This window comes from Protomyctophum bolini, assembly GCF_963924005.1.
Source record: "Protomyctophum bolini genome assembly, chromosome: 8".
Taxonomy (NCBI): Eukaryota; Metazoa; Chordata; class Actinopteri; order Myctophiformes; family Myctophidae; genus Protomyctophum; species Protomyctophum bolini.
The window spans coordinates 9,643,024-9,787,202 of record NC_137869.1 but is presented as its reverse complement, the minus strand read 5'-3'; the positions used below and the strand labels follow the sequence as shown (position 1 = coordinate 9,787,202).

General features: G+C 43.3%; 4 protein-coding genes and 1 pseudogene across 5 annotated transcripts; 4 read left to right on the top strand and 1 right to left on the bottom strand.

The window, feature by feature from the left end:
* Positions 1-25,718: 25,718 nt before the first annotated feature.
* Positions 25,719-28,499, top strand: LOC308320105 (integrator complex subunit 4-like; the record flags this gene model as incomplete). Its single annotated transcript, XM_080770424.1, has 1 exon — positions 25,719-28,499. One exon carries the CDS (start codon positions 25,719-25,721, stop codon positions 28,497-28,499), a length of 2,781 nt encoding a protein of 926 aa, XP_080626550.1.
* A 1,596-nt stretch (positions 28,500-30,095) lies between these two features.
* Positions 30,096-32,339, top strand: LOC308320104 (general vesicular transport factor p115-like; the record flags this gene model as incomplete). The annotated part of the gene is made up of 1 exon (XM_080770423.1): positions 30,096-32,339. The coding sequence occupies one exon, from the start codon at positions 30,096-30,098 to the stop codon at positions 32,337-32,339; it is 2,244 nt and encodes a 747-aa protein (XP_080626549.1).
* A 4,078-nt stretch (positions 32,340-36,417) lies between these two features.
* On the top strand, positions 36,418-43,598 carry kng1 (kininogen 1; the record flags this gene model as incomplete). The annotated part of the gene is made up of 8 exons (XM_080769698.1): positions 36,418-36,564; positions 36,788-36,928; positions 37,932-38,048; positions 38,141-38,216; positions 40,597-40,766; positions 42,277-42,387; positions 42,496-42,594; positions 43,287-43,598. 8 exons carry the CDS (start codon positions 36,418-36,420, stop codon positions 43,596-43,598), a joined length of 1,173 nt encoding a protein of 390 aa, XP_080625824.1.
* Positions 43,599-52,927: 9,329 nt separating this feature from the next.
* Positions 52,928-99,042, bottom strand: LOC308320426 (phosphatidylinositol 4,5-bisphosphate 3-kinase catalytic subunit alpha isoform-like). Its single transcript, XM_080770818.1, has 26 exons — positions 98,786-99,042; positions 98,319-98,396; positions 94,891-95,060; positions 92,596-92,764; positions 91,615-91,741; positions 89,423-89,632; positions 87,604-87,698; positions 85,245-85,400; positions 83,734-83,982; positions 83,332-83,417; positions 82,905-83,010; positions 77,131-77,283; positions 76,745-76,879; positions 70,929-71,056; positions 70,569-70,650; positions 69,452-69,616; positions 67,693-67,796; positions 64,960-65,131; positions 63,010-63,116; positions 59,192-59,313; positions 59,008-59,086; positions 58,337-58,507; positions 56,031-56,148; positions 54,875-55,026; positions 53,956-54,118; positions 52,928-53,139 (listed from the first exon to the last, which is right to left on the bottom strand). Exons 3-26 carry the CDS (start codon positions 94,944-94,946, stop codon positions 53,032-53,034), a joined length of 3,213 nt encoding a protein of 1,070 aa, XP_080626944.1. The 5' UTR covers positions 94,947-95,060; positions 98,319-98,396; positions 98,786-99,042; the 3' UTR covers positions 52,928-53,031.
* A 1,205-nt stretch (positions 99,043-100,247) lies between these two features.
* LOC308319596 lies at positions 100,248-116,203 on the top strand (annotated as a pseudogene). The gene is made up of 6 exons (XR_013966212.1): positions 100,248-100,392; positions 107,023-108,083; positions 109,011-109,163; positions 109,734-109,905; positions 111,251-111,351; positions 115,995-116,203. The product of XR_013966212.1 is annotated as an uncharacterized misc_RNA (transcript).
* Positions 116,204-144,179: the final 27,976 nt, after the last annotated feature.

The window sequence follows — 144,179 nt, the reverse complement described above, 5'->3', positions numbered from 1 at the left end:
AAAAAGTTAGCCTCGTTTCTCATCATTTTGGACCATGGGCTATAGCCCATATCGTACGGCATACTATAGCGCGCCGTTTTTCATCATTTTTGAGGATTTGAAAAAAATGACGAAATGACAAAAACGATGGGTTATAGCCCATGTTTTTTGAAATTTTGAAAAAAAAAGTTAGCCTCGTTTCTCATCATTTTGGACCATGGGCTATAGCCCATATCGTACAGCATACTATAGCGCGCCGTTTTTCATCATTTTTGACGATTTGAAAAAAATGACGAAATGACAAAAACGATGGGTTATAGCCCATGTTTTTGAAATTTTGAAAAAGAAAGTTAGCCTCGTTTCTCATCATTTTGGACCATGGGCTATAGCCCATATCGTACGGCATACTATAGCGCGCCGTTTTTCATCATTTTTCAGGATTTGAAAAAAATGACAAAATGACAAAAACGATGGGTTATATCCCATGTTTTTTGAAATTTTGAAAAAAAAAGTTAGCCTCGTTTCTCATCATTTTGGACCATGGGCTATAGCCCATATCGTACGGCATACTATAGCGCGCCGTTTTTCAACATTTTTGAGGATTTGAAAAAAATGACGAAATGACAAAAACGATGGGTTATAGCCCATGTTTTTTGAAATTTTGAAAAAAAAAGTTAGCCTCGTTTCTCTTCATTTTGGACCATGGGCTATAGCCCATATCGTACGGCATTCTATAGCGCGCCGTTTTTCATCATTTTTGAGGATTTGAAAAAAATGACAAAATGACAAAAACGATGGGTTATAGCCCATGTTTTTTGAAATGTTGAAAAAAAAAGTTAGCCTCGTTTCTCATCATTTTGGACCATGTGCTATAGCCCATATCGTACGGCATACTATAGCGCGCCGTTTTTCATCATTTTTGACGATTTGAAAAAAATGACGAAATTACAAAAACGATGGGTTATAGCCCATGTTTTTGAAATTTTGAAAAAAAAAGTTATCCTCGTTTCTCATCATTTTGGACCATGGGCTATAGCCCATATCGTACGGCATACTATAGCGCGCCGTTTTTCATCATTTTTGAGGATTTGAAAAAAATGACAAAATGACAAAAACGATGGGTTATAGCCCATGTTTTTTGAAATGTTGAAAAAAAAAGTTAGCCTCGTTTCTCATCATTTTGGACCATGGGCTATAGCCCATATCGTACGGCATACTATAGCGCGCCGTTTTTCATCATTTTTGACGATTTGAAAAAAATGACGAAATGACAAAAACGATGGGTTATAGCCCATGTTTTTTGAAATTTTGAAAAAAAAAGTTAGCCTCGTTTCTCATCATTTTGGACCATGGGCTATAGCCCATATCGTACGGCATACTATAGCGCGCCGTTTTTCATCATTTTTGAGGATTTGAAAAAAATTACGAAATGACAAAAACGATGGGTTATAGCCCATGTTTTTGAAATTTTGAAAAAAAAAGTTAGCCTCGTTTCTCTTCATTTTGGACCATGGGCTATAGCCCATATCGTACGGCATACTATAGCGCGCCGTTTTTCATCATTTTTGAGGATTTGAAAAAAATGACAAAATGACAAAAACGATGGGTTATAGTCCATGTTTTTTGAAATGTTGAAAAAAAAAGTTAGCCTCGTTTCTCATCATTTTGGACCATGGGCTATAGCCCATATCGTACGGCATACTATAGCGCGCCGTTTTTCATCATTTTTGACGATTTGAAAAAAATGACAAAATGACAAAAACGATGGGTTATAGTCCATGTTTTTTGAAATGTTGAAAAAAAAAGTTAGCCTCGTTTCTCATCATTTTGGACCATGGGCTATAGCCCATATCGTACGGCATACTATAGCGCGCCGTTTTTCATCATTTTTGAGGATTTGAAAAAAATGACAAAAACGATGGGTTATAGCCCATGTTTTTGAAATGTTGAAAAAAAAAGTTAGCATCGTTTCTCATCATTTTGGACCATGGGCTATAGCCCATATCGTACGGCATACTATAGCGCGCCGTTTTTCATCATTTTTGAGGATTTGAAAAAAATGACGAAATGACAAAAACGATGGGGTATAGCCCATGTTTTTTGAAATTTTGAAAAAAAAGGTTAGCCTCGTTTCTCATCATTTTGGACCATGGGCTATAGCCCATATCGTACGGCATACTATAGCGCGCCGTTTTTCATCATTTTTGAGGATTTGAAAAAAATGACGAAATGACAAAAACGATGGGTTATAGCCCATGTTTTTTGAAATGTTGAAAAAAAAAGTTAGCCTCGTTTCTCATCATTTTGGACCATGGGCTATAGCCCATATCGTACGGCATACTATAGCGCGCCGTTTTTCATCATTTTTGAGGATTTGAAAAAAATGACGAAATGACAAAAACGATGGGTTATAGCCCATGTTTTTTGAAATTTTGAAAAAAAAAGTTAGCCTCGTTTCTCATCATTTTGGACCATGGGCTATAGCCCATATCGTACAGCATACTATAGCGCGCCGTTTTTCATCATTTTTGACGATTTGAAAAAAATGACGAAATGACAAAAACGATGGGTTATAGCCCATGTTTTTGAAATTTTGAAAAAAAAAGTTATCCTCGTTTCTCATCATTTTGGACCATGGGCTATAGCCCATATCGTACGGCATACTATAGCGCGCCGTTTTTCATCATTTTTGAGGATTTGAAAAAAATGACGAAATGACAAAAACGATGGGTTATAGCCCATGTTTTTTGAAATTTTGAAAAAAAAAGTTATCCTCGTTTCTCATCATTTTGGACCATGGGCTATAGCCCATATCGTACGGCATACTATAGCGCGCCGTTTTTCATCATTTTTGAGGATTTGAAAAAAATGACGAAATGACAAAAACGATGGGTTATAGCCCATGTTTTTGAAATTTTGAAAAAAAAAGTTATCCTCGTTTCTCATCATTTTGGACCATGGGCTATAGCCCATATCGTACGGCATACTATAGCGCGCCGTTTTTCATCATTTTTGAGGATTTGAAAAAAATGACAAAATGACAAAAACGATGGGTTATAGCCCATGTTTTTTGAAATGTTGAAAAAAAAAGTTAGCCTCGTTTCTCATCATTTTGGACCATGGGCTATAGCCCATATCGTACGGCATACTATAGCGCGCCGTTTTTCATCATTTTTGACGATTTGAAAAAAATGACGAAATGACAAAAACGATGGGTTATAGCCCATGTTTTTTGAAATTTTGAAAAAAAAAGTTAGCCTCGTTTCTCTTCATTTTGGACCATGGGCTATAGCCCATATCGTACGGCATACTATAGCGCGCCGTTTTTCATCATTTTTGAGGATTTGAAAAAAATGACAAAATGACAAAAACGATGGGTTATAGTCCATGTTTTTTGAAATGTTGGAAAAAAAAGTTAGCCTCGTTTCTCATCATTTTGGACCATGGGCTATAGCCCATATCGTACGGCATACTATAGCGCGCCGTTTTTCATCATTTTTGACGATTTGAAAAAAATGACGAAATGACAAAAACGATGGGTTATAGCCCATGTTTTTTGAAATTTTGAAAAAAAAAGTTAGCCTCGTTTCTCTTCATTTTGGACCATGGGCTATAGCCCATATCGTACGGCATACTATAGCGCGCCGTTTTTCATCATTTTTGAGGATTTGAAAAAAATGACAAAAACGATGGGTTATAGCCCATGTTTTTGAAATGTTGAAAAAAAAAGTTAGCATCGTTTCTCATCATTTTGGACCATGGGCTATAGCCCATATCGTACGGCATACTATAGCGCGCCGTTTTTCATCATTTTTGAGGATTTGAAAAAAATGACGAAATGACAAAAACGATGGGGTATAGCCCATGTTTTTTGAAATTTTGAAAAAAAAGGTTAGCCTCGTTTCTCATCATTTTGGACCATGGGCTATAGCCCATATCGTACGGCATACTATAGCGCGCCGTTTTTCATCATTTTTGAGGATTTGAAAAAAATGACGAAATGACAAAAACGATGGGTTATAGCCCATGTTTTTTGAAATGTTGAAAAAAAAAGTTAGCCTCGTTTCTCATCATTTTGGACCATGGGCTATAGCCCATATCGTACGGCATACTATAGCGCGCCGTTTTTCATCATTTTTGAGGATTTGAAAAAAATGACGAAATGACAAAAACGATGGGTTATAGCCCATGTTTTTTGAAATTTTGAAAAAAAAAGTTAGCCTCGTTTCTCATCATTTTGGACCATGGGCTATAGCCCATATCGTACAGCATACTATAGCGCGCCGTTTTTCATCATTTTTGACGATTTGAAAAAAATGACGAAATGACAAAAACGATGGGTTATAGCCCATGTTTTTGAAATTTTGAAAAAGAAAGTTAGCCTCGTTTCTCATCATTTTGGACCATGGGCTATAGCCCATATCGTACGGCATACTATAGCGCGCCGTTTTTCATCATTTTTCAGGATTTGAAAAAAATGACAAAATGACAAAAACGATGGGTTATATCCCATGTTTTTTGAAATTTTGAAAAAAAAAGTTAGCCTCGTTTCTCATCATTTTGGACCATGGGCTATAGCCCATATCGTACGGCATACTATAGCGCGCCGTTTTTCAACATTTTTGAGGATTTGAAAAAAATGACGAAATGACAAAAACGATGGGTTATAGCCCATGTTTTTTGAAATTTTGAAAAAAAAAGTTAGCCTCGTTTCTCTTCATTTTGGACCATGGGCTATAGCCCATATCGTACGGCATTCTATAGCGCGCCGTTTTTCATCATTTTTGAGGATTTGAAAAAAATGACAAAATGACAAAAACGATGGGTTATAGCCCATGTTTTTTGAAATGTTGAAAAAAAAAGTTAGCCTCGTTTCTCATCATTTTGGACCATGTGCTATAGCCCATATCGTACGGCATACTATAGCGCGCCGTTTTTCATCATTTTTGACGATTTGAAAAAAATGACGAAATTACAAAAACGATGGGTTATAGCCCATGTTTTTGAAATTTTGAAAAAAAAAGTTATCCTCGTTTCTCATCATTTTGGACCATGGGCTATAGCCCATATCGTACGGCATACTATAGCGCGCCGTTTTTCATCATTTTTGAGGATTTGAAAAAAATGACAAAATGACAAAAACGATGGGTTATAGCCCATGTTTTTTGAAATGTTGAAAAAAAAAGTTAGCCTCGTTTCTCATCATTTTGGACCATGGGCTATAGCCCATATCGTACGGCATACTATAGCGCGCCGTTTTTCATCATTTTTGACGATTTGAAAAAAATGACGAAATGACAAAAACGATGGGTTATAGCCCATGTTTTTTGAAATTTTGAAAAAAAAAGTTAGCCTCGTTTCTCATCATTTTGGACCATGGGCTATAGCCCATATCGTACGGCATACTATAGCGCGCCGTTTTTCATCATTTTTGAGGATTTGAAAAAAATTACGAAATGACAAAAACGATGGGTTATAGCCCATGTTTTTGAAATTTTGAAAAAAAAAGTTAGCCTCGTTTCTCTTCATTTTGGACCATGGGCTATAGCCCATATCGTACGGCATACTATAGCGCGCCGTTTTTCATCATTTTTGAGGATTTGAAAAAAATGACAAAATGACAAAAACGATGGGTTATAGTCCATGTTTTTTGAAATGTTGAAAAAAAAAGTTAGCCTCGTTTCTCATCATTTTGGACCATGGGCTATAGCCCATATCGTACGGCATACTATAGCGCGCCGTTTTTCATCATTTTTGACGATTTGAAAAAAATGACAAAATGACAAAAACGATGGGTTATAGTCCATGTTTTTTGAAATGTTGAAAAAAAAAGTTAGCCTCGTTTCTCATCATTTTGGACCATGGGCTATAGCCCATATCGTACGGCATACTATAGCGCGCCGTTTTTCATCATTTTTGACGATTTGAAAAAAATGACGAAATGACAAAAACGATGGGTTATAGCCCATGTTTTTTGAAATTTTGAAAAAAAAAGTTAGCCTCGTTTCTCTTCATTTTGGACCATGGGCTATAGCCCATATCGTACGGCATACTATAGCGCGCCGTTTTTCATCATTTTTGAGGATTTGAAAAAAATGACAAAAACGATGGGTTATAGCCCATGTTTTTGAAATGTTGAAAAAAAAAGTTAGCATCGTTTCTCATCATTTTGGACCATGGGCTATAGCCCATATCGTACGGCATACTATAGCGCGCCGTTTTTCATCATTTTTGAGGATTTGAAAAAAATGACGAAATGACAAAAACGATGGGTTATAGCCCATGTTTTTTGAAATGTTGAAAAAAAAAGTTAGCCTCGTTTCTCATCATTTTGGACCATGGGCTATAGCCCATATCGTACGGCATACTATAGCGCGCCGTTTTTCATCATTTTTGAGGATTTGAAAAAAATGACGAAATGACAAAAACGATGGGGTATAGCCCATGTTTTTTGAAATTTTGAAAAAAAAAGTTAGCCTCGTTTCTCATCATTTTGGACCATGGGCTATAGCCCATATCGTACAGCATACTATAGCGCGCCGTTTTTCATCATTTTTGAGGATTTGAAAAAAATGACGAAATGACAAAAACGATGGGTTATAGCCCATGTTTTTGAAATTTTGAAAAAAAAAGTTATCCTCGTTTCTCATCATTTTGGACCATGGGCTATAGCCCATATCGTACGGCATACTATAGCGCGCCGTTTTTCATCATTTTTGAGGATTTGAAAAAAATGACGAAATGACAAAAACGATGGGTTATAGCCCATGTTTTTTGAAATTTTGAAAAAAAAAGTTATCCTCGTTTCTCATCATTTTGGACCATGGGCTATAGCCCATATCGTACGGCATACTATAGCGCGCCGTTTTTCATCATTTTTGACGATTTGAAAAAAATGACGAAATGACAAAAACGATGGGTTATAGCCCATGTTTTTGAAATTTTGAAAAAGAAAGTTAGCCTCGTTTCTCATCATTTTGGACCATGGGCTATAGCCCATATCGTACGGCATACTATAGCGCGCCGTTTTTCATCATTTTTCAGGATTTGAAAAAAATGACAAAATGACAAAAACGATGGGTTATATCCCATGTTTTTTGAAATTTTGAAAAAAAAAGTTAGCCTCGTTTCTCATCATTTTGGACCATGGGCTATAGCCCATATCGTACGGCATACTATAGCGCGCCGTTTTTCAACATTTTTGAGGATTTGAAAAAAATGACGAAATGACAAAAACGATGGGTTATAGCCCATGTTTTTTGAAATTTTGAAAAAAAAAGTTAGCCTCGTTTCTCTTCATTTTGGACCATGGGCTATAGCCCATATCGTACGGCATTCTATAGCGCGCCGTTTTTCATCATTTTTGAGGATTTGAAAAAAATGACAAAATGACAAAAACGATGGGTTATAGCCCATGTTTTTTGAAATGTTGAAAAAAAAAGTTAGCCTCGTTTCTCATCATTTTGGACCATGTGCTATAGCCCATATCGTACGGCATACTATAGCGCGCCGTTTTTCATCATTTTTGACGATTTGAAAAAAATGACGAAATTACAAAAACGATGGGTTATAGCCCATGTTTTTGAAATTTTGAAAAAAAAAGTTATCCTCGTTTCTCATCATTTTGGACCATGGGCTATAGCCCATATCGTACGGCATACTATAGCGCGCCGTTTTTCATCATTTTTGAGGATTTGAAAAAAATGACAAAATGACAAAAACGATGGGTTATAGCCCATGTTTTTTGAAATGTTGAAAAAAAAAGTTAGCCTCGTTTCTCATCATTTTGGACCATGGGCTATAGCCCATATCGTACGGCATACTATAGCGCGCCGTTTTTCATCATTTTTGACGATTTGAAAAAAATGACGAAATGACAAAAACGATGGGTTATAGCCCATGTTTTTTGAAATTTTGAAAAAAAAAGTTAGCCTCGTTTCTCATCATTTTGGACCATGGGCTATAGCCCATATCGTACGGCATACTATAGCGCGCCGTTTTTCATCATTTTTGAGGATTTGAAAAAAATTACGAAATGACAAAAACGATGGGTTATAGCCCATGTTTTTGAAATTTTGAAAAAAAAAGTTAGCCTCGTTTCTCTTCATTTTGGACCATGGGCTATAGCCCATATCGTACGGCATACTATAGCGCGCCGTTTTTCATCATTTTTGAGGATTTGAAAAAAATGACAAAATGACAAAAACGATGGGTTATAGTCCATGTTTTTTGAAATGTTGAAAAAAAAAGTTAGCCTCGTTTCTCATCATTTTGGACCATGGGCTATAGCCCATATCGTACGGCATACTATAGCGCGCCGTTTTTCATCATTTTTGACGATTTGAAAAAAATGACAAAATGACAAAAACGATGGGTTATAGTCCATGTTTTTTGAAATGTTGAAAAAAAAAGTTAGCCTCGTTTCTCATCATTTTGGACCATGGGCTATAGCCCATATCGTACGGCATACTATAGCGCGCCGTTTTTCATCATTTTTGACGATTTGAAAAAAATGACGAAATGACAAAAACGATGGGTTATAGCCCATGTTTTTTGAAATTTTGAAAAAAAAAGTTAGCCTCGTTTCTCTTCATTTTGGACCATGGGCTATAGCCCATATCGTACGGCATACTATAGCGCGCCGTTTTTCATCATTTTTGAGGATTTGAAAAAAATGACAAAAACGATGGGTTATAGCCCATGTTTTTGAAATGTTGAAAAAAAAAGTTAGCATCGTTTCTCATCATTTTGGACCATGGGCTATAGCCCATATCGTACGGCATACTATAGCGCGCCGTTTTTCATCATTTTTGAGGATTTGAAAAAAATGACGAAATGACAAAAACGATGGGTTATAGCCCATGTTTTTTGAAATGTTGAAAAAAAAAGTTAGCCTCGTTTCTCATCATTTTGGACCATGGGCTATAGCCCATATCGTACGGCATACTATAGCGCGCCGTTTTTCATCATTTTTGAGGATTTGAAAAAAATGACGAAATGACAAAAACGATGGGGTATAGCCCATGTTTTTTGAAATTTTGAAAAAAAAAGTTAGCCTCGTTTCTCATCATTTTGGACCATGGGCTATAGCCCATATCGTACAGCATACTATAGCGCGCCGTTTTTCATCATTTTTGAGGATTTGAAAAAAATGACGAAATGACAAAAACGATGGGTTATAGCCCATGTTTTTGAAATTTTGAAAAAAAAAGTTATCCTCGTTTCTCATCATTTTGGACCATGGGCTATAGCCCATATCGTACGGCATACTATAGCGCGCCGTTTTTCATCATTTTTGAGGATTTGAAAAAAATGACGAAATGACAAAAACGATGGGTTATAGCCCATGTTTTTTGAAATTTTGAAAAAAAAAGTTATCCTCGTTTCTCATCATTTTGGACCATGGGCTATAGCCCATATCGTACGGCATACTATAGCGCGCCGTTTTTCATCATTTTTGAGGATTTGAAAAAAATGACGAAATGACAAAAACGATGGGTTATAGCCCATGTTTTTGAAATTTTGAAAAAAAAAGTTATCCTCGTTTCTCATCATTTTGGACCATGGGCTATAGCCCATATCGTACGGCATACTATAGCGCGCCGTTTTTCATCATTTTTGAGGATTTGAAAAAAATGACAAAATGACAAAAACGATGGGTTATAGCCCATGTTTTTTGAAATGTTGAAAAAAAAAGTTAGCCTCGTTTCTCATCATTTTGGACCATGGGCTATAGCCCATATCGTACGGCATACTATAGCGCGCCGTTTTTCATCATTTTTGACGATTTGAAAAAAATGACGAAATGACAAAAACGATGGGTTATAGCCCATGTTTTTTGAAATTTTGAAAAAAAAAGTTAGCCTCGTTTCTCATCATTTTGGACCATGGGCTATAGCCCATATCGTACGGCATACTATAGCGCGCCGTTTTTCATCATTTTTGAGGATTTGAAAAAAATGACGAAATGACAAAAACGATGGGTTATAGCCCATGTTTTTGAAATTTTGAAAAAAAAAGTTAGCCTCGTTTCTCTTCATTTTGGACCATGGGCTATAGCCCATATCGTACGGCATACTATAGCGCGCCGTTTTTCATCATTTTTGAGGATTTGAAAAAAATGACAAAATGACAAAAACGATGGGTTATAGTCCATGTTTTTTGAAATGTTGAAAAAAAAAGTTAGCCTCGTTTCTCATCATTTTGGACCATGGGCTATAGCCCATATCGTACGGCATACTATAGCGCGCCGTTTTTCATCATTTTTGACGATTTGAAAAAAATGACGAAATGACAAAAACGATGGGTTATAGCCCATGTTTTTTGAAATTTGGAAAAAAAAAGTTAGCCTCGTTTCTCTTCATTTTGGACCATGGGCTATAGCCCATATCGTACGGCATACTATAGCGCGCCGTTTTTCATCATTTTTGAGGATTTGAAAAAAATGACAAAAACGATGGGTTATAGCCCATGTTTTTGAAATGTTGAAAAAAAAAGTTAGCATCGTTTCTCATCATTTTGGACCATGGGCTATAGCCCATATCGTACGGCATACTATAGCGCGCCGTTTTTCATCATTTTTGAGGATTTGAAAAAAATGACGAAATGACAAAAACGATGGGGTATAGCCCATGTTTTTTGAAATTTTGAAAAAAAAGGTTAGCCTCGTTTCTCATCATTTTGGACCATGGGCTATAGCCCATATCGTACGGCATACTATAGCGCGCCGTTTTTCATCATTTTTGAGGATTTGAAAAAAATGACGAAATGACAAAAACGATGGGTTATAGCCCATGTTTTTTGAAATGTTGAAAAAAAAAGTTAGCCTCGTTTCTCATCATTTTGGACCATGGGCTATAGCCCATATCGTACGGCATACTATAGCGCGCCGTTTTTCATCATTTTTGAGGATTTGAAAAAAATGACGAAATGACAAAAACGATGGGTTATAGCCCATGTTTTTTGAAATTTTGGAAAAAAAAGTTAGCCTCGTTTCTCATCATTTTGGACCATGGGCTATAGCCCATATCGTACAGCATACTATAGCGCGCCGTTTTTCATCATTTTTGACGATTTGAAAAAAATGACGAAATGACAAAAACGATGGGTTATAGCCCATGTTTTTTGAAATTTTGAAAAAAAAAGTTAGCCTCGTTTCTCATCATTTTGGACCATGGGCTATAGCCCATATCGTACGGCATACTATAGCGCGCCGTTTTTCATCATTTTTGAGGATTTGAAAAAAATGACAAAATGACAAAAACGATGGGTTATAGCCCATGTTTTTTGAAATGTTGAAAAAAAAAGTTAGCCTCGTTTCTCATCATTTTGGACCATGGGCTATAGCCCATATCGTACGGCATACTATAGCGCGCCGTTTTTCATCATTTTTGACGATTTGAAAAAAATGACGAAATGACAAAAACGATGGGTTATAGCCCATGTTTTTTGAAATTTTGAAAAAAAAAGTTAGCCTCGTTTCTCTTCATTTTGGACCATGGGCTATAGCCCATATCGTACGGCATACTATAGCGCGCCGTTTTTCATCATTTTTGAGGATTTGAAAAAAATGACAAAAACGATGGGTTATAGCCCATGTTTTTGAAATGTTGAAAAAAAAAGTTAGCATCGTTTCTCATCATTTTGGACCATGGGCTATAGCCCATATCGTACGGCATACTATAGCGCGCCGTTTTTCATCATTTTTGAGGATTTGAAAAAAATGACGAAATGACAAAAACGATGGGTTATAGCCCATGTTTTTTGAAATTTTGAAAAAAAAAGTTAGCCTCGTTTCTCATCATTTTGGACCATGGGCTATAGCCCATATCGTACAGCATACTATAGCGCGCCGTTTTTCATCATTTTTGACGATTTGAAAAAAATGACGAAATGACAAAAACGATGGGTTATAGCCCATGTTTTTGAAATTTTGAAAAAGAAAGTTAGCCTCGTTTCTCATCATTTTGGACCATGGGCTATAGCCCATATCGTACGGCATACTATAGCGCGCCGTTTTTCATCATTTTTCAGGATTTGAAAAAAATGACAAAATGACAAAAACGATGGGTTATATCCCATGTTTTTTGAAATTTTGAAAAAAAAAGTTAGCCTCGTTTCTCATCATTTTGGACCATGGGCTATAGCCCATATCGTACGGCATACTATAGCGCGCCGTTTTTCAACATTTTTGAGGATTTGAAAAAAATGACGAAATGACAAAAACGATGGGTTATAGCCCATGTTTTTTGAAATTTTGAAAAAAAAAGTTAGCCTCGTTTCTCTTCATTTTGGACCATGGGCTATAGCCCATATCGTACGGCATACTATAGCGCGCCGTTTTTCATCATTTTTGAGGATTTGAAAAAAATGACAAAATGACAAAAACGATGGGTTATAGCCCATGTTTTTTGAAATGTTGAAAAAAAAAGTTAGCCTCGTTTCTCATCATTTTGGACCATGGGCTATAGCCCATATCGTACGGCATACTATAGCGCGCCGTTTTTCATCATTTTTGACGATTTGAAAAAAATGACGAAATTACAAAAACGATGGGTTATAGCCCATGTTTTTGAAATTTTGAAAAAATAAGTTAGCCTCGTTTCTCATCATTTTGGACCATGGGCTATAGCCCATATCGTACGGCATACTATAGCGCGCCGTTTTTCATAATTTTTGAGGATTTGAAAAAAATGACAAAATGACAAAAACGATGGGGTATAGCCCATGTTTTTTGAAATTTTGAAAAAAAAAAGTTAGCCTCGTTTCTCATCATTTTGGACCATGGGCTATAGCCCATATCGTACGGCATACTATAGCGCGCCGTTTTTCATCATTTTTGAGGATTTGAAAAAAATGACGAAATGACAAAAACGATGGGTTATAGCCCATGTTTTTGAAATTTTGAAAAAAAAGTTATCCTCGTTTCTCATCATTTTGGACCATGGGCTATAGCCCATATCGTACGGCATACTATAGCGCGCCGTTTTTCATCATTTTTGAGGATTTGAAAAAAATGACGAAATGACAAAAACGATGGGTTATAGCCCATGTTTTTTGAAATTTTGAAAAAAAAAGTTAGCCTCGTTTCTCATCATTTTGGACCATGGGCTATAGCCCATATCGTACAGCATACTATAGCGCGCCGTTTTTCATCATTTTTGACGATTTGAAAAAAATGACGAAATGACAAAAACGATGGGTTATAGCCCATGTTTTTGAAATTTTGAAAAAGAAAGTTAGCCTCGTTTCTCATCATTTTGGACCATGGGCTATAGCCCATATCGTACGGCATACTATAGCGCGCCGTTTTTCATCATTTTTCAGGATTTGAAAAAAATGACAAAATGACAAAAACGATGGGTTATATCCCATGTTTTTTGAAATTTTGAAAAAAAAAGTTAGCCTCGTTTCTCATCATTTTGGACCATGGGCTATAGCCCATATCGTACGGCATACTATAGCGCGCCGTTTTTCAACATTTTTGAGGATTTGAAAAAAATGACGAAATGACAAAAACGATGGGTTATAGCCCATGTTTTTTGAAATTTTGAAAAAAAAAGTTAGCCTCGTTTCTCTTCATTTTGGACCATGGGCTATAGCCCATATCGTACGGCATACTATAGCGCGCCGTTTTTCATCATTTTTGAGGATTTGAAAAAAATGACAAAATGACAAAAACGATGGGTTATAGCCCATGTTTTTTGAAATGTTGAAAAAAAAAGTTAGCCTCGTTTCTCATCATTTTGGACCATGGGCTATAGCCCATATCGTACGGCATACTATAGCGCGCCGTTTTTCATCATTTTTGACGATTTGAAAAAAATGACGAAATTACAAAAACGATGGGTTATAGCCCATGTTTTTGAAATTTTGAAAAAATAAGTTAGCCTCGTTTCTCATCATTTTGGACCATGGGCTATAGCCCATATCGTACGGCATACTATAGCGCGCCGTTTTTCATAATTTTTGAGGATTTGAAAAAAATGACAAAATGACAAAAACGATGGGGTATAGCCCATGTTTTTTGAAATTTTGAAAAAAAAAAGTTAGCCTCGTTTCTCATCATTTTGGACCATGGGCTATAGCCCATATCGTACGGCATACTATAGCGCGCCGTTTTTCATCATTTTTGAGGATTTGAAAAAAATGACGAAATGACAAAAACGATGGGTTATAGCCCATGTTTTTGAAATTTTGAAAAAAAAGTTATCCTCGTTTCTCATCATTTTGGACCATGGGCTATAGCCCATATCGTACGGCATACTATAGCGCGCCGTTTTTCATCATTTTTGAGGATTTGAAAAAAATGACGAAATGACAAAAACGATGGGTTATAGCCCATGTTTTTTTGAAATTTTGAAAAAAAAAGTTAGCCTCGTTTCTCATCATTTTGGACCATGGGCTATAGCCCATATATCGTACGGCATACTATAGCGCGCCGTTTTTCATCATTTTTGAGGATTTGAAAAAAATGACGAAATGACAAAAACGATGGGTTATAGCCCATGTTTTTTGAAATTTTGAAAAAAAAAGTTAGCCTCGTTTCTCATCATTTTGGACCATGGGCTATAGCCCATATCGTACGGCATACTATAGCGCGCCGTTTTTCATCATTTTTGACGATTTGAAAAAAATGACGAAATGACAAAAACGATGGGTTATAGCCCATGTTTTTTGAAATGTTGAAAAAAAAAGTTATCCTCGTTTCTAATCATTTTGGACCATGGGCTATAGCCCATATCGTACGGCATACTATAGCGCGCCGTTTTTCATCATTTTTGAGGATTTGAAAAAAATGACGAAATGACAAAAACGATGGGTTTTAGCCCATGTTTTTGAAATTTTGAAAAAAAAAGTTAGCCTCGTTTCTCTTCATTTTGGACCATGGGCTATAGCCCATATCGTACGGCATACTATAGCGCGCCGTTTTTCATCATTTTTGAGGATTTGAAAAAAATGACGAAATGACAAAAACGATGGGTTATAGCCCATGTTTTTGAAATTTTGGAAAAAAAAGTTAGCCTCGTTTCTCTTCATTTTGGACCATGGGCTATAGCCCATATCGTACGGCATACTATAGCGCGCCGTTTTTCATCATTTTTGAGGATTTGAAAAAAATGACAAAATGACAAAAACGATGGGTTATAGCCCATGTTTTTTGAAATGTTGAAAAAAAAAGTTAGCCTCGTTTCTCATCATTTTGGACCATGGGCTATAGCCCATATCGTACGGCATACTATAGCGCGCCGTTTTTCATCATTTTTGACGATTTGAAAAAAATGACGAAATGACAAAAACGATGGGTTATAGCCCATGTTTTTGAAATTTTGAAAAAAAAAGTTAGCCTCGTTTCTCATCATTTTGGACCATGGGCTATAGCCCATATCGTACAGCATACTATAGCGCGCCGTTTTTCATCATTTTTGAGGATTTGAAAAAAATGACGAAATGACAAAAACGATGGGTTATAGCCCATGTTTTTTGAAATTTTGAAAAAAAAAGTTAGCCTCGTTTCTCATCATTTTGGACCATGGGCTATAGCCCATATCGTATGGCATACTATAGCGCGCCGTTTTTCATCATTTTTGAGGATTTGAAAAAAATGACGAAATGACAAAAACGTTGGGTTATAGCCCATGTTTTTGAAATGTTGAAAAAAAAAGTTAGCCTCGTTTCTCATCATTTTGGACCATGGGCTACAGCCCATATCGTACGGCATACTATAGCGCGCCGTTTTTCATCATTTTTGAGGATTTGAAAAAAATGACAAAATGACAAAAACGATGGGTTACAGCCCATGTTTTTTGAAATTTTGAAAAAAAAGGTTAGCCTCGTTTCTCATCATTTTGGACCATGGGCTATAGCCCATATCGTACGGCATACTATAGCGCGCCGTTTTTCATAATTTTTGACGATTTGAAAAAAATGACGAAATGACAAAAACGATGGGTTATAGCCCATGTTTTTGAAATTTTGAAAATAAAAGTTAGCCTCGTTTCTCATCATTTTGGACCATGGGCTATAGCCCATATCGTATTATAGATTAGTTTCAGGTGGGGTAATCTAAACACAGCATCTTAACACTGGTTGTCAAGCTATTTAGTATTTATTGCAGTTTCCCTGCTTGAAAGGGATGGCACAGACCATATGGAGATTGTTACTGGGTTTCACTCATACAATGACCACACAGTTTCCTTCTTTTTACTCTTCTTTACTTTGTAGTTGAGTACAGTTGTACAGGTATTGTGTAAGTCAGTTAGTGGGTAAGTCAGGTAAGGTGAAAAACCTTAAAGGGAAAATAAAAAAGAACTAATGTAAGTATAATGCACATTCAATCAATACACATACTTTACATGTTCTAAACACCTAAATATCATTTTTACTTAAGTGTCTCTTAATCAACTCATTTCTAAATCAATTCATTTTTTGCTCAATTCGTTTCTAAACTGTTTTTAAACATAATAAACTCATGAAATGTAAATTAAATAAACTGAATTAATTAGCATCATTGAAACGTTTTTATCAATCAATAATCAATTCAAATGTATTTTAAATCAAATGATCATGTTCATTGTTCATGTCCAATTGGCCATCATGTTTCCTTTAACTTCAACTCAAGTCATCATAAACAACAACAAACAATAACAAGTGTCCATGAACTGGCATGCAACTGGCATGATCTGTCACAGATATACAGTTCTCTCACCGGCTGTCTCTCCAGCATTTATATGGCTGCACCGTTCTGCTCTGCTGTTTGTGTGTGTTGCTCCTGTTTGGATGCACACTGCTGTTTCTCATGGAGGTTTGTGTGTTTCCTGTGTTTGGCCAACGCCCTACTCTCAGGTGCAGTGAATGCACTGATACTGATTAGTGAGGCAATTGGGGAGTGAGTGAGTGACTGACAATCAGCAGAGTGTCAGTGGCAATGATTGTCAGTCCAGATTTAACCCTTTGCTCTCCATTTCTCCAAGTTGACTTCACACTGGTGAAATAGTGAATTTCATATTTAATGTGAACATACAACAGGACTAAGGTTAGCAGGTTACAGCGCTGTAGGGCTTCGAACCCTATATCCAGGCAGAAGCTTGGATAGTACACTACCAGCGCTTTCTTTTGCTTTGCAACACCATGGTCCAAATTCACAACGGCGTTTACGATGATAACATGACGTGACGTGCTAGCGGAATTTACGTGGATTTCCCACATTTTAATTTGGAATTCAAGGAAATGGCCGTGAACTTGACGCTCACGTAGGTTGGTCGGAAACTCCGTCAAATCCTCTTTAGGTGGCGTAGACATTTGCGGAGGCATACACTTGCGTATAGATTTATTCAGAAGGCTTTAGTCTTCATGCTGAATCAATAAATTGTTCCCAAATCTCAGATAAAATATGTAGGCATGTGTCCCCAACATATTGGTCGATCAGCACATAAAGAAATGATAGCCTATATAATAAATGATGAGAAACGAGGCTAACTTTTTTTTCCAAAATTTCAAAAAACATGGGATATAACCCATCGTTTTTTTTATTTTTTCATTTTTTTCAAATCCTCCAAAATGATGAAAAACGGCGTGCTATAGTATGCCGTACGATAGGGGCTATAGCCCATGGTCCAAAATGATGAGAAACGAGGCTAATTTCTTTTTTCAAAATTTCAAAAAACATGGGCTATAACCCATCGTTTTTTTCATTTTTTCATTTTTGTCAAATCATCAAAAATGATGAAAAACGGCGCGCTATAGTATGCCGTACGATATGGGCTATAGCCCATGGTCCAAAATGATGAGAAACGAGGCTAACTTTTTTTTTCAAAATTTCAAAAAACATGGGCTATAACCCATCGTTTTTGTCATTTCGTCATTTTTTTCAAATCTTCAAAAATGATGAAAAACGGCGCGCTATAGTATGCCGTACGATATGGGCTATAGCCCATGGTCCAAAATGATGAGAAACGAGGCTAACTTTTTTTTTCAAAATTTCAAAAAACATGGGCTATAACCCATGTGTGTGTGTGTGTGTGTGCACGCTTCGATAACCAGTGTTGGACCTGTAAGGGTCCATTTGGTTACATGTGTTACACTCTCAGACTTAGACATGGACCAAATGGTCCATTTGGTTACACTAGACCTGTACGTGCCCGTCGGCCACCATATATACTCTCAGAGTTACAGACCTGTAATGTTACACTCTCAGAGTTACATTTGGTTAGCGTGTGCATGCCCCTGTGCGTGTGTAGGTGCATGTGTGTGTGTGTGCGTGCGTGTGTGTACGCTTCAATGACCACTGTTGGACCCCATGGGGATCAGGGACCTCAGGGAGCCACCCATAATCAAAACGGTCACAGCAAACTCTGTTGCATCACAACTGGTGGCCAACAGTCGTAACGAACACTGCCGCCGACCCACAGGAGAATACCATCGCACAGTGGTATCAGACCAACCACAATCAGCCAGCCCTCAAACCAAACCCTTCGACCTAGAATAACTCAAAACTGCAATGGGAAAGTTGAAACCCGGAAAAACAGCAGGGATTGATGACATACTGGCAGAAATGATACAGCACCTGGGACCTAACGCAAAGACCTGGCTTGTGGGGATGCTGAACACATGCATGGCACGGAAAACCATCCCTTCTGTCTGGAAAAAGGCCAAAGTGGTTGCAATCCCCATACCTGGCAAAGACCCATCATCCCCAAAGAGCTACCGACCCATGTCCCTCCTTTGTATCACCTACAAGCTCTATGAGAGGCTGCTACTCCAACGCCTCGTTGTCACTCATAGATACAAAGCTGACTAAAGACCAAGCTGGCTTCCGTCCCGGCCGCTCCTGTGCTGGACAGAGCTCAACCTCACCCAACACATTGGATGGGTTTGAGGGAAAACAAATAACTGGAGCAGCATTCAGAGATCTCTCTGCTGCCTACGACACTGTCCAACACCGCACAATGGTCTGGAAAAGCCTCCTCAACAACAGGCGCTTCTATGTCCAGTTAAATGACCAGAGGAGTAAATGGAAAGCCCAAAAGAACGACCTCCGACAAGGTAGCGTGCTCGCCCCCCTCTTTTTCAATATCTACACAAACTTGTGTAGATATAGACCAGCCACTACCAACAGAATGCCAGCGTTTGATCTACGCCAACGACCTCTGCATTACCACCCAACAAGCAGACTTGCAAAAGATTGAGTCTGTCCTTGAAAGTGCCCTCCAAGAAATGTCAAGCTACTACAATACAACCACCTGAAACCCAACCCATCAAAAACCCAACTATGCAGCTTCCACCTGAGGAAACCGAGACGCGGAAAACGAACTGAGCGTCACTTGGGATGGTCACAAACTCTCCAACCATACCCACCCCATGTAACTTGGAGTTACACTGGACAGGACACTTAAAAAAACACCTGGAGAACACAAAGGCAAGCATGCAGTCAGCTGGTGCCTGCCTGCCTGCGTGCCTACCTTCCTCATGTGGAAGCATAGTTGAGTTTTTGTGAGTCTTTCTTTTTCCGTCTCTTTCTTAGGACAGAGATCAAGGTAGACGCCGTTGGAAGGCTCAACACAAGCCGATGCCCCTAGAGATCCATCCCAAAGCTTCCCTCAGGGAACCCAGCAAGCCAGCTAGCCAGCAAGCCCGCCCAATCAGCCAACGCAGCCAGCCAGCTCCGCCAGTCAGCCAGTGTAGAAAGTCAGGCTGCCAAGCCAGCGCACATCAACCCTTGCAGTCAGCCATTGCAGCCATACCAGCCTTGCTCAGTCAGCTCAGCCAGACCTCTCTCGAGGCCTGGCTCTCTGTCTGCCTGGCCCGGTCTGACCCGCCCTGCCTTGCAGCAACAGAACCAGCCGGAGTGGCAAGCCAGCCAGCTCAGAATAAGAGCTCAGCAAGCCAGCCCAGCTGGCCAGTCTGGGCTTGCTGCTGAGCTAGCATTCTGAGCTGGCTGGCTTGTCAGCCCAGCTGGTTCTGTTGCTGCAAGGCAGGGCGGGTCAGACCGGGCCAGGCAGACAGGCTGGCTGCGTTAGCTGACTGGGCGGGCTTGCTGACTAGCTGGCTTGCTGGGCTCACTGATGGAAGCTTTGTGATTGATCTCTAGAGGCATCGGCTTGTGTTGAGCCTTTCAACGGCTTCTACCTTGATGTCCGTCCTAAGAAAGAAAGACAGAAAAAGAAAGACATACACAAACCCAACTATGCAGCTTCCATATGAGGAACCGAACAGTTTAACGTCATGCCCAGGACGAAAACATATAGAGAACACCAACATGACAAAAAACACCACCCATAGTTCAAACGGTCACAGCAAACTCTGTTGCATCACAACTGGTGGCCAACAGTCGTAAACCAACACCGCCGCCGACCCACAGGAGAATACCATCGCACAGTGGTATCAGACCAATCACAATCAGCCAGCCCTCAAACCAAACCCTTCGACCTAGAAGAACTCGAAACTGCAATGGGAAAGTTGAAACCCGGAAAAGCAGCAGGGATTGATGACATACTGGCAGAAATGATACAGCACCTGGGACCTAACGCAAAGACCTGGCTGGTGGGGATGCTGAACACATGCATGGCACAGAAAACCATCCCTTCTGTCTGGAAAAAGGCCAAAGTGGTTGCAATCCCCAAACCTGGCAAAGACCCATCATCCCCAAAGAGCTACCGACCCATTTCCCTCCTCTGCATCACCTACAAGCTCTATGAGAGGCTGATACTCCCAACGCCTCGTTGTCACTCATAGATACCAAGCTGACTAAAGACCAAGCTGGTTTCCGTCCCAGCTGCTCCTGTGCTGGACAGAGCTCAACCTCACCCAACACATTGAGGATGGGTTTGAGCCTCAAAAGCTAATCCAGTTATTTGTTTTCCCTCAAACTTTGAGGGTTAAAAAATAACTGGATTAGCGTTCAGAGATCTAGAAAGTTTCCTTTCGTGGCTGTTTACATCCGAGGGTCGCCGGTCCTCTCGAACAGAACAGTTTAACGTCATGCCCAGGACGAAAAGATATCGAGAACACCAACATGACAAAAAACACCACCCATAGTTCACAACGGTTACAGCAAACTCTGTTGCATCACAACTGGTGGCCAACAGTCTTAACCAACACCGCCGCCGACCCACAGGAGAATACCATCACACAGTGGTATCAGACCAACCACAATCAGCCAGCCCTCAAACCAAACCCTTCGACCTAGAAGAACTCAAAACTGCAATGGGAAAGTTGAAACCCGGAAAAGCAGCAGGGATTGATGACATACTGGCAGAAATGATACAGCACCTGGGACCTAACGCAAAGACCTGGCTGGTGGGGATACTGAATACATGCATGGCACAGAAAACCATCCCTTCTGTCTGGAGAAAGGCCAAAGTGGTTGCAATCCCCAAACCTGGCAAAGACCCATCATCCCCAAAGAGCTACCGACCCATTTCCCTCCTCTGCATCACCTACAAGAGAGGCTGCTACTCCAACGCCTCATGCCACTCATAGACACCAAGCTGACTAAAGACCAAGCTGGTTTCCGTACCAGCCGCTCCTGTGCTGGACAGAGCTCAACCTCACCCAACACATTGAGGATGCGTTTGAGGGAAAACAAATAACTGGAGCAGCATTCAGAGATCTCTCTGCTGCCTACGACACTGTCCAACACCGCACAATGGTCAGGAAAAGCCTCCTTAACAACAGGCGCTTCTATGTCCAGTTAAATGACCAGAGGAGTAAATGGAAAGCCCAAAAGAACGGCCTCCCACAAGGTAGCGTGCTCGCCCCCCTCCTTTTCAATATCTACACAAACGACCAGCCACTACCCACAGAATGCCAGCGTTTCATCTACGCCGACGAGCTCTGCATTACCACCCAACAAGCAGACTTCCAGAAGATTGAGTCTGTCCTTGAAAGTGCCCTCCAAGAAATGTCACGCTACTACAATACAACCACCTGAAACCCAACCCATCAAAAACCCAACTATGCAGCTTCCACCTGAGGAACCGAGACGGGGAAAAATAACTGAGCATCACTTGGGATGGTCACAAACTCTCCAACCATACCCACCCCATGTAACTTGGAGTTACACTGGACAGGACACTCTCCTTTAAAAAACAGCTGGAGAACACAAAAGCCAAGGTCAACACCCACACCCGTGAAATAAATGTTTACACACCTCATTGAAGTTGCAGGCAGGCTAGCTGTCCAACTTGATCTCCGTCCTAAGAAAGAAAGACAGAAAAAGAAACACGCGCATTTAGAACGACTTAAACCCTCTATATTTAATAAAACAATTCTGGACAGGAATCCTGTATTGCAGGGGTGCCCACATTTACAGTGTGATCTACCAGTATAGATCACAAAGGCTGTGCAGGTAGACCACATGGCATGCCCCTGTATATAATCTATCACTTGAATTAAGGTGACTTGATTGATTGACATAAAAAGGCCTGTCAGCTCAAATATTGCACACAAACATCAGTAGCTGTTATTGTGACAGTAATAATTGCTATAATGTGTGTTCAGTAACAGTGTTAAGCAACAGGAATATTCCTGTCTCTCCGGCTCTTTAATAAATAGAAAGTTTTTTTTTTAAATCAGGTATGTGACACATTTTCAGCCAATCAGGAGAAAGTAGCTATTTATGAGCTTAATGTTCCAGTTCTATTTGTGTCTGTTACAGTCATTACAATTCCACTCGTTTAATCTGTATCCTGACTGCGTTCCTGATTGGATAACATTGCAGTTTCAGAAAAAGCTTTTTCTGTTTAACAAAAAGCTGGAGGGACCGGGAGACCTCTGACCTCTGAACACACTATAGCAATGATTACTGTCACAATATAGAGCTATTTAGCTTCGGTCACACTATAGAGCTATTTAACACTTTTACTGAACACACACTCTATAACAATGATTACTGTCACACTATAGAGCAATTTAACACTGTTATTGAACACACACTATAGCAATGATTACGGTCACACTATAGAGCTATTTAACACTGTTACTGAACACACACTATAGCAATGATTACTGTCACACTATAGAGCTATTTAACACTGTTACTGAACACACACTCTAGCAATGATTACGGTCACACTATAGAGCTATTTAACACTGTTACTGAACACACACTCTATAACAATGATTACTGTCACAAGACAGAGCAATTTAATTTAGGTAACCAAATGGACTCCAATAGTAGATCTTTACACTCTCAATAGTTTAATTGTTAAGCATCTGCTTCATTTCCCAAAAAACAGAATGTAGAAGATTGCTTTTAATCCTTTGTTTGTACCATGTTGATGTTTTGTATGTATTACTGTAGGAGAGCGGTTAGTGACTGTGCCTTATTAACATTAGTGGTAGTCCGTGGCTCAAAAATGTCCCTTATAAAGTTACTTGTTGTGTTTATATATGTTACTACTACTATATAAAACCGTGATCCAGTAGCCGATAGTTACAGTCGATAGTTTCTGAACATTGGGGCGTTCTCCTCCCGAGTTTGTTTTGTTTGTGCATTCGGCTACTGGAACACGGTTTTACACAGTAGTACGAACATAATATATAAACATCACAACAAGTAACATCATAAGTGATAACAGATGTTTGAACAACAACAACGTTAAGTATTAAATAACATCTAATTGTTTACCTGCTGGCTGCTGGCTGCTGCGGACAGGACGACGACGACGGACATGTAGACGTGGCACTTCTCAAACAAACACTGACCAAACCCCCATCCACGCGTCTCTTCCGTATTTGAGGGGGCCGGTGTGAGGCCACGCCCGCGAGTTTTTTGCCACGATTTTCTTGTAGACGTGGAGCTTTCTTGAGTAAGACCCGGAAGTGGCTCTTCCGGGTACGTCACGGCTAAAGTAGTCAATACAGACACGGGTCCCTTTACTGGCAACGTTCTCAGTGGTCTAATGGACTAGTCATTGTGCTTTGAATCCGATGTCTATAATTCCATGGGTTGAAACCCCTCTGATGTTTTTGTGAGGTTACTGTTAGGGCTAGTTTGAGATGAATTGGTCCGCACGGACCCCCATACCATTTAATGGAATTTATATCTCTGGGACCCCCAATTTATATTGTAAAATCAAGGAATTAATTTAACTCTAAGGGTGTACAAATGGAACTTTCTGGCGGATTCTTTAGCTCAACGGCCCTATAGTGATGAACCACTTCGAGGTAATGACATTTCTCAACGCGCTGTGGCGCTGTTCTGATTTTCACTGCCAACTGACTTTTGTGTTTTTCCTCTGCTGTTCTTCATCATCACCTTGTAGTTCCTTTATCACAGCGAACAATCAAACCAAGCCAATGACTAGCTGATTGCGAACTCAGTCAGCACTTACTATGAGACCTAGCAGATCATGTCTGTGTGTCTGTCTGTGTGTCTGTCCCGCTTTTGTGCCCATATATGGAGCTGAGTGATTACGTCACCATGACTCAGCCATAACCAGAAATAAAACGCTAATTTAAAAGTTTCCAAATCCTTACAATATTTGTTTAAAAAATATATAATTTGTCTTAAGACTTAAGGTGGACTGAGAAGCTACTTTAATAAAGATGTGCAAACGTACTCAAAAGTATAATATGGTACAACATGCAGTAAGTACCTATACCAGTGCTTTTTTGCCTCTGCAACACCATGCCTTTACTTGCATGTGAATTATTTTGTTTTGACGGTACTTGTACTGTTCTACATTTTTTATAAAATATGAATTTAATCAATCAATCAAACCCATTCATTATAACACAGATATGCTATTAACTAAGCTATTCATGTCAACATGCTCTCTGAGTCTCAATAATAAGTAACTGCTGTTTAATCTAGCAGAAGAGGCAATTAATTGAACACAGTTTGGCACAATTTTAACATCCTAGATCATCTGAAATATGAATCTTCTTTGCTGACTACAGCAGGGCCATATATAGTTCTAATGCCCATTAGAGCTATGGACCAGAGCTAGACTACGCCATGATATATTACCAGTAAGACGCGCAAACGCGAGAAGCGAACGCAGCTCGTACATATTTGGGTTTTGGACGTATAGCTGCTTTGGGGACTCCTTATATGGTTATGGCTGAGTCATGGTGACGTAATCACTCAGCTCCATATATGGGCACAAAAGCGGGACAGACACACAGACAGACAGACACACAGACATGATCTGCTAGGTCTCACAGACAGAAACAGACAGACAGACAGACAGACACACAGACATGATCTGCTAGGTATCATAGTAAGTGCTCACTGCATTCGCAATAAAAATCACACCCCTGTGAAGTGAGCACTGCAACAGTTGCACCGCTCACTTCACAGGGGTGTGAAGTGAGCATGTTTTACTAGCCTGGAAGTGAGAAAACGTGCATTTGCATGTTTTCCCAGTCTGGAAGTGTAAAAACGTGTATTTCCCTGGTAGCCTATGACCCAGCTATATTTGAACCCCAGCCTGTTCTGTTTTTTAACTACATAGAAGAGTAATACATCACAGTATTGACATCACAGACTGGCCTCCAAACACTTACTGCATGTAATTATTAATATCATTGCATAAAAGCGATCCAGACACAAAGGAGCCAAGTGGAACCCCATATTTAGGCAATACTGACATCATATTTGATGATGTGCTGATTATGTCTAAAAAGATGTCAACGCACAGGGTTCCAGAAAGTCGCAGACGGCAGCAAGACATTTTCCGTGTCCCTTTTGCTGAGGCACGGGCGGTGACCGAGACGACTGCAAACCGGTAATAATGAGCTCCACGGAGGAAGCAGCGCTCCGCAATGATCTGTGCAAATCCACAAACCCATACGACACCGCCCAGGCCCTGCTTGCGTTCAGTCGCAGGGACGTGAGGGCAGGGAGCATCGCAGGCGTCATTCGGGTCCTGGCGGAGCATCACCGCAAGGAGACGGACACATCCGTGAGGCTGAAGATCGCCTCCCTCCTGGGCTTGCTGTCCAGGACCCAGGGCTTCAGCCCTGACTGCGTCGTCGACACCGTCATCAACACCCTCAACAACGAGAAGTCCCACCAGGTTCTGGCTCAGCTGCTGAGCACTCTGTTGACCATAGGTTCACAGCTGCCCGACAGCCCTGCCATTAGGCAGAGGCTCGTAGAGGTGGCCTGCAAGCAACTATCGGATACGTATTTTGGCGTGAGAAAGAAGGGCTTGGAGCTCTTGGGGTGTCTGGGCACTGTGGACCAGCCTCCTCTAGCCAAAGGAAACAAAGGACTGGGCACGTCCGGGGGAATAGTGAGCATCATCAGCAAATGCTTTGAGGACCAGGACCCCAGAGTGCGCACATCGGCCATCAAAGCCATGCTTCAGGTGAAGGAGAGAGGAATGAAGATTAGCCAGATCATCTATGAGCCGGCCTGCAGGTCCCTGTCTGATGACTATGAACAGGTGCGTTCCGCAGCAGTGCAGATGGTCGGGGTGCTCAGTCAACTCTACCCAGAACACAGCGTACCCTTCTCATCATCCAGTGAGGGGATCCGTCTGGTAGACGACTCATTTGGGAAGATCAGCCACATGATCAGCGACGCGTCCTGGATGGTCAGGGTGCAGGCGGCCAAAACGCTGGGCTCCATGCTGCAGGTCAGTCCTCATTTTCTGGAGCAGACCCTGGACAAGAACCTGATGTCAGATCTCCGCAAGAAACGTACAGACCACGAGGTAGTCAGGGACCTGTATACCACCGGGGAGTTTTCCTCGGGCAGGAGGTGGCGTGCAAGAAAAGAACCAAGAACCGAGAAGATGGACAAAAACACTGTTTACCTGATTGACTCAGGGGCCTGCGGGGCCTTCGTCCACGGCCTGGAGGACGAGATGTATGAGGTGCGTATCGCGACAGTGGAGTCATTGTGCCTTCTGGCACGCTCATGTCCCAGCTTTGCCGAGAAGTGCCTGGACTTCCTGGTGGACATGTTCAATGACGAGATTGAGGAAGTGAGACTCCAGTCCATCCGCGCGCTGAGAGAGCTCTCCACTCATGTGACGCTCAGAGAGGACCAGCTGGACACGGTCCTGGCCGTTTTGCCCGACTCGTCGCGCGACATCCGGGAGGCCCTGCACGAGTTGCTGTGTCACACCAACGTCTACACCAAAGAGTGCATCCAGCTACTCCTACGGGATCTACAAAAAAACCTCAAGAAGTATCCTGACGACCGCGACGCCGTCTGGAAGTGTTTGAAGTCGGTGGGAGAGCGCCACCCGACCCTGGTTCTGCCACTGGTCCCAGAGCTGCTCGAAACGCACCCCTACTTGGATACACCCGAGCCCAACATGGACGACCCAGCCTACATTGGAGTGCTGGTGCTAGTGTTCAACGCAGCCAAGTCCTGTCCCACCATGCCGGCCCTGTTCTCCAACCACACATTCAAGCACTACATCTACCTCAGAGACAGCCGGTCTCACTTGGTACCCCCGTTAAGGTTACCAGGCAGGAAGCAGGTATGTGGTTTGGAGTCTGCAGACTCCAGCAGAGGGTCAGGTGCCGTGGAGTCCAGCCAGCTGTTCCTCCAGCAGAGCCTGAATCGATTCAGCACCATACAGAACCTGACGGCGCCAGGAGCACAGGACCCGCTGACCTTCACCATCCGAGACCTCCACAGGCTTGGCGAGCTACAGCCGGAGCTGGCCGGAGCTGCCGACTTCACAGCCACATACCTCGGCTGTCAGCTATTGCTCATGAAGGCCCTGCAAGAGAGGCTGTGGAACACGCCTGTCCTCCTTATCCTCCAACAGTACGTGTCCACGGTAACAGCATTAATAGGACAGATCATGGAGGAGACATATAAACTGGAGTTTCTGTACAGTGGGTTGGACAGGACACAGACGGCCACGATACATCACCTTCGTCTCCAGGCAAGGGCATTGCAGCTGATGCTTGATGCCCGCACCAGACAAGGGATGGACCCTCTCGTCAAAAGCTGCGAGAGGTTTGTTCAGGAGGTGGACTCTTTTCAAAGGTCGTTTTCCACAGAGCTGCCTGACTTGCAGGACAGTTTCGTTGGAAAGCTGTTGGACATGACGCCCCGACTATCCTCCCGAGGGCCGGTGGAGCAGGTTAACATTGTACAGAGCACACTGAGTCACAGTGGGCTGCTGCATCCACAGCTGCCACCGCACATCCAGCGAGGGACGGTGGCGGCCATCGCCATCAAGCCGATGGGGAAGTCGGACAAACCAGTGAGGTTCGTCGCTGGCCTGGTGGTGGCGCTGGACATTGATGCCACGCTGGAACACGTCCAGGACCCCCTGAATACTGTCAAAGTCCAGGTGCTTTATCCAGACGGTCAGTCTCACGTGATCCAACCTACGCCCGGGGACTTCAGTAAGACCGGACCAAACCGACACAAACTTATGTCAAAGGTCCACCTGTCCATGCCGTCATGGGCCGAACCGTGTCAGATTGAGCTGTGCCTCCTCCTGGTCTACAGCACCGAGAGGCTCCCAGCAACAGAGGGTGCCATAGAGGGTGCCATCGCCCTCAGCAAGCCTGTGAAAGTTTGGATGTGGCCCAATTAAACCTGCCAAACACTAGCTGGAAGTGAACAGGTCGTGTCAGGCACAACACAGAGCACACGCTACACAGAATAACATGCAATAAAGGCAAAGCAGGCGCCTGCGAAATTGAAGGACAACTTCAGCCATATTCAACTATCCTTCATATAAACGGTCTTCACTAATGCTCATTATAAGACGGCACCATTTTTATTTTTACAATAACGTTATTTGTCAGCTTGGCAGCGTCCTCGGTGGTCTGGTGGACTAGTCATCTGACTTAGAGTCCTAACCTTGTAACTTTGCCTGTTCAAACCCCGTTGGTAAATTTCCTACAACACCGACTACTCGTTTTTGTGAGGTTATGGTTAGTTTGACATGCATTAGACTGGACCCCCATTTAGTGGCATTTCTATCTCTGGGACCCCCAGCAACAAACAGGTAGGTAGCCTACTGCAGGGGGTCCCCAGACCCCAGCAACCTTTGATTGATTGATTGAAATAATTATTAACAGTTTGCAGAATTACAGTACATTTTGATTGATATATTTATTAACAGTTTGCAGAATTACAGTACATTTCAAGCACAAACTCAATACATAGACTGTTAACTGTGAATGGACGACCCAATTAAGCATTACACTTGTTTACAAGAGGGTCCACCTTGTTCAATTCATCAAAACATTTAGAGACGTACAAATAGACACTTCTATATCCGATAGTCAAAGAGGGGAAAAAGTGGGGGGTGTTGGGGGGGGATTCAGATTTTACGGGGGCCAGTATCGAATTGCAGCCGTCCGTATTTCAAACTCAATACAAAGAAAGACTGTTAACTGTGAGTGGACGACCCAATAAAGCATTACACTTGTTTACAAGAGGGTCCACCTTGTTCAATTCATTAAAAAAACCCGACACGTATAGGTAGGTACTAGGGCTGGGGGTCCCCAGACCCCAGCAACAGACATGTATAGGTAGGCCTACTGGGGGTCCCCGGGCCCCAGAAACTGACAGGTAGGTAGGCCTACTGGGGGTCCCCGGACCCCAGCAACTGACAGGTAGGTAGGCCTACTGGGGGTCCCCGGACCCCAGCAACTGACAGGTAGGTAGGCCTACTGGTCTATGGACTTTTATGCCCCCCCCCCAAAAAAACAGCACATGACGTGACGTATGTCATGTGGCAGCCAAGTCTATGGACTTTTTATGTTTGCTTTAAGCAGTGACATCAGTGGCGTGTGTGTGTGTGTGTGTGTGTGTGTGTGTGTGTTTGTGTGTGTGTGTGTGTGTGTGTTTGTGTGTGTGTTTGTGTGTGTGTGTGTGTGTGTGTGTGTGTGTTTGCGCATGCGTGCGCACGAGTGCGTGCGTGTGTTGCTGATTATCCAATGGAGTACAATGTTGAGTGTGATTAGTTTTTGCCCAAATATGGAGATAACTGATGCCATAAAAAGTGCTCTGCTCTTACAATGGTTACGGCTATAGTTTGTATTAAGATATAAAACACACGCCTTCTCAGTCCTGTAAACTATAAGGTCACAGCTGTGACGGTTTTCAACCTTCATTGTTCTCGGAGGCTTTTCTTTGTACCCAACTCTCAGATGAAAGCATCGATAGGATGTCCAGAGTGATGAGTTTCTTGGGAGGACTGTTGGGCGGCCAACCAGAGGCGCCACAGCCATCAGAAGCAGAAGAGACCATCCGGAAGCTGTGTGACCGGGTGGCCTCTTCTACGCTCCTGCAGGACCGAAGGGATGCACTCAGGGCCCTCACATCCCTCTCAAAGACATACCGGGCAGAGGTTGGCAAACAGGCCCTGGAGCACCTTGTCCATATACTGCAAACGGAACAGTTTGACTCCGAGATCCTCGGCTATGTCTTGGCCACGTTACAGAACATCATCTGCGATGATGACGATGATGAGGACGAGGAAGTGCCAGATGAGAACACTCGGAAGCAGAGAGAAGACCTGGCGATGAGGTTCATCCAGGACTCTAAGAATGTGACCGTGCTGCTGACGCTGTTGGAGGAGTTTGACTTCCACGTGCGGCGGCCAGGTGTGAAGCTGTTGACGGCCCTCCTGGAGCGCCAGTGTGCTCAGGTGCAGGGCATGGTCCTGGTCAGCCACCTGGGTGTGTCCAGGTTGATGGATCTATTGCAAGACTCCAGGGAGGTCATCCGCAATGACGTGCTGCTGCTGCTTCGCCAGCTGACCAAAGGTAACACTGCCATTCAGAAGATTGTGGCATTTCAGAACGCTTTTGAACACCTTCTGGACATCATCGCAGAAGAAGGCAGAAGCAATGGAGGTATCATAGTGGAGGACTGCCTGCAGCTCCTCCTCAACTTGCTGAAGAACAACAGCTCCAACCAGAACTTCTTCAAGGAGGGCTACTACATCCAGAGGATGACGCCATGGTTTGAGGTCTGTGAAGATGACTCGGGTTGGTCCGCCCAGAAGGTCACTATCCTCCACCTCATGCTGCAGTCGGTACGAGTCTTGGTGTCTCCGGTGAACTATCCAGGAGCCACGGCCAGATGTCAGAAGTCAATGCACCAGTGTGGCTTACTGCAGCAGCTCTGCACCATTATCATGGCCACCGCTGGTGTGCCCGTCGACATCCGCACACAGACCATCAACACTGTGTCAGAGGTCATTCGTGCGTCACAGAACAACCAGGACTACTTTGCTACTGTCAATGTTCCCGTTCCTTCTAACGCTCCAAGACCAGCCATTGTGGTGCTGCTCACGTCCATGGTGACAGAACGGGAGCCGTTTGAGCTGCGTTGTGCTTCTCTTTACTGCTGCCAGTGTTTCTTGTACAAGAACCAGAAGGGCCAGGGGGAGATTGTGGCCACGCTGCTGCAGCCCTCCGCCACCACTGATGCCCACATCCCTACAGGCGGGCTGCTATGCGCAGGCCTGTTATCGGCTGATTCCCTGTCTAACTGGTGTGCTGCCGTGGCCCTGGCCCACGCCCTGCAGGGCAACCTCGCCCAGAAGGAACAGCTGCTGCGGGCACAGCTACCCTCCAGCCTGCAGGGCAAGCCGGTGTGCCTCCTGCAACAGTGCACCAATATCCTCTCTCAGGGCGGTAAAGTGCAGACCAGGACGGGCCTCCTCATTCTGCTGTGTACGTGGATGAGCAACTGTCCAGTTGCTGTCAAACACTTCCTGCAAAACCAGGTGAATGTTCCCTTCCTGCTGGGTCAGATCTCTGAGAACTCGGAAGAGAATGAGAGGCTGGTGGAGGGCCTGTGTGCACTGCTGCTGGGCATCTGTGTCTGCTACAACGACAACTCACTGGAGAACTACACCAAGGGGAAGCTGAGGCAGCTCATTGAGATGCGCATTGGGAAGGAGAACTTTGTGGAGAAGCTTGGCTTCGTCACCAAACACGAACTGTTCTCCAGAGCAACCCAGAAACCACCAAATGTCCTCCTCTCTCCAGAACAGATGCTGTTTGACCACGAGTTCACCAGGCTGACCAGAGAACTGGAGGATGTCGTAATTAGAGCCGTGCTCAAGTCCAGTGAAGAGGAGGAGAAAGAGGACCGGGCGAAGAAGATGTCGGCACAGTACCAAGAGCTTATCGGAGAACAGGAAGCCAAGATAGCCGAACTGGAGAGCCGGTTCGCCGCACAGGCGTCCGAGACGGAGAAACTCAAGGTGGAGGTGAGACGCCTCTCAGAGGGCCGGGCGGGGCTGGAGAACCTGCACATGGAGGTGCAGGAGTCCAAGAAGGAGAAGGACAACTTCCTAATGCTGTTAAATGACCGGGATCAGAAAATACACGGCCTCAAGCTACGTCTACGTCTTAAAGATGTAGGAGAGACACATAAAGATGAAGAAACTTGTGATTTTACCCCCTAACACTAGAGACTGATGCCAGTCAAAATAGTGGTTAAAATCCAAACAATGCTTCCAAACAACAACTCCTATGCACAGCTTTGTGTGTACGTGTGTGTATGTACAGTATGAGCACGGAATGTGCGCAGCTGATTGGCCACGGACGGAATGTGATCTATATGATGATGTACTGTATGATGATGATTTTTTTTATTCTGTTTAGAAACGCCACTTGTGGACAGGTGTTGAGAATTAGCTCCTGTGCTATAAGACTCAAGCAATTGCATAATTATGATTGTGATGTCCTTCTCAAATAAGTAAACATTCATTCATTTAACATGGCTCGCTCTGCGTCCATCATATTCAGTAGAATCTTCATTCAACCATATATATTCAACCTTATAAATGTGTCATTAAAATGGTTAATGGTAAATGGTGAATTTCTATAGCGCCTTTATCCAAGGCGCTTTACATAGATTGTGCATTACTCACACACATTCATACACCGATGGCGGCAGAAACCATGCAAGGCACCAACCAGCACATCAGGAGCAATTAGGGGTTCAGACACTGACACACACGCTAACACACGCTAACACACACACACACACACACACACACACACACACACACACACACACACACACTCTAATAACACAAGACAATACAAGTCCAATGTAACATGTACTGCTCAGTGTACGCAATTAATTTTATAATACATAATTTTATATATTTTTTAAATAATATTTGACCTCTATATTTGATGTGCCGCGTCTCTGCACACCCGCTTCACAGACGGTGTGTGTTGGGCTGTAACCTCACCACATCTTATGAGTTCATTTAAGAGTAACAAATCATTGGAAGTTACTTTGGTTTTTGATGAGTGGTGTTGTTTATTTCTAGAAACCATTGTGGATTCACTGGGGCAGCCATGTTTGTTGTTGCATTGTTTGTGCCCAGCCTGTTTCACACATGTGATTTGTTTGATTTCTCATAATTATCCATCCTGATTGGCTACGATTGGCTTCTAAAGTTTTCAGGAGTAGAAAAAGTAGTACAAACTCCTCAACACAGCGTCCGAATGCAAACATGTTTATATTACTCCTAAACATTTTGCCAAACATCACACACTCTCCTATCCTCCTGGTGGAGACCTATGCCCAGAAGGGCACTTTTTCTAGTTTTAGATGTTTTCTTAGTAATAGTACAACATGAACATTACAGCGACTTTAGTTGTCACTGTGCTTTAAAACAGTTGTAAAACAGTCATGTTGCACACATGCCTAAAATTGCTGATATTAGCGCCGCCCTCGTTGAAAACATTGTATTTCAAACCCCAGCTTGTCACACGTAGGCTACTCCATTTCCATTTGGAGATCATCTATTTTGGCAGCACTCGTGTGCCCTGGCTGGTATAGTGGCTTCTTCTTTATTGTCTGCCTGTGCATATACTGTACCTACCGTACAGTGTGTAAATACTAATAACTCAGCAAAAAGAGTAAAAGCACCACCTTGCACCCATTGACTCAAAACCTTTGTTTGGTCTCCTTGATTTGCACCTCTTATGCTCAACAGCCTGGTATATATCTGTATGTTCTAGACCCAAAGGGTTTCGTATACTGTACCTTTGAGCCTAAATAATATACTTTACTGTCACACAATGAAAATCAATTATTTATAGTATAAATTAGGCTTCAGGCGGGCGAATGTCAGTGCGTGTGGTCATGCAGGCTAAAGGTCTCCAGGTACAAAGTTTCAGCTACACAATTTAACATTTGTACACTCTGAGCCTTCAGGATTTCACCGTGTCCTCGGCTATGAATGCACACAGTGGCTTCTATTGAACAGTCACAGTGAAAATCACAGTATAACGTAACACCAAGGTCCCTCTGTGTGAATTAAGTGCAAGTGTGTGTTTGCGTGCGTGTGGGCCGCGGGCGTGAGTGTTCAGGTTGTTAACTTGTTGTTAACCCCTGTCTCTGCCTTTAATCAAAACTAATGTATTGATTTGTGAGGCAGGAGAGGAGACCAAACGACTGAGCAAACATTTACTGTGTGTGTGTGTGTGTGTGTGTGTGTGTGTGTGTGTGTGTGTGCGTGCGCGTGCATGTGTCTGTGTCTGTGTGTGACTGTGTGTGTGCGTGCGCGTCCTCCCTGTTGTTTGTTCGTCTGTGTCATCATGTGGTGCTGATCCCCACCAATAGATTGAAACACTGCTCTGTTAAGTCAGTCTGCTCTTACCCAGCTGTCAATCACAGGAGTCCATTTTGCCTCTGAACCCAGTAACTCTGAGACGCTATAGACCAGGCGACCTCCACTCAAACACGTGAGTACCTCCACCTCCGTCTCTTAGTTAGAATCTGTTGGAGAAACATTACAATGGTGAAAAGATTAGCCATAGTGTGGTGCGAGATTGGAGATGTCTTGTCTTAAGTACTTACCGGTATACCCTCTCTACCAAAGCTCATTATTTATTGGGCATTTGAGCCACGGACAAGTATTTGATGAGATTTAGCCTCTCAGTCCCAACATTTAGAATATTTTGTTGTTGTTGAATAAGATATGGTGCATTGATGTGGTACCATAGTAGGACAGATAACATGCATACTAATTATTCTATTGTAAACTTCTTGTAAATTGAGTAATGCAGATGTTTAACAATAATGTAACTCTTTGAGAGCTTAAAATGAAACAAATTTTACGCTCTCAAGCATTAAAGATCTATGAGTGTCCATTTGGTTACCCATTCTCCATCATTTAGCTGGGGACCACCTGGTAACCCCATCAAGGACCACTGGTGGTCCCCGGACCACTGGTTGCAAACCTCTGCTCTAGATTTTAGTAAACTGGACCCCAGTCGACTCTGTATACTTGGACTGCTTTTTTCCATCTACAGTAAATCTCTCGTGAAAAGTAGCCAAACTACAAGCTCACAACGCGGGTACAGTACTTAATTTAGACAGTTTTTGGTTTAGACTAGTCATTGGTTAGACTAGTCGTTAGTCCTACAACTACAACCTATCTCAAACCCTCACCCTAAACGGTAACCTAACCTCCCACGGGGCAGCATACCTAAACCTAACCTTAACCCACGTCTAACCAATAGTCTAAACTAAGTATGCACCCCCACAACGCGACACTTTGGAGATCTGCAATTGTTTGTCTAATGTTAGAATAATGGGCTGGTGTCCACACATTATTCCCATCCCATTATTCTGAGCGTTGGGTCAGTCTTTGTGTGAGGTTAGGGTTAGTCATAATGGGGCCGTTCAGACCAACGGGACCAATGGATGCTGGGGTTCAGGGGGTCAATCAAAGATCATGAAAGCGTCCTCTGTTGTTCAGAAGAAGTTCAAACATTGGATATGAACCCATTGTTATTATTCAAATGTTTTTATTGAAGTTTATGAACCCATTGTTTGTGAACCAAGAGTCAACAGCTCACAAGGCAGGCTGTCAGGCTGAAAGGAATATTCAAATGCACGTTGGTATCGTGACGTTGGTATTATCGACCTTATAATACCAACGTCACGATAAAAAGTGGGTCAAGTGTAGCTCCATAAGTAACATAGAGCTGGATACTAACAACAAAGACAGCGTTTGGAATTACAATACATTGCAACTGCGGACGAGCTCCATGTACATCCTGGATGTAGCTCCATGACTACATCCTGGATGTAGCTCCATGACTACATCCTGGATGTAGCTCCATGACTACATCCTGGATGTAGCTCCATGACTACATCCTGGATGTAGCTCCATGACTACATACAGCACCTTACCAGGATTACAGACTCTGTTCTTTTAAATGTTCTTTCTTTGTGGCTTTCGCCTTTATTTTATATTTTTTATTGAGGGACAGACAGTAGGCTGACAGGAAATGGGGAGAGAGAGATGGGGGGGAAGACATGCAGTAAAGGCTGTTGGGATCGGGAGTCGAACCTGCGGCATACTGCCAGACTGGATCACCAGCCAAGGCACCCGGACCACTGAGCCACGGCCCAGGCCACAGACTCTGTTCTGACTGAAGCCCGTCTGTAGTAACACTGTGTAACATATGCAGTCCTGATTCGGGAACATGCTGTCATTGAACTTGTCCATTATGACCCGAGGCCTGCATTTGTGTCTGTACCAGCAGCACGGAGACGCAGCAGCCCAGGACAGCCAGCAGCATTGGACAATGAGGCGCGGAGCGGGCCTGTGCGTGTTGTTGGGACTACTGTATTTCCATGGCTCTGTCTTGGGACAGGTATGGAAAATTATACCTTTGACTTTGAGTCCTGTATTAAAACATTTATTGAGTTGACCCTGACGAGCCTTATTTGACCCCACAGTGGCACAGTGACTACAGTAATGTATGTGAGGCTTTATCTGTCTATGCCTTTTTCAAATGGTTATAGTTGATATTTCCCTTTGCGTACATGTCCTGATTACTCCTCTTTTATTTGGGTAATTGTTCTCGTGGGGAGAAGTATGAGGTCCAGCCGGGGATGTTGGTGTTCTGTGATGATCCTTCTGTAGAAACAGCAGTGAGCGAAGCTCTAATAACACTGAACAAGCAGCCATCATCTGGCAACAAGCTGGCACTCTATCAGATACTGTCTGCCACCAAGGTAAGCACGACACAGACACACACATGAACACTATACTGTCTGCCACCAAGGTAAACAAGACACACATGAACACTATCAGATACTGTCTGGCACCAAGGTAAACAAGACATACACACATGAACACTATCAGATACTGTCTGCCACCAAGGTAAGCAAGACACACGCATGAACACTATCAGATACTGTCTGGCACCAAGGTAAACAAGACACACACATGAACACTATCAGATACTGTCTGGCACCAAGGTAAACAAGACACACACACATGAACACTATCAGATACTGTCTGCCACCAAGGTAAGCAAGACACACACATGAACACTATCAGATACTGTCTGGCACAAAGGTAAACAAGACACACACATGAACACTATCAGATACTGTCTGGCACCAAGGTAAGCAAGACACACACACATGAACACTATCAGATACTGTCTGCCACCAAGGTAAGCAAGACACACACACATGAACACTATCAGATACTGTCTGCCACCAAGGTAAACAAGACACACGCATGAACACTATCAGATACTGTCTGCCACCAAGGTAAACAAGACACACGCATGAACACTATCAGATACTGTCTGCCACCAAGGTAAGCAAGACACACACACATGAACACTATCAGATACTGTCTGCCACCAAGGTAAGCAAGACACACACACATGAACACTATCAGATACTGTCTGCCACCAAGGTAAACAAGAAGACACACACATGATCAGATACTGTCGGCTACCAATATATTATTTGAAAATAGCCGATCTACAAGTTCACAATAACGCGTCGCGATGTGTCGCATTGTGGGCTTATTAGATCTAAAATGTTTGTACACATTTTACTCAAGTACATTTTGAATTCTGGGCATTTACATCAAGAGTATTTCTACATTGCCGTATTGAGACTTACTTTTACTTACTTACGTGTGTGTGTGTGTGTGTGTGTGTGTGTGTACACGTGTGTACATGTATGTACTTACATGTCTCTCACTCTCTCTCTCCAGTCAGAGAACGGTTCCAGTTCCGTGTATTCCATCCAGTTCAGCAGCAGGAGAAGTGACTGTCAAGTAACGGAGGACAAGCTGTGGTCAGAGTGTGACTATCTGCCCAGCGGCCCCAAGGTACAGTAGTGCTCCTAATATTAATAGAATGGCATCTATCTTTGCATCTATAGTTACCTAACTATCTAATTATGCATTGTTCTAACAAACAGGAGCCCCGGCTATGCAGTGCCATAGTGTACGTGACAGGAACGGAGATAGAGACCAAGGTTGTGGAGTGTAAGCTTGGTAAGTCTCAGTAAATAACGTCAATGCATAACGTGTCAGTAACAGTATCTGTGGTTTATACTGTACCTTGTTTCACTGTGGCCCTTCTTACATCTGACATCTGAGACTGCCCCACACGTGTGCATGCGCATGCACACGTGTGCGTGCGCATGCGTGTGCGACTGCATAGCTCATTGAGTACTGTGTGGATATTAGTTATTGTAAGTTATGATGATGACTTCCAATAACCAGCAGGGCAGGGATTTCATGAAGGCCATCATGGCCGTCAGTATGCCTTCTGCCCTTCAGAACACTGATTGATTGATTGATTGATAGATGGCCGTCAGTATGCCTTCTGCCCTTCATAACACTGATTGATTGATTGATTGATAGATGGCCGTCAGTATGCCTTCTGCCCTTCAGAACACTGATTGATTGATTGATTGATAGATGGCCGTCAGTATGCCTTCTGCCCTTCAGAACATTGATTGATTGATTAAATACTTCAACAGACAGAAATGCAGACAGCAAGAGAGTGCAGTCAAACACTTGGGGCTCCATTTTCGTCGCCGCTAAACCCCTTATCCCTAAACTTCTTTGCCTTGTTTTATTATTTTGCAAAACATTTTTGAATAGTTAAAATGGCCAGTCTACAAGCTCACAACGTGTCAATGTAGATTGGCTAGTTGAACTATTCAAAAATGTTTTTGGGATAAGGGGTTTAGCGGTGACAAAAATAGAGCCCTTGGTCTAAAAGGTTAGCACAAAAAAAAGTCCTGGCAGTCTTGTTTACATCCTATGTATTCAGTTAATTATAACTATAATTTGATTGGCCGAGCACAGAATGTGATGATGATGATAAGAGCGCCCCTCACTTCACACGAGTGTGATTTTTTTGCTAGACACCAGATTCTGAATTGTTAACCCCGACCCCCCCCCCCCCCCCATGCCCATCTTCAAGATCAGTGACTCATATTATTGGTAATTTGTAAATACCAATAATTGAATTATTTTACTGATTATTTATAGTACACATCAAATTCAAAATCGTCCTTTTATCCTTAAATTAAATTAATACATTTAGTGGACTTGATATAGTACCAAAGGCCAACTGGTAAAGATGGAATTCCAGGTATCCCCACCAACGATAAAAAAAAATGAATGGCCATTGGGGGGGGGGGGGACCCTCAAAAGCAGAGACGCCTGTCTGCTGGCATATATGGCCATCCCATCCCCCAGAAGATCCAACCCTGTTTGTTCGGCCTGAGATAGCACCAGCCTGTTGATTTAGTTGTGTCAACACCGTGCGTTCCATGACTCATGGGAATGCATAGCGTGTGGTCGGTTCAACGTAAAAAAAAATATTTCTCATTAAGAAAACAGTGACTTGTTGACAAAAAAGGTACACTGGTGGGCGAACGGGGCGTTGGATTGTGTAATACCGCTATACTGTACCAATTACCAATGACATAACAACATGAACTTATCCTTAAAGGGACACTAACATATAAAAAAAGTATATGTTAATGACGTTTAGAAGATTTAGAACACTTTCCTGGGGGTCTTTATGTGTGTAATATGTGGTATTAGTTTTTAAGGCTGCTCAATTGAAGGAAATGGCCTGAACATGGACGATATTGTCTGTACTGTTTTCAAAACAAAGGTTAGGGTTAGAGTTCAATTCATATTAACAGTTCACTCCAGAGCTTGCATGTGCTTTGGCTTTTGCTGAGGAAGGTTCAGCAGGTTTATTTTGGAGTGGTGTTGAAATACTATATTTAGCTAAACTTTAAAATGTAGGGGGAAAATACAAATAAATGTATTGTGTTTGTGTGTGAGTGTGCGCGTGCGTTCGCGCACGTGTGTGTATTTGGTTAAACAAACATTGTAACGATGATAGGGATGTCCGTTATTATCGGCCGATATTTGCATAAAATCGGAAAAACGGTTTTAATTCATTTAAATTTCTCCCGAATTGATGATGTTTGTTTGTTTATTTTGCATTTATGAATGCATCCAGCGGGACATCACATTAAATGTAGGCATAGTGTGGAGAAAAGACAATATTGGGATATCGGTAAAATAGTCAATTTCGGACATCCCGAGCCTAGTACTGTATATTGTTTGCTTATCCCAAGCTTTTACAAAAGCAAATAACCTTGTGCTCAAAAAGCCTGAATGACCCAGACACCCCGTTGAAGCAGCTTTTGAACAACGACCCTTTTAGAGCTAACTATCTAACTATCTCTTCCTCGATATCCCCATTCAACCAGAACATGTCATAATCCCAGAGCTAACTAACTATCTAACTATCTCTTCCTCTCCCCATTCAACCAGAACATGTCATACTTCCAGAGCTAACTAACTAACTAACTATCTCTTCCTCTCCCCATTCAACCAGATGATGTCATAATCCCAGAGCGCTCTGCCTGTCTCGGCTGTCCCACGGAGATCGATGTGGACTCGGAGGACCTCAAAGTTCCCCTTTCTGTGTCCATCTCAAAGTACAACTCTATCTCCGACTCCACACACCTGTTCATGTTTAAGAGTGTGGGCTACGCCACCAGACAGGTGAGGACTGGGAGAGAGAGAAGAGGAGGAGGAGGAGGAGGAAGAAGGGAGAGGAAGAAGTTGACGCAGGGAAATAATCTTAACCCTATGGAATACATAATATTGACAAAAACAAATGGGTCTGTAGCAGTGTTCCATTAGTACCAAAGAGGTACCTATGTAGTACCCAGTCTATGATAGGGATTCCCTTGTCCCTCCCTCTCTCCTCCTCTCACTCTCCCTCTCCCCAACCGTCACTCGAATGTCCATGCAGACCTGACCTGCCACACAAACAGTCCATGGCTGATCTGCATGCCTGACCTGCCACACAAACAGACTCTATCTGCATGCCTGACCTGCCACACAAACAGACAAACACGCAAGTGTGTGTGTATGTATGTCTGTAATGTACAGTATGCAGTATACACACACACACACACACACACACACACACACACACACACACGTGAAATAACTGAAGAAAAGAAAGAACTCAACATAACTTAAACAGAGAGGTACTGGTGTCAACCTCTCCCCATGGCAGCCCATTCTCTACTGAACCAATTCCCCTTTAAATAGACTCCTGACTCCACCCCTGGCTAAGCAGTCAGCAAATCACAAAGCATTTAGCAACACCCAAGATGTAATCAATCAGAGCTCTCTTCAGGCAATCAAGGCAGCTTCCCAACTACAGCATCTGCATAGATAAACACAAGTATATTAGATTCACATGTCACAGCAGAATGTGGACTGAGAATAAACCTGTTACAAAATACAATACAGCAACAATACAATGAATGTGTATTGTCGAACAGCTTACATTACTCACACAGAGGCTGCTCTGTCACAAGCATGAGTCAAACTTGCATTGATTGGGATTTCTATAGCCCCTGCAAAGGCCTGCTTGGAACTCTGCTTGTACAGACGGTTCTATGAACAACAAATGCACAAGGTGGTATTTACATATACATAGTATTGTGAGCTGTGATTGGCTTCTCAACCATGAGTACGGCCACACCAGGTGGCATCGGGAAGGAATCCACAGGGGTGAGCCTGTGATTGGTCTACCTTTGAGGGGATAGCCTTGTGGTTAGAGTGTCCACCCTGAAACTAGGAGGTCGGGGGTTCGATCCCCGGCCGGGTCATACCAAAGACTGTAAAAATGTGACCCAGTGCCTCCCTGCTTGGCACTCAGCATCAAAGGGTTGGATTGGGGGGTCAAATCTACTGTACCACTCCTTGGCTGCGGCTCACTGCTCCAAGAGATGGGTCAAATGCGGAGAACAAATTTCACTGCGGTAACGTGTGTGACAAATGACTTTGATGACGACAACCATCATAAAGCCACCAGAAATCGCCCACCAGTGTACCTTTTTGTCAGTGAGTTTTCTTAATGAGAATATATATATTTCTACATGGTATGCATTAAAAATCACCGTCGGGAGCATAATACAGGACTTGTTTGTGAGTGCTGGCAGTTGTTTTTCTTCACATTCTCTCTACTTGCCTGTGTCTGTCTGTGTCCTTCCAGGTGGTGGCTGGTTTCAGGTACAAGCTGAGCTTTGATATGAGAAAGAGCACGTGTCCCAAGTCTGAACACAAAGACGTTAATGAACTCTGTGTCCCCAACAACGATGATGTGGTGAGCCTTAAACAAAACAGAAACAACACACATGACCAATCACACTACATTCACAGCATAATGGCTCTGTGACGTTGTGTGTGTGTGTGTGTGTGCGTGTGTGTGTAGGAGATGGCTAACTGTAATTCCACAGTGGATGTAGCGCCGTGGAGACACGAGGTCCCCGAGGCCAACATAGAGTGCGGACCAGGCCCAATAATGGATCTGGTAACAAACCTACAAACTATATGCCTGGTTGTAGTTGTATATAGAGATTAGAGGCTTTTCCCCCAAGGGTAGAATATAGCCACAAATCGAGATTAGACCGATTACAGATTATGGAATTATACAGTCTTCTGAACAAGACATGGATTGTTAAATAAAAAAAATGATAAAGGCTTTTGAAACTTGAACTTTTAAAGTGAAGAAACTGTCATTTATCAATAACGTTGGAGTAACTTCACAGGAGACGTGTGAAGAATGGTTTACGTGTGAAGCCCAGTAAACCATGTTTTAGTTTCATGCTTCTTCAGAGTTAAATTAAAAGCTGTGCTGGGATTTTAATTGGATTTGTGAGATTCTTTGCTGACCTGAATGTCTATTACCGGGGTGCAGTACTTAGTTTAGACAGTTTTTGGTTTAGACTAGTCATTGGTTAGACCAGTCATTAGTCCTATACAACTACAATCTATCTCAAACCCTCACCATAAACCTAACCTCCCACGGGGCAGCACACCTAACCCTAACCATGTCTAACCAATGACTAGTCTATACTAAGTATGCACCCCCTATTACCGAGGCCTTTGGAAACTGGTTGAATTGCCATTTCCTCTGAATAAATCAGCCCCCTATAACTTTGACATTACTTTGAATCACGCGTTATAATTATAATAACGTTTCTCATTTATCTGCTCTTATAGCAAACCTTCACCAGGCGCCGTCCCCCGGGCTGGTCTCCTCTCAGGAACGTCGTCGACTTTGCGGAAGTCGGCCCCTCCGAAACCATCGTCCCTCCCCCTCCCACCGCTCCCGCCAAGGAGTCTTCTGAGGAGGATCAAGACCCCGCCTCCTCTAAGGCGCCTCCTGCCACGCCCACCGGCCCGTTCCACTGCCCCTCCAAGCCCTGGAAGGTGTTCAGCCCGGTGCAGCCCAGCCCCGCGGCGCCCACAGAACCAGAACCAGCCCCCACAGTACAGGGAGCGCTCACTGACCTGGACCTGCTGGGACTCTGAGAGCGTACAGATGGAACCAAATGGACCCTAATGGGTCCATTTGGTTCCATTTGTCCATTAGCTGGGTTCACCCTGGAACTCCCTCAAGTACCCCTGTGGGGGTCCCCGGACCCCACTTTGGGAACCACTGCTTTACAGGAAAGGAAACCCACGTTATTTTCTATATATATATATACACACGTAATATAGCATACCGGTATATTTTCCCTTTTTGTAAGATAATAGCATGCATGCTATAGTGTGGCATATTATTCTATTTTAGATAAGATAGTGAGAATGGAACTGCCAATAATTCTCAGAAGCTTCGCAAACAATTACAATTATGAGTTGTGACATTTTAGGTGCTTACTTACATCATTGGTTACTAAAAACACAAATAGCAACATTTTGCAGCAAACCAATATAGAGCCAACCATTGAGATGCAGTAGATAATTCTTGGACAACAAAACTCCCAGAGCCTTGTTTGATTTAAACTGAAATAAACACATATATGTATGTACATTGCATTGTTGTTATCCTTTAGATACGTTCCTTTCTGGCTAAGCTTCTGTGACGCATCTTATTTATACAGTATGCACCACAGAAGAGTTCCCTACAAGCTCACATCGCAATGCGAGCTTGTACATCTGCTATTTTCCTTTTCTTGTTTTTCTTTTGACAGCCTTGAAAATGAGAGTACTACTGATTTAGAATGTGGTGTAGAATCGGCCTATCAGGTCTTAATAAACAGTTCTCACTTTCAGAAAATGAACCAGTCGCATACACCAGTGCTACACAAATAGCTGAGTGAGAACTTCATTGGTCGTCGTCCCCACTAACACAAAGGAGTTAACAGCTTATTACAACGTTGTAAAAAGGTGGCCGCCTGTCATTTCAACATTGCGGTAGCAAATAAAATGATTTCCAGACGGACCAGTTTTTGACAGTTCAGCTGCGTGTGGGCTGAGGCATGCAGGGCACAGGGTCAGCGCAAACACAGTGTGGTGAATGTTTAACTGAGTTTTATTTGTACATCATCACAAAACACTCAGATAACTATCAGTAAGTCTGTCAGTGAATCAGAGTAACAAAAGGTTCCACATGAAACAATGTACATCATGAATAAAAAATAAATAGAATGTTAATGTGGGTTTGGAGTTCTCCTGCAACTGTTATTACAGTGAGCAAACCTAAGGTATATTAATTAATAAACAGTATGGCTGCTTAGAAAACAATATAAGAGGAATATGCATATCTTTGAACCAAAAATCATGCAGGTGGCGTGTAGTGAAATATGCTGGCCCGTTGTACATTCATAATAGTAGAATATTATGGTTATATGACAGAATGGCAACTATGGAAAAATATGAATGATATGTACTGTAGTTCTGCAGAATAGCAAATCAAATCATAGAAGACTGTTGTTTAGTCAAACAAAGATGTGTGTTTTGCTTGCTAGCCTTCTCATTGCAGGTGAAGAGTGGGAGTTTTCTATAAAATCCTGTTACTTCAGAGCAGGGGTGGGTTAACTTTGAGGAGAAGGCCACTATAGTTCCACACTCACTCCAGAGGGCCACTTTGCATGTCAGTATTGCAATTTTAATCTGTGGACAGATTAATATATAATAAATAATATATAATACGATTAATATATTAATACCATCAAAATGGTTACTGACACCTGCTTCAGACTCAGAGCACACTTTCCACTGTGTGAATCTCATCTCTAATTGTCCTCCATATTCTCTACCAGGTCAAAGGTCACAGCTGCCATTATAATAACAAGCAGTCCATGGATGAACTCCTGCAATATCATTCACTACACTAGAGGGAGCCGTCGTTTTGTTTTTGATGCTATACCACTGGTTCCCAAACTCTGGGTCGGGGACCAATTTGTGAGTTGCGGTAACATTTTCATGGGTCCCTTTATTTATTTTGTTTTTAATTATTATTATTTCTGGATTTTTGTTTCTTCAGTAATTTACTAATTTCATGAAGAAATCAAAATAAAAATCTAAGAAATTCCATAGATTAGGAAACAAATGTTTAAGAAGTAGTAGTTTGGGTCCGAGGCAAACGTGTAATTTATCTTTTGGGTCTTGAGCTAACCTTTGGGTACCACTGTACTACAGTATGTTTACAGACTGGACTCTTCACATACAGCCTATGGTCTGTAAATTAATAATGACAAATATAACTCATGGCTTTCACCATATCCTGCGATGAGAAGGTTTGCTAATATGTAACCAGATTTGACTGAGAGACTGCCATCGCGCAAATTCCAGCTTTTCACCAGAGGAGAAAAACTTTTCTTCCCCCCCAAAATGAGTTAATAGCACAGGCAGACTCTTCACATACTAGAGCATGTCTGAAATAAGTGTCAGAGCTGAAATCGACATGTAAATATGAAATAAATGCTTAAACATGTAGCTATAGGTGTAATGTTAGAGACCACAGAAGTGAACTTTTCAACCCTGTTTTCTCAACTCGCTGTTTTCTACAAGACATTACTCTATAAGCCATATCTCCAAAACTGGTGGGTCAAACTGAACAACCAATATGTCAATTTCCCTGCTTTCACATGACATGAAACGAAAATTGAAAAAAATCCAATGGCAGTCCCTCAGTCAAATCTAGTCACATATAACTCATGGCTTTCACCAGCCTGCGATGAGAAGGTTTTCTAATATGGATACATGTTTTTATGTCTTGCTTCATCAGAATGTTGCTGAGCCTTTCTGACAGTCTTCTGATAGTTTATTGGGACAAACAATGAACTTCACCAAACAGGCTGTACTGTACAGTACAGTACTGTAAAGTACACCAAACAGGCAGAGGCCTTCAGTTGAGGGAGGAGGAAAACCGGCAAGACTTATTGCAGAATTCCCAACATTTTGATCTTTGAAAAAAAATTGAAATCTTTGAAATCTAAGCCTGCACTCTGGAACATGTTCTGTAAACCGGGGCACTTTATTTCAATCCCCATACCATTTCTATGGGGTTCCGCATCGAACAAATCGATCCAAATCAAACCATTTTACACAAATTAGAGCCTTAGACCAACATATTATCATTGAAAAATAGTCAATTTGGCTTCAATGCCATACTTTGGTCCTTGATTAGCTCAATAAATCTTGCTACGGCCGCACCGCCCTGAAATGTAGTCCTCTGACATCAACAACATTCACTAATAGCATCTAATACCTTGCTCTGTCATTCAGTGCTTACATACTGTATGCACCACACACACACACACACACACACACACACACACACACACACACACACACACACACACACACACACACACACACACACACACACACACACACACACACACACACACACACACACACACACACACACACACACACACACACACACACACACACACACACACACACAAAATATTCCCCATATCATCTTGAAACTGACAACATAATATAACTGACATTCATGGCATATTTCAAGTAAAACATTTACAATTTAAGTACTGTATGAAAAAAAAAAGTTCTTCTTCTTCTCTGGCACAGACCAGCGAGTGGAAAAGTTCTACAAAACATTTAGAGACACATCATCATGCACGCACACACACACACACGTGTGGATGTCAGTGGGACCCGCCCGTTATACACTCTGCAACCTGCACAGAAAGACCAAAGACAACGTGCACGCACGCACACACACACACACACACACACACACACACACACACACACACACACACACACACACACACACACACACACACACACACACACACACACACACACACACACACACACACACACACACACACACACACACACACACACACACACACACACACACACACACACACACAGTATAGCAGCAATTCTCAACCTGTGGGCCGTGATGGTATTGCCAAGTGGGCCCCCAAATAATTGGCAAACACTGTGATTCTAATGATAGTATAACAATATATTTAATGTTTAATGAAAACACCCATCGGCCTGCGAACACTTTTGAGATTTTCAAGTATAGGCCCTGATCCAGAAGAGGTTGAGAACCACTGACATTACAGTACACGAACACACACACACACACACACACACACACACACACACACACACACACACACACTAAACCATGGGTAAGAAGGGTGTTCATGAAATGAATAAGGCTATGATGATGATACAAGAAGGCCTAAAAAAGAGGTATTAAAGAGACTGTAACTGCACTTTCTGCCTCAATATACATACTGGTTATTAATTATGCCGCTGCAGAAACAAACATGCACGCTAGGCTAACTAACGCTAACACTCTCTTCCCATTGTGTCACTGCGGACAAGAAGGCCGTGAGAAGAACTAGAACGTGTAAAGTGTAAAGCCCCATTAACCCATTTTGGACTGAGGTCGATTAAAAAAAAAAGGCTTCTGAATCCTAACATCAACCTTTTCATGTCAAGGACCCCCAGAATTATCTCCATTGGGCCACGGACCCCGTCTCAAAATATGCAGTTCCAGGGACCCCACCCCCCAGAAGCAAATATTTTAGTTAAAAATGTTCGCTATGAAATATATATTCAATGATTTGCGACACATTTTAACGACTTTTCCAAAAATAGCAGACCTATACAAGCGCGTAGCTATGAGCTTGTAGATCTGCTATTTTTCAATAGCTAAATTATAACATAATGTTTAAAACACCAAAAGGGGTTCCCGCCCAAAATGGGTTAATGGACAAGAGCTACCGCGCTTAAAAGCTACGGTCTGTAACTGAAATGCCATAAGGTGACCTCAGCATGGGCTGTTGTTCACAGTACTAATAGGAATAATAACGGATCACAGTACTTTCAACAAATAACACTGCATTTGACAATATTTAAAAAAAATGGCACTCTCTCTCAGACACTTACATAAGGGAGTAATAATAGTTCTCATGAGGTCAACGTTCTCAGTTAAGCCGGACGCTTCTCGCTCCACTCAGTAATACTGCCATAATATCGTTGCTGTCGTCTCATTATGTCCAAAACTGTTACTTGTCAGGAACTCAAGCTGTTTTGGAATTATTTTTGTGTGACTCTGTAGTATGACGTACAGTAGTAGCATTAATTTACGGTGGAGAAGAAATCTGGATACAAGAGGAGGTTTCTGCCCGATGGCAACGACAGGACACCATAACAACATGTCCGACAGAAACCACTGCTTTGGTGGGTGATAACACCCCACCCCATGACATTCACAGTTAGTCATATATAGCTATACGAACATTCACATTCACATGTCTTGGCTCTATATTGAGGAAAGAGCGTATATATTACAGTACATGGCCGATACTGTATGTGAATAATGGCCAATGCAGGACACAACGTAGAGGCTTAATTATAGGCACACACTGTGACCATGCCGACAGACAGTCCCACACATTCACTTAGGGAGCTGTATCCTCATTCTCTGGATCAAAAACATTCCATTTAATCCTTACTCTTACTGTAATTGCTATTCAAAAGTGCTGTGCTCGACTTAGAAAAGTCAAAAACAGCAGCTGCTTTTTGGGGGTGAATTTGTGGAGCGGTTTTGCAAGAATTTAAATAGTTATAATAAGCCCCACAAGCTTGGTTCAACATGTGAAAGCATAAATGAAACATACACATACTAATGTTTCCAACAGGGAAGATTCACCAATCTGTTGACTGCAGTTGGTAGAACATGGCACTGCAAGGCAGCAAACATACTGCAAAATGAATAGAAACGTTGTTTGGCTTCGGAAGGGCTTGTTGAGGCGAAGAAAGTTTGGCAAGGACTAAAGTGCTTTATGCTGCCTCAGAACTATAGGCTGGTCTGAATGCTAGACGCCTGGATCTCCACCATTTACTTTGATCAATCTCTGATGTGCTTTGACCTATATTTGTCTAGGAGATTAGGAAAATGATTGTGAAAATGTTGTGCAATTCATTCAGAGCCAACGTTTTTAACTCAAATCTTTGCTTCCATGAGGGGGGTCCCTGGAACAACATATTTTCAAATGGGGGTCGGCGGCCAATTACATATAATTTTGGGGGTCCTTCGACATGAAATATTTAGAACCACTGACATAGAAACATGAGGTTTTTCAGGAAACTGTCATGATTTGGAAAACATTTTTTTAATTTCGACGTCAGGCCTAAATGGGTTAATGAATTGCCATCTGGTAGTGTTTGTTGTAATGTACTGTATGTACAGTATGTGTAATGACAAAGACGAGAGTAGTATTATAGACTGGAAGAGGAAGAGCAGTGAGAAACAATACAGAAGGCAGGTACGAGGCTCTAGTGAAGGATTAGGGCCAATTCATCCTCCTATTTTACCGCGGTTTCGGCGCTGTAGTGCCGAAATGATTTTGGCTCGTCAGAAGTTTTCAGTAGCACCGAAGAGCCGACTTTAGGACGGTACCCGCCCCCCCCCCGAACCTCAAATGACGTCACATGGTAGGCTCTACAGAGCCGAACCCACTTTTATTCGGCTCTAAAATAGGAGTATGAATCGGCCCTTAGCCGCCGCCTCCAGCCTTTCTTCAAAACAGTTCATGGTTACGTTACTGATAAACTGCGGAAATACAATTATAAATCACAAGCACATTGCGTGTCTGAGCACAATCACACACGATACTCTGACAGAAGTTTGATCGGCTAGAAAATCTCGTATAGGTGCAAGAACTACCGAACAACGTTCTGACAAACAGGCACTGCCAAAGTTCTGAGTGGAGTCTTATTGCCTAACCTCGCCAAACAAAGTTTGTACAGTATGTCGGAGTATGCTGCAGCATTTAGACTGATATGGTTAGAGATTCTACTTTTTTTTTAGCTCCTGTGTAGTTTGATAGCAACCATCTACCTGCGTAGTTTGATAGCAACAATGTGTTTCCAAATCTACCAGGCTTTCAGGCTCAGTGTGAAATGCTTTGGATAAAACTGCCAACGAAGAGGTCATATGTTATGCTTGTTCATAATTATGTAACAACAATGCGCTTCATGTATCGCCATTGAAAATGTCATTCTGCCCAATAACATGAAGTGAATATGGACAGAAATACAGTACTGTAATGAACCCTGAAGCGACACACTGAAGGGTGTTTTAGTCTTGTGGATGATGGATGCTGCACCATCAGGCATTCTCTTTTGGAAATGAGGCGGTGGTCGAGTCACTAGTCGCCTGCTGCTGGTTCGCAAGGCAACGCATGCCACAATTTAAAGAATAAATACGTTTGGAGTCTAGCGTATACAGCACTGCATCTGGGATGTTTCACTTTGCAGCATGCAGAAGCTAAGCAGCTAAGTGTCACTATAGCCAATGCACGCCATGGTTTTCACGCTGCAACTAGTAGTAGTCAGTGAAGCTACTGTACGTATTGTAGTCCTAATGGAGTGTTGCAGTGGATGTCATTGTGTAAATGGAGCGCTGTGTTGTTTTACCAAGGCATTTCATTGGCCCTCAGCATGCTGACAGAGAGGCTAGAGAACACGGGTCCCACTACTCGCCAACAGCTACAAATGACTACGTTCACTCCTATCATTTTGCACGCCCCAAACATCAAGGAGAATTAAATGACAGTGATCTTAGACCAGGGGTGACTACAGTAAAATCCTTAGTGTCACCGCAAATCTCTTTCCCAAAAATAGCCAGTGTACAAGATCACAAGGTGTTGCATTGTGATGCACCGTGAGCTTATAGATCTGCTATTTCCGCTCAATGTCCTCCTAATTTCACCGAATGTTCGCCTACTACGATACGCTCAGAATGAGGAAGCTATAGCGTTAAAGTGGTTAACCCTCAGGATTTCACCGTGCATAGCCAAGAGGCCAACTGCTATCGGCCCAATGCTCCTATTTTATCAACACAAAACAAAGAACTAATGAAATGAAAGAGCAAGGTGGTACTGATGGTATATACGGTATAGGCAGAAGAGGAGGAGGTGAGTTGCGGTCTTTGTCCTGGTACAAATGCAAAGAAAATAGATAAATAAATACACTTCTTTTTTAAAGAAAAATTAAATTATAAAAAGTGCAGTTTGTTGGGCTTCACCACCCAAGAGTTCATATAAGAGAGTTCATATAAGCGGCACCGGCACCAAAAATGTGTCGGGGGTTAATAACGGCAGTAATTGAACGGAAGTAATCATCTTTGTTCCCCGGGAGGAGGTTCCATTTGTACACGTCTCAGAGTTATAGGTACATTGAAATAAAACGTTTGAGAACGTACTGTTCTAAACAATACAGCTGCTGTGTTTAAAAAAAAAGAAAAGTCTGAATCTTGCGAAAGACTAACTTGCTGTGTTGCCAGGTCTTGCTGTGTTGCCAGGTCTTGCTGTGTTGCCAGGTCTTGCTGTGTTGCCAGGTCTTGCTGTGTTGCCAGGTCCTGGGATTAGCAGAAGAGGAAAAGTGAAGAATCCACGGAGAGGATTAATTGCTCGATGGTCGGTAGTAGCCAAGACTCAACGGTGGAATTCCTGCAACAGTGCTGATGTTGTTTGTAGCCGGGTGCATACTGTGGGCTCCATTTTCTTCTTCTTTGCCTTTTTTTTTTACTATTTTGATTTTTTTTAAATTAATAATTAAAAAATAATTAATAATTAATAGTTCAACTATAGCCAATCTAAATTGACACGTTGTGAGCTTGTAGACTGGCCATTTTAACTATTCAAAAATGTTTAGCAAAATAGTAAAAAAAAAAGAGGCAAAGATGTTTAGGGGTAAGGGGTTTAGCGGTGACAAAAATGGAGCCCTGTGTGCCTACACAGTAAAATGTTTTTTCTTTTTACTGCGTATGGAGTATGTTATGTTAGTTCAGTGCGTGTTGCCTGATGGTGGAGTATGTTATGTTAGTTCAGTGCGTGTTGCCTGATGGTGGAGTATGTTATGTTAGTTCAGTGCGTGTTGCCTGATGGTGTATTTATGGAGTATGTTATGTTAGTTCAGTGCGTGTTGCCTGATGGTGTACATATGTATGGAGTATGTTATGTTAGTTCAGTGCGTGTTGCCTGATGGTGGAGTATGTTATGTTAGTTCAGTGCGTGTTGCCTGATGGTGGAGTATGTTATGTTAGTTCAGTGCGTGTTGCCTGATGGTGTACATATGTATGGAGTATGTTATGTTAGTTCAGTGCGTGTTGCCTGATGGTGGAGTATGTTATGTTAGTTCAGTGCGTGTTGCCTGATGGTGGAGTATGTTATGTTAGTTCAGTGCGTGTTGCCTGATGGTGGAGTATGTTATGTTAGTTCAGTGCGTGTTGCCTGATGGTGGAGTATGTTATGTTAGTTCAGTGCGTGTTGCCTGATGGTGGAGTATGTTATGTTAGTTCAGTGCGTGTTGCCTGATGGTGGAGTATGTTATGTTAGTTCAGTGCGTGTTGCCTGATGGTGGAGTATGTTATGTTAGTTCAGTGCGTGTTGCCTGATGGTGGAGTATGTTATGTTAGTTCAGTGCGTGTTGCCTGATGGTGGAGTATGTTATGTTAGTTCAGTGCGTGTTGCCTGATGGTGTGGAATATCCAGTCCATCTTGGTAGTCCATCCTCCGTGGTGAGCATCGTTCATCTGCTTCATAAAATAGTCCAGCGCTTCCTGCATGAACACGACAGCACAGGGAATAACGGAACAGTTACAGTATGAACACGACAGCACAGGGAAAGACGGAACAGTTAAAAAAATCATATAATCAAATAAGTTTAGGACCCACTTAATTGACCAGATCACTTAATTATATTTCTTTGTATCATCTATTCTTTTCTCTAATCATGTAAATATCCAAAAATTCTAATCATGTTCTAGTGTTTTTGTTTTGTTTATACTGCAATCATGTTTTCTGGATATTCTATATCTCATGTACAATATTTCATTTTAATTTATATATGTAGAGGCCTCGTATAAGCCCCTTGGGCTTTTTTGCCTCAGCCTAGCACTTTACCCTACTTATATTTATATGTTCACTGTGTTGTTTTTTTTAATACTGTGCTGAATAAATAAATACAAGTTACAGCATGAACACGACAGCACAGGGAAGGACGGAACAGAGTTACAGTAGGAACACGTAGACACCAATTCTATCTCCCAATGCTATATAATATATAGAAAAGTGTAGTTCCAGACTCTATATTATAGTCTGGAACTACACTTTCCGAAATCCCAGGCAGGAATAATCTTTACATATTATTCTTTAATCCCCATTTCTGCTAAGCACCAAGCGATGATATTGATTTGTACTAGCATAGGACACATTTGCACGTCTGTAAAGACGAAACTGAATTGGGGAATTATTAATATACCGGACTTTTACTTGAGTAAATGTCTACATTGTGGTATTGGTACTTTTACTTAAGTAAAACAAATGCGAGTACTCCTTCCACCACTGCGTAGATAGAACTAAAAGAGCAGAGTCACCTGCTCTGTCTTCTCCAGCGCCAGAGTCTTCCTAATGTAGGCGATGTCATCGAACGACTGCAGCTCAGGCATCCCGGAGCCCAGCATCATGGAGAACAGGTTGATGAACAGGTTAGCATGCTGCCGGATGGCCAGGTAGGCTTTATAACACATCTCCTGGAACCTAGAGAGAGAGACACAGAGAGAGGGAGAGGGAGAGAGAGAGGGAGAGAGAGAGGGAGAGAGAGAGAGGGGGAGAGGGAGAGAGTGGATGGGGATGGAATAACATGAGGGACAAAATGTAAGAATATGACAATGTGAGAAAAAGAAAGGTTTTAGACACCGAAATCCACAAAAAGAAACGTGGAGCAGCAGCAGATGATGATCCCCCTGATCTGTGTGTGTGTTCAACAGTCTCTCTCTCTCTCTCTCTCTCTCAAAAATAACGAGCGACCCTTGATACAATAATAATCAGTGTGTTGCGTGCCCTGGCCGTGCTGTAGATAATAAAGTACAAATAAAAACGAGATGATCACCGTGCCAGCATAGAAGGGGAGGCGCAGCGGGTGGGGAAAAAAGACAGTAAACATACGGTATATGCCCGCCCCTATCCAACCAGCAGCCTCAAAGCTACTGCGGAATGAAATGATGGGATTTCAAAGTATCGTCTTTCGTCTGTAATGTTTGTATTGTTGAGACAGTCACAATGAATGAACTGCCTATATTTTATGTGTCCAACAGATGGCGTAGTTTCACATGAATTAACATGTATCATGTCTTATATCACATCTCCATGTAAACAATCATTCGGAATGACCATTTCCCATGTAAACTGTACTTCCGAAGTATTTTATTCTGAAGTATTTATTCGGAATGATCAGCCAGCATGCAAACGTGGCCATTGTTATAATAGTTCCATTCGGAGAATAATGAACAGTACCTCTCAAACTCTCTGGTCTTGGTGCACTCTTGGGTGCCCTTGCTGATGACAATGAGGAAGTCTTGTGTTAACACGAAGGGAACTCTCTCTCTCTTGTAGCCAAACTTCTTCTTCTTGTGGTCCAGAAAATGACCAAAGTCTATATGGAACAACTGGAGGAGAGGAGGAGAATGAGAAGCCATACTCACTACATTTTTGTAATCTTCCTTTTTTTTCATCATTTGAACCCATTCTGGGCGGGAACCCCTTTTGGTGTTTTAAGCATTACGTTATACTTTAGCTATTTTTTAAAAATCTTGAAAATGAGGCACAAATCATTGAATATATTCTTTCAGAGCGAACGTTTTTAACTCAAATCTTTGCTTCTGGTGGGGTTCCTGGAATAACATGTTCAGATGGGGGTCGGTGGCCAATTACATATAATTTTTGGGGTCCTTGACATGAAATATGTAGCACCACTGATACAGAAACATGAGGTATTTCAGAAAACTGTCAGAATTTAGAGGACATTTTTCTAATTTCGACGTCAGGTCTAAATGGGTTAATCTATAGTATGGTGCAAATGACCCATGTATAGAATAATGACAAGAATGAAGACCATTATTCCAAAGACTGCGACATTAATGGATAACTTAACTTATGATGTGCCTCTTTACTGCAGGGAATTCGGCTCAAAAGTTAGCTGTTTGGTGGAATGACAGGGTGCCAATTTGCTAGAAATGTTGCTAAATGACATTCACAGTATAACTGCAAAGAATAATGTCTACACTTCCAACTTTTCCATTTATGGACATAGTCCCGCCATCACTTTCAGTAAACAGTCATTCCAGCTAAAAGCTATCTCTTGATCCTGCATTCTATCACAGGTTCAAATGCTACTGTATACACTGAATAATACCTACACTAGGTGAATTTCTGGACGGGAACCCCTTTAGGTGTTTTAACTAAGCATTATGTTATACTTTAGCTATTGAAAAATAGCAGTTCTACAAGCTCATAGCTCATAGCGCCGCCACTGAGTGATAAAAATGCGGCACAAATCTTTGAATACCGTATAATATATTCTTTTCAGAAGACTTTTTATTTATTTCGACGTCAGGCCTAAATGGGTTAACATCACAGAAGCGTTTGTAAAAGTAAAGAGAAGAGAACAAACCTGTCCATCATCCTTGACCATGATGTTACTGTTGTGTCTGTCTCCTATGCCCAAGATAAATGTAGCTACACAGTAGCCAGCGCATGACCTTGTAAACAGATCGACAGCCATGTCGTACCTGCACAAACACACACACACACACACACACACACACACACACACACACACACACACACACACACACACACACACACACGGATATGCTCTCACACTGGCACAGTAATGGATGCTCACACTGGCACAGTAATGGACTCTCACACTGGCACAGTAATGGACTCTCTCACTGGCACAGTAATGGATACTCTCACACTGGCACAGTAATGGACTCTCTCACACTGGCACAGTAATGGATGCTCTCACACTGGCACAGTAATGGACTCTCACACTGGCACAGTAATGGACTCTCTCACACTGGCACAGTAATGGACTCTCACACACTGGCACAGTAATGGACTCTCACACTGGCACAGTAATGGACTCTCTCACACTGGCACAGTAATGGACTCTATCACTGGCACAGTAATGGATACTCTCACACTGGCACAGTAATGGACTCTCACACTGGCACAGTAATGGACTCTCACACTGGCACAGTAATGGACTCTCACACTGGCACAGTAATGGACTCTCACACACTGGCACAGTAATGGATGCTCTCACACTGGCACAGTATTGGACTCTCACACTGGCACAGTATTGGACTCTCACACTGGCACAGTAATGGATGCTCACACTGGCACAGTAATGGACTCTCACACTGGCACAGTAATGGACTCTCTCACTGGCACAGTAATGGATACTCTCACACTGGCACAGTAATGGACTCTCTCACACTGGCACAGTAATGGATGCTCTCACACTGGCACAGTAATGGACTCTCACACTGGCACAGTAATGGACTCTCTCACACTGGCACAGTAATGGACTCTCACACACTGGCACAGTAATGGACTCTCACACTGGCACAGTAATGGACTCTCTCACACTGGCACAGTAATGGACTCTATCACTGGCACAGTAATGGATACTCTCACACTGGCACAGTAATGGACTCTCACACTGGCACAGTAATGGACTCTCACACTGGCACAGTAATGGACTCTCACACTGGCACAGTAATGGACTCTCACACACTGGCACAGTAATGGATGCTCTCACACTGGCACAGTATTGGACTCTCACACTGGCACAGTATTGGACTCTCACACTGGCACAGTAATGGACTCTCACACTGGCACAGTAATGGATACTCTCACACTGGCACAGTAATGGACTCTCACACTGGCACAGTAATGGATACTCTCACACTGGCACAGTAATGGACTCTCTCACACTGGCACAGTAATGGATACTCTCACACTGGCACAGTAATGGACTCTCACACTGGCACAGTAATGGATACTCTCACACTGGCACAGTAATGGACTTCAGAGAAGCAGACGGCTGCTAAAATAATTTAAAGATGGAGTGCCACGATTGTTTTCCACCCTAAAACATGATCATCAGGTAGGAGGAAGAACTTGTTCCAAAAAGTGTACAGTATTGGTTAAAATCATGTTTTTATGTGGGCACGCCCACCAGCTCATTAAGTATGCCTGGTTTGCCTGGTGGGTGGTGATGGGTGGTGATCCACCTGAACTGAAGTCGCACCCACAGCTGTAGTTGCATGATAAAGGGGGAGGGGTTAGGGGAGGGGCTGATAGTGTGATGTCACTATATTACTGTTTATTTCATTGGCCCGTTAGACTGTCAAGGGTTCAGCCTCCTGGAAGAATACAAAGTTAATACACCATTGCACATAAAAATGACTCCAGGGTGTCTAATGAAGTACTGTCACCTCATAAACACATGAAAAACTGGAAAAATACAATTTAACCGCATTGATAGCAAAGCGGACTACAGGTAACGTTCAGTGTTAGGTAATATTCCTGCAGGAGATAAATAACCTTAATGATATGATATGCTTGTGATTTGTAATGAGTTCTTATTTTTTACAGTTCAACTTAGGGCTGGGGCAATTCACTTAATCAACTAAATCAATTAGTTTAAACTTGACCCTGATTTATACGTTGTTGTACAATTGTGGCATACGAAAATACAAAAAATAGACGATCAATAAGCCTACATTTGTTGCAGAACTTATAGATTGACATTTATAATAGTAATAATTAATAAACCATAATTGAGGAAGAGCTTTGAAATGATCATGCTATTGATTTTAAGTCACATCGCCCAGCCCTGGTTCAACTTAATACCATATAAAACAGAGATGCTCTAAAAGACAACACGAAACACCAAAAACTCACATCTCTCCTTTGTTCTTGTCTTTGAGCCACTGGTGCAACGTGTTGGAGTTGAACTGCAGCGCCCCCTTGAGGCCACCTTTGCACTGGATCTGCATGATGGTGTGGGAGCTTCGGACTACCTCGATGAGACCCACGCAGTCTCCAAGGGACAGACAGCCGTAAGGAAGCATCCTATATGGACACACGTTAACCCAGGGACAGACAGACAGACAGCCGTAAGGCAGCATCCTACGTGCCCAGCGTCAGTTGGAACCAGTAAAGTGGTGTGCCCAGCTATTTGCAGCTTCAGAGCCCTTTTCAAGGTGACACAGTGACTCCATCTTGTTGTGCAGATAGCATAGCATCTAACGGAAACATTCGCCGACCACCCGAGGTAAGAATTCTTCTACAGAGACTAGCGACGGGACCGCGATGGGCTGTCAAACACACTGATTTTGATTAGAATCTAAAGTGATTTAAAGATTCAGCGATATCAGCGTTAGGAGATGACCTACATTTTCCCTTTATTGTCAATGGCATTAATTTTAATGTTTGTGTTGTGGACATTTTGTGGGGTACAAAAGCTGGGCCCCTCAAAAATCACACCTGTGTGAAGTGAGGGGCGCTATTATCATCGTACATCATCATGACATAACAAGTGGATTTGCTCGTACACATACAGTATGACGTACCGTAGGTCCAGGCCTTGGTTCTGCCAGATGTTCTCCATGATTCTGATGATCTGCAGAGTCAGCATATCCTGACGCAGGTCTATAACGCACACACACACACACACACACAGCTTATTTTATGTGTGTGAGGGGTCGGTTGTATGTGTGTCATGTGAATGTGTGTGTGTGTGTGTGCGTGCGTTACCGTCTCCATTCTTGAAGATGATCTCGTTGTTCTGAAACAGCATCTCAGACATGATGTCATCGTTCTCCCAGTTCAGCCACAGTGGACGCTTGGCCGACGACATGATCCTACATTCATCTAACCTACACACACACGCGCGCACACGCACACGCACACACACACACACACACACACACACACACACACACACGCGCGCACACACGCACACGCACACACACACACACACACACACAGCTGTGAAAAGAGGGGCCTAGAACTAGTTTTTAAAAACTAGTAAGCTAGTCAACTAGTAAAAATGACTAGAAGAGAATGCCCTAAATGACTAGACCTGAATGCCCTAGGCCACAGTAGCGTAGCGTTTGTCAGTCTCGAGGGACCATGATGGCACAAGCGCACTTGGATCAGATCAGGTGTTGCTGAGGGAGCAGTGCTGTGTGTGGCTGTGCGGTCCAGTTCGCTGTGCGGTCCAGTTCGACCAGGGACCCGTCTTTCTGGCAGCAATTGCACTTGAACGCGCTGCCGTCGCCTGCTGGCCGACAGTGTGTGCTCGATCGATTCGGCAAACAGCTCCCAAAATAACTGTATAAAATATAGTTCACTTATTGAGCGGCCCTTCACTCACTTAACACTTCAGTCAGTATAAATTACTTATTGAGCGGCCCTCTCTCCCTCACTCACTGAACACTTCAGTCAGTATAGTTTACTTATTGAGCGGCCCTCTCTCCCTCACTCACTGAACACTTCAGTCAGTATAGTTTACTTATTGAGCGAACCCTCACTCACTAAAACACTTCAGTCGGTATAGTTTACTTATTGAGCGAACCCTCACTCACTAAACACTTCAGTCGGTATAGTTTACTTATTGAGCGAACCCTCACTCACTAAACACTTCAGTCAGTATAGTTTACTTATTGAGCGAACCCTCACTCACTGAACACTTCAGTCAGTATAGTTTACTTATTGAGCGAACCCTCACTCACTGAACACTTCAGTCGGTATAGTTTACTTATTGAGCGAACCCTCACTCACTGAACACTTCAGTCGGTATAGTTTACTTATTGAGCGGCCCTCTCTCCCTCACTCACTGAACACTTCAGTCGGTATAGTTTACTTATTGAGCGGCCCTCTCTCCCTCACTCACTGAACACTTCAGTCAGTATAGTTTACTTATTGAGCGGCCCTCTCTCCCTCACTCACTAAACACTTCAGTCGGTATAGTTTACTTATTGAGCGGCCCTCTCTCCCTCACTCACTGAACACTTCAGTCAGTATAGTTTACTTATTGAGCGGCCCTCTCTCCCTCACTCACTAAACACTTCAGTCGGTATAGTTTACTTATTGAGCGGCCCTCTCTCCCTCACTCACTAAACACTTCAGTCGGTATAGTTTACTTATTGAGCGGCCCTCTCTCCCTCACTCACTGAACACTTCAGTCAGTATAGTTTACTTATTGAGCGGCCCTCTCTCCCTCACTCACTGAACACTTCAGTCAGTATAGTTTACTTATTGAGCGGCCCTCTCTCCCTCACTCACTGAACACTTCAGTCAGTATAGTTTACTTATTGAGCGGCCCTCTCTCCCTCACTCACTGAACACTTCAGTCGGTATAGTTTACTTATTGAGCGGCCCTCTCTCCCTCACTCACTGAACACTTCAGTCGGTATAGTTGGTGACTCAGCTCAGCTCTGCTCTGGGGATTTACGACCAATGGCACGAATGCATCCACATGCCCTTCCTGACTCTCTCACTGAACAACTGACAGGGGTGGCTTTACCCACAGTGACAGAAGCATGGATTAAAGTCTCAGTCATCACGACCATATGAGATCAGTCGTGTAGATCCGCCAAAAATAAAAGGGTGCGTACTGTTGTTTAGATCGCTGTGGCTCGTTACGACATGGCCGTACAGTTCGTACATCAATCATCAAACGTGTTGATCTGATGGTATAAACGGATTGTAACACCCAGTCCCATTCAGGACGCCCCCTGCCATGCAGAGTCCAAGGCACTTTGGATTAATAACAACATCATATCCTGTGTTTGTAAAACATACTGTTTCTCCCTCCAACATTTCCTCATATTTCTAGTTTATTGAAATAATGTCATCATGGCCATCTTCCCAGTGCACAGCCTATACTGCAGGCCTCGTTGACAAGACACTTTGAAGCCCTTGCTACAGAAATGATGGATTATTTATATGGAGAAACCTGGTCATTTTAACATGCATCTCAATGGGTGAGAACTGAAGCACAGTACAGCTCTGGTCTGGCAGGGTGGAGTGGAGTGGGTGGGGATTAGCCAAGGGTACCATTGTCTGTCATACACTGGACCGGAGTTGGCTCTGCTGCACTTGGAAGTTGGAACCGCCTTTTTCCAGCGTCCACACGCCAAAGCTCTTTGCCACAAATAGCAGAGTGGTGTTAAGACGCAGTTTGTTTTTGTCCTCCAAATAAACCCCATGGAAAACATATTGATAACAAAGAATCACTTAACACATTTTGACCTGAAAGCTATGTTTCTATGTCAGTCGTTCTTCGATTTTTCAAAAATAGCAGACCTACAAGCTTGTAGATCTGCTATTTTTCAATAGCTAAAGCATAACATGATGCTAACACCAAAAGGGGTTCCCGCCCCAAAATGGGTTAATGCACACAGCAAGCAGCTGTAGTTTGAGGAGCCAACACCATGATAGTATCAGTGATCCTAATTACATCATTCCCCCCAAATAGAATGTTTTGTTTTGTATTTATCACCTCAGCTCACCCTTGCAGTACCTTTGCACCCCAGTAGGGGGCACAGCCAACACATTGTGAAACGCTGTACTACAGTGTAATACAGATATTAAGTTGTAATTGGTCAAACTAGCAATAAAATACATCTTTCAAAAAACCCTAATGGCGTCAGGTTTTTATAGAACGACAATAGCGTAATTATTATTATTAGTAGGAACTAGGAAGCTTCTCTTGTGTTGTTTCACACAAGGATGTTTTAACCACACATAAGGCAGACATAATCCCAACATTTTGGGCTTGATTCCCACAAAGTGGGACCCGGAAATGCCCCCAGGGGTCTTTGAGGAGGTTTGAGGAGGTACCTCAGTGCCTCAGTCAGTTAGTTTAACAATTTACAATTTAGGCATTTATATATATCTACATAATAAGTTACATTTAGCCTTTGCCCACACCTGTCAAGGTCATAGAGGCTAGTACACCTTTAACTCATTTTGGGGCGGGAACACCTTATGGTGTTAGCATTATGCAATGCTTTTTAGCTATTGGAAAATAGCAGATCTACAAGCTCATGATAGCTCACCACCGAGTGGCGAGCTACGAGCTTGTAGGTCTGCTATTTTTTGAAAAATCGAAGAACGACTGACATAGAAACATAGCTTTTTCAGAAAACTGTCAGGATGTAGAAGACATTTTTAGAATCTGATCTCAGGTCAAAATGGAAAACTGTCAGGATGTAGAAGACATTTTTAGAATCTGATCTCAGGTCAAAATGGGTTAACCATCTTAACCCTATTTTATACTCTATAAGCTCACAACGTGTGAGCTTATAGATAGGGGGGGGGGTACCACTGGAAGAGATGACAGAAAGAGGACAGAATGCTACTGACAGAAAGAGGACAGAATGCTACTGACAGAAAGAGGACAGAATGCTACTGACAGAAAGAGGACAGAATGCTACTGACAGAAAGAGGACAGAATGCTACTGACAGAAAGAGGACAGAATGCTACTGACAGAAAGAGGACAGAATGCTACTGACAGAAAGAGGACAAAATGCTACTGACAGAAAGAGGACAGAATGCTACTGACCGCAGGCTTCCTAGTTGATGGGCGGGGTTGAGAGGAGACGTGAAGTTCTGCAGAGCGTCCATGTAGTCTGGCCTCTTCATCTGGTCCACCAGGAACTTCATCTGGACCTACACGCACGCGCACGCACACACACGCGCACACACACACACACACACACACACACACACACACACACACACACACACACACACACACACACACACACACACACACACACACACACACACACACACACACACACACACACACACACACACACACACACACACACACACACACACACACACACACACACACACACACACACACACACACACACACACACACACACACACACACACACACACACACACACAGTATGGATACACATGTATGTGAATGACAGCAGTATACACAAACTGTGTGTACACAACAACCAGATTCACTGGGCACTTATAAGCGACTTAATCTGAAATAATCAAGAAACTTTTCTTCTTCAACGAATCAACACGAAAAGGTCCTATATATATATATATATATATATATATATATATATATATATATATACGTACATGACATTACTTGACACTGTTTTATAATTTACTGTATACAATGGTGCTGTATTTTTATTTTAATAATATCCGATCTGCTGTAGATCTGCTTGTAGATCTGCTAATTTATCGTAAACGAGGCAAATGTTTGAAATAATCGTGATAATCAGTTATAATTCTTTTTTTTTTTTCTTACATTTTTATCCCACAATTTTGTAACCCAGTTTTCTTTTCACCCAGTGCCAATTATCTAATGTAATCCTAGGCGCTACACTTCCTCTGCCAACCTGGAGGGGCAGCGGACTGACCTCATGCCTCCTTCTATGCATGAGGAGTCCAAGCTGCTTCTTTTCACCTGACAGTTATAATTCTTATCGCCCAGTCCTACCAGAAACTCCTCTCAAATGTATTTAGAGTTTTTCTTTTTTTTCTCCTTCAAAACTTGAGAAATTTGAACCGGCACAATACTACAGTACGCATGCATGTGTGCCTCCTGCGCAGACATAATGCACAGGACAGGGCTTGAGAAAGCCCGGAGGGGCGAAACGTTGTTGTATTAGGTTGAAATAAAAAAGACGGGGAGCAGAATGATATCGTGTGCGGACATTCCACTTTTTCTTTTCTATTTTTTCTTCAGGACAGGAGCATAGCCATTAGATACAGCACAGTGTGTGAAAAGGTTAAATCATGGATTATGCATCTCTTAGACCTTAGATTGTGAATTAAGGCCCTGGCACACTGCAAGCACCGTTGACGCTGCATGGTGTTCCTGACATGCAGGGCAACGTGCCCACATTGGAAGCTTGTTTTGTATTGAGCCTCTGTACCTGCCGTACGTATTGTCGCGCGCGTGTGTGAAAGGTTAGATCATGAATTATGCATCTTAGACCTTAAGATTGTGAATTAAGGCCCTGGCACACTGCAACTGCAAGCACCGTTGGCGCTGCATGGTGTCCCTGACATGCAGGGCAACGTGCCCACATTGGAAGCTTGTTTTGTACATGTATTGATTCGTATTGAGCCTCTGTATACCTGCCGTACGTATTGTCGCGCGCGTGTGTAAGGTAGGGCATTCACTTCTAGTCATTTTTACTAGTTGACTAGTTTAGTAGTTGCCTAGTTTACTAGTCGACTAGTTGTTTAACTACCTATTATGTAAAAAAATATATATATTTTTTGGAAATAAATATTTGTACATTTAAAAAACATTCAGAAACGGTGTACATTGGTGACTATAACTATAATCGACCTGATCTTGAGGCCTACAAAATCTAAACAAAATAATAATAATCTTATCAACTAATCAACTAGTACCAACAAGGTCGACTAGTAAACTAGTCAACTAGTTGCTTAATGCCCTAGTAGTGTAAAGGTGCGCATGCGCGTCAGTGTCCAGTCGTCCACTCTCCCTTATTATTACCTTCTGCGTTTCGTCCTTCTTCTCCTGCTTGAGGATGTCGGTGAGGTTGATGAGCTTCTCCATGGCCTCCACCTGTCTGCTCAGGTGTTTGAGGTACATGCCGCACGCCCTGCAGTACGCCTCCAGCAGCAGGCCGAAGCGCTGGCTCACTGTCTTGTTGTGCATCTCCGATCTGGGAAAGGAGGGGAACTAAACCGTTTAGTTGTGAACGTTTTGTAGCAAAGGCTTCAATGTCTTATATGGACGGGAACCCCTTTACTTTACTTGAGGCAGCCGTGGCCGAACGGTTTGCGGAGCGGTCTTGATATCGGAAGGTCGCTAGTTCGTATCCCCGGACCGGCACGTTACAATTGCCACCGCTGAAGTGCCCTTGGACAAGGCATTGAACCTCTACCATGAAATGTTCTATGAGCTTAGTCCAGCTACCCTGGGTAAACATTACTTGTATCTTATATGAGGGGAACCCCTTTACTTGTATCTTATATGAGGGGAACCCTTTTACTTGTATCTTATATGGAGGGGAACCCCTTTACTTGTATCTTATATGAGGGGAACCCCTTTACTTGTATCTTATATGGAGGGGAACCCCTTTACTTGTATCTTATATGGAGGGGAACCCCTTTACTTGTATCTTATATGAGGGGAACCCCTTTACTTGTATCTTATATGAGGGGAACCCCTTTACTTGTATCTTATATGGAGGGGAACCCCTTTACTTGTATCTTATATGGAGGGGAACCCCTTTACTTGTATCTTATATGGAGGGGAACCCCTTTACTTGTATCTTATATGAGGGGAACCCCTTTACTTGTATCTTATATGAGGGGAACCCCTTTACTTGTATCTTATATGGAGGGGAACCCCTTTACTTGTATCTTATATGGAGGGGAACCCCTTTACTTGTATCTTATATGAGGGGAACCCCTTTACTTGTATCTTATATGGAGGGGAACCCCTTTACTTGTATCTTATATGAGGGGAACCCCTTTACTTGTATCTTATATGGAGGGGAACCCCTTTACTTGTATATTATATGAGGGGAACCCCTTTACTTGTATCTTATATGGAGGGGAACCCCTTTACTTGTATCTTATATGGAGGGGAACCCCTTTACTTGTATCTTATATGGAGGGGAACCACTTTACTTGTATATTATATGAGGGGAACCCCTTTACTTGTATCTTATATGGAGGGGAACCCCTTTACTTGTATCTTATATGGAGGGGAACCCCTTTACTTGCATCTTATATGGAGGGGAACCCCTTTACTTGTATATTATATGAGGGGAACCCCTTTACTTGTATCTTATATGGAGGGGAACCCCTTTACTTGTATCTTATATGGAGGGGAACCCCTTTACTTGTATCTTATATGGAGGGGAACCCCTTTACTTGTATCTTATATGAGGGGAACCCTTTTACTTGTATCTTATATGAGGGGAACCCCTTTACTTGTATCTTATATGGAGGGGAACCCCTTTACTTGTATCTTATATGAGGGGAACCCCTTTACTTGTATCTTATATGGAGGGGAACCCCTTTACTTGTATCTTATATGAGGGGAACCCCTTTACTTGTATATTATATGAGGGGAACCCCTTTACTTGTATCTTATATGGAGGGGAACCCCTTTACTTGTATCTTATATGAGGGGAACCCCTTTACTTGTATCTTATATGGAGGGGAACCCCTTTACTTGTATCTTATATGGAGGGGAACCCCTTTACTTGTATCTTATATGAGGGGAACCCCTTTACTTGTATCTTATATGGAGGGGAACCCCTTTACTTGTATCTTATATGGAGGGGAACCCCTTTACTTGTATATTATATGGAGGGGAACCCCTTTACTTGTATCTTATATGGAGGGGAACCCCTTTACTTGTATCTTATATGGAGGGGAACCCCTTTACTTGTATCTTATATGGAGGGGAACCCCTTTACTTGTATCTTATATGGAGGGGAACCCCTTTACTTGTATATTATATGAGGGGAACCCCTTTACTTGTATCTTATATGGAGGGGAACCCCTTTACTTGTATCTTATATGAGGGGAACCCCTTTACTTGTATCTTATATGAGGGGAACCCCTTTACTTGTATCTTATATGAGGGGAACCCCTTTACTTGTATCTTATATGAGGGGAACCCCTTTACTTGTATCTTATATGAGGGGAACCCCTTTACTTGTATCTTATATGAGGGGAACCCCTTTACTTGTACGTTTTGTGGTAAAAGCTTTGCTCAAACATTCCTTTTTTCCAGCCTTGCCCCCCCCCCCCCCTTTTCTTCCCTTCTTTTTTCTTGGAAAAACGACACGATGGGAACTATGGACAAAAACTAATTTCACCCACTTAGTTTTACATGTAAAACTGTGATGTGACAATAATGCCGATTCTGATGGAGAGAGAGAGAGAGAGAGAGTCAGCATGGGCACACTTGAGCCGACAGCCGCGGACAGAAGAAGCTGTGTTTGACGTCATTTCCTGAGTTTTTAGACAGCTGGTGGACGGAAAGGAAGCTCCACCCCCGCGGGCTGACTGCCACGACGGACCGATTCCCGGAAACGCTCTCCTCCGCGGCAGTCAGCCGCGGGGGGGGTGGAGCTTCTTTTCCGTCCACCAGCTGTCTAAAAACTGGGAATTGACGTAAAACACAGCTTCTTCTGTCCGCGGCTGTCGGCTCAAGTGTGCCCATGCATGCTGACACCTGCACACATGTCAGCCACGAACTCACTTCAGATGCCAAAAGAAGAAGTGTCCTATCCTTTGATTGGTTAAGGCTTTCTTCAGCAGGAAGCGGACGAGAGGATTGTCAAGGTACTGCTCGTACTTTAACACCTATAGGAGACGAGAGGAGAGAGAGAGAGACATTTAACACCTATAGGAGACGAGAGGAGAGAGAGAGAGAGACATTTAACACCTATAGGAGACGAGAGGAGAGAGAGACATTTAACACCTATAGGAGACGAGAGGAGAGAGAGAGAGACATTTAACACCTATAGGAGACGAGAGGAGAGAGAGACATTTAACACCTATAGGAGACGAGAGGAGAGAGAGACATTTAACACCTATAGGAGACGAGAGGAGAGAGAGACATTTAACACCTATAGGAGACGAGAGGAGAGAGAGACATTTAACACCTATAGGAGACGAGAGGAGAGAGAGAGAGAGACATTTAACACCTATAGGAGACGAGAGGAGAGAGAGACATTTAACACCTATAGGAGACGAGAGGAGAGAGAGAGAGAGACATTTAACACCTATAGGAGACGAGAGGAGAGAGAGAGACATTTAACACCTATAGGAGACGAGAGGAGAGAGAGAGAGACATTTAACACCTATAGGAGACGAGAGGAGAGAGAGAGAGACATTTAACACCTATAAGAGACGAGAGGAGAGAGAGAGAGACATTTAACACCTATAGGAGACGAGAGGAGAGAGAGACATTTAACACCTATAGGAGACGAGAGGAGAGAGAGAGAGAGACATTTAACACCTATAGGAGACGAGAGGAGAGAGAGAGACATTTAACACCTATAGGAGACGAGAGGAGAGAGAGACATTTAACACCTATAGGAGACGAGAGGAGAGAGAGAGACATTTAACACCTATAGGAGACGAGAGGAGAGAGAGACATTTAACACCTATAGGAGACGAGAGGAGAGAGAGACATTTAACACAAGTCCCATTTGGTTTCATTTTACGCTCTCAAGAGTTCAATTATTGTTAAACATTTGCATTACTTAAAGATGGAGTGCCACAATTTTTCTTTGTATTTGTTAAAATATCGTTTTTATGTGGACATTAAGTATGCCTGGTTTGCCTGGTGGGTGGTGATCCACCTGAACTGAAGCCGCACCCACAGCTGTAGTTGTATGATAAAGGGGGAGGGGCTAGGGGAGGGGCTGATAGTGTGATGTCACTATATTACTGTTTATTTCATTGCCCCGTTTGACTGTCAAGGGTTCAGCCTCCAGGAAGAAACCCTAAATACAAAGTTAATACACCATTGCACATAAAAACGACTCCAGGGTGTCTAATGAAGTACTGTCACCTCATAGACACAACTGGAAAAATTATTGTTATTTTCAACGTTTGCCTGTTATCTCTCCTAATGGTAACGACATCAATACAGCATGGAATTGGGGACAAAATCTTATCCAACGATAACAAAATATTCTTTAGTTTTGGGTCTGAGAGTCTAAATCTCATCAAATGGTGGTCCGTGGCTCAAAAGCTGAATAAATAATGGACCTTGACATGAAAAAGGTCCTACCTGCACCACTGAACACAGTCCTACCTGCACCAGCTGAATGAGGTACTGAACCACTGAACACAGTCCTACCTGCACCAGCTGAATGAACCACTGAACACAGTCCTACCTGCACCAGCTGAATGAACCACTGAACACAGTCCTACCTGCACCAGCTGAATGAACCACTGAACACAGTCCTACCTGCACCAGCTGAATGAACCACTGAACACAGTCCTACCTGCACCAGCTGAATGAGGTACTGGGACAGTTTGTCGTCAGTCAGGAACTTGTCGAGGCAGCGCACGGCGAAGTGTCTGACCACGGGATCTGGGTAGTTACAGTCCAGCAGCTCCATGGCCTGCTCAGGGCGGATGGACGGCCACTCCTTCAGCAGGCAGTACATCTAAAGGGGAGAACAACACTAGTTCATTCACTATCAGAACATCTGAGGAAGAACAACACTAGTTCATTCACTATCAGAACATCTGATGGAGAACAACACTATTTTAGCTGTGACGTGAGCGCCCCCTCCTGAGATACTTCCGGGTCCTGCTTTTGTGTCGCTTTTGTGTCCCCATAGACTTATACTGTGACGCTCCGTCGGACTAAATCTGAGACGAAAACACTTCTCAACAAGTCTCATTTTACCGCTTTCCTCGCAACAACAAAGCTGCGCTGCTCTCCCAAATCTGGTTGTGACAGGCCATCTGCCTCACATGGAATACTATCGCCATTTTATTTTATTGTGTTAACTAAATCCTCATTAATGCAAACTAGATTCAACATACTCAAGCCTGCACACATTCTAAATATGCCCCCGAAATATTTTACCGAGCAAATGGACCACCTTCAATAATACTGATAATAATAGTCTTTATTGTCTCCACATCATATATTTTTGTTGTCATGGACACTTGTACAAAACATTAATAATTCTACTCGAGTTGGAAGCATTAAGACCCATTTTAACCATCAATGGCTTCCTTTCTGAAAAATAACGTCATTGTAAAAAGATTCACGCGTTTAGATATTCTATTTACAATGAGATGCGGACGGGAGCTGGTGCTACTTGGACCCAGACGTAACGTAGCACTACAAAATGACGTCAGACTTAAATACTGAATTCGTTTGATTTATTTCACATTCACTTGGTTTAAGACCTGAGGCCTGGTTCTACAAATGGCTTCTAAACAAGCAGGCCTCACAAAAAAACAAAAACAGCAGAGATTCATAATTACGTGTGTGCGTGTGTGTGTGTGTGTGTGTGTGTGTGTGTGTGTGTGTGTGTGTGTGTGTGTGTGTGTGTGTGTGTGCGTGTGTGTGTGCGAGTTGAGATAGCGTTGTTGTACTTGTACCTGTGCTACTTCGTCTCTGGAGTTCCACTTGACGGCCAGCAGAATCTTAGAAAGGACCTCAGGTACGTTCATACAATACTGTCTGGTACAGAGAAGACATTCAACATGTACAACTCATGTTAAACACAATATCCCAAAGTGGATATCTTTCTGTCTTCATATCCCACTTTCCAATTAAGATCCATGTGGTTCCCAAACTTTTTAGCCCGGGACCCAAACTAGCAGATTTCCTTTTTTTCACTATACTTCTCAAACATTTGTTTTCTAGTCATTTTTTTGAGAAAAAAAAAGTCGACGTCAGGCCTAAACGGGTAAAAGGGCAATTTGACATGCTACAATAATAACATCACTGTGTTATACCTGTGTCTCCAGAGGAAGTCCTTCTCCTGCTCGGTGATTTCAGACAGCGGGTCTCTGTTACTCAGCTGTCTCAGCTGGTCTACGTCAGCCTCGGTCAGCGCTGCATGGTCCTTGGCCACACGGTTACTCTGGAATACATTAGGGACAAAACAACTGAAACACGCTGATGCATTATTAACCACACCTGATGCAATATAATAGACACGTCACTCACACTCCGCTGGCATGTGGGGCCCTAGTATCCCCCCCCCCCCCCTGAGACACAGACTGAGTAGAAAGAAATCGTGCCATTTTATCATGATTATTAGTGAGGACCTATTTACCTATTATATGAAGATGGGTTGAAAGTGGTGAAGTGGTCCTTTAATTTAGATTTTAAGTGCAGCAACAGTGAAAACTAAATAAATTCTTTAAAAATAAGATTACACACTGTACTGGCGGAATCCCTGTATTACAAAACCTCAGCTAATATTATGCATCTTCCCTCTGCCATAACAATAGCCCCTTACAGGCGCTGTGAGCTTGTGCTATTTCTGGCTAACGTTACCCTCAGAAAAGGGACACTACTGATCAAGTGGTTAATGTAAAGACCCCCTGTTGAAGACCCCTTTGGCCTATTGTATATCACACTGGGTCCACCGTGTCCTTGAAAAGGTTAAGAATCACGGCTTTAGAGCAAACACTCGCGATCCATTAGGCACCATTTACTGTTAGCGCTCCTGTTACCAGCCCAGGTCCTCCAGTTACAGAAAAACGTATAACTTAATACACTGTATTGAGTTAACGTCGTAAATAAATAAACGCTGCGTGGGACAGTTGTCAGTCGTGTCACCCCATCATCAACATCATCACCATCATCATGATCACACCGTGTCTGATAGATATCCGACCTCGTGCCACACGCTGAAACAACATAAATTGTGATCGGATATTGTGTCGGCCATTGTCCCACTGCCAGCCAGATGCCACCACATTTTCCTTCATTACACCATGTCGATGTAACCACACACCGATTGAAAAAAAAAGAAAAGCATCAATATTTGATCGGATTGTCTCAACCGGTGGTTTTTACACGGTATGGTCTCAGTTCAACCAGTTCATTCTCTATCCCAGTGGTTCTCAAACCTTTTCATGTCAAGGACCCCCAGATTGAACTCATTAGCCCACGGACCCCCCCCCCCCCCCCCCCCCCCCATTTAGAAAATATACGCCAAGGAGTGCAGTGATTTTCAACCATTTTCATTTCAAGGACCGCCAGTTTGACCTGCATTAAGCTACTGAGTACTATGGACCTCTGGGATCCCAATGTGTAAAATCACTGTTGATTTAACTCTGAGAGTGTACAAATGGAACATAAATGGACCCACTGGGTCAGTTTGGTTCCATGTGTACACTCTCAGAGTCATTCAGCTGGGGGCCCCCCATGAACTCTCTCAAGGACCCCTAGGGGTCTCTGGACCCCACTGCTCTATTGCATTGATTATCAACAGGGGACCGCACAGGATTAGTAGTGTTTTTTATGCTCAAAATGGGACCATGTTTGGGACCTTATAAACATTAGTCCGTGCTCACGCTAAGGAAATTAGTCGTCCGCGCGTTAGTACACAGACTAGAGCAGTGGTAACCAACCTTTTCAAGCCCAAGAGCCCATTTTATTCCCAATTGTAAGCCAAGATCTACCACTAAAACGTGTTAGAAAAAACACTTGTTTTTTTGCTATTTCTGACAGGCTCAATGCATGTGCACACATCCACACAAAGACTAAAGCTTAAATTAGAATAAATACTTATAGTAAGTTATATTATCAATGTCAAATAATATTAAGACAAATGTATTAGAAATAAAAAATATTAGGACAGAAATACAAATAAACTTCTTTGTTGAGTTTTTTTTTAATAAAACAAAATGCAAAGGACATTAATTGCTTTTACAGCACAATATTTTGTTTCTCATTTCAATGAATATTCACATTGGCAGATGTTCAAATGAAATAGGCATAACATGACCATATATATATTTCACAGATATGGTGACATACTCTCAGGGTCAGCCCACCTTTAATGAGACTGCTGTGACTGCACTTTATCTGCAAGCGTTTTGAAATCTGGTTCATATTTAGTGATTGCCAGTCTGAGGGTGTCATTAAGATGTGAGTCAGTCATACGAGTTCATAGCGTCCCAGACACGTTGAATACTAAACTTATTTGTAAAGTTCGAACGCCAACTTTTAACCAAACGTGGGAGAAAACACTGTGCACGGCTGCACGCACAAATAAAGAGTGCACTCGCGCACACACATGACGGATTATTATCGATCAAAACAATTCTTAGCGTCGCTTAAAAGCATGTGTTGCACAGCATGAATGATAAGTAATCACCGACCTGGCTGGATAAATATCAGTGGTCCATATCCATTGTGTGACCTGCTTAACGGTAGGCAGCCGAGTAAGTTACCAGCTTAGTAAATTAATAGTCTACTGTAGCTGTGTGTCAGATGTTCTGTCTGAAGTAGTCAAAGCCAAGGAGAATGTTACAATTTAATTCACAATCGAGCATCTTGCCCTGCATCGAATATTCCATGATAGAACAGCAGGATAAAAACGGATAGTCTGTCTATCATGCATGCATCCATGAGCTAAGCGTCAAGCCCTGTCTAGGACCTACTTCCTTCAAAACTGTGGCCTTCTTGTTCCAATAGTTAGAATCTTCAACTCTCACTGTGTCATGTTTTGACAGCGGCACTAAACATTTTGACACTTTGTCATAGTGATATTCATGCTGTGCAACACATGCTTTTAAGCGACGCTAAGGATTGTTTTGATCGATAATAATCCGTCATGTGCGTGCGCGAGTGCACTCTTTATTTGTGCGTGCAGCCGTGCACAGTGTTTCTCCCACGTTTGGTTAAAAGTTGGCGTTCGAACTTTACAAATAGGTTTAGTATTCAACGTGTCGGGGACGCCATCATGCTGCGTTCACTCTGACGCTGTGTGCTGCCTGCGGCTGCGAGGGAACAACAGACACACAGGACACAGCAGCACATGAGCACAGAGTGCTAAAAGGGGGGCGGGCCGAGGGCGGTGCGGTGGAAGCAAGGGGAACAGATCTTCAAGCTAAAATGCATCGAGCCTCTACACGTTGTTAGCTTGTAGATCTGCTCTTTTTTGCGAACGACATTCTGCTGTGATGTCTGGCTGCCCGTCAGTCTGACACTTCGGGATCGACTTGAAAGGTTCCCGCGAGCTACCGGTAGCTCGCGAACCCCTGGTTGGTTACCCCTGGACTAGAGTGAGGCTAGACTACAGATATGGAGGGCTATCACTTCCGGGGTCAGTCGCGCTGAGCTTGTATATCTGCTATTTTTCAACAGCTGAAGTTTTAAATAATGGTTAAAGTGGTTAAACGCTGTGTACAGTGAAACGGTATTAACCCATTTTGGGGCGGGAACCACTTTTAGTGTTAGCATTACGTTATGCTTTAGCTATTGAAAAATAGCAGATCTACAAGCTCGAGCTTGTAGGTCTGCTATTTTTGAAAAATCGAAGAACGACTGACATAGAAACATAGCTTTTTCAGAAAACTGTCAGGATTTAGAAGACAATTTTAGAATCTGATCTCAGGTCAAAACGGTATTAAACGTGCATCCGCGGCCTAAAGCCGTATCAAAACATCGATCCCTTGACATTATAAAACTCTATAAAGACGCACCACTGGCACCAACGTTACAAAGGGGCCGGGGAGATGGCTCAAGCTCTTTTTCCTAATTAGTGGAGTAGTGAAAGTTCATTCATAATGAGATGCTGTCCAATTAGTGAAGTAGCGAAGGCCCATCCATAATGAAATACTGTCTACTGCAGTATGTGTCCAAGTGTCCCTGAGGAAGAGATTTAACCCCTAACCCAGGGGTTCTCAACCCGTGGGTCGCGACCCCTCGGGGGGGTCGCCAAATTATTTTGGGTGGTACCCAAATTATTATAATATGTGACCAAATCTGACTGAGGGAATTATTTTGGGGGGTACCCAAATTATTATAATATGTGACCAAATCTGACAACATTTTTCGCCACGTGATCAAGATGTATCCGTCAGATTTTCCACTGCAATCGGCTTTCAACATTTGTGGGGGTGCATGTTTAGCACAAATGCCAAATCGTGAACGCTTTGGCATTTGTGCAAAACATGCACAAATACAAAAATCCCCGGCCAATACCACCAGTGCAGTAGTCAGCTATTTAGCCGGCTGCCGGCTCTTGTGGAACTCCCTGGTGCATCTTCTAACTATAAATGAACTATAAATGAACTCCCTGGTGCATCTTCTAACTATAAATGAACTATAAATGAACTCCCTGGTGCATCTTATAACTATAAATGCCTCTGTCTCTGTCTCTGTCTCTGTCTGTGTACGTGTGTGTAATGCACGTAACTCAAGAACCGTTTGACCCACCGACTTCACATTCGACACAAGCGATCCACACCCCCGCAGGGAGTGCAGTGCCTGGTATAGAGTCGGTCGGACCCACAGTTCTCCAGAACCACCACAAAAGGCTCTGGTCAGGCTCTGCCAGTGCAGGGCCTAATGAGGCCAACTCCTTTCAAATGGGCCACCTGGGCCAGGCTCTGCCAGTGTGGACCTAATGAGGCCAACTCCTTTCACCTGTGCAATTTCCAAACTCTGCCTCAGCCAAATGAGGCCCAACCAATCAGGCTCTGCCAGTGGGCCGAAGTACACTTAATTGTCACAGTCAGTTTGCCCATTTCTCACAGCACTCTTCACACACAGCCACAGAGATCTCACAGTTTCTTACCAACTGTTGACAAGTGGGTATTTACAGCTAGCAATGTACCTGTCCAAAACATAAAGAAGGATAGAGACTGAAGCCCAAAATGTGGAAGTGCAAACGCGGTCAATGTTAAACCCCAGCTGCACAGGGTTTCCCCGTCATAACTCCACGGGTCCGCCTGCAGTCCCTCCTCTTACCACTAGGGCCGAGCGACCTCAACGTTGGAGAGCATCACTGGGGCCTTGGTCCAAAAGGGGGAGGAGCTTGAAGCCAGGCCTCTTGAAATGGTAATTGAGACCACAGAGAGCACTTAGAGCATTTTACCAGTTCATTACCTAACGTAATCCATAGGGTCTGTCACTTTGCCTGTAAGTAAACTGATTTGGTGGCACCGGGTCACCTGACAAGAGACACTGCTGCGTCGGATCAGTTCCCCGGAGCTGACCCAGTTAGCGCGCTCTGTTCGCCTCACCTTGCCCAGCGGTCAAGAACGCGGTCAAAAAGGAACTCCAACGCCACCATCAGAGCATGGTGGAGAAGATGGCCAGACAGAAAGAGGGGGAGGGACTGTGTTGCTGCCCTATGCGCCAGCCTGGCGTAATGGGATGAGTGAGCGACTGAGTTGACCCATTAAGACCTGGAACGCATCTGGGTCACCTTAATTTAAACTTTAGCTATTAAAGAATAGTAGATATACAAGCTCATAGTGCAAAACCGACTGCCGCACTATGATCTATAATCTATTTTTGAAAAATCGTGAAAATGTGTGCAAATCTTTGAATAGAATATATTCAAATAATATATTATATTCTTTCACAGCAAATGTTTTACTCAACTCTTTGCTTCTGGAGGATCCTGGAACAACACATTTTCAGATGGGGGTCGGCGGCCAATTACATATCGTTCTGGGTCTCCTTGACATGGAAAGGTTTGAGAACCACTGGTTTGTCAGAGAACTGTTAGGATTTAGAAGATTCCTCAGCAGGCTACAGAAGTTAGAGGCTGGACAAAAAGTGCTCAGCGGTGGTTATTTACCTGTCCAGAGAGGTTGAAGTTGAATCCCAGCTCCCTAGAGATGGTCCAGTTAGCGTGGTCCTCCACGGTGGTCATGTCTGGGTATTTCACTGGGCTGCTGAAGTGGTCAAACTCCAACTCCAAACACGGGGTTTCCTACAACAACAAAAAAACATGGAGATAAAAAAATGGCAAAGAGTCTCACTTTATTATTTTGCTCTGTTTGTTTAGCTCTTCAAAATGTTTGTTTGTTTTTATCCAAGGATAATCTAATCTAAAATAATATAATATAATAATGTGCTTAGAAGAGACAACCATCAGTTTATTATAACTGAACTCTGTGAATATTTAAACTTACTAGGTTCTAAAACAACAACATGGTACATGAACTTGTGAGCGAGTAGTACCTTATTGGGGTTTGATCCTGTGACGCCGATGGCATTGAGCAAGTCTTCAAGGCCGTGGGGAACCGGCCATAAATTGAGGGCCATCTTGTGTGCAACCAGGGTGTGGGTGTAGTCAAACAGGTTGACGTTCCCCCAGGCCAGGGGACAGTGCTCCTGTAGAGAGGAGAGGATGGGAGAGGGGTCAAACAGGATGACGTTCCCCCAGGCCAGGGGACAGTGCTCCTGTGGGGAGGAGAGGATGGGAGAGGGGTCAAACAGGATGACGTTCCCCCAGGCCAGGGGACAGTGCTCCTGTGGGGAGGAGAGGATGGGAGAGGGGTCAAACAGGATGACGTTCCCCCAGGCCAGGGGACAGTGCTCCTGTGGGGAGGAGAGGATGGGAGAGGGGTCAAACAGGTTGACGTTCCCCCAGGCCAGGGGACAGTGCTCCTGTGGGGAGGAGAGGATGGGAGAGGGGTCAAACAGGTTGACGTTCCCCCAGGCCAGGGGACAGTGCTCCTGTGGGGAGGAGAGGATGGGAGAGGGGTATGGAGGAGCTGTGTTTACGTGAAGATTCTCTTAAAACACAAACACTGCCAGCCAGGTACTCGTTAATTAATTATTCAAAAACCAGCAGTGTTTTTCAGTGAAACTCTTATTTTGAAGGTCCACCCGAGCCCGAGACGTGAACCGGAGACAGGTTCTGTTCTTTAGTTATTATGGGCCATTCAATGAAGCTTGTTTTGACCAAAAACTCAATCTGTTGCTTAGCAACCTAGAACCATGCATACAGTACGTATACAGTATCATAAACCACTGAATATACCACATGTACGTCATCGGCGCTTAATTGCTGGATTAGACTTCCGGTAACGCCTTTCCGCTCACAAAACTCAATGAGGAAAACCAACCCTGTCAATGAATCCCGTTCCCGATAACATCTTAATCTTTAGGCTTTGAGTCTTCACTAAGAGGCAGCCGTGTAAGTAAATCATTGACACAGAGACAGTCAGACAGAGTAACATGACGACAGCTGGTCAAAAAGCACCTACTTATAGCAGGCACTGGAACCGAGAGGCTATAGCGTAGAAGTGTTTATCTTTAATTTATGGTGAGGCATGAAAGAGCATCCGCTACCCCAAGCTCATCGCGGCCGGCGGGTCAAACCAGGTGAGAACAGCCATGACTGTGGTGTCAGTTACAGTATCCATGCCCAGCGTAGACGGATGAAACACACACACACACACACACACACACACAGTCTCACACACACACACACACACACACACAGTCACACACACACTTCTCTGGCTATAGGTTTTCCCTGCCAAAGAGGAGGCTGATCGATCAGTCCGATCAATCAGCCAGGGTGTCTGCTAACTAAGGCCCCATAGACACAGAGACCCGCATGCAGACATACTGTACTTTACTGAATGCACACACACACACACACACACACACACACATCTCACTGCAGAATAAGTGAGTAGAGAGAAAACTAAAAGCCTTCCTTTAACACACACGTTATTTCCTTTTTCCCCTCACTGTATATGTTTCTTTTCCCTTTTTGCTTCCTTTATGATGAATTCCTGTTCCTTTGACTATATGGAAGTGTCCATTTGTACGTCTCTTAATGTGTTGATGAATTGAACATGGTGGACCCTCTTGTAAACAAGTGTAATGCGCTAAAAGCTTTCCTTTAACTGTTAAATGGGGGAGCATAATTGTGTATTACTGTGTAAAACGGTGTGACTATAAGCTCTTTGTTATTGAGATGTCTCTCGGTTCCTCCTGGAATGTGAAAGGTGTAAAATGTTCTTCAGAGATGAGTCTTTATTGTAAAGTCTTTGCAAGACAATGTGTGCGATGTTGTGAATATGCGTCTATGCGATGCGATGTGAATATAAAGGAAGACATTATAGAGATTTTCTCATTTATTCAGAAATGTATTGTATTAAAACTGTATGCAAATCCCTAAGTTTTATGTTTGACCCAAGATTGAAACCCGGGCCGGTCCACACCATACACCAGCTAAAATGTGGTTATTGAACTTTATCAGCAAGTTTAAATGTTTTCAGACTGTTGTTTGTTCTAGATGTGATGGTGCAAAGCTATAGAGATTAAGACCTACACGTATAGAGACCAAAAGACACACTGTCATATGGCTCTGGTACCGTTTCACTTTTCATCTCTGTCGTGTGAGGACGTTATTATGTCCAAAACATTTCAGGATTCAATTTTTTTTTAACCCATTCTGACCGGGCACCCATTTTGGTGTTAGCATCATGTTATGCTTTACCTATTGAAAAATAGCAGATCTACAAGCTCATATCGCGCCACCGAGTGGCGCGATACGAGCTTGTAGGTCTGCTATTTTTGAAAAATTCGAAGAACGACTGACATTTTTAGAATCTGATCTCAGGTCAGAATGGGTTCATCAGACCAGTGTGTGTCCAGTGGAAACCTCGTATGAATCTGATCTCAGGTCAGAATGGGTTAAATAGCTAAAGTAGCAGATCAACAACGGGCTCAAAATGCGTCGCTTGGAGCTCGTGGATCTGCTATACTTTTGAGTGTGACGCCGTAGTATGATCAATCAGTAGGGCGTTAACCCATTCTGACCTGAGATCAGATTCATACGAGGTTTCCACTGGACACACACTGGTCTGATGAACCCATTCTGACCTGAGATCAGATTCTAAAAATGTCAGTCGTTCTTCGAATTTTTCAAAAATAGCAGACCTACAAGCTCGTATCGCGCCACTCGGTGGCGCGATATGAGCTTGTAGATCTGCTATTTTTCAATAGGTAAAGCATAACATGATGCTAACACCAAAATGGGTGCCCGGTCAGAATGGGTTAATTAATGTACCAGCAGTAAAACACGAGAGGTTAAAGTTATAGAGATAAGGAGGTTTCTGCCCGACGACAGCGTTATAGAGGTTAAAGGGATTTAGTTCCTTCGCACTTGAATGGAAAAAATCCTCTCCGTCGATTGTGTTTCTAGGCCGTCTGACACCAGTGCCCCTGACCGATTAGTAATTAACCCATTCTGACCGGGCACCCATTTTGGTGTTAGCATCATGTTACGCTTTATGTATTGAAAAATAGCAGATCTACAAGCTCATATCGCGCCACCGAGTGGCGCGATACGAGCTTGTAGGTCTGCTATTTTTGAAAAATTCGAAGAACGACTGACATTTTTAGAATCTGATCTCAGGTCAGAATTGGTTCATCAGACCAGTGTGTGTCCAGTGGAAACCTCGTATGAATCTGATCTCAGGTCAGAATGGGTTAAACAGAACCAAAGATGATACCATGGATGGCACTCATTCAACAAGGACACACGCACACGCACACGCACACGCACACACACACACACACACACACACACACACACACACACAGACACAGACAGTCACACACACACACACACAGTGGATGGGTTAGCAACGTGTCGGTGTTGAATTAATCCATTTAGACCCGAGTTAAAAACATTCACTTTGAAAGAATATATATTTAAAGATTTGCGCCACATTTTTACGATTTTTCAAAAAATTGCAGACCTACAAGTTCATAGCGCGGCACTCGTTTGCCGAGCTATGAGCTTGTAGATCTGCTATTTTTTCAATAGCTAAAGTATAACGTGATGCTTGAAACACCAAAAGGGGTCCCCGCCCAAAATGGGTTAAAAATAACATCGTGAACGTGATCTGCTATGAGGTGACTTGCGGCTGTCTTGGTTTACTTAAATTACTACCACTTTAAACCGCACGATACCAACCGTTTGTCTGTCTGTCATGTGAGAAGCCTAAATATCCTGCATCCTTAGTAACAGACTCAGTGGTGAAAAGTAAACTGACACTGAAAGAGGCTTGACTGTCAATACTCACTGTCTGTCAAGGTGGCCGTGGCCAGCCTAGAAACCACTGGGCCCTTCAACCTAAATTCACCAATTAGAAACGGCTGGGGATGGCCTCAACCTAAATTCACCAATTAGAAACGGCTGGGGATGGCCTCAACCTAAATTCACCAATTAGAAACGGCTGGGGATGGCCTCAACCTAAATTCACCAATTAGAAACGGCTGGGGATGGCCTCAACCTAAATTCACCAATTAGAAACGGCTGGGGATGGCCTCAACCTAAATTCACCAATTAGAAACGGCTGGGGATGGCCTCAACCTAAATTCACCAATTAGAAACGGCTGGGGATGGCCTCAACCTAAATTCACCAATTAGAAACGGCTGGGGATGGCCTCAACCTAAATTCACCAATTAGAAGCCGCTGGGGATGGCTTCAACCTAAATTCACCAATTAGAAACTGCCGGGGGGATGGCTTCAACCTAAATTCACCAATTAGAAACTGCCGGGGGGATGGCTTCAACCTAAATTCACCAATTAGAAGCCCCTGGGGGATGGTTTCAACCTAAATTCACCAATTAGAAACCGCTGGGGATGGCTTCAACCTAAATTCAACAAATAGAAAATGCTGGGGATGGCTTCAACCTAAACTCACCAATTAGTAACTGCTGAGGGATGGCCTCAACCTAAATTCACCAGTAAGGGGCCGTACATGCTTTTCTTGTACAACCATGGTTGTAAAGATTTGTAAAGATTTTATTAGCCCCTTGAGATGCAGCATCTCAGTACACAGATAAAGACAATACACACACACACGCGCGCACACACACATATCGGTGAATGTGCTATAACTGATTTAAAAACATAAACAAGGTGAGTCAAGATGTAAATGAAGGGAAGTCCTAAAGCAACTGAAGGATGAAATCGATCTAAGAGATAGATGAAGATTATTCCAATCAAATGGGTATGAAAGACCTCCGTCCAACCACCTATTTTAAAGTAAGGGCATTGTAGATGTCTAAGTGGATATGATGAAGTAGACTGGGCCAAGTACTGCTTCAGGTAAGGAGGACACTTGAAATAAATACTTTTATAAATGAAGAGAAACCGATGTAAATGCCTTCTTGGTTTAGGCCGCAGCCAGTTGAGTGAGTTGTACATGAAGCAGTGATGAGCATCATATGGACATCTCAATACAAACCTGCAACGGGAGTTATATAAGCCAGTTGATTGATGAGTTGGACCTGAACACGGTGCTATAGGGGAATAACCTCAGTTACTGTTCTTGCATTGTTATCCAGACTGTAGCCTATTACATTCACTAGTATTTTATTCACCGCCTGTCTACGTCATTACAATGTTGCAGTCGGTCACTATGCAGTTCTAAAGCGAGGATCTAAATACGTTAGAGTAAACTTTGTGTTACATGACACAACCTGGCAACTTGCAAGCCGTTTCCTAACATAGGGTACGAAGCTTACAGCTAAAAGGAAAGGAAAGGTACTATGTTTACCCAGGGTAACTGGACTAAGCTCAATAACTTGTTTACAGCCAGGCCCTGCTCATAGAACATTTCATGGTAGGGGTTCAATGCCGGTCCGGGGATACGAACTATAGCGACCTTCCGATATCAAGACCGCTCCGCAAACCGTTCGGCCACCGCTGAGAGACCATTTGGTTGTACAGTTTGTGGCAAAAGCTTGTGAAAATCTAAGAACCACACAGAAGAAAACCCTTTACCTGTACTTTTTGTGGCAAAAGCGCTCAAACAATCTACAGGTTACAAGTCTGTAACTCTGACAGTATACAAAATGGTTCAATTTGTATACTGTCAAAGTTAAGGAGACCTTGAGATCCATTGGTATTAGCCCCCTCCTTAGCCCCCTCCTTAGCTCCTTAGCCCCCACCTTACCTCCTTAGCCCCCTCCTTACCTCCTTAGCCCCCTTCCTGCCCTTGACAGAGCAGATGGAGAGACAGAGTCTGGCAGCACGCGGGATGTCTGGGATGTACATGTCATATGTCAGCCACTCATTCCACCTGCGCACAGACACACACACACACACACACACACACACACACACACACAGAGAGAGAGAGAGAGAGAGGGGAGAGACAGGCATGAGGTGAAACCATTGTTTAGAACAGCGTTTCTAAAATTAACCACATGAAGCCTAGTGTCCCTGTTCTGGTGCTAACATGCTGCCAAAAATAGCTCTACTATCTAATCACTATAAGGTCAACAAGCTCACAATGAGTGAAGACATGTTGGTGTACAGGGAAAAGCCCTGGGGGATCTCATGCAGTGTGTGTGTGGGGTTTAAGTGGATCAAAGGGACATGGCGTTGACTGAAGGATTACCTGGGGTTGGAGCACGGCACTCGCTGGGTGTTGACGTTGTCACACATCTGCTCTCCTCCGTGGTAGATTCCTGTCCTCACGTAGATCTACGGGCGGGGAATAGAGGCAATGAAAAAGACTATACTGTACTACAGTCAGTCAAATGCAGTGTACTGTTAAATACAGTAGCATGCATGGACCGTGGAGTAGAGGTCTTCACGGGTCCAATTTGACAAACTCGGACCGAAAAAGAACCGGACAAAATGCCTCCCCGCTATACACCGACGCGTTTTGAGCTCGTAGATCGGCTATTTTCGCTACGGCAGTAATACTTACCTAGGGAGCGAGTGTGGAAATATAGTGGCCCTCTCCATGGTCGAAGTTGCCCACCCCTGGTATAAATGCTCTAGCTCTAGCGGTCACCTTGTCTATGTCTCGTATGTTGACGTTGACATACGTGGCGCAGAGCACGCGTATCCTCAGCGTGCCGTTGATGGTCCACAGCGACTTGGCGCTGACCTCGCCGTTCATGTTGTAGGCCGTCGCCGTGGAGATGCGGCGCGAGTACGACGGCATGACGAACGTGTCCGTGGGCAGCTGGGCGTACAGGCTGTCCTTCGCCATCAGCATCAGGTTAGGCATCCTGCCCAGCATGATGCAACTACGGATGTACTGGGGAGGGAGGGAGGGAGAGAGAGAGAGGGAGAGAGAGAGAGAGAGAGAGAGAGAGAGAGAGAGAGAGATTTTAAGCGATTGAAGGAAGCGCGGTACGAAACGGACAGTTTTAAAAATGTTTTGGAAAAAGCAATGTGAGTGTGTGTGTATTATTATTAATTATTATTTCGAATGCAGTGAGCACTAACTATGAGACCCTGCAGATCATGTCTGTCTGTCTGTGTGTGTGTCTGTCTGTCTGTCCCGCTGTTACACCACCCGCCCGCCACCAGAGGGCGCAGCTGTATCACACACACAAAATAAACATGCACGCAAAATAAAAATGAAAAAAGGTCTGTGTGTGTGTGTGTGTGTGTGTGTGAGAGACTGCCACAACAGCTGCGTTCGCTTCACGCGTTAACGCGTCTTACTGGTTATATTATACCTTTATTGAAAGGATAAGCCCCTTGAGATGTCACATCTCATTTTAGAGGGGGTCCTCAGTGTGTGTGTGTGTGTGTGTGTGTGTGTGTGTGTGTGTGTGTGTGTGTGTGTGTGTGTGCGGGTGCGTGCGTAATTTCAATCTGAAAATGTACAAATTCTACTGTTTTTCTTTAGTTACACATGCATAAATTAACCACTTAAATCCTAAATGCTTCATGAACTGAGATCCCGGATGCTATTTCTGCCACTGCCACTTTTGCAGATTTACTTTACAGTTTCAGTTTCTGACCACATGTTCATCTACCTTCTACTAGCAACCGTAGTAGCGATCTAGGAAACCTTTTCATCGTTGGCTGTCTCTAGGCTGCCTCTAGGCCAATGGGAGACTTACCCATAAAACCCATAGTCTGAACGACATCATAGCCCATACTCTGTAAACGCCACAACGTGAAGCCTTGAGCTGAGGCACAGGCTGCGGTACACAAACCGATGGGGTATTTCACCTCCGTATAGTACCTTGTACTGGCTGAAGGGGTATTTCACCTCCCTATAGTACCTTGTACTGGCTGACGGGGTATTTCACCTCCCTATAGTACCTTGTACTGGCTGAAGGGGTATTTCACCTCCCTGTAGTACCTTGTACTGGCTGAAGGGGTATTTCACCTCCCTATAGTACCTTGTACTGGCTGAAGGGGTATTTCACCTCCCTATAGTACCTTGTACTGGCTGAAGGGGTATTTCACCTCCCTATAGTACCTTGTACTGGCTGAAGGGGTATTTCACCTCCCTATAGTACCTTGTACTGGCTGAAGGGGTATTTCACCTCCCTATAGTACCTTGTACTGGCTGAAGGGGTATTTCTCCAGCAGGTACTCGTCGCAGCCACAGACTTTGAGGATGTATTTGCCCTGGTACTCCTGGACACACATCTTCAGCTGTTCCGGGGAGAGCAACATGCTGCGCGTCTTCTTACGGATGGCCTCTGCGATCACCTACAAGAGTATAGGACAGGAGGCGATCACCTACAACAGTATAGGACAGGAGGCGATCACCTACAACAGTATAGGACAGGAGGCGATCACCTACAACAGTACAGTACAGGAACAGTATAGGACAAGAGGCGATCACCTACAACAGTATAGGACAGGAGGTGATCACCTACAACAGTATAGGACAGGAGGCGATCACCTACAACAGTACAGTACAGGAGGCGATCACCTACAACAGTATAGGACAAGAGGCGATCACCTACAACAGTATAGGACAAGAGGCGATCACCTACAACAGTACAGTACAGGAGGCGATCACCTACAACAGTACAGTACAGGAGGCGATCACCTACAAGAGTATAGGACAGGAGGCGATCACCTACAACAGTATAGGACAGGAGGCGATCACCTACAACAGTATAGGACAGGAGGCGATCACCTACAACAGTACAGTACAGGAACAGTATAGGACAAGAGGCGATCACCTACAACAGTATAGGACAGGAGGTGATCACCTACAACAGTATAGGACAGGAGGCGATCACCTACAACAGTACAGTACAGGAGGCGATCACCTACAACAGTATAGGACAAGAGGCGATCACCTACAACAGTATAGGACAAGAGGCGATCACCTACAACAGTACAGTACAGGAGGCGATCACCTACAACAGTACAGTACAGGAGGCGATCACCTACAAGAGTATAGTACAGGAGGTAATCACCTACAACAGTATAGTACAGGAGGTGATCACCTACAACAGTATAGTACAGGAGGCGATCACCTACAAGAGTATAGTACAGGAGGTGATCACCTACAACAGTATAATACAGGAGGTGGTCACCTACAACAGTATAGTACAGGAGGTGATCACCTACAACAGTATAATACAGGAGGTGGTCACCTACAACAGTATAGTACAGGAGGTGATCACCTACAACAGTACAGTACAGGAGGTGATCACCTACAACAGTACAGTACAGGAGGTGATCACCTACAATAGTATAGTACAGGAGGTGATCACCTACAACAGTATAGGACAGGAGGTGATCACCTACAACAGTATAGTACAGGAGGTGATCACCTACAACAGTATAGTACAGGAGGTGATCACCTACAACAGTATAGTACAGGAGGTGATCACCTACAACAGTATAGGACAGGAGGCGATCACCTACAACAGTATAGGACATGATTTTACTAACGTTTATAACGTTTATATATATTTTTTAGTGGTGCAACCACTCCAAGGAGTCCGTGTTCACCTACCTATGTGTTGGTTCACCTATGTGTTGGTTCATGGGTCTATGTGTTGGTTAATGAGCACGAGTGTATGACTCTGACTACCAGTAGGGGCGCTGTTGTGCCATAAATAGAGAGGGATATTGCTGCAGCCTGCTAATGACAGAGAGAGAGAGAGAGGTGGGGGGGAATTGCACCACTCAGTTCACACGGGTGTGATTTTTTAATAATGCATAATCAAAGTCATGGTATATGTTTCATGTACCATTTGTTTTCATTGTGATAAGAGTAAATATGAACTTAAGGAATACTGTTAGTTTCACTGACTGAAGCCAGAACACAATCGATCGATTGTTCATTAAAATAAACATGCCCTGAAAATGCAGGTTTTTTTCAACCAAGGTTCATGTTTTAGGTTGTTATTAGAGAAAGTAAAAGATGAGTGTAATGGTTTTTTTCATTTGCTGCTTTCTTTCGTTTTAGGGATTTTAGCTGTTTTTGACAGGGGGGGCGGGGGCATTCGAGCACGGGGCTAAATATGTATTTCTTTAGAAAATGTTATAGCGATTTTTTTTATTATTATTTACTATAGTCCTACTAGACCCCAAGAAATTACATCTGGCCACAGAAGATCACGGGATCTACTGAATGTGTCAAACTGGCATATTGAGCCTATGACACACAGTGTGGCTTCCCCCCAGTAGGCCTCCTTCACATTCAGTAGATCCTGTGATCTTCTGTGGCCAGATGTAATTTCTTGGGGTCTAGTAGGACTATAGTAAATAATAATAAAATAAATCGCTATAACATTTTGTAAATAAATACATATTTAGCCCCGTGCTCGAATGCCCCCGCCCCCCTGTCAAAAACAGCTAAAATCCCTAAAACGAAAGGAAGCAGCAAATGAAAAAACACCACAGAAACAGTTTAAACTTATTATCAGTATTAATTCTACTACCAGACCTGTTCAGGCACACAGTCATGGTTGATCTTCAGAGTATACTTCTGTTTGTCGTTGTTTGGAGAAACAATCACCCAGATCACTACTATGATCTGACCTGCAGACACAGACACGAAGGAGATGAGAAATAATTATATTAATACTAGCCTAGCACTTTTCTTAAAGATGGAGTGCCAGAATTGTTGTATTTTTCCAGTTTTTCATGTGTGTATGAGGTGACAGTACTTCATTAGACACCCTGGAGTTGTTTTTATGTGCAATGGTGAATTAACTTTGTATTTAGGGTTTCTTCCTGGAGGCTGAACCCTTGACAGTCCAACGGGCCAATGAAATAAACAGTAATATAGTACTACCACACTATCAGCCCCTCCTCTAAGCCCTCCCCCTTTATCATACAACTACAGCTGGGTGCGGCTTTAGTTCAGGTGGATCACCACCCACCAGGCAAACCAGGCATACTTAATGAACTGGTGGGCGTGCCCACATAAAAACAAAATTTTTACAAATACTGTACACTTTTTGGAAAAAAATTATACCTCCTTATATAACAATAAGACCTGGTGATCATGTTTTAGGGTGGAAAAAAATCGTGGCGCTCCATCTTTCAATCAGCTTCAAGTTGTAAAATACAAAGAAACAAACAAGCAGCTATATCCATTAACACCCGCAGCTCATTAAGATCAGGACTCAGCACATTTCACAAAACGGCATGAATAAATAAATTGATAAACCTGCTGTGGTATAAAGATGGAGGAAACAAAAAATGTGTTTGCTCGTCAATTTCTCTGCCATTTGAGAAAGCTAAGGAGAAAAATTAATCAATAAAACTACATTGTGTTGATAGCCAAACAAAAGAAAATCTATATCTCTGACTGTGACTGTAATAATGATGACTCTAGGCTACTTCTGAAAGTATATTGTCTTACGATTACAATAAAACATGGATCAATACATTGATTAACTGTTCGGGAGGCTAGTTGGCTCCAGTGCCTGCTGCTTATTTACATTGCTTCTGCTCTCTTTGTCTTTGGTTTACTTTTTCTAAGTAACAATCAAGGTTCATGAAAGGTAGAAACGTTTGCAGGTCCGCGTCTAGATTGAGTAAGATCAGAGATTTAGTCGACAAATCTTCGGGTGATTTTGTTGACAAAAATGTATTTTGGCAGGCATCGATGGCGTCGTAATGGCTGATTTTACACTGAGTTGCATGCTGAAAAAAGCAAATCTATAAGCTCTGCAACGTGTTGTGAGCCTGTAGATCTGCTATTTTTTAGAGTGCACCACCCGAGCTCAACCAAACATCAAATGACTTGTCATTCAGTTACACTGGATCTCTTCTCCACTAGTCCCTCCCTAACGTTTTAGTCTAGTTTTTTTTTTCTCGATTTTATCATTAAAAAAAAGGTAGTCGACAAACATTTTTCCGCCATAGTTTTAGTAGAGGAATGTCCCGCTGGAAGGCTGTGGCAGTGATGTAAATAGGTTTAAATGTAATGAGTCCCGGGATGCAGGGATTGTCTTTTAGATGAGTCCCAGGGACATTTTACGAGTCCCACTTCAATGACGTTAGGAGTCATATTTTGCCATTTTTACAAATTTACAAACCATTTTATATGGTTATAATGTGGTTATATTCAAGTAGAAAACATAAAAATAAATTATTATTATAACTAAAGCTAGCAAAATAAACTAGAAAAAAAAACAGTACAGTAGTGCATCCCGTGGATGCAGAGGTCATTGTTTTATTGCGTCCCTTAACTATAAACTGTGTTTTGGGATGCAAAATGCACCCTACATATTTTAATCTCTGCTGTGGTCTACCTTTGTCCAGCTTGCTGTAGAAGTGTTTGGGCAGATCCTGGCCTGACTCTATGTTGGGCGGGTAGACGTACATGGCTCTGCTGTGGGGCCCGTTGGCGTCTCTCAGCTCCACCGAGTCCTTGCACACGCTGAGGATGTTTCTCCTGAAGTCCTGGACCTCGGGGTCCTTCACCAGGTCAAACTCACACACCGGCATTCCAATGGCGAAACCTAGACACGACACACAGCAGCACAGTACACGTCAGGGTGGGTTTAACCTATATACACGACACACAGCAGCACAGTACACGTCAGGGTGGGTTTAACCCTATACACGACACACAGCAGCACAGTACACGTCAGGGTGGGTTTAAACCTATACACGACACACAGCAGCACAGTACACGTCAGGGTGGGTTTAACCCTATACACGACACACACATAGAGTTTTAACCCATTTTGGGCGGGAACCCTTTTTGGTGTTTGGGCTATTGAAAAATAACAGATCTACAAGCTCATAGTGCGGCACTGAGTGCCGCGTTATGAACTTGTAGTTGTAGGTCTGCTATTTTTGTAAAATTGTGAAAATGTGCCTCTCAAATCTTTGCTTCTGGGGGGGTCCCTGGAACAACATATTTTCAGATGGGGGTCGGCGGCATATTACATATCATTTTTGAGGTCCTTGACATTAAATATTGAGAACCACTGATATAGAAACCTGAGGTTTTTCAGAAAACAATAATAATTAAAAAGGCATTTTTTTAAAATTTCGACGTCAGGCCTAAATGGGTTAAAGGTGTGTACAGCAAACACACTACTAAACGACAAAAGTCAACACAAAAAAGCACTCGACAAAAAAACAAACTTGAAGCACTCTTAAGAACATATTTTGCTCTTACATTCAGGCCTTATTACTCAATATGGTCAAAAATGTGTTTTCTTCTGTGCTTCACATTGTTTTTGGAAGCATTTATAAAACACTGCAAAATGTGAAATCTCTTTACTTTTTTTCCAGTTCAGCTGCACAAGAAAATCCTCCCTGCTTTAGAAGCCATTAGGATTACACCGCGTTACGATGTCAATATCATCGTTAAGCTGTTATGCCAGCCAGGAGCCAGATACTAAATATAACTGTGGTTGTAGCTCTGCTACAGGGCTAGTTGGAACTGAATCTGAGGCCACATTACAACTAGGGAGTTCATACTGTTGAGAAGCTTGGAGAAGTATGAGCATGGAGTAATATCATTTGACGTCAGTGTTGCTATACTGGCTGTATTGTATTGTATTGTATTGTATTGTATTGTATTGTATTGTATTGTATTGTATTGTATTGTATTGTATTGTATTGTATTGTGCATGAGAGAATAAACAACTTGAACTTCAATTTAGGACGGTTCTAAAAGTCCTGACCTTAAGTGTTCTGAAAAGCTTCAAATATTTACCAAAAACAATTATGTTGCTAGTATATACTGTATGTACTGTATGCAACAACTACCCCAAAAGGGTTTCCCGCCCTGAAAGGTATAGTTACAAAAAGGGGTTCCCGTCCATAATGGGTACAGCAGCACATCTCATCAGATTGCATATCCCTTTGTTTGAAATTCCCTGCTGCAAGCTTGGCCTAACATTTTTTTTATCCATTTTTGATTACAGCAAACGTTTGATTACCTGTCACATGGTAGGTACCCATATTCCATGTGACAGGTAATCAAAAGTCTTACGCACCACTGAAAAAAATCTCTGTGACAGGTTTGTTGGTGGAGTAGCCGCAAACAGTTAAAAAAAAGAGCAGACCCGTGCACACCATCTTCACTTGCTCAAATTATGAGTAGAAACTTTCATTTAAACATGCAACGTTTTGGTACCAAGACGTAGGATGGCTGAGGAAAAGCCTTTGTACTGAAACTCAGCTTTTTCAAATTAAACCTTCTTCTGAATTGAGCTAGTGAAGGTGTCTATTCTTTGTGCGATGAGACCAGAAACGTGTCTATTCATTGTGCGATGAGACCAGAAACGTGTCTTTATGAGACCAGAAGCGTGTCTTTAGATGGTGTGCAGTGTCTATTCTTTGTGCGATGAGACCAGAAGCGCGTCTTTACCAATCTCTCTGTTGAGGATCTTCTCCTCTAGCTAGTGAAGGTGTCTATTCTTTGTGCAATGAGACCAGAAGCGTGTCTATTCTTTGTGCGATGAGACCAGAAGCGCGTCTTTACCAATCTCTCTGTTGAGGATCTTCTCCTCTCGGTTGCCAACGGGTTCGATGACCTTGAGAAAGGGCTGGAAGAGTCGAAGGTCGCACAGCCTTCTGGTCTCATCATAGAACTCCTCTCGTTCTGCTTCCTGCAGCAAACGACAAACACTTTCTTCACATTCAATATTTTCATTGAAGCAAAAAATAATAATACTTCCAAGATCACTGCAGATATTTAGTGCCAAAACATGTGCATAATACCCAGAGCCAGCTGCTGCGACATCTGAACTTCACTCTTAAGAGTGCCACTGTTAATTCACTAATCCTTCACCAGTGGCATAATCCTTTCAGTGCATATACTGAAGGCAAAACATTACCGGGCCATGAACCGGAAGTAACAACCAGCTGTGTAAAGTGTCTCACGATCGTTATTAACCCATTTCTGGGCAGGAACCCCTTTTGGTGATTTAAACATTATGTTATACTTTAGCTGTTGAAAAATAGCAGATCTACAAGCTCATAGTGAGCTTGTAGGTCTGCTATTTTTGAAAAATCGTGAAAATGCGGCACAACTCTTTGAATATATATTCTTTCAGAGCGAACGTTTTAAAACTCAAATCTTTGCTTCTGAGGGGTTCCTGGAATAACATATTTTCAGATGGGGGTCGGTGGCCAATTACATATCATCTTTGGGGTCCTTGACTCCTTGACATGACATATGGAGTACCACTGATACAGAAACAAGAGTTATTTCAGAAAACAAAAAAAAGTTTTAAAAAACATTTAGACCCGAGTTAAAAACATTCACTTTGAAAGAATATATATTCAATGATTTGCACCACATTTTTACGATTTTTCAAAAATAGCAGACCTACAAGCTCGTAGCGCGCCACTTGGTGGCGTGCTATGAGCTTGTAGATCTGCTATTTTTCAATAGCTAAATTATAACATGATGTTTAAAACACAAAAAGGGGTTCCCGACCAAAATGGGTTAATTCCCTACCTGTGTAACACTGACAAAGATGTAGGTGGCCTCCTCCTGCAGCAGGTGGTGGAGGGGGTATTTCCTGGCCTCCTTGAACAGGTCGTGTTTGATGGTTATGAGTGTCGCCTCGCGCAGACATTCCAGGGTCAGAATCATGCCGTTGGGCAGCAGGCAGTCAACCAGAATCCTGCAAATGTAGGCATTTAGCAGACGCTCTTAATCCAGAGCGACTTACATTATTAAGCAAGAACAAAAAGCATGGCAATACATCACATTATATAAAAAGTATTTATCATGAAACATGCGTAAGCTAAGAACGTAACAGTGGAATATCTATATAATGAAACTATACATATAAACTATACATATATACTATACTATGCTATACATATGTACTATGAAGTGCTATGACTACATAAAATGTAATTATAGTGCTGTCTACATGACATGCTATAAGTCTGTATCAAATGCTATCTACGTCTACAAAAGTGCTATCTAAGGGTGTAGGGTAAGTGCTATGGGCCATGATGGGAGTCTGAAAAGGTGGGTTTTCAGACTACGGCGGAAGATTGGGAGTGATGCTGCAACGGTTTTGACTGCAACGGGAAGTGCATTCCGCAGGGAAGCGACATTATATAGCAGAAAACGACTTTAATGGCTAGCCAGAACGTTGAACTACCGGGGACGAAAGACGACAGCAATCTTATTTTCTCATTCACTATTATCGTTGTTAGAAGAAAGAAGAAGAAGTAAACAAAAGAAAGGTCTAAGTAACCAACGAGATTACCTACATGCACACGCATGATTTTCCCATCAGGACACAATGGCTACGTTTACATGAGCAGTTAAATCCCCTTTTCATTCCGAATAGAAGTTCAATCCTATTAAACGTTGTTATGTAAACACCTACAAAAACTTACATCCGAATGAAAACGCTCGATGCGATCTAAAAACCATTCCGATGTCACTGGCCGGATTACTCCGGTTTTCAATGCGATTGAAAGAAATTTGACTCATATATACACTGCTTCGGATGTAAATTCATTCTGGTCTTTCTGAGCATGCTCCAAGGCGCTCATATCCAAGGCGCGCCGTCGGCGCCGAGGAGTTTGCACATAGAGCGCGTTATTTCGTTCCTTTTTTCAGATCCGAAATCCACAAAAAAAACGTGGAGCAGCAGCAGATGAGATACCCCTGATCTGTGTGTGTGTGTGTGTGTGTGTGTGTGTGTGTGTGTGTGTGTGTGTGTGTGTGTGTGTGTGTGTGTGTGTGTGTGTGTGTGTGTGTGTGTGTGTGTGTGTGTGTGTGTGTGTGTGTGTGTGTGTGTGTGTTCAACGGTCTCTCTCTCTCTCTCTCAAAAATAACGAGCGACGCGATACAATAATAATCATCAGTGTTGCGTTGCGTGCCCTGGCCGTGCTGTAGATACAAAGTATAGTAGTAGGCCTACAAATAAAAACGAGATGATCACCGTCCCAGCGGAGAAGCGGAGCCGCAGCGGGTGGGGAAAAAAAGACGGTAAACACTAAACATATATGCCCGCGCCGCCCCTATCCAACCAGCAGCCTCAAAGCTACTGCGGAATGACATGATGGGATTTCAAAGTATCGTCTTTCGTCTGTAATATGTTTGTATTGTTGAGACAGTCACAATGAATGAACTGCCTATAGATGGCGTAGTTTCACGTGAATTAACATGTATCATGTCTTCTATCACTTCTCCATATAAACACTCATTCGGAATGACCATTTCCCATGTAAACTCGCGGCAAAAAACATTACATCGGATGTATTTTATTCTGAAGTATTTATTCGGAATGATCACCCTTCATGTAAACGTAGCCAATGTTGTGTTATTGAAAACAAGCACTTCCAAACTCTTGAAACTTAGAAAAATAATCAAATGCAAAGTAGCTCATAACATTTCTGTGGTGGATTTTCATGAAACAAAAACTTTGCAGATAGAAAGAGGATAATTCAAGCTTTTCGTTTTTTTTTTAAATCATTCAAATGTGGCACAATAATATACAATATATATTTCAGGGCGAACATTTTTAACTAAAATATTTGCTTCTGGGGAGTCCCTGGAACTACATATTTTGAGATGGGGGTCCGTGGCCCAATAGAGATAATTCTGGGGGTCCTTGACATGAAAAAGGTTGAGCACCACTGACATAGAAACATAGGTTTTTCCAGAAAAACTTTTTTAATCGACCTCAGTCCAAAATGGGTTAATCAAATGCATGGTAGGTACAACATGGCAATAGGACACCACCAAAGTAGTGAGATACTGTACTGTACTGAGGTACTGTACCTGGGAGGCATCAGGTGGATGCCCCACAACTCCCCTGAGGACGGCCGGGGAGGCATCTTTGTCTGTCCCTCAGCTCACACACACAGAGACATCTTTGTCTGTCCCTCAGCTCACACACACAGAGACATCTTTGTCTGTCCCTGCCTCAGCTCACACACACAGAGCAGAACCTGAAGAGACAAGAAGAGACACAGCTGTCATTGCATTTGTGTGTTGAGGTTCACAGTGAAAACTAAGGGGTCTGTAAATACTGTAAGTACATAATAAACTTGTACCTGTATGTATTAGTCAGCCATAACCCCATAAACCCCATTTTAAAATATGCGATGTATGTCGCACAAGGTTCTGGCTAGACTGGTAAACCCAGGGACCAGGCTAGGTTCTGGGTAGCCTGGTAAACCCAGGGACCAGGCTAGGTTCTGGGTAGCCTGGTAAACCCAGGGACCAGGCTAGGTTCTGGGTAGCCTGGTAAACCCATGCCAGGCTAGGTTCTGGGTAGCCTGGTAAACCCAGGGACCAGGCTAGGTTCTGGGTAGCCTGGTAAAGCCAGGGACCAGGCTAGGTTCTGGGTAGCCTGCATACGCTGATATTAGATGAAACGTACAGTACTGTACAACTGCGTCAAAGACATTTCCTTGCGAGCTACAGTATGTGCAGGGCACACTGTGCAGCCACATCGTTATGTTGCCCCTTTCAGGGATTGTTGAATTCCTGAAACTGTCTCACACCAAATTGACTGAACTTCACTCTTCTTTGGCACTGTTAAATGATTCAAATGAACAGTTAGAAGAACCTGTCCTGTACCGTTTCCTACCTCCCCCACGTGAACCACATCAACAAAAACAGCCTTCTTTCACCTTAGGAACATTGCCCGTCTTCGGCCCTCGCCGACACCCTCTGCTGCTGAAACACTCATCCATGCCTTCATTACATCCCGGTTAGAGAACTGCAACAGCATCCTCCATCATGGCATCACCTCCAGTCCAAAGCCTCAGCTGCCCACCAGTACCCGCTCCAGAAACCATAATCAGTCCTCCAGAAAATCCTCGATCCCTCCAAGCAGGGATAGGAGACATTGGGTCCCATTTCTACAGTCTTTGGTTAGATATGAGCAGGAGGGGGGGATTGAACCCGATCATCTAATCTCACTCTAACCACAAAGCCACTGAGCTGGTTCTCCAATCTCCAATGTATGTACAAAGTACAAGCGCAATATAACGTATATTAAAGCGGAAATAGTGGTTTCCAATATTGGTTTTACACAAACAAATTACAAAGAAAACAATTGCTCAAGAGGACCTACTGTAGCAACTACACAAGATCACATCACACTAGGACCCAAAAAATACCCACCCCTTCTAGCTCTATGAATTGCAATATTGTATGAGATAGAGTACTGTATGTCTACACTTTCAGAAACACAGTATGCTTGTTCCCGGAGATGAAGTTCATCATTGTGAAGCAACACTGGCCAAAAATACTGCCTGGAAAAACAAAAAACATACTACCACACTGCTTTTGGTCGACAGGTCACTGAACTTTCTGCCAGGCACTAGGAAATATCTGGGTGTCTGGGGACATCAGTGGTTCAACTTTTTATCTGGGTGTCTGGGGACATCAGTGGTTCAACTCTTTTAGATACACAGCTCGGACTCATCAGTCATCACTGATTGTTGTGGTCATATGACCACAACGACACCAAAGTGACTCCATGGCCCATTGTGACACGATGGGAACAAAGTGTGTTGTGGACTGACTCAGAACATTATACAACGTTGCAATGTTTTGACATGAACCTCAGCCAAAAACAATGCTAACGCATGTCGTAATATTCAGAGGAATAACACAGGAATGAGAAGTCATTCTCTCAATGATTTACGTGGAGCTCTCGTCTTGTGCCCGGTATTTGAAATTGAGTAAACTCCCATGTAAGGCAGTCTCGATAAAGGAAGGGAAGGGAATTATCTAGCTGATGAGTAGTGACTCGTAGGTTGAATATGGCCTGCTTGAGACTGAGAGTGTATAACCTTCATGGACATTTAGAGGACAGCATTTATTTACACACCTGTGTTTAGCCGGTCCCTTCCCAACTGTTCTTCGAAGGGCTGCCTTGTGTCATAATGACGACAGCTGCCTTGTTATACAGAAGCGTATTGTGTGAACGCCATGGCTGTCTTGCATTCAAACAATGAGGAAACAAACAGTGTGGTGAGAAACGCAGTAAAAAGTCAACCTGAACCTTAACACAAATGATGAATTAAGGTTCTTAGGAAAGACTGCTGCCTGCTGTACAGTTTTAGTACAAGCAGAGGAAATGGGGTGGGAGGGGGGTGTATCTATTTGGTAATACAAGTGCTGAAATGTGTTGTCCAGCACAGAAAACACAAGTCGGTTCGGCCCTGTAGAGCCTACAATGTGACATCATTTGAGGTTCGGGGGTCCTAAAGTCGGCTCTTCGGTGCTACTGAAAACTTCTGACGTGCCGAAATCATTTCGGCACTACAGCGGTAAAATAGGAGTAGAATCGGCCCTTAGGCCATAGGCCATCTACGACTCTTCTCAGAAAACACTAACATCACGTTTATTCCTCACGCCCAATCACATGTATTTAACTCATGAGGCCGGTTCTACAAAATGCCGTAATTCTAAATCAGTAGTTCTCACACATTGTTTTTCCAAAAATGTTCAAAAACAGCAGATGTATAAACTCGCAGCACGGCACGAAGTGACGCGCTGTGTGAGCTTGTATATCTGCAATTTTTTTTAACAGCCGAGGCAAAAATGAAATGACACAGCATGCTTTCCCCTCCCGGTTTTAAATGGGTTAATATTGCGAGGTTGTGAGCAGGATGAAAACGTGAGGACATAATAAGGGGTAACTATAAGCAGGAGAATGGGATAAAATGTGTATTTTAGAACATAAACTAAATAAAAAGCTACAAACAACAAATCACCCACTGAGCCGTGACCCTGATCAGGATGCAGAAAATCCCGAGGGGGACCGAGGAGGAAGCTTTCCCCACAACACAGGATATGGGGTTGAGGAAACACTGGCCTAGAGACAGACACAAGTCCACTTTCAATGCTGAAATGCAACGATAAGCGAGCACTGGCAGGTTGTCGGTTGTCACGTCAAAAAGGAACTTAAGGAAGCCAAGGATCAGCTAAGTAAAACAAATAATATTAGGTGGTCAGTTGTTTCACACTCAACAACGTCAAAACTATCCGTCTAAACAAAATGAGAAACAATTATTTTTTACTTGGTCAGTGAAATTGGTTCGATGATGGTTTGTTTTCCATAAAGAGCTTCTTCTTCTTTTTGTAAGTACTTTTGCAGGCCAGGCAGAGGCAGGCACACTCAATGTTTTGTTTGTGTGATGGGGAGAGGAAAAGTGCATGGTGGTTTAGTGGAACTGTGTGATTATTACCTCCTACTTTGATGGTGTGACAGTTCCACCCTTCATGTTTCAGTCCATCTTCTCTTCACACTGTCACTGCGACAATGACTGTATGTTGAAAGAAAGAAGAGAAATATGTATAACAAACACACACACATCTCTATAGTTATTCACACAAGACAGCAAAGCTAGCTGGTTTGGTTCCAGAACCTATACTCCCAATTATCCTATTGTGAAACTTAAGCGACAAACCCAAACTGCCTTTGACATAGGCTATTACAATTCGACATGTTCAAAGTCTTTAATATTTAGACAATGGTTAGAATGGAACAGTATGGGGCTAGCTTGCTACATAGCTCAACAGCTAACAGCTATACCTTGGCATCCTCTTATTAAAGAAATAGCAGCACATCATCACATTCCCCTCACAAAAACAAACAAGTCCATCGCTAGAATAAGAACGATCATCATTTCCAACACTCGAGAGAGACACTGACCTTTCTAGTCTGGCGTGGCATCCACTCTGTTCCACTCCTCCACAGCGTGAAACGGCTCAAAAGATGATGTTGGTGGTGGTTCTGAAACGAAAACACCGTTGGTTTTAGAGTCAGCTAGCCCGGTTAATACACTGTCTGTACGGCCGGTTGGGTTGGGTTGGGGGGCTGCTGCTGCTGCTGCTGCTGGTGGTGGTGTTCACCGGCGCCAGTCAGCCAGCCAGCCAAGCCGCCCGGCGTCTCCCCTGCCGCCTGCTGCAACTCTCCCTCGGCGGACCGGACAGACAGATAGATAGATATATCCGTGGCAGTAGCCGGGCGTTACTCCAGGCGCCGGCGGTCCCTCCTCCTCCTGCCCCGTGCTGCACGGTCGGTCAATGACAGTCAGTCAGGTCTACGGACTGGAGGCTCGAACCATTTGGCGGGCGGGGGGCTCGCTCGCCTCGGGGCCGCCCGTCTGTGTGTGCTGTCCGGCCGGGGAGGATGTTTTGTTTTGACAGTGGCGACTGGCGACTGTGGCGCTGCGCTGCTGGGCGCAGCTAGACTGGACAACTTGTCCTCCTCTTGCGACAATGCAGCCACGCTGTCTGCGCGCTTCGGGCGCGCAGCGCGCAGACAGACACACCACCTGCACGTACACTACAGTACAGGGGAGATTCTGTAGTGTGTATATACATACTAACTAGAATTGACCGTCAAATTGCAATGTTTTCATCGTAGCTTACTGTAATAGACCAATAACCCCCCTCCTTGCACGTACGCCAGTGACGCAAGCTGTCTGGGAGATTTTGATCCATAATGTCAATCAAATAATTATTTATTGATCCATAGTTTTCTGTGCAAGTGCAGTTTCTGATGTAAGTGTCTGATATTACTGTCACATTTTGGCAAATGTACTACGTGTATTACCCTTTTGAAAATGCCAGGTATATACCCAATTTGCCCACATTAATTCAATTCAATAGATATTTTTCAGACATAGGTGCATAATAAAGGTCAATATCATTATAAATAGCCTATGGGCAGGATCTCTCTCTGAGGTGTAACAGAATTACATGTATGTGCATATTAATACCACCAATGCAAGCGGCAGGCAGCGCTATCTAAACTGGACTGTACCAATAACATCGAAGGAGAGCGTCTACAGAGCCAGCTTGTTATACTGAACTTCACAAGAATTTACATTTTTCAACCTCGCATGGGACGGATATGTGTCAACGTTATTGGTCCAAGCACAATGGTGTTAGCTTTATAAGTTCCGCCTGGGAGGAGAATGTAGCGTTTATTATTTCGGACTCTCCTATTTTTGGGAACCCCCCCCCCCCCCTCCCTCCCGCTGTGCGGTGAAAACCCTTTGAATCTGCGGTTAATGGTTTAGGCTAGCCTGCTGCTTTGGCCGCTTGATGTTTTTGGAGAGAGAGAGACTGAGAGAGAGACAGAGAGAAGGAGAGAGAGAAGTTGGCGAAGGGATGCGACTGCGATGATGGCGTTGCAGATGAAGAACGTTGTTGGCGATGGAGCGTACTACCAAAGTGCACAATACTGCAGAAATTACACTTCGCCGCCTGTCAGCTACAATGACAGCAGCCATTATCTCGCCCGGTTGCCAGGTAAGAAGATGCTTGTCGGGGGTTGCTTTATATTGTCCGATTGTCAGCGGTCCTGCTCGCTGATGTGGAGAGAGGGATGGAGACAATTCTTAAACCAGTGAAATATGCTGATTATACTCACGGATATAGCTGGCTGTTCAAACAGGACGCCTTGTTTCTGCTGCCAGTGCTGTGCTGTCATCGCCATAAATGACACCTAGTGCATTCGCCACATAATAGCTTATTATTACAGGTGAGAGTATATCCGAGCGTTTATGCTCAGAAGCAAAATGCAGAGGTTCTTATCGATAATCGATCGAGCTACGGTTCTCTCTCTGTGTATTGATAGGCATGCATGCATGGGCATGGCAGAGCTCGAGGCGTACGTGGGGGTGATTTTGATAAATAAATAAAAATATGAATTAGATTTATGATGAAATAGATATAGAAGATATTAAAAAAGCAAAACAAGAAAAAATAATAACACAAATTACTTTAATCTGCTCCATTGTGATCTGGTTTGCATGATTCTGTGCTGTCCTCACAGCTGATCCATGACATGCAATAATCAGTAGGGTCTTCTTTACACCTGCACTGATATTATGTACAGTGTGGTGATTTTGGGGTTTTTTTGGGGACCAATTAAGTTGCCATGCATGTATCTTTATACGCTATTAACTGATAACTGTGTGTGTGTGTGTGTGTGTGTGTGTGTGTGTGTGTGCGCGCGCGCGTGCGTGTGCGTGCGTGCATGCGCGAGCGTGCGTGTGGAAACCCCCATTAAAATAAGTCAATAGTGCTCTCTTCCAATAGATTTTGATGTTTGATGATGACATTTTTGCAATTCAGTGAAAGTGGAATTTGACTTTTTTCACTTACACAAAGTGTTCTTACATTGTTCATATACAAAAAGACACAGTAAACAGTACAGTACACTATAGACACAAATGTATGAGTTGGGTCCATGATTGTTTTACACCGTAAAACATGTTCACTATAGCTATACCAGGTCCACTACCCATTGACTATTCATGGGGACAAATGGATAAGATACAGAAATAGCTACCTATTAATACCTTTACCGTAGCCTCGGTCAGCCGTACTCATCTGCCTTTACCGTGAAATGTACAAAATCATAACATAATTCATGATATGCTTTAGCAAATAGCAAGAAAGTACTGCCGAAGCAGACAACCCGCAACACTCCAGGTTAGAATAAAGTCCTTATGGTGCAAGGCTCGAATATACAAGTTGAAACGAAGAAAATGCCAGCACTCAATTGTATGTCCTTTTCATATGAATTTATTTGCCTCCGACGTTGATAACGAATGCGTTTCGGCCTGTGTGGCCTTAAAATTATATTCTTTAGGCCTATAGCCTTTCTTTTATAGTAAGTAGTAAGTAAGTAAAATGTATTTATAAAGCACCTTTCTTAACAAGGTTACAAAGTGCTGTACAGCGAACATAATAAAAATCAATCAACATTAAAACAGGACAGTGTAATGATACATTCTACAAAGAGTACTACAAGCAATATAAGGACAACATAATCAAGGTCAAATAAAAATCGGGAAAATGTTTTTCCGGAATAAAAACGTTTTCAACGTTTTCAGTACTATATACACCCCTGGACTTAGCTATACCAAAGTCCAAAGTAAGTCCAAAACGGGAAAAGCTAAAACATCAACCCCTGATGTTCCAGAATGTTAAATGAAGCGGTGGTCTTGGCCATCTTCATCCGATGCCCAGTGGAGCAGATGGACTACAGTACTGTAGGTGAACCAACTCTCATCACTCTATAATTGATGTGACACAACATAGTGCACCAAAGAGAAACTCTGGAGAAAAGGAACACTTGGCCTATTTACTGAATAAAAGCAGAGGGCTCTCTCAGTGGGAGCAGTCTAATAATCACACAGATTCACATCCGGACCAGAACGGGAGCTTCTTGTGTTCTCGGCCTATAGAACTCTTAGTTCTATAGACCAGTATAGGGCAGTCAGGACGTACAGTATCATGCAATGTGTCGCACAACACTGTCTTAAGTATTGAGGCAATAGGAAAAAATCACACTCGTGTGAAGTGAGGATCACAGCGAGTTCAGAATAATATCAGCCAAATTATGTCTTATAAGTTGTCATTTACTGCCTTAAACAAACATTAAAGTCCATAGACTTGGCTGGCAACCGGTTATTTTTAATTAGACTCTAAAAAAAACCCCATTAAAAGTCCATAGACGTGGCTGCCACATGACATGATTTCAGAAAGCCATGCATTGGAGGGGCTAGCGCCCCTCAAAACTAGTTAGAGTGAAGTGATGTATTGATGCTATGAGATTAGCTTAAGTTACACTCCATCACACAACAGATCTTCAAGCTTAAATCAGTTACTCTGAACAAAGTCGTATACATAAATTAGGCTACATTTCTCATAGTAATGCACGTCGTCTCTATAGCTTTCATTCCAGCACCAGCGGTTTTCAAAACATTTGGAAAGACGTGTAGCGACGATGTGCTTATAGAGCATTTATTTTAGAACATGTAAATATTGTGAATACAATTTTAAATGATAACTATAGGAGCATTGTACATCTGAGCAGCACAGAATAAGCCTGACTTTGTAGTTTGAAATTGGATTGGATCCCCAGAGATCTCTAATGCTCCTCTATTATTATATGAGGAGCAATTTGTGTAAACTCTCTCTCCAGTCCGAGGAGCAGCTGGTCTCTGAGGAGAACGTTCTGTTTTAGGTGGCCGAGGAGACAAGGAGCTGACCTTGTCCTATCTACATCGTATTAGTGGTTTCCATTATATATATATGTTGTGTGTGTGTGTGTGTGTGTGTGTGTGTGTGTGTGTGTGTGTGTGTGTGTGTGTGTGTGTGCATGTGTGTGAACTTAAAAAAAGAGTAGCCAATTATTTTTTGACCCTTTTTTCTCCCCAATGTAGTCGTTATTCAAATTGATTCCTTCCTCCCCAGAGTCCCCACACACACACACAAATGTCTGTAACTAGCACTGGAAACTTCCTATTGGTTCAACAAACGATGTGCCACCCAGGCACAGAAATCAGCTAGGAGATGACCCCATGCCCTCTGTGCCAATTTAAGCCTCTTTTAATAAGGCGCAAAGTATACAAGACGGGCGTTTTGATGCTACTGCACCATTGTCCTTGTGCAGTGTAAACGTCTGTGGAGAATGTCTGAATGCATACCTCATGAAATTGGGCCACTAAACGTTCATGATAATTGCCTAAAAGGTTTGGCGCTTCTATCGATGAATGAACGATAGGTTAGCTATGCGGCCCCATGTACTGCTGTGAAAAGTGGACTGACTAAAGTAATCAAATGGCAGGTGTGTGGAATTGACCAAATCTAGCTTAGGCTGGAGTTTTCATGGCTATCAATTGCCTTTTTCTGGGCCATAATATGGCCAGAGCATTATGTGGACTTATCCGACAGACTCGCCGCTGTGCACTCGGTGTGCACTACACTGCCTCGCGTTGTCTGCAGCGTGTGTGACAAATTCATAACTTCAGCAATCAGCATACTACTTATATTCTGCATTAGTGTTTGACAAACCTTTTGATGCCATGTACGCTCATAACCACTGTTCTAAAGTCAGACCAGGTGATAAAAAAGACAGACAGAAGGACGGCGGGGCAAACAGACAAGCATGTGGACAGACAGACAGACAGACATGCAGACAGACAGACATGCAGAATGGTAGGATAGATAGATAGTCAGATAGACAACACAGGTAGGCAGGCATACAGTAAGACTGACTGACAGCAGACAGCAGTCAGAAACACACTGTGTTATTTTAGTTACATGAATCATTACAGCAGGGGTGTCCAATTAGATGCCCGATGGAAGCTTCCGGCACAGTGAGTTCAACACAGCTGCTGTACTACTTGTCCTGGCTGAAGAATATATAGTACAGTATGTAATGAAGTAATGCTCTCTCATGTGCACAAACAAACACCTACTCTACTGTATGGTGAAATTGGTGATATACCTTTTGTGGATAAATCTATTTTACCCAATATTCTTCTATCTACAGTTCTTTGATCATTTAGGGCCCTATTTTTGTCAGTGCTATAAACCCCTTAAATAAACTTTGCCTTTTTTACTATTTTGAAAAACATATTAAAATTGTTCAACTGGCCGATCTACATCAACACATTGTGAGCTTGTAGATTGGCTATTTGAACTATTCAAGGATGGTTTTCAAAATAGTAAAAAAGGCAAAGAAGTTTAGGGATAGGGGGTTTAGCACTGATGAAAATAGGGCCATTACTCCCTCTCTCTCTCTCTCTCTCTCTGTCACACACATGCACGGCATCGCATGCATGCACACACACACACACACACACACACAGTCACACACACACAATGTGTAAAAGCCAAGCCAAGCGGACGGACTTCATAAAGCGATCCGTTCTGATCAGCAAAGCTCAGGGATCTGTTTATCACAGCCATAGAGTGTGTGTGTGTATTGTGTATGCGTATATGTATGTATGTATGTGCGTGCGTGCGTGCGTGCGTGCATGCGCGTGTGTGTGCGTGTGTGTGTGTGTTGCGTGTTGCGTGTTGCTCCGTATGCATGGCTGCAGGCTTGTCTGACCTAATCGTTCAGATGTCTATTGGAGTGTGTAGTTCTGCACGTCTCTGGATGTGTTCCAGTCGTCCGTCCTCTCCAGCCTCAGGCCCTATGGTGCTGTTTCTGCTAGCACCGCTGTTTGCGCATCTTTGTTTATTTCTTTCACTCATTCATTTCAGAATAATGAAGGTTCCTGTCAAGAGAGATTACATTATAAAGCACAATACAAAAGTGATTCATTCAGGCCACATATTGTTATATATATATATATGTTATTTAAGGTTAACCCTTAGTATTTTTATTGGTATTTTCTTAAAGCATGTACAAATCAACGAGACAATTATAACTGTCAACGTGTCAAACAGTGGAAACTGGCATCAGTGATCACCGTAATCGACTTCCAAAAAGCTTTTGACACCATGATATACTGTGGGAAAATCGCATTCTCCGGGCCAATGGGGTTCCTGAGAAGATGGTGCAGATACTAGCAGCAAGCTCTATAGTCAGACTCGAGACAATTAAGGTTGAGAGACCACGATGGTAAGACTGCTAGATTCTCGCAGGATAGGGTTCGGGCGATATATACCCTGGCCCCACATGTCCAGCTGAGACCCGTTATCAGAGGCAAAAAGGAGACACTTCACGCTGGTCCCAAGGCAAACTAAACGAGTACATGATCACCGAACCGAACTATGCAGAATGCAGATGACATTGCCCTAGTACCCAGCAGAGAAAGGAAGCAGGTGGCAGTAGAAATTGAGTGCAGTAAGATTGGCTCAAAGGCAAAAAATAAATCAGAAGTGCAAGGCGTTTTAACACGTAGGGCAGAACCATTGCTGCTACTGCTAAGCTAGCTGCCAGCTGGATGGTGCTCGAGGTAGTAGTGGAGGACTTTAAATGTGTTGAATGCCTCGACGGAACAGGACATGATGGTCCAGAGGGCACTTGCCTGGATTCGCTCTTTTTTTAATGTAGCCTTTATTTAACCAGTAAAAAAAAGTATTTCGTGTTTTTTTTTAAGATATTTTTTTGCGGCTTACGGCTTTTATTGTTTTGTTTTTTTTAAGGGACAGACAGTAGGCTGACAGGAAACGGGAGAGAGATGGGGGAAGACATGCAGTAAAGGCCGTGTCGGGCTCGGGAGTCGAACCCGCGGCACACTGCGACTGGATTACCAGTCGGGTGCCCAGACGGTTACGCCACCGCCTGGGCCTTTTGTGTTTTTTAGTGGGAACTGGCCAAGTGGCAGAACTAAAATTACACTTCAATGCTATGTACATCGAACATTATAGAACAGCAAATAAAACATCCATGATACACAAATCACCAAAGTGCTAATCTTTTAGTGGCAGGGCAAATACACAATGTACAAAATATAAACATAAATATATGAACAAAGGCTAGTGGATATCAGCCATTATCAACACCATGCAATGAAAGCAGTATTTCCTACATTATTGACGTTGTCAGCCAATGTCTCATTTGTCTGACGAGGCGTTGGTCACGTTATCCGACTATTATACTAAATACTATACTGACCGTAACCCTAACTCTAACCCCAACAATAAGCTCAGTCTTAACCGGCCACGTTTTCACTTCGGTGGCAGTAATTTCACATCACATTCTAGTACCTACTCGTGCCAGTATGTGGAATATCCATATTATTATATATTATTTTACCTGCATCGCATGGTCCAGTTAACCATTTTGGGTAGCATCATGTATGTATTGAACATGTAGCATTGATAATGACAGATCATCAAGTGCGAAGCGCGCACCGTGTCTGCTATTTTTGAAAAATCAAAGAACGACTGACATAGAAAACATAGCTTTTCAGAAAACTGTCAGATGTAGAAGACATTTTTTGAATCTGATCTCAGGTCAAAATGAACATACAGTACCGGTTGATAACATTCAAAGCGGGTGCCATTGAAAGGTCGATTAAACGTGTATGAATGTGGTCCAAGATGTGTTTATAATAACACTTTCAACATCTGAATGTTGTGTATGCATTGTTTCTTGCCCTGACCGCTGCCCCTTCCTCTCCCCAGGTCCAGAGGCCATGTTGAAGCCCACCTTCACTTTGTTCACTCACCCTCAGCAGCACTTCCACCACATGGGACCCTTGTCCATGGCCCCTGCCACGCCCCTCTGCCCCCCAGCCATGGGACCCTTGTCCATGGCTCCTGCGCAGCCCCTCGGCCCCCCAGCCATGGGACCCTTGTCCATGGCCCCTGGGCAGCCCCTCGGCCCCCCAGCCATGGGACCCTTGTCCATGGCTCCTGCGCAGCCCCTCTGCCCCCCAGCAATGGGACCCTTGTCCATGGCGCCTGCTCAGGCAATTGGACCCCCGACCCTGGCTCCGACACAATCTCTGGGGCCCCCTCCCATCCCTGCCTCACACACTTTAGGGACCCCAACCATTAACCGAGCTCCTAGCTTAGGGCCACGAAGCATTAACCCAGCACATCATTTAGGGCCCCCAACCATTAACCCTGCACATAGTGTAGGGCCTCCACCCATTAGCCTAGCACATAGCTTAGGGCCTCCGAACAGTAACCCAGCACACCATTTAGGGCCCTCAACCATTAACCCTGCACATAGCTTAGGGCCCCCACCACCAATGGCCCCTGCACAGCCACTAGGACCTCCGCCAATGGCACACGCCTTGGGGCCTCCACTTATAGACCCCATGCAGGCATTAGGAGGACCCCCATCCATGGACCTTGCACAACCATTGGGAGCTCCACCACCCCTGAACCCCACACAAGCGTTGGGGCCCCCGGCCGTATTGGCCCCTGGAACCGGACGGTTCTCCCTGTCCTCCCCCCCACCCCCGGACCTCTCACAGCTGCCTCCGAGACCACCGATCCCAGCCTCCATCCAAGCCCTGATTTCTGGCCCCATTCCCGGTCCTCTCGCTGGTCCACTACCACCAGCCCAGGCGGCCCCTGCGTCCAGCGAGCAGTCCCAGGATGAGGGCTCGACGCTGGGCATGGAGGAGCAGGAAGAAGGCCCTCTGCTGGTGCTAGAAGAACTGTGTAAACCTCTCTACTGTAAACTCTGCAACGTTACCCTCAACTCTGCTCAGCAGGCCCAAGCTCACTACCAGGTCTGATGGAGCACACACGCACACACATGCAGTTCCGCACGCACATAAGCCTGCACACACATGCGCTATAGCACATCGCAAGCATGCAAACTTAATCATCTTTGAATGTCATGAATTATGTTGATAGATTAATTATCTAGTTATTATATTTGACTTTTGTTGAAGCAAAATGCATAATTTACTTACCTAAATTAAAGTCAAAAGGACTAAGGAGCACAACAGTTTTATTTACATGCTGTAACTGCTATGAGAATATTCATCATCATGAATGTTTATATCAGTGATACTGTACATTGCAATTCTGGTAATATTGAGAGGATGCTTCCATTTTGAAATTACATCCTCTAAAATGAAGGAAACAGGGCATATGTAATACAGAAAGTGCTCTCTAATCTTCATCTTTCTCTAATCTTCATCTTCATTTTGATTGATTGATTGATTTTTATTAAGGATCCCCATTAGCTGGTGCCATAGCAACCAGCTAGTCTTACTGGGGTCCACATAACAATAAACATTCCAGTATTCATACAATTGTTAAAAAGTTCACAATTGTTAAAAAGTCAGTATTCAACAGACTATATATTCAACTATTAGTTCGGATAAAAGCAAATAGAAATTGTAAAAATTCAAGTGAGAGCAGAAAAAAACAAAACAACACAACACTTCACTGTATCAAATTGATTGATTGATTGATTTTGATTGATTGATTGATTTTGATGACGACGTCGCTTAAAAAATGGGTTATTGAGGGCGGCTGCATTTGTGCCATTGCATATGCCGATGTGGCCCAACGCGTGACCCCACATGGTTTTCCACATGGTTTCATTATAGTCATGTACCTTAATTCTCCTCACCTGTCCTTCCCTCTCTTCGCTGCTCTTCTCCTCTTCTCCTCTCTCCTCGTCTTCCTCACTCTCCCTTTTCTAGGGAAAGAACCACAGTAAGAAGCTGAGAAATTTCTATGCAGGCAGTCAGCAGCCACCAGCCATCAGGACCCCAGAGGTCCTGGAGACGACGGTCAGCCAGACGACAGTACTTGGTGGAGCTGCTGGGCCCAATGAGGGTGACACAAGCAGACAGGTGAGGCCCCAAAACTCAGCGTAAAGATACCATTATTCACACCGTGACCATGTTGGCCTTTTGCATTGTGCCATTCACTTTAACCCATTTTGGGATGGGCGGGAACCCCTTTTGGTGTTTTAAACATTGTTATAATTTAGCTATTGAAAAAATAGCAGATTTATACAAGCCCATAGCGTGCCACCGAGTGGCGCGCTACGAGCTTGTAGGTCTGCTATTTTTTTTAAATCATGAACATGTGGAATTATTATTATTATTATTTTTAAATTCAGGCCTAAATGGTAATGGCAAGATGGCCTCTGTGTGAATATAGTCTATACGGGGGACAAAAAGAGGAGGATGGCATTGCATCCAAGCAGAGGTAATGATTCCGGGGACATCATGGTGGATCAGCTATTGAGGAAAGGGTGAGCATGGTCCATAATCTATAGTTCAAGGAGCTCAGAATGATCCCTCTTCCCATTCACTGCATTTGATCCCCTTCTCTCCTCTCCACACTCCCTCTCATCGCCTCCTCTCTAACACCTCTCTCTCTCTCTCTCTCTCTGTCTCTCTCTCTCTCCTATCCAGGCACTTTATAAAGGGGCTGCCAGAGTTATTTTGGCCACAGAGCATGACTACTGCAAGCTGTGTGACGCCTCCTTCAGTTCCCCGCAGTAGCACAGGCCCATTACCAGGGCAAGAACCATGCCAAGAGGCTACGGCTGGCCGAGGCTCAGCAGCACAACACTAATAATAACACGTAAGTTTGGGTAAAAAAAGAAGCTGAATTGCAGTTTTGTACAACGAACAGAGACCTCTTCTCATGCAGCGATGCATTAGAAAGCAACCTGTTTTCAAGGGGGGGGGGGGGGGGGGGGGCCTAAAAATAGCACAATAACGGCTGAATAGGGCAGTGTTTCTCAAATAGGGGTATGTGTGTGTAGGCCAGGGTATACGTGAGAAATATGTCACTGTTACTGTCAGGAACACCTCAGTATTTGGACCCGTATGCAGAATAATCCAGGCAACAACGACTTGCACTCAAGCACTTTATTATAACTCAGAAAACCCTCCCAGGGCATATATAACATAAAGTCCCACTCTTGGGAAACACAGTGTTATAATAGAGCAACCTAACAATAAAACCTAATTGGTCCCTAATATACCTCTATGCTCATTAACCAAAGTCTCTTCAGCTTAGAAGCGCAGGTGGACACAGTCTCACAATCAGCCAGGGGAAGGGAGGCAACAGAGGGTGTGGTACGTCCTAGGACAGGACGTGACAGTGTTTCTCAAATAGGGGTATACCGGTATGTGTGTATAGGCCAGGGTATACGTGAGAAATATTTCACTGTTACATTTAATGATATTCACAAACTTTGTGAACTTGCTGATTTGTAAAGTGTAAAAAAAGAAAATCTTTGACGAGCACAACAACTGTATATTTTGAACATAATTACATCTAAACTGGATTTACTCAAATAATATGGTCACAGTTTACTGTCACAAAACTGCTCAGGGTTGTACTAATTACAAATCTTATACTTTCATTCTTTAGAATGTTATACACAGTGTTGTCAAAGTTACTCTTAAACAGTAATATTACTTTAAAAAAAAGTAATAGTCACTTTAATTATTACTCCCTGCCAAAAGTAACTTTTTTTCTCACCCTAACATTTGCAGCCCCCCCCCCCCCCCCCCCCCATATTCTGCAATGTTTATTTAACTCTGAAAACAGTGCTGTATGATGAACACATGATGATGGGTCCATCTGGTTCCATTTGTACACTCATTTGAGTTAAATTAACACTAAGACTTTTACTCTGTATGAATTACAGACTAAATGAAAACCACACCTGGGCTCAAAATGATAATGAAACACAATCTTTGAACAACAAAGTGCTATAGCTGCTTTTTTTTGTCTCCTCCACCATGTTTAGTTTGTTTATTATTATCTTGCAGTCTACCACGAGTCACACACTAGTTTGTTGTTCCATGTTCCGCACATATTGCTGGACCCCCTCGAGGACCCCCTCGAAAACGAGATGATACATCTCAGGGGGATATCCTTTCACAATAAAGGTTCATACATATCTGTGTTTCAGGGAAGGCAGCGAGACAAACCAGCGGAGAAACAGGAAGGACGGTAGCGAGTACAGGCTAGTGAAAAATCGCCGTAGCCCACAGATACCTGTGGCTATGCCAGGTAAGCAATAACTGAAATACATTTCATTATAAAAAGGTGCAGTTCATAACTTCCATGTCCTCTCAGAGATTCAAAGCTAGGTTATTCCTCTCTACTAATAAGGTGTCTCTGTTTAGTCAGGGAGATATTTCCTTATGAACTTCACGCCGTACTCATGCTGGACAAGACCAACGCTGTAGACGGTATCGTTTATTTTGGGCAGAAGTTGCGGGATTTGGGCAGAAGTACTGCTCAAGGAAATGACGTTGACGCTTCACAAATCTGTTTACATCTCCGTGAACGTGTTGTGATTGGTCGAATAAATATCGTATCCCGGGGTAGCCTCGGTCCCAGGCTTACTTATCTGCGAAAAGAAAAGCCTGGTCACAACGTAAGGCAGAGAAGCATAAAGAAAAGCCTGGTCACAACGTAAGGCAGAGAAGCATAAAGTAAAGCCTGGTCACAACGTAAGGCAGAGAAGCATAAAGTAAAGCCTGGTCACAACGTAAGGCAGAGAAGCATAAAGAAAAGCCTGGTCACAACGTAAGGCAGAGAAGCATAAAGAAAAGCCTGGTCACAACGTAAGGCAGAGAAGCATAAAGTAAAGCCTGGTCACAACCTAAGGCAGAGAAGCATAAAGTAAAGCCTGGTCACAACCTAAGACAGAGAAGCATAAAGTAAAGCCTGGTCACAACGTAAGGCAGAGAAGCATAAAGTAAAGCCTGGTCACAACGTAAGGCAGAGAAGCATAAAGAAAAGCCTGGTCACAACGTAAGGCAGAGAAGCATAAAGTAAAGCCTGGTCACAACGTAAGGCAGAGAAGCATAAAGAAAAGCCTGGTCACAACGTAAGGCAGAGAAGCATAAAGAAAAGCCTGGTCACAACGTAAGGCAGAGAAGCATAAAGAAAAGCCTGGTCACAACGTAAGGCAGAGAAGCTATCGGCGGACGAATCGTCCGGAACATCCGTCAGATGTATTTCCCCCGGATACCATATTTTCCCGACCAATCACAACACTTGTTTCATTCGCAGGGGGAATGTAAACAGATTTTGATTTGTAAAGCATCAACGTCATTTCCCGCAACTTCCGCCCAAGCAAATGATAGTCTTTACAGCGTAGGTCAGGCGCAACGCTCAAATCCCAACATCAAAGCTAAAATCAAAAAGGCAATCGGGCCTTTGCTTTCAGACCTCCGACCCTCTGGAATGGCCTCCCTCTGGAGATCAGGCTCACAGAGTCCACCCACCGTTTCAAATCCCTCCTGAAAACTCATTTTTATAACTGTTTACTTATCGTATCTTAATGCATTGTGGATTGTTTTTATTCTCAGTGAAGCACTTTGTAACTTCGTTTCAAAAGGTATTATTATTATTATTATTATTATTATTATTGATTACAGCTGTGATAAAGTGAAATAAAATAATGACTGGTGCTGTGTGTGCAGCCAGTTTGTACGGTTATCGAAGCAAAAGCTGCCAAAAATAACCTTAAATATACAATAATAGTTAATTCAATTGTGTTTAAATCCCTCCAAAAGCTCCTGTACTGAATCTTACTGCACGGAAACATTTAATTCGGAATACATGATCCTGAAATGACTCGTCGTTTCACAGTATTGACTGTAAACGTAGAATGTTGATATAATACCGATGCCAGTATAGTGGTAGTGGGAGGCTGTTCGGCCAGCCAATCAGTGAGTCAGGCACACGGCCAGGCGGGCAGGCTCCGGTGGTGGTAATGTTACCAGGTGTTTAGCCACTCACCCTGCAGCCAGTCACCCTGCAGCTTACCACTCTGACAGCAGCTGTGTGGCATGTTGTGTTGTTGTTGTATGGTGGCACGGTATAGTGGAACCATCAGTAACAGGCAGACCGGCAGGCAGACAGATAGACAGACAGACAGGCAGGCAGACAGATAGACAGACAGGCAGGCAGGCAGACAGGCAAACAGGCGCGCTGTCTCTTCTTTCAACGCCTCTGCATCCCCCAGGGAATGAGAGACAGAGAGAGAGAGAGAGAGTCACTTGAGGAGAGAGAGAGGGAGAGATCCACAGAAACAAAGGGGTAGAGAAAGGCATTGATGTTGACACCTCTGCAACTTTCTTACACTTTCTATCACACACACACACACACACACACACACACCTTAACTTAAAAAAAACTTAACTTAAAAAAACTTAACTTAAAAAACAATTAACTTAAAAAAATAACACACACACACACACCTTAACTTAAAAAAAACTTAATTTAAAAATAAACGTAACTTTTAAAAAAATCTTAAAAAACCACAAATATGTACGAGCTGCGTTCGCTTCCCGCGTTTGCGCGTCTTACTTGTATCCTACTGACATCATGAGTGGGTGTACTGAATACGTGCACACCATACACTTTCTTAAAGGTTTTGGCTGGCTGGATTAAGTGGACTTTATGGTTTTCACCCGGTAGTTAATTTCAATACTATAGGATGCAACATGTTATATTCTGATGATGGCAGAACTTGGTTACCTTACTTACCTACACATTGTAGAACCATTTGTGCATAAAGTGTCACGCCTCGCTCCTCTGCCTTTGTATTTGAGCATTGACTTAGGTCCAAACCACTGGACTAATATGTGGCTTGACCTTAATGGTTATGTGGTTGTTTTATGTTCAGTATTTTTGCCATGTCTTGTTCCGTTTGGTTTTCTGTTACCCTCTTGGTTTGTGTATCTGTAGTATGGTCCCTAGTGTTTCCTGTTTGCCTAGTTGCTGTTCCCTACCTTGTCTCACCTACCTTGTGATGTGTCAGTGTTTTCACCTGTGTCCTCTTTGTCCTGTTAGCCTATCCTGTGTTTGATTGTATTTTGAGTTCACCTGTGTCTAGTTAGTCTTTGTCTATTTATATACCCCAGTTTGTTCAGTCCCTTTAATGTCAGATCGTCATTTCATGTCAGCGTGTTTACTGTGTCCTTGTTTTGCCTGCCCCGTTTTATGGGAAGTTATAGTTTAATAAACATCCTGAACTGTGAATCTTGCCTTTTTGTCGTACTGCTTTTGGGTCCTCTCTGATCGCACCCTGACATAAAGTAATAGTAATAAAGTAAATCCCAGAAGTCAGACAAACTTGTGCCATGAAGTTTGTCTAGCGATGCACTCAAACAAAAGCTCATAGTCAATGCTAGCATCGTGTTTCACTCTCACTTCATTAGACTAATGCCTAGGCTAGCACCATCCGGATCCGTCATCACCAGCACAACAACCTAAGGGGAACACACTTCTCCAGCGTCTAATTAAAGCCGCGGAGGGCCCGTCATGTCTCGTCAAATACTTGGCAGCATTATTAGAACTGTCACCGTTACAACGTTGAAGATTAACACAAATAATTGCCATTTACGATTTAATTGAGTCATTGGCATGGAACATTGGAACTCTATGAATATAAATATAATTTTATGTTTGCCTTTTAGGCTTTGTAATCATACAGTAGGTTGCACAGGGCAGACATGACAAATAACAGAAATATACAAAGAAATTACTGACATATTTAATAATTTTAGACTTTCATAAAATAAAATAAAACATGTATCCTTATATCCTTAAGAAACTAGGACATTATGTGGATCTCAGGATACAGTCAGAATCAGTACACTACACACACATGGGCACGTCTCTGATGCTCCCTCTCCCTTGCTTTCATATTCTGGAAGGTATTTATTTTTTTGCATAAGAATTCAAGCACTCTAAACTAAATTAGACTCCTGCATCTGCCCCATCCTTTCTCATTGTGTTTATTTTCAGAAGCAGGGTCAGTCCGTCCATCTGTCTGGTCCCAAACAAATTATTCAGAGAATTACTGGCTGGATTGCCATGGGGGCTCCCTGAAGGATGACCCCTCACCATTTGAGTGATCCTGTGACCTTAGTCATCTAGTGCCACCCGCTGGTCAAAATGTCAACTTTGCACACACTATAATAATTATCTCAAAATGGAACCAGTAAGACGCCTGAGGGCGAGAAGCGACCTGAAACAACAGAGAGCTTCTTAATACGGCACAGTTAACACATGTACTGCTTCTGACGGAAGGTTCCGCCAGTTGGAATTCAACCGGTAAACTGCTTCTGAAGTAACGTCTGATAAGCTTTATTATTGATATGAAACCGGATCGTTGATTTCTTTCAGAACGACGAGTGGCCCAGGAAATGATTCTCCTTTCATTTTCTCCATAGGCTTTTCAAAAAGTATTTATATAAAGACGGTTACGCCGCGGACAAAGCCAACTCGGATCGTGACAAATCATGACAACAAACACAATATTTTGTGCCGATCAAATAATTTGAAAGAAGAAAATAAAGGCAGGATACAACACTATTTGTTTTGTTTTTCTTCTTACTAATTATTTGATCGGCCCAAAACATTGTGTTTATTGTCATGATTTGTCATGATCCGGTTGGCGTAACCGTCTTTAAATAAATACTTTTTGAAAAGCCTATGGGGAAAATTAATGGAGAATCATTTCCTGGGCCACTCGTCGTTCTGAAAGGGGGCGGGACTGCGACGCTCTATACAGGCTGACTAAAATGCTGAATAACTCGAAATCTACCGAGCTCTCCATGTTTTGGATAAAAAGTACTGCTGACTCTCATCTCATTCTCTCTCCCTCTCTCTCTCTCTCTCTCCCCCCTCAGGGCCGTACTACAACCCCAGACCGAGGCAGCGGATCCCCAGGGACCTGGCCATGTGCGTCACGCCCAGCGGGCAGTTCTATTGCTCCATGTGCAACTGTGGAGCCGAGCAGGAGAGCGACTTCAGACTGCACCTGGAGAGCAAGCAGCACAAAGCTAAAGTGTCCGAGTTAAGATACCGGAGTGAGATGGAAAACCTGGGCTACAGTTAGGAGGAGAACGATGATGGATCAGGGGTGGAGAGGGGGGGGGGTTTGGGGGGGTGAGAGAGAGAGAGGGGGGGGGGGGGGGCAAGAGGTGGAGGGTGAATGGAGAGAGAGGCGGGGGGGGGGGGGGGGGGGGGCATAAAGCAAATAGCACAAGGCCAAAGTATTAAGAGTTCAAATTTAAATACTGCACTGTGGTGGACAACCTGGGGTATATTCAGAGAGAATTTGAGGCAAGAGGGAAGTGAAGTTGGAGAGAGGAGGGTGGACTGTCAGTATATAGGGCTACCACCCTACACACATGTACAGTATACAGATACAACAACAGAAAAGAGACTGTGGAACCTGCATGTATGATATGTACTGTACTGTAGACGAGGCATTGGGAGTAACCACTCCATGTACACGCAACTCCTCGCGATTCCTGCACTTCAAGCGACGTGATTATTTTCGATTGCGGTCCGGTGTGTGAATGCACTTTAAGTCGTCTATAGGCTCTGGTAAGCGATGCAGGGAGGGAGACCGGCAGGCGAGGAAAGGGAGAGTATTGATAGAATGGAGTGGAGATACGATGTGGGATAAGAGACCACGAACGCCTGCACGCGACTGCATGCAGCAGCAGCACAGAGACGCTGCAGTCGTTCACAGCTGGTTTAACGCCCTGCAGTTAAAAAAGGCATCACGTCAAGGAGTGAACAGCCACTCGCCACACACTGCCAAGTGGGCCTATAGAGCCAGCAGCATGTTCACCGTGTCTAACACAGATAATGAAGATGAAAACACCATATGTTTCATTGAGAATCAAACTCAACCGAGTTACCTGACCGAAAGGGGGTGACATAAATAGAAGCTTTAAAGTGTTCCATTTGGCCCTGTGGTGGGAAACGGGATAAGAAGTAAACACTGGGGATAGCCTAGCAGCTAGCCTATCAACATTAACCCTGGCAAACCCTATTGGCCCTTTCACAGAGAGCAGGCGAAAGGGTGGGTTGACTACCATATACATATTTACAGCATATGAACTCAAACCCATTTAAGTACAGTCAGTATTATCTATACACTATGCTATTGAATATTTGGGTCTTGTTAGATGACAATGTAATTATTAATGCCGGTAATTTGTTCGATTGTTTTAATCAGTCTTCCCTATATGAATATGTTTGTGTTGTGTCTCTGTATGGTCGACACCCAGGAGCTGACTCGACCACAAATTAAAAAAAAGACACCATTCAAACTTGTTCTAACGTTTTCCCTCCTCATATTATATAGATATCTTTTGCATCTCAATAGTCGTCCTCCAGTCCAAACACAACCACCCTGACCTTAGCAGATGTGTCTCCTGAATATGCATGTCCTTTTTTTTCTCCTATATATTATTTTAAGATTTGATTTGGGGCTTTTTATTCATGCCTCTATTGATAGTAGAAAATGGGGTGAGAGAGATGGGGATGACACGCAGCAAAGGCAGGCTACATTGAGCCTGGCTATACAGTAGGCACCACTAGGCCCGCGGGCCTGGCTATACAGTAGGCGCCACTAGGACCACTAGGCCGGCGGTCCGGACCACTAGGCCCGCGGGTCGGGCCGGGCCATGCATGTTCTTCTAAGGATACACCACGCTGCATAAAGTGTTTACACCTGAAATTAGATTGCAAGTTGCAATGTACAGTCCAGAGCATTTCGGACTGGTACAGAATAAGCCAGTGGGGTCCGGGGACCCCCAGGGGTCCTTGAGGGGGTCGCGATGTGATACGTTGTGAGCTCGTAGTTTGGCTATTTCTGCTACTTTTTAGTGACGATGAAATAGGGCATTAATAAAAAATAAATAAAAAAAAGTTGAAATAATATGGAGATATGAGGTTTCTGCCTCAAAGAAAAGCTATTAAAACTAGGGTTGAAAGCTTATTTTCTTACTTAAAGTGATGGCACTGCATCTGTAACTGATTTAAACTATTACATAAAGGTCAACTGCTACTACACATAGGACTACTGTACAAAGAAAATACTGTGTACAGTACATGAATAATTTATTGCTGATTCTATGAGCCTCTTAACAGATAAACAGAAAACATTTCTTTTGTTTTCTTCATCTTGGGGGGGGGGGGGGTACGGAAAAACACAAAAAAACACTGCACTTTTTTCCCCATTATTAAGAATATATAAAGTTATAAAAATGTAAAAAAGTCAGATCGACTGTTCCAGAAGAGTACTGTAGTTGCGCAAATTGAAGGTGGCATCATAGACGTTTCTGGTTGTGTTAACTAGCTGTGGTGAGCTGTTCAGAAAAGAGTTCTCATCGGGCCCGAAAATGAAGGCCCGGCCCGACTAATCAGAATAGATTAAAGGCCCGACCCGGCCCTAAAGCGTCGGGGGTTTGTGCAGAATTTGAGAACTCTACACAGAGTAAAAGTGAAACGCCAGTAGGCACCATCTTCATAATAGATAATATTCACAAACAGACAGAACAGAACTATTGTTTTTATTATTATAAACAAATTAAATATATATATTTGTTCATGGAACCCGAGGGCCCCACCCCGGCCCTACTGATTAGCCTAAAACGTTGGGTCGGGTTGGGCCTAGCTTGTCGGATTCGGGCAGAGTTTGAGAACTCTAGTTCAGAACTCAGCTTCACGTCTAGTAGAGGAACACAAACACATGGAAGAGTCTCACAGTGAAACGGAATAGTACTGTGATAAGAACAACTGTGGGATTTAAACCAGAGAGAGAGAGAGAGAGACAGGGAGAGGGCAAAGGCTAGGCTGTTACATAAACCAACAGTGCCATGCAGTTTAATCAGAAAAGAACCAAGGCAGAGCTGTAACCAAAGCTGTAGGTCCGGTGGTGAACTCTACTGTACTAGAGGAAGAGTTTCTTACTGTAGACACAATAACAGAGTTGATGGAGTCTACTATCATCCCTTAAAGTGTTCGTATACGCCTGGATTGAATTAGCTCAATCGGTAGCAGAGTAATCTATTATGCATTACGCTGAAAGGGGAGCGTGATGTGCATCTAATACTGGTCATCTTTGAATAACGCCATCATCAAACTGTAATAGAATAATTCATTGCAGAAGAAAGAAGGGATCAACAACAAAGGCCATGGGACTAGTGGTCCGAAGAACTTCCATTGAAAATGTGATCTCAGAACTCACGCTTGACTCTACATCAAAACATTGACTAGAAAAAAGCCTTTTTATAGTCTGGCATTCCGGTGATGGCCAACATATCAGGAGTGTACTTTATCAGAGTTGTAAACATGCTGTGGTTCCCCAATCTAGTGGTCAACATGGCCTCCCTAGGGTCCATGAGATGATTTATAGAAATGCATTTGTATATATATATTTCTGATATAGAAATAAGACTTTTTGTGACAATTGACTCTTGTTATAATCCTGAATATTTATATAACTTCTACGCTTGCTCTTATTGGTCATGTGAAAGAGCCTGGAATATGGGCCAGATATTTGCTGTCAAAAAATTCACCATCATCAGGGAATTTGTATAGAGGCATTTTAAAGGGTTTCAGGCCAACAAGGCTGATGACTACACAAAGGCATTAAAGGCTTGGCATTTCATTACGGGCCACTGTTTGGCCTGTTTTTTTATTAAATGGATTTGAATGCATTAATGGTTATGTAACACTGCTTTTTTTTTCGGCCTGGAAATTTTGAAAGGTTAAATGCCCCTGGTCCTGTTTGCGCTTGTTTTCCATCTAGCCATGCCCATGTCTATTTGTTCAGATACTATTAATGTTTTGTATGTTTTGTTCTACTATACTAATTTGTTTGCTATTAGTAACCAATACTGTTATCAAAGCTGTTAAAGATGATGATGTGTTCAGCATACTGTACAGTGTACTGTACATATCTGTGGTGGTATCTGGTCTAGTCCATCGGGCTTCAACATGTCATTGTTGATGATTATTTTTATTTCTTTTATTGTACCACAAAAAATTATATATCTTTTTTTTTTTTTTTGCATGATCAGTGATATCATATTCTAATATGGTTTGCACTTTTGCAGCTGTAGTACAGTAACTGTGGTCAGACATTTTGACAACAGGGTCTGTTCTGTTGTCAAAATCCTGATTCAGCTATATTCACTGTAACCTAAGTCTATATACTGTGAGTGTGAGACAGGTGGTACATATATTTTGCACTGAATATCAAAAGAGAAAGTGCTGTTCAGAATAAATATATTATTACAATATAATTTAATCAAAAAATAAACTTTCTTACAATTGTACAGTATATTTGCCTCTCAACAAACCTTTATCAAATGTTTACAGAAAGCGAGGGGATATGACTCACACACTGACGATGCTGTGTATTTACCTACAGTAGGAATCAGGGCATGATATATGGATTTCACTGAGGCACCGTAGTAGTACAGTAGTAGTAGTACAGTAGCAGTGCAGCATCAGCACCAGTTGCTGAGAAACCGTAGCATGGAAGCCGGTAATGTACTTTGTTGAAAAAGCAGATTGATTTGTTTACCTGCCATTTCAACTTGACATGAAATGTACCTTTACCTGTATCTGACATTCACCTGCATTCAATTGCAAATCAAATCAATCTAGAACAGTGGTTTGCCCAATTAAGGCCCACCAATGGGTCAAAATCACAACGCACAACTGTATTCATAGCTGAAATAGCATATTGTACAAGCTCAGAAGTCGCAATGTGATGTACCTACACTTACACTGTATGACTGTACACTATTGATTGCTGGCAAGAGCCCTATAGCTGCGTAAAAATGAGAAACACACTCGTAGCCACGATGCTGTATATTTATTGTCCAACGTTTCGACCTAGGAGGTCCTCTTCAGGGAAAAGAGCCCTATAGCTGCCCCATCACCATGGAGGGGCCACCAAATTCCTAGTTGTGCCCCCTGTGTTTTCTCTGTGAAAACCACATTAATGCAGTGCCTCTGAACACTGCGTTTTCTCTGTGAAAACCACATTATGCAGTGCCTCTGAACACTGTGTTTTCTCTGTGAAAACCACATTATGCAGTGCCTCTGAACACTGTTTTCTCTGTGAAAACCACATTAATGCAGTGCCTCTGAACAATGTTGCCAACACTCCATATTGACTTGACTGAATGGATGCCCCGGCCGACTGATTGGCCGACTGACTTCAAGGCTGTGTGTGTTTTCTGACAGCTAAATAAAACCACATAATGATATCAACCGTGTTGAGTTTATGATTCTTGCGTGTGTCGTTGCATGGTCTATTACCCTCCTCAACGCCCCGGGGTAAATAACACTATCTGTTAGCAGATCATGCTGTTATTGGAGCGCAGATATTTCACTACATCATTAGGCAGGCTTTCCTCATTATTCCTAGCACTCCATTTCCACCACCTATCAACAGATGATTATTTAATTGCCATAAGTTATATACTGAAATAATGGTAAAGAACTAAAGACTAAATAGTCTTGGTTTACATTGATGTAGTAGCCTATACTCAGTTTACATTTATGCAGTAGCCTATACTCAGTCGGAACTTAAACAGACAGACAGACAGCATGTGTTATGATTTATGAATGACCTTGTGTGTTCCTATTGAGCATTAAAAATGCAAAATGTATGTTTGCTGTCCCAAAGTTGGCAGTGGCGCAAAAAGGTTATCAACCTCTGTATTTGGCCACAGGCCTCTCTCTCTAGTCCCAATCCTTGCTAAGAGTCTTAGGTCATGGAAGTGAACAGATGTTTAAACCTTCATAAGGAAGTGATGACCCCAGTAATGAAAGTGGGACTTCCCTGGGGCGAATGAAGCGCTCACGCATACAGTAACAGTAGGCTACACGCACACGAGAGGGCGCCCATGGAGATAGCCCAGAATGTCTTGGCTTAAATAATAAAATAGACAGCTGTATAGTATTCAAGTCACAAGCCTCAGATAGCTTAGACATTTTTGTGGGCAGCGGTGGCCTAAGGGTTAGAGGAGCACCCTTGTTGCCGAAAGGTTGCTGGTTCGATTCCCCAGACGGGCAGGAAAGATCTGGGTGGGGAAGTGATTGTCCTCACTCGCCCAACACCACTGAAGTGCCCTTGAGCAAGTCACTGAACCCCCAACTGCTCCCCCTGGAGCTGCTCTGTTCCCTTATCCAATAAATATTGTTTTGCTATAAGTTATTCATGCATCCCTCTTTTATCCATCCGGCGAGACGGGTCGCCGCATTTTAGGAGGCTGGAGCACCAAGTAACTCCTCCAGGTGCTCCTCTGAGTACTAGACCAAGTAACTCCTCCAGGTGCTCCTCTGAGTACTAGACCAAGTAACTCCTCCAGGTGCTCCTCTGAGTACTAGACCAAGTAACTCCTCCAGGTGCTCCTCTGAGTACTAGACCAAGAAACTCCTCCAGGTGCTCCTCTGAGTACTAGACCAAGTAACTCCTCCAGGTGCTACTCTGAGTACTAGACCAAGTAACTCCTCCAGGTGCTCCTCTGAGTACTAGACCAAAAAAGTTGTGTGCAGCCCTGACTATATTATATTTCCACACTCACTCCAGAGGGCCATTATATTTCCACTCTCACACCAGATGGCCACTATATTATATTTCCACACTCACTCCAGAGGGCCACTATGTTTCCACACTCACTCCAGAGGGCCACTATATTTCCACACTCACTCCAGAGGACCACTATATTTCCACACTCACTCCAGAGGGCCACTATATTTCCACACTCACTCCAGAGGGCCACTATAGTTCCACACTCACTCCAGAGGGCCACTATAGTTCCACACTCACTCCAGAGGGCCACTATATTTCCACACTCACTCCAGAGGGCCACTATATTTCCACACTCACTCCAGAGGGCCACTATAGTTCCACTCACTCCAGAGGGCCACTATATTTCCACACTCACTCCAGAGGCCCACTATATTATATTTCCACACTCACTCCAGAGGACCACTATATTATATTTCCACACTCACTCCAGAGGGCCATAAGAAGTCTACACAATTAGATGGAAATTAATTTTGATCAACGTTTGCCTTTTATCTGTCCCAATGGTACCAACATCAACACAGCATGGACGTGTGGACAAACTCCAACGAGACCAAACTATTCTTTAGTTTTGGGTCTGAGAGGCTAAATGTCATCAAATCAAACTTTATTTCTAGAGCACATTTGCAAAGACCAGAACAAGCTCAACCAAATTAAGTGCTGTAGGGCGTAGGCTACACGATCATGAAACAAGCAAATCAACACAAACAGCATAATAAAACAACACCAAAGCAACACAAATATTACACAGGTTAATTAGGACAAACATCATTGAAAGCCAGGGAGAAGAGATGGGATTTAAGACATCAAATGGTGGTTCCGTGGCTCGAATGCCCAATAAACAATGGGCCTTGATATGAAGAGGGTTGAAAACCACCACTGGCACTGATGTAAATGTACAAACTAACATTACAGGAACGAAGTTTTCAAATGAATGTAGTACAAGTAGAATATTTGCCTCTGAGATGTAGTGGTAAAAGTGAAGTAAAAGTCCTGGAAATTTAGTAATTAGGTAAAATACCCCTTTTCTTTTTTTACCGATAAAATTATTAAATAATGGGCCTTGATGTGTAAAAGGTTGTAAAGCACTGAGCTAAGCTAACAGTAACACATGCAAACACTCACCTGGCTGAGTTTGATGATCAGCTGCTGGACATATAAGGCCTACTTCTGATTCCACAGCTTCTTGTAGAAGCGTTTCTTTTATTTTTGTCTAGTTTTCTCACCAGCCTGATAAAAAACACCGTCGACTCTCATTAACTCCATGTCAATGAAAGTTACATTCCGAGGTGTTTAATATTAAAAGTAAAACAAATGGCTTTCTGTAACAAACACTGCAGCAGCGTGGCGTGCCTGTTTGGGCGTGTGGGTCAGTGACTCTGTCTGTGCGCGTGTGTGGTGTGGGTGTGACCAAGAGGTGGCGCGCACGACCTGATGACTTAAAAACATGCACGTGCGTCATTATCATTATGGATCCCAGTCTCACCACAGCTCAAGCTCCCCCCCACACACTCAGAACCCCCACTGCAAAGATGCACGCACGCACGCACGCGATGACTGACGTTATCTGGCTGCATTGAAGACATACATTAAAACATGGGAGCTGACCAGTACAACCACAGACTGTGGTTGTACTGGTCAGCTCCCAGGTTTTAATGTGTGTGTGTGTGTGTGTGTGTGTGTGTGTGTGTGTTTCTATGTGCAGGGTGTTGCTGAAAATGAGCACCTGTGCTCAGCTACTTCCCTGGGTAAATTAAAGAATAATAATAAAAACATACAAATACACGAACAGCTCTTTTTTGGTGCAATGGCGTGAGGCTTGGACTCATATTATTATGAAGAAAGATAATGTTAATTTGTTAAACAGGAAACAAACACTCACAGACTATCAAATCTCCGCCATAAGTCACATCTGCCCTCTATCTTCCTCTAGTGGTCAGATGACAGCATGACAGGAGATGTGGTGCTGCATGAAATAGATAGATTATGTACAATATAATATGAATGCGTACAGTATGTCGATGCTGTCAGGCAGAAACCTCCTATCTCCATTTTGTGTTTTTCCTAACTTAACATTCTACTTCAGGTGTGTCCACACACCCATACATGGGTCCCTTGTGGGTTATATATGGGCTAAGTGGGCATGGCTTAGAACTGGTCACCCATGTCTGGGTCCTATATATAGGTTATTAATGGGTGTAGTGCCTAAAGTCCTATACTTAATGTCACTACTGGTTGCCGACGGCCAGGTGGAAGCTCTTACAGTAAGTGTGCCAGTACAAACTGATCTCCAAAACTGTCCGTTGAGTTTAACTTTGCTTTATTTTCCGCAGTCATTGTCCTATACAACATACAGATACAAATTAATAATCAGAAAGAAACAGTAACAAACACAGGTCGACCAGCCGTCCTGAACACAGTAGAAAACTGTTAGCCTCTGCCGTCTGCCACTGCACTGGCAACACCTGTACCTGATCAGGAGCCTGGTTAAGTACCTGGGCTGGCCCAGACACTGACCAATAAGCTGCAGTGACACTGTCAATCAGCAAAACATTAGGTCATAATGGCTCTTACAATGGGCTTAGTGGGCAAGGGTTAGAACTGTCACGCCCCACCCCTCTGCCTTTGTATTTGAGCCGTGACTCCAAACCCTGAACTCTTTATTATGATGTGACCATTTTCATTTTGTGTTGAGTTCATGTTCTGTAATACCTTGAATGTTAAAGAAAGCGCGTGTCATGTGTGTTGCCTTGAACACTTGGAACCTAAGTAGGTTTTGGACTTATTCTGTATGTTCTGTATTTGGCCTTAATGTGGTGTTTGGTTTTGGTTTACTGTTACTCTGTTGTTGTTTTGGCTGTGCCTTGTTTTGTAGTATTGTTCTGTGCTTTCCTGCCTCCTTCCTCTCTCCTTCCATAAGAGAAGCAGCATCTTTGCACCATTCAACACCCCACACTACACCCACCACACATCCACTCACTTACACTACTGATCTACTGATTAACACACTCCACCTTAGTACTCTAGTATTGTTTGATTCATAATTATGTTTGTTTATATTGTAAATAAATATTGGTTTGTGCACTTTTAAACAGCTGTGTGTCTTCCTCCTTTGTTATGGCCCAAGAGCCAGGTCATAACACTAGCCATACATCACATTTACTCACATGCACATGTATAAACACTGCACAAAAGGGACATTTCACAACACCTAGTGCTCATCAGGAAAATCTATTTTAATGTTTTCACAGACACAGACCATTCATTCCTTCATTTCTGGGCTTGATAAAAAACAAGATCTGTTAGTGTGCACACAATGATAAAAGACATATAGTACATCAGAAAATATACTGAATGGTTTAAAAATAATAACATAAATTACCACTTTATTTGCTTCCACTACAACTAATTTATTCTGTGTATATAATTTGATTAAACAATCAGCTGTATAGAATGTTAAGATGTACAGAAAGTCTTATTTTTGCCCGTGTAAAAATGAAACAATTTACGATAAATACAAACAATTTCAGCAATACAACCCATTTCTAAAAGTTACAACGAATTGTTAAAATTCCAAATCTCTAGGTACATCTCAGGTGTTATCTCAATTTTATTGTGACATACAGTAGACATAATTAACCCAAACATAAAAAGTACAGGTTTCAAGTTCATCGAAATATATTATCTGGCATTTAGTATTTGACAGTGGCCGATATATATGAGATTTCCTACAGTTTTATATGTATTAACATTAACATGAACCAGTAACAATACCTCAGGTGAGGAGAAGACAACATCATTTCGCTTATTGTCACTGGTTTGCCCTGCTAAGTCCAATGTCCCTTTAACCCATTTTGGGCAGGAACCCCTTTTGGTGTTGGCACTATGTTGGAAAATAGCAGATCTACAAGCTCATAGTGCGCCACCGAGTGGCGCGCTACGAGCTTGTGGGTCTGCTATTTTTGAAAAATCGAACAACGACTGACATAGAAACATAGCTTTTTCAGAAAACTGTCATTTTCAAACAGACATTTTTTTAATCGTCCTCAGGTCGAAATGGGTTAAGTGAGTGGGGGGGCTTTCACATAGTAGTATCGGTGGTTATACACGTCGATGTTGAAATAGTGCTGTCCTGGATGGCGTTCTTGGCTTTGATGCTCACACAGTATCTGGTCGATGATTCAAGTTCGCCGACTGTGCACGATTCTTGGCCCACGACTGTTACCAGTTTGAACAATCCCGGGATGCCTTCCTTTTTAACTATGACGATGTAGTCTGTTGCGCCCACCACTGGTGACCACTCCACGTAGATAGAAGCACCCGTTACGGATAACGTCAACCCCGTCGGGATCTCCAGATCTGGAAACGAAGACGAGTAAAAAATGAAAACGTGTAACTGAATTGACCCCAAATACATTTCCAAAATACCAGCTTGCCACAATCTTTGCCTCCATCTGATAGAAACCACACAGTATTAACATGGTTATGTTTAAAAAACAAAAGTGTTTAAGTGTGTATTGTGTAATAATATGGACTTACTCTTATTCTGGAGAGAGGCTGTCAACTCAACCATACCGTCAGGCAATTCTCTTCTTCTGCGATTTAGACCTGAGGGAGGCGATTAGGACACCAGTTACTCATTTGAATCATCTTTAAATTGATTGATTGTTGGACAATTATGAAATACACTACCCATTGTTTCCGAGCAGTCAAGTTAGAAGAAATACACAGTAGCTTTCATTGTCTGACATTTCCAAGAAAATAAATTCTTATCTCTTTAATCACCTAGTCATTAAGTAAGGCTGAAACATCCAGGATAATACAACACACTAAGATACCCATGTACCTAGTCCTCAACCACAACACCAGAGGGAGTTCAACAAACCACGTACAACCCAGATTCGGTTCAAACAAAGGGATTCAATTAATTTCGCTCCTATGCCACCAAAAATGTGGAACGCCCTACCAACAGCCATTAGGAAATGAAGTGAATCCCTAGAATCCTTCAAAACTGCTCTCAAAGAGCACTTTCGGGACATCCTGTTGTCAACTGACCTGCAATATTTGTGGTAGGAAGACTCTCTCCCATGCTGTTGCTGGCTGTCAGTGCGGTCGAGCCGACGGCTAAATCAGCCAGGTCGCAGGAGAGATCAGCGGTGTGGCACAGCGTGACACGACTTGTCAATAACGTGTCGTAGACGGTGTAGTGGGTGGCGAACACGGAAGCGTCCCATGACAGCACGCCGCCGCTGTACAACGCACCCTGTGGAGCGCAGGGAGCTGGGACAGAAAGTGTATGAATTGTTTTAATATCTAGAGAGTGATGGGCTGCAACAAAACTTGACTTTTCAGTTTTCTCACATACAATCAGACTTGTCTACCAGTGACGCCCTGGCCATGAAATACAATGCACTGCAGGTTTAAGACACTTCCGCATTGGCTTAATTTTTTTAAGACCAGAGTCTTTCCGGCTTTAGAATGTTTTCATCCAGCAAACATGCATGTTTGTTTGTTTGTTTGTTGCTTGGCACATACAGTAACTACTAACTCTGAGCGTACGTTTTTTTGTTTACAGTTCAACATCAAAAGAATCAATCAAGCTGTGGCATACCTGTATACCCAGTAATAGGTACAGTAATAGATTACATACCTGTATTCCCAGTAATAGGTACGGATGGCTCGCTTGTCCCAGCTGAGTTTCTGGAACTAAGTGTCACGCTGTAGTACGTGCTGCAAGGCAATGGGATCTCAAAGTATGTCCTGTCCACCCAATAGGACATGACGTCTATCTGTTGCTGTGTGTCGTTTTGGATACGGCCACTCAGCTGCACTTGGTATTCAACGTCACAGTCGATTCGTTCCCAGTAGATCCTGATCCACTGCCGATTGTCTATATACTGCAGCCGAGTGCTGATCGAGGTTGGAGGACAAGGAGCTGCGGAGAAGAAATTACATTTAGTAAGAGATCTTTTTGTGTGTGTGTGTGTGTGTGTGTGGACAACGCTGGTTAAAAAGGATGGGTATGCATTGTGAATTAATATTAAGTAGGTAGGTAGGTCCATTGTAACTTCATTCAACCACTCAGCATTAATTTCAATGTCCCAGGGAGGTATGTAGTAGACTATAGCATATAAATGTATAAATGTTTGTATTTTACTTTACGTTCTTTTCGTATTAGTATTTCTTTTTTTTTTTTTTTTATTCATTTATCATTTTCTTTTGTTTATCTTGCTTACTTTACTATTTATTTTCTCTTTACTGTGTTGTATTTAAATTTATTTTAATTTTTATGTTTTTGCCTCCCCTACGACCCATGGGAGGGTGGGAGGGTGAACGGGAGGGTAGGATGGGCAAGCGTGACCACTATTGATCACTCTGCCCACCCTAAGGGGAAGGGGTGCACAAAAAAAAAAGAAAAACAGGGAATGTCAACAACAATTAACGATGTAAAACCAACCTTGTACATTGTCCCTGAATAAACAAATATTACAAAAAAAAGTAGGTAGGTAGGTACACAATTCTCTCGCAGTGGTTCTCAAACATTTTCGTGTCAAGGACCCCCCCAAATTGAAAATGTATTTGGCCATGGACCGTCGTCTTGTCAATATGTCAATATTACTATTGACATATTGTGTGTGTGTGTGTGTGTGTGTGTGTGTGTGTGTGTGTGTGTGTGTGTGTGTGTGTGTGTGTGTGTGTGTGTGTGTATTGTACAAATGTTCTGTATTACACCAACTGTTTGTATAACGAGGCTGCTCACCTGCTCCTGACAGCAGAGGCTCCGGTGCAGAGCTGTTACACGTGTGGCCAGAGGCTTCGACGGAGAAGTTATAGAATCCGCCACACTCCAGGCCCAGGATGGTGCAGGACGTGTCCACGCTGTCGCAGAAGAGCATGTCGCCGTTTGCAGATTGGGCCGAGCCAAAGTACTCCAGGGAGCCCTCGCTGGCGTCCCAGGACAACAGGGCAGAGCTGGTCTCACAGTCCAGGTCCACTGACAGGCCGGTGGGCTCACAGGGCACTGGGAGACGGGTGACAGGAATGCACCACATCATATACAACGCAGACTAGCAGTGGTTCCCAAACCAGACTAGCTCCAGACTCAAAAGAGACATTTTATGTCTCCCCGGGAGCCAAACAAGTGAATTCTACAAGCTTACAACACGTCACATGCTGTAACATTACGACACTATTTTAACTAGTTTGTATTTAGTTTGTTTTCCTTTTTAAGAAAATGAAGGAAATTACAGTTACGTATGAATTGGAATTACCGTATGAAACCATTCCTACAACTTATTTAACTACACTACACATTATTATTCTCCTACTTATAATGATTATGATTATAATAAAAGTAATAAATACAATACAAAGACAATAAAGGTGAGGACAACCTTTTCCAAGAAATACACATTATCAATTTAAAGAAACAGAACTACTCCTACTCCTTTGTTTATTTTAGAAATATATCAAAAATCACTCCAGCAAAATATAATAACCTCTGCACGTTTGGAGACATTAGCAATTAATGGCTACTAGCTAGTATGTACCAGCTCAGTGGCCTTGTGGTTAGAGTGTCCGCACTGAGACTGGGAGGTCGGGTTTGATCCCCGGCCGGGTCATACCAAAGACTCAGAATCAAGGGTTGGACCGGGGGTAAGTCCCTGTGACATACTAGCGTCATGTCCAGGGGGTGTATTTGTACATGAAGCTGCCTCACGCTACAGAAACAGCTACTGGCCTCATGGCTTGGCAAGGCTTACCATAAGAGCATCAGCACTACTTCTATCTATCCCCAGTCTATGTAACATCAGCATGGCAATCATAGACTAGTCAGAACTACTTTGTGTTACATTATGATTATTCTTTGTACCTGTTCTCATGGAGACTTCAGCACTACGCTGCGTAGTGCAGTCGCCCATGCTGGCTACGACGCTGAAGGTGTACGGCTGACCACAGTGCAGGTCAGGCACGGTGCAGTTGTTCACCGACGTGTTGCAGGTCTTAATGTCTCCATCCCTCCCCGTGGCGGTCAGCAGGAAGGACGTGGCTGAAACGGACTGTGCCCAGGACACCACGGCCCCGTTGTCTTCACACGACTCAGCCACCTCCAGGCTGTGTGGGACACACGGTGCTAGAACACAACGCAGTTTATTGATTAGATGATGACGGACACACGGTGCTAGAACACAACGCAGTTTATTGATTCGATGACGACGAGGGAAATATACGAGGGCTTGTTCTTAAATGTGGAAGCACACTGTAGGGAAATGTCTGGTATTTCAAAAAAAGAATTAACCTCCGAGAATGAATGGAGAAAAAAAAACATTATTTTTATTTGGAAGCTGAAAGATCTATTTTGACTTTAATAAAAATAACAGTAGTGGTTTGTTGTATGTATTTCTTTCTGCTAGTACGTTAAATTAAATAATGGTGATTTGAATATGGTCAAAAGAGAAAACTATAAAAGTCTAACTGTTTAAAGTCAGTGTCAATTAAGTACAATAACTGAGTTGCCAAAAAAAAAGAGAAGGATAATCTATTACCAATAGCACTCTCAGATATGTATTATACTGTAATCATAGTGCTGTATAATGATGCAGACCATTTATGTGATGTCATTGTAAATGAACAGTGTACTGTGCTTAACCCATTTTGTGGCGGGAACCCCTTTTGGTGTTAGCATTATGCTATGCTTTAGCTATTGAAAAATAGCAGATCTACAAGCTCGTAGCGCGCCACTCGGTGGCGCGCTATGAGCTTGTAGATCTGCTATTTTTGAAAAAACTGACATTTTTAGAATCTGATCTCAGGTCAGAATGGGTTAATCAGACCAGTGTGTGTCCAGTGGAAACCTCGTATGAATCTGATCTCAGGTAAGAATGGGTTAAGCCAACACAACTCTCTCTACCTGTGTGAATCTTCTTAGGAGGACTCCTCAGCATGCTGCATTTATCAGAGGAGGCCGATACGATAACGGTGTATTGCATGCCACAGAGCACGCCGCGCAGTACGCAGGAGTCCGACGAGCTGTTACAGGAGAGGAGGGTTTGGTCATGGCCCTCTGCAGAAACCAGATAGAGGGGTGACTCGGTGTCTGTTATCTCCCAGCCCACTAGAATCGTGTCACTATCACATCCCAAGGTGGTGTTGACCTTTTGTAGGGCGCAAGGACCTGTAGAGAGAGAGAGAGAGAGAGAGAGAAATCATGTTAAAGCCCCATGCAGCAACACTCATCATAAATCATGTTAAAGGTATATTCAGTGATTTCACTCAAAAGAACGTAGGTTTCGCTTTTGGCTAGGTGGCAAAGCCTTTCATCCAATCAGGATAGAGAGCCAAAAACGACCCCCAGGGGTTAACTGGGGACAGGGAGGAACTCCTTATATGGTCAGCACACTCTATAGTAGAGAGGATTATCAAAACAAAACAAAAAAATAAGTGATATTTGAATTAAGTGAAATCACTGAATATACCTTTAAAGACCCATGCAGCAACACTCATCAACAATTATAGCTTCATCAAAGTGTTTTCATGAGTGTTTAGTTGTTACTTGCGCAAGCAGAGCGAGCAAGTACTAGTTTCGCCCGGGACTCGTATGCACCGTCCCAGCAAATGATATACATATACACAGTATATGTATAACTAGCTCTCAATGATGACGTAATAAAGATGTGGATTAAAGGACCCAATGCCAGAGTGTAATTGGTTTTCGATGGTGACGTAATGACGATATGTTTTAGTGTTGGGAGGATTAAAGGTAATGCTCCTATGTATACATGTATGTAATCTGGCACCGCTGCCGTATCAGGCACAATTTGCTGGGACGGTGCATACGCCGCAAAATTGGCAGGACGGCTGGGACGGTGCGTATGGCGCAAAGTAACCACAGTATACCACTAATCAACGTACAAATTACATAATACATATAGATAGAGGCATTTCCTTTAATCCAGCAGGCACTGATTGACATATACGTCACATTCCAAAGTTGTCACCCGTACGTATTCATTATAACATTATGTTTCTGAAGTGTATAAAAACAATTACCATTGTTTCATTCAGCATTATCAAAAATTAGTTTCAAAAAAGTAAGTCATAAAGCTTTATTCTTTCATAAAGCTTTATTCTAGACAGAGACTTGTATCAGGCACAAGTAGTCATTACTGAGATTTGACAGTTTGTAGAGGTCGAAAGTACTTGCGCGCTCTGCTTGCGCACTAGTTGGCCATTTATGCAACAAGCAAGTATGCACTCGAAAGAGTGCAGTTCTAGTTGTACCTGTCTCCAGTTCAAAGGTCGTGCTGTGGTTGCTGTGGCAGTGAGCGTTGAAGGCAGTGACGTAGAAGGTATACAGCGTTCCACACTCCAATTCAGGAACATTGCAAGAGACATCAGAGGACGTGCACGATGCGTTGTGACCTCCGACCCCCACGGCCAACACGGTGTAAGACTCCGCCCCCTTGGAACCATCCCAGGACACCCAGCCTGAGTTGGTAATGCAGTCCAGAATGCCCATGGGTCGGGTCGGCACACATGGAGCTGGCGGGGCAGAGGTTCAAGTGTAAGGCAAGGCAATTTTATTTATATAGCACCTTTCATACAATAGCAATTCAAAGTGCTTTACAGAATAAAAACAAATACAGAGTGCAACAGTGCACTTTAAAATGAATACAGATTATACATATTATAGATACAGTTAAAATAAGATATAGGAGCATATAAATTACAACACATACTCCCACCTTTAATAGAAACACAGCTAATTTAAAGTCCAGGCAAGACCTAGCTGTTATTAGTAGACATCACTGGGATATGCAATGTTAAATAAATACGTTTTTATATTTGACTTAAAAAACGGCTATGGTTGGGGATTTCCTAATGAAACCTGGAATGTTATTCCAGGTTTGTGGTGCATAATGGTGAAATGCTGCTTCACCATGTTTTGTTCCAGCTATCGGGTGAACTATCAGTAGGACAGCCTCAGAATTTATATGCGTTCATTCATAGCATACCTGAGGCAGTCGGTACCACCGCACTGGGTTCACTCTCGCATCCATTTCTGACGGCTGTGACTGTGACGTTGTAGCTGTAACCACATGGTATGTTCTCCAAGGAGCAGCCTGTGGTGATGGAGCTGCAGGAGAAGTGTGGCCCGGCGCTGCCCACCGCAGACACCACGAAGGACTCCGCATCGGGGTTCGGGGACCAGGAGACGGCCATGACGCCTCCAGCACACTGCGCCTCGACAGACACATTCTGGGGCGGGCAAGGGGCTGGAAGGAGAGAGAGAGAGGCGGTGAAGTACAGTGTAGTGATCGACAGAAGTTGGCGGGATGGGTGGTGGATTGTGTGATACTTAAAGGTGTATGTACAGTAGAGGAGTAATATGAAGAAAATAATATTGAGATTTGAAAAAGTTATCATTGCCAGAATAAAAGTATCACTGCCCCTCAGTGATCGATCATTTTAACTTTATCTGTATTTTATTATGTTGGCTATTCAAAATGCAAAAACAATTAGCACATCTACAAGCTCAGTCAGTTTGAGAGCCAGCGGTTTAGTGGCCCCGCCCACTCTTATGTACTGTTCTTTATGAACTTTTAATCTTTTAAACCTATGACCTCTTCCTGCAGGAAACGATTCTAAATAAGCCAGCTGGCTTCTTCCCTTCCTTGCATTGTATTTTCGTTCTTTGATATGTTATTGTCTATTTTTTGTACTACATGCTAAATAAATAAACCTAAACTCCCATATTGTACCTGTGTGTACATAGGCCATGTCGCTCTCCACACTGTGGCAGGACTCGTCCAGGCCGAACACGCTCACTTTGTAGGTCTGCCCACAGAGCATGCTGCTCAGGTCACAGTGGGTCACGGTGTTGTTGCACTCGACCCGGTGGCTCCCGTCCACCGCCAGCACGCCGCGAGCACTGTAGGACACGGCGCCGCTGGCACGCTCCCACGTCACCGCCACGGAGTTGGACTGGCACCGCAGGTCGGCCTGCACGTTGGTGGGACTGCAAGGCACTGCAAGGAGACAAGGGGTCAGAGGTCAGATCAGCCTTGGATCTGGAATTTAACATCATAAAAAACAAGCCCAAATGGATTAAATCAATTAATTACCAGCTGCATTATTATTATCTTGTGGCTCTGCTGCTGACGTTATGCCACTTTTTAGCTGCGCTCCGCTGTTACTGTATGCTCAAATTAGTGACCCTAAAGAATTCTGAGGCAACACGGCTGGAGACGAGGCAGCCAATCAGAACTGCTCGACTAGCCATGCCGTGCAGACGATGGGATGTTATGGGTTGTTGCCAGTGGTGGCAACTGTCGTGACAGAAATAAGCTAAGCAGCCTCCAAAAACCAAACCAGGCAAGCCACTGTGAATGAATCCACGTTAGGCTGGAAATATGGAGGCTTGGCAACCAGTAGCAGAAAATGATCTCCAGTGTGTACTACCCGGTCGGAACTATGGCAAGCTAATATTGACCAGCTTGCAGCTGGTAAAAAAGGTATGAATGGGTGATAAATTACCAGACTGCAGAGCGAGGTGGGCCTGGCTGTTGTCACACTGTCCGTCCTGGGCGGTCACTGTCAGGTTGTAGAGCTGGCCGCAGTGCAGGTCGGGCTGCAGCTGGCAGCTGGCGGCGGTGCCGCTGCCGCCACACTGGGCCATGTGACCGTCAGGGCCAACCGCATGCACCAGATAGGAGGCCACGCCTTCCCCTTGTTCCCACGACACCAGCCCTGTGTCGTTGCTGCACTCCATTCCTGCTCCGACCCCCTGGGGTACACAGGGTGCTACAAAAAGGAAAGAAGTCACATCAAAATTATTATCAAAAGACACATTATCATATTATTTCAGCCAGATAACTAGATTGGAAAACTGAATGCCTTGCTCAATATCAACGCTACTGGAATCATCAAAGATCATCAAAGATCATCATACTATGAGTCACCAATCAAATGCCAGCTGTGCGTACAGTATGAAACAATGACTGATTGTGGGGGTTAGCAGAGATGGAGTACTTGTAGAGAGGCTGGGGAATTGGAAATTGGCTATACTAAATTGGGGAGAAAATGTTTTTCGTTTTTCTTTTGTCTTGAAGGGCCATGTTTTGCATAATAACAGTCTTTTCATTATGTCTGCCCACGATCATACAGTACGTTTGTTTACCCCAGTCACTGATACTAAAATCAGATTTTTCTAATGAATCTGTGACTTGACACCCATACTGTTATAAAACGAAAAGAAAAAGATTTTGAAAAGAAAATAAATAAATAATGTTGTTTACAGTGTTTCAGCTTTAATGATAATCGTGTGAACTGCGCCTGTACCTGTGCTGAGTGCCACGGCGCTGCTCTCTGCACTGCTGCACTCGCCATCCGAGGCGCTGACGGTGATGGAGTAGGCGTGGCCACACAGCAGCTCGCTGAACGTGCACGAGGTCGCGCCGGTGCTGTTGCACGTCGCGGCGTAGCCGCCACTGCCGTGGGCGATGGCGGTGTAGGACGACGCCCCTTTGCTGGGCTCCCAAGACACAGACACAACGCCGGTATCACAGTCCAGGCTGACGTCCACGTTATTTGGAACACAGGGCGCTGGAAACACAACAAGAAACAGATTTGTTTTGTTCCGACATGATTTAGGACAATTCCTACATCTCCTACAGTGTATTTCATTTAGAAGCGGTAGTTCACCACAGCGTGTGCTGTTGTTTTTTTGTTTTATTTTGTAATTGTTTCCACCCACTTTTAGCAAGGATAGTTGTCCTGTTTCTAGTTGAGTTTTTAGAGATTGACTTGCGAGTCTAATGCAAATCCTTTTCGATGCTTAAACTCCTTTGATTCCTTCTCCAGTGTCTCTTCTTTCTTTTAGTGTGCATGTTTACGGTGGAATTCCCTTCGACAGGCCTCACCTGAATGCATCATGTTTATGGTGGAATTCCCTTCGACAGGCCTCACCTGAATGCATCATGTTTATGTTGGAATTCCCTTCGACAGGCCTCACCTGAATGCATCATGTTTATGGTGGAATTCCCTTCGACAGGCCTCACCTGAATGCATCATGTTTATGGTGGAATTCCCTTCAACAGGCCTCACCTGAATGCATCATGTTTATGGTGGAATTCCCTTCGACAGGCCTCACCTGAATGCATCATGTTTATGGTGGAATTCCCTTCCACAAGGCCTCACCTGAATGCATCTGTGTGATGTTTATGGTGGAATTCCCTTCGAACAGGCCTCACCTGAATGCATCTGTGTGATGTTTATGGTGGAATTCCCTTCGAACAGGCCTCACCTGAATGCATCATGTTTACAGTGGAATTCCCTTCGAACAGGCCTCACCTGAATGCATCTGTGTGATGGCGCTCTCGGTCACGTTGCACTCGTCGCTGATGGCGATCACGCTGACATTGTAGGTGAATCCACACATGAGGTCTGGCACCACGCAGGACGTGGCGTCCGTCTCACAGCCAGCGACGTGTTCCTCCAGGCCGATGGCGTAGACCAGGTAGGAGTTGGCTCCACTGCTGGCATCCCATTCCACAAGGGCTGAGTTAGAGGAACAATCCACCGTAGACACAACGGCCTCAGGTGGACAGGGCACTGGGGGAGAGAGAAGCAGAGAGGATGGACAGGGAAAGCAAGAGAGGTTAAACATCTTTTAACCCATTCTGACCTGAGATCAGATTCATACGAGGTTTCCACTGGACACACACTGGTCTGATTATTATATTGCTTTCCCAACATCGTTCTCGAACCTTTCTTGGACTTTGAGCATGTCCTCAACACAACAACAGTGGAGAAGGGCCAGCGTGCAGCTATTATTACAATTTGCAGAACTCAATATCAAATTCTGCCAAGTGCCACTTGGACCTTCTGAGGAAAAACAGACCAGCGCCGAGTCCTTACCGGATGCTAGCATCACACTGGCGCTCTGGAAGCTGTCACACTGTCCGTCGGATGCCACCATGGTAAAGTTATAGATCAGTCCACACTGCAGGTCGATCTCACAGTTGGTGTAATTAGTGGAGCAGGAACGGAGGCCGGAACCACTGGCGTCCTGGGCGGTGGCGGTGTAGGACAGGGCGCCGTTGGCGTAGCCCCACTCCAGCAGAGCAGAGTCTGTGTAGCAGTCCAGGAGCAATGCCCCTATCACTGGCATGCAAGGAACTGGGGGAGAGAAGAGGCCAGATTAGATTGATAGGGTACAAACTGGACACAAGGAACTGGGGGAGAGAAGAGACCAGATTAGATTGATAGGGTACAAACTGGACACAAGGAACTGGGGGAGAGAAGAGACCAGATTAGATTGATAGGGTACAAACTGGACACAAGGAACTGGGGGGGAGAAGAGACCAGATTAGATTGATAGGGTACAAACTGGACACAAGGAACTGGGGGGGAGAAGAGACCAGATTAGATTGATAGGGTACAAACTGGACACAAGGAACTGGGGGAGAGAAGAGACCAGATTGGATTGAATGTTATGTGTATTGGAATGACCGAGGAGGCCAGTTAGACGACACACCAATGAGGAGGTATAGGGGTCAGACCTACATAATCTCAAAGATGTTGATGGCAGCTATATTGTGATGTCTAAATATATACTCAATTTGGTGTGAAACTGTAAATAGGTACTTATGATTTGTATATACTTTTTGTCCTTATGCCCCTTTGGCATAATATGTATTTTATGATTTGCATATACTTTCTGTTTTTGTCCTGTTATTGTACTGTTTGGGATTATGGAAGACTCTGATTTAAACCCCCAGAGAACCTTCAAGTGTTTAATAGAGAGAAAAAAAGGGTTAAGTGTCGTAAGTTGTGTCCATGTGTCATAAGTTCATGTATTGTCTGCTTAATAAAAATATTGAAACACAATGTAGTTTTTCTGTTAGTTTTGTTCTCCTACCTGTCTGGAACTCCACAGGTGGGCTTGGCAAGCTTGAGCATACGTCATCCCGCGCCATCACCTGCACGTCATACCGAACGCCACAGGTCAGGTTGGTCAGAGTGCAGCCTGGCGTCGTGCTCTCACAAGAAGAGTTGACTCCCTGAGTGCTCTGAGCCACCACGCTGTAGGACAGCGCCCCCTGGGCGGCAACCCAGGAAACGGAGGCCGTATTGTCAGAGCAGTCCATTGTCACTGACACATTAGTCGGAACACAAGGCACTGCAGAGAGAAAAGAGATTGTAGAACTGTTCGTTAATATGACCTCGATAGTGACATATTATATTTCCCCTCCCACCCCCCCCCCCCCCCAAAAGACATTTGACGTTCGACAGCACATCGACCGTCCACCACGGCTCACCTGACTGCAGGAAGCTGACCACGCTTGGATCAGAACTACACTGTTGATTGGTGGCGGTGACGGTGACGGTGTAGCGCTCTCCACAGCCCAGGTAACCTATGCCACACTGCTGGCCGGCTGACAAGCAGTCCACCGATTGGTCGTCGTCGTCCGTCACTGTCGCGGTGTAGAACTCTGCTCCCGCCGAGGCGTGCCACGTTACCAAGGCGATGCTGGAGAGGCAGTCCATGGAGCTGGACACACCGGTGGGAGGACAAGGCTCTGAGGGAGGGGAGGAAGAAAGGAAGAATTAGGGCTTTAAGCAACTAGTCGACTATTCAACTAGGCGACTAGTAAATCCACTAGTCCACCTTGTTGGTACTAGTTGACTACCTTTTTTTTTTTTTTTTTTACATAAAAGTTAGTTAAAGGACTAGTCGACTAGTAAACTACAGGCAACTAGTCAACTAGTCAAAATCACTAGAAGTGAAAGCCCTAGAGTGAATACGTGATGACTAATTAACTAACTAACTAACTAACTAACTAACTAACACAAACTGATGTGTAACACTACCCAAAAAAAACCTAACAAAGGTTAATCACCATTTCAAGGAAATAAAGCAGACCATGTCCAATAATAATAATAATAATAATCAGTGTTTCAGGGTACAGGAGGTGTGCTGTATACCTGTGGTGAGGCGTGCAGGTGGGCTCGGGACGCTCTGGCACATAGAGCTGTGCGCCGCAACAGACAGGAAGTACTCTTCGCCACAGCGGAACTCAGAGATAGTGGCCGAGGTGTTACTGGTGCTAAGCGCCACCACGTGGCCACTGTTGGTCTCTGCGGTGACCACGTAGGTCTCTGCCGCTTCGCTGGCGTCCCAGACGAGCGTGCCCACCTTCAGGTTTACAAAAGAACAAGATATATAGCTTTAACATAACATAACGTAATACAGTATCGTCATCATCGTCATACTGTGGTACAGTATACAGAGAACAGAGCGGGAATATTTGTTTTAGGATCACCGTCCTAGAGTATTAAAACTACAGGAGTTATTTTTTTATTCTAGAAATGAGTATAATCATTAACCTTGGTGGAGCATTCCAGGGATATGTCCAGGTTGTCGGGCACACAGGGTGCTGAAATCCAAAGAAGAAACAGACATATTGGTTAATCGGAAAATATCGGTGCAGCTCTAGTGGACATCCCTAGTATTATATCCATTACAGTATCATGATATTATTAGACTGGATATTTTTGTCTGTCATTTGGGATATTGTACTATTGTAGAGTGATATGGCGTTCTGTAAAAAATATAAATATGGGATCGGCCCCAAAATCAGTATCGGGGCAGATACTCAAAATCGTGAACCCATTTTTGGTGTTAGCATCATGTCGTGCTTTAGCTATTGAAAAATAGCAGATCTACAAGCTCATATCGCGCCACCGAGTGGCGCGATACGAGCTTGTAGGTCTGCTATTTTTTTTTAAATCGAAGACATTTTTTAAATCTGATCTCAGGTCAGAATGGGTTAATAATTAAACTGTCAGGATGTAATAGACATTTTTTAGGAATCTGATCTCAGGTCAGAATGGGTTAATTAATAATGAAACTGTCAGGATGTAGAAGACATTTTTTAGGAATCTGATCTCAGGTCAGAATGGGTTAAAAAAACCGCGTACCCATCTGTATGGTGGTGCTGTTGCTGGGCGCACTGTGGCACAGGTCGTCGTCGTTGGCGATGACGTGGACGACGTACAGGTCGCCACAGTGCAGGTCTGTCCACGTGCAGTGGTCCAGCGTGGTGGTGATCATGTGGGTGTGGCCGTCCGTTCCCATGGCGACGGCCGTGTAGGACTCCGCCCCGTCGCTTTGGCCCCACCGGACGGAGCCCACGTTGTCCTCACACTCTACGTAGCTCTGTAGGTGATGAGGCGCACAGGGAGCTGAGGACGCACACGCGCGCACACACACACACACACACGCACACACACGCACGCACACACACACACACACGCACACACACACACAGGATTCAAATACAAAATTAGCAAAAGTAGCAGATCTACAAGTTCAAAACGCGTCACTTCATCATGCCACATTTTGAGATTTTGATGCTTTTTTCTTTTCCTTTTTTTTTAAGATATTTTTTGCGGCTTACGCCTTTTATTGGTTTTTTGAAGGGACAGACAGTATAGGCTGACAGGAAACGGGAGAGAGATGGGGGGGGGGGGAAGACATGCAGTAAAGGCCGTGTCGGGCTCGGGAGTCGAACCCGTGGCACACTGCCAGACTGGATTACCAGACGGTTACGCCACCGCCTGGGCGAGATTTTGACGCTTTTGAGGATTTTGTTTTTGATGCTTTCGTGCAACGCTGCTGTATAGTATGATCAAGTATAGGCCGTTAATTTAAGATTTAAATTTGAGACATATTGTAAATATATGCAGAGGTTTCTGCCCGACAGTGAAGATTAGATGAAAAGTAAACACGAGGTCTCAAAAAAAGGCCCAAACAGCGCCGCTATAGGCTCACGTGGATGCGACCCTACACGTACCTGTCCTGAACTGTGCCGGCTGGCTGACGGGGCTGCCACACACATCGCCCTGGACCTGGACCGTGAGCGTGTACGTCTGTCCGCACGGCAGCACGGCCTCCAGGCTGGTCTCGTTGAGCTGGAACTGCGTCACGTATCCCAGGTCGCCCGTGGCTCTGACCAAATACACCCATCCGTCCAGGCCGTCTGACCACGTCAGCTCCATGGTGTCCTCGTCACATGACCCGTTGACGGTCAGGTTCTGTGGCTGGCACGGCGCTGAGGGAGGAAGAGTCAGGATGAACACGTGTCACACACTGTCCCTTTGGAAAGGGACCCACAGACCCATATATGGTTTCATTTGGTTCCTAACAAATCAATCACGATGCATGCTGTAATGGTAGCGCTTTACATTCACAGACACATGGGCGGAGGAAACCATGCAAGGCACCAACCTGCTCGTACTAGGGATCAATTAGGGGTTCAGAGTCTTGCTCAAGGACACTCCGACACTGACTCTAGGGGAGTCAAGGACACTCCCACACTGACTCTAGGGGAGTCCGGGACCTTGCGGTTCCCATTCATCTGCGCTACCGGCTACTCTACACCTGAGCCACTGCCGCCAATCAGTCAATAACTGGATGAATGAACGAATGAACGAATTAATCAATCAATCAATCAACCAACCAACCAACCAACCAACCAACCAACCAACCAAGTACGGTGTGGGTTGTGGGTGAACGCATGACATAGGGGGTAAAATGTCCGGTGTATGAATACGGTCACAGACAGACGGTGTATATCCTACCTGTCTGTAGCTCAACGGGTCACAGACAGACGGTGTATATCCTACCTGTCTGTAGCTCAACGGGTCACAGACAGACGGTGTATATCCTACCTGTCTGTAGCTCAACGGGTCACAGACAGACGGTGTATATCCTACCTGTCTGTAGCTCAACGGGTCACAGACAGACGGTGTATATCCTACCTGTCTGTAGCTCAACGGGTCACAGACAGACGGTGTATATCCTACCTGTCTGTAGCTCAACGGGTCACAGACAGACGGTGTATATCCTACCTGTCTGTAGCTCAACAGGTCACAGACAGACAGACGGTGTATATCCTACCTGTCTGTAGCTCAACGGGTCACAGACAGACGGTGTATATCCTACCTGTCTGTAGCTCAACAGGTCACAGACAGACGGTGTATATCCTACCTGTCTGTAGCTCAACAGGTCACAGACAGACGGTGTATATCCTACCTGTCTGTAGCTCAACAGCGCTGCTGGCCTCGCTCTGGCACGTGCTGCTGTGTGCGATGACGGAGAAGTGGTAAGTGCCGCCGCAGTACAGCCCCGGAAACTGGCAGGTGGAACCGGTGGAGTTGCAGGAGGACGTGAGGCCGCTCCACGAGCAGGTGGCCGTGGCCACGTAGGACTCCACGCCGTCGCTGGCGTCCCAGTGCAGCAGAGCGGTGTTGTTCTCACACTGCAGGTCCACTCCCACGCGCTCAGGGGCACACGGGCCTGGAAAAGAACACATTCCATGTTGTTTTTGACAGCAAATCTTGATTTTTAGTTTTAGTCGTATATAGTCTCTTGAAAAGGTTTTCAGTTAGTTTTAGTCACATTTTAGTCACCTGGAATGTCTTAGTGTTTTAGTCTAGTTTTAGTCGACTAAATCTACAGTTGATTTAGTCGACTAAAATGTATTTTTTTGGCGGGGCTTGATGCAGTCGTAATTTTGATTTTTACACTTGCTGAAAATAGCCGATGACTTATACTGGATCTCTTGTCCACTATAGTCCCTTCCTAACATTTTAGTCTAGTTTTTATTTGTTGACGAAATCGTCAGTATATTTAGTCTTGGTTTTAGTCATCATAGCTTAGTTTTCATTTAATTTCCATTTAGTTTTCGTCAGTGAAAAAAGGGTAGTCGACGAACATCTTTCGTCTTAGTTTTAGTCGACGAAAACAACACTGAGACACATTCAATGTCGACTTTAGTACCACAGGTTCCCAAACCTTTCCATGCCAAAGATTCCCCTACTTCAAAATGTAAGCTGTATGTATTCATTGAAATGTATTGAAATTTATTGAAAAGATTTCCAGCACAGGATGAAATCCTCTACACAACAGACACAAATACATTCGTATTACTTTTTTCTTTTTTTTTTTACACTTTAATACCAACCAAGTTCATGTGGACCCGCCCTCTTTGTTGTTTTTTTCTTATATCTTATACATAATACACTTTCAAGTCCCGTATTTACCAGTCTATGACCTTACAAGCCAGCCCTATAGTTATACAAAAAACCTTTCGTTGACCAACATTTGTCAAGTCTATTCTTAAAAGTATTGACTGAAGGAGCCTGGACCACTTCCTCCGTATTGTTGTCATTATTATCATCATTATATTTCTTCCATTTCTCTCTCTCCTTTCCAATTAGCCCTCCCACGCCCCCCACCACCCCCACCCACTTTGAAAAACCTGGGGTTTGTTTGTATACAGTCCTATAGTCCAATCTAATGAGCGGGGAGGTGATTGTTTGTTGTTGTACTCACGAGTGCTGAAAGTGACCGCGGCGTCCGTGACCGTCTGGCAGTTGTCGTTGATGGCTCTGA

Coding starts and splice junctions, on each gene's coding strand:
- LOC308320426 (XM_080770818.1), bottom strand. CDS start 94,946: ATGCCTCCCCGGCCGTCCTCAGGGGAGTTGTGGGGCATCCACCTGATG. Junction 91,742..92,595: donor TCTTTGTCAGTGTTACACAG/GTAGGGAATTAA, acceptor CGTTTGCTGCAG/GAAGCAGAACGAGAGGAGTT. Junction 83,011..83,331: donor GTGCCGTGCTCCAACCCCAG/GTAATCCTTCAG, acceptor GTCTGTGCGCAG/GTGGAATGAGTGGCTGACAT.